We start from the raw sequence: 121896 nt of genomic DNA on the forward strand, positions 1-121896 counted from the left end.
ATAAAATGTTGATCTTTTCATGGGCCGCCATAAAATATGAAATATTAATGTTCAAAATGTAAGTAAAGTTAGGCGGTAAGTATAGGAAAAAACATGCCTCCGAGGTTTTTGTAGACAATTTTAAACCAAAAGGGGAGGGAAATCTCGACCCCAATGGTTTTACATTGTCTAAAAAAACGAGAAGTGTTTTCTGTAACATATATACGGTCAATGATGGTTAATTATAGTGTAGATGATCATTTAATTAAGCTACATAGGAATAACTGAAGCGTGCGCATAAAATCAATTTAATGACCGTAACAATAAGTAGATAGACTTTCAACCTTACAAAATTGTGCTCTCCGTCTCATAGTTGGTGCTCTGAAAACCACGCCAGTTGGGTCACTTGAGATAGAAGCAAACATCCCTCCACTTCAGATCCATTCGGAATCAGTTATCCTGAACAGAAGGATTAAAAATCACTTCCTTCCAAAAGATTCTCCAGGGCATCTCAAGAAAAACAAAGCAAAGAACTCCTTCTATGCAAGATCCAGCAGGCTACTCAAGGAAAGAAACATCTATCTCCCTTCTAGGTCAGACCCCAACTTCTCTCCAACAGCAATCATGAATGATATACCACCATGGCAATGGAAACCTCCAACCATAGTAACATCAATTCCAGAACAAGCCAATAAGTCAGAAAACCCAGTCAAGTTGAAGATGTTAGCCTTGGAGTTAATCCAGACTAAATATTCAGAATACAGAAAGATCTACACTGACGGCTCCCTGGATCCAAACAATGGAAAAGCTGGGGCAGGCATATATCTCCAAGACGATGAGAGTAGTGTCATCATTCCACTCACCCCCTGCTCAATCCTCAGTGCAGAACTTACAGCAATAGAAAGAGCCTTGCTGGAAATTAAAGATCTTTCCAACTCCGGTCCTTACACCATCCTGACTGACTCTTTATCATCCCTGCGCACTCTGTTGTCATACAAACCTACTGAGTACTACCATCAAACCAAAGCCATCAACAGTCTGCTACAAACCCTGAAAACTGTCATCTGCCTACAATGGATCCCAAGCCATGTAGGGATTATTGGGAACGAAAAGGCTGACGAACTTGCCAAGCAAGCATCTGAGTGTGGCCCTCTGCTAAAACCTATGTCATCTCTACCTAGTTTGAAATGTAGAGTGAAGGAAACCTCTAGTGATAAATGGTCAAATATCTGGCTCAATAACAGCAAAGGTCGAAAGTATTTTGAACTGCAGGAAAAACCCAACAGAATTTTCTACAAAAATATCAAAAGAACGGATCAAGTTACCATCTCTAGAATCCGACTGAACCACTTTCCCTGTCAGAGCTATCTAGCCAAATATCATCTGGCAACTGACCCCATTTGCACATTTTGTAATCAAGAAGAGGAAGATCTTGAGCACATCTTATTCAGATGCCCCGAATATGATGAAATCAGGTCAACAGCCAACAACAATCTTAAAGAAGCCCTTGAAAACAGAAATAATGAATGGGCTCAATTCATCAATATAATCAAGAGGAGAAACGAGAGGGTACATGCAAGGGCCACGACGCCAGAGGCATGCTCCACTACCTAACCTAACCTAACCTAATAAGTAGATAATTTAACCTCACCACCTTTGTTGGCCTGGTGGCCATGCGGCAGAGTGTCTGCCTATGGATCTGAGATGTGCGGTGCCAATCCCACTTGGGGAACACATTTGTATTGTGAGTTAAATCTTGAACGATATTTTTCAATTGATTTCAAACACTGATGTATCATTTGAATAGTGATGTTCATATGAATTTAGGAGAAGTAAAACCTGGGAAGAGGCCTTTCTACTGAAAAGTAAAACCTGTCCCTTCAAAACAAAAGCCTCAAATGCGGTTGTTCTGGGAAAACAAGAGATGACCTAACATATAGTGAGAAGCACACTTTTGGTTTATATAGCTGGGGAAACTAGGTATCAGGATACATATCGAGTCATGACATGGGTATCATGATAAGTATTGATGCACAAAACTTATGTATCGTGACATCCCAAGTTAGAATTGGTCTGAAGCAAACCATGCTCGCTGTAAAAAGTCGGACTCTGTTGACAAGTGATCATGTCCCGTTTTCGTTGCTCATGTTGATTTAGATATTATTATTCATGGGCAGATGGAATTCTGGAGTTAGATAATAAACAACAGGTTAACAAATTTTGTTGTAGATGATGAAATGCATTAATTTGTGTTCGATACAAACATAAACCAGTTACGGTAATGTGAGAGTGAGTTTGGTTTAAGACCAGTTTTAGCAATATTCCAGCATAAGATCTCAGCATGGGATTGCCAGAAATGTGCATTGATGGTCTTGTCATGTGGGTCTTCAGATTCTCAAGGGGAATGAGATCTGCACGTACTCTGAGAGGTCTGACATTGTCACCCAAGATGGTTATTAAAACGTTGGAAAACAGACCTCAAGGATCTCCCGTTGATACCGAGGTCCATGACGGTTGCCACAAATGATGATGAGGTCCATCATACCATGAATACCCAAAAGGGAAACTTTCCTGGATGTTGAACGATAGTTGCGTTCGTTCGTCTCCCATCCCTGTATGACCATCCGTTAAATGTAATAAACGACTCTCATTGGAATAATCTTAGTTTTCCATGAAACACATGCTTTTGCACTTTGAAGACACTGCATTGATTCATTTAACGTTTCTGCTGAAAAACAAATTTTAATTAAGTTAATGGCCAGAAGTTTACATAGTGTTCAAAAGATATTGATCTTTATGATAAGATAATATTGTTTGTTTCCACGTTACCTGTGAGGTATAACTGATATTTTGTGGTCTTTAATGCCATATTTGAATGATTGTTTTGCCAGTACGTTTATTTATCTGCATTATCTTGATATTATCTTCATACAGTGAGGAAGAAGTGACCCACACCCATTGTCACATCCATACCTGGTTACAAACAACATCATGCAACTCTAATACTGCTGAAATAAATATCTGCTCATGATATAGTCACAACAATGGTACAATCGACTCTGCTTTTTGACATTCTTATGAAGGTGGAAAGAGCGTTGTTGCTCCTGTTCACATCAATACCCAAACAGTGTTTGCCCTTAACCATGAGAAGCTGCAAGTCCTAATGACCCAGAACCATAAAAATTTGTGAGTCCTGATCAGAATGTGTAGGCCTTATATATTTGTTATTACTTATTTGTATAAGTAATTCCCAGGTCACACACAATGAAATATGTGACAACGAACAAACTGAGGTAATGATTTAACTCTGATAAATAATTTGTCTTTATTTACAACTAAATCAACATCCATGTCAAGATCTATGTCTTCTGAAAAGTCTGAATCTGAATGTTCAGACAGGGATGTGTCAGTTACTGGGAATAAAACAGCTGTCAGCCATAAGGACCCACAGAAAACGAAAGTTGTGGACCAAGTTCTTTTCATGTGGCTTTGGGCCTGAGGACTGACATGAATTTTGAATGCTGACACTCACATCCACATCCGCTCCAACATCCACATCCACGTCCACATCCACATCAACATCCACTTCAACATCCACATCCACATCCATATCAACATCCACTTCAACATCCACATCCACATCCACATCCATATCAACATCCACTTCAACATCCACATCCACATCCACATCCATATCAACATCCACTTCAACATCCACATCCATATCAACATCCACATCCACATCCACATCCACATCCACTTCAACATCCACTTCAACATCCACATCCACATCCATATCAACATCCACATCCACATCCATATCAACATCCACTTCAACATCCACATCCACATCCACATCCATATCAACATCCACTTCAACATCCACATCCACATCCACATCCACATCAACATCCACTTCAACATCCACATCCACATCCATATCAACATCCACTTCAACATCCACATCCACATCCACATCCACATCAACATCCACTTCAACATCCACATCCACATCCATATCAACATTCACATCAACATCCACATACACATGCACTTCAACATCCACATTCATATCCACATCCACATCCACTTCCACAGCCACATCCACATCCATATCAACATTCACATCAACATCCACATACACATGCACTTCAACATCCACATCCACATCCACATCCATATCAACATCCACTTCAACATCCACATCCATATCAACATCCACATCCACATCCACTTCAACATCCACTTCAACATCCACATCCACATCCATATCAACATCCACTTCAACATCCACTTCAACATCCACATCCACATCCATATCAACATCCACTTCAACATCCACATCCACATCCACTTCAACATCCACTTCAACATCCACATCCATATCCACATCAACATCACATACACATGCATTTCAACAGCCACATCCACACCCACTTCAACATCCACATCCACATCCACATCTACATCAATATCTACATCCACATCCACATCCACATCCACATCCACTTCAACATCTACATCCACTTCCACTTCCACCTCCACTTCCACTTCAACGTCCACATCCACATCCACATCCACATCCACATCAACATGCACTTCAACGTCCACATCCACTTCATGATGTACTCCAACATTTCACATCCACATCAGCTTCAACATCCACATCCCCTTTAACATCTGCATGCACTTGAACATCCACTTCAAAATCCACATTAATACTCAGATTCAGATCAGCTTCACTTCAACTTCAACATCTACATGAACATCCACTTCAACACATCCACCTGAACATCCATATACACTTCAACATAAATTTCAACATGCGCATCAACATCCACATCAACACCCACTTGAACAGCAACATCCACTTGAACATCCACATCCATACCTGTCACACATGCACATCAGGATCTGGGTGTTGGGGACATCACGTTTCGTGTCCAGCAAGAGCACTGTTGTTCTTATGCAATCAAACTACTCGTATCTCATATTGGTAAGGGTTTGGTTTTCAAGATAGCATTTAATCACAATCGAGTGTAGCCTTGTGGATAGACATGGACGGATCCAGGAGTTTGGAAAGCGAAGGGCTCCCCTTGGCCCCGCCAAGGCAAAAGCAAAATCATTAATGTGACCACTTTCTAATTGGGAGGGGGCACAGACCCCCTGAACACCCCAGGCTGTCAATCCAACCCTCATCACCTCACCCCACTCCACCCCATCCCTTTTTCTGCCCATGCTCAGGTGACAGTCTGATGACCGTGTTTGGTAGCTCCCCTCAGATGATCATGCTTGGTAACTCCACTCCTGAGAATTTTTAGGCCTCTCCTATCCCACAATGAAGTACCCATGCAATGAGTGGTCTCAATCCACGCTAGTAAATTTGTGCAAAACTGGTTTTGTAACCCAGTAGAAAATGGGTACGTCTGGTATAAATCATGATGATGACGTGAGTTCCAGTGTGGGTGCGTATGACATCATTGATGGCATCGCATCTGGTGGGATCTCGCGTGAGGAGATGTGTTTCAAGATGGCGGCAGCAGACGGGACGGGACGGGGCGGGATGGGATGAGATGGGACGGAGCGGGATGGAACAAAGGAGGGAAGAGGAGAGGAGAGGGGAGTGGGAGAGAGGAAGAGGACGGCAAGGGAGCGTTGTTCAATTGTCCTAGTGTTAAAGCCTGTATGTCAAGTTTTTCTTTGTTGAGTGTTTTGGGTGACCCTGAAAAGGGCCGTTGGTATTGTTTGGAGGGGTTTATGGCTGTGGTCCACTGCTGCTGTTGCTGGAGACATCATTGGCCATGGGTTCACCAAAGATGCATTGAATGAGAGTGTACATGGAGTCTATGCGTTCTTGAACGAGGATGATCTTGCCATAGAGATGAGTCAGTAGGCGATTGTCTTCCCGTTTACTCCCTTTCTTCGGCTGTTCACTCAACTGATTGGTGGGAGCCGAACGTTTCAAGGCCTTGTTAAGGCAGTTCATGCTCTTGTGCTCTTCATTGCCACAGTGTCGGCAGGGATGGGGGCAGTCGTAACTGCGATGACCTTCGTTTTTACCATAGTTGTAACATGTGTTGTTATTGTGCTTGTTAGTACTGCTGTTGTTGGTCTTCTTTTGGGCATATGTAATGGCGATGACCTTAAACGCCACACTCGGTACAGGTCTCCTTGTGGTCATCTGTTTCGCACAGGCAGCAACAAAAGGACACAGAAGAGGCGGTGGCAGCGACGACGGGAGACGTCTGCATGCTTCAAGCTTCAGTCAGCAACTGATGAGGAAAGCTGGAAACCCTCTAGTTTATATAGTCGATGACGTCACACTGGCGCGAACTGCGAATCGGCATCACTGGCCTTGAGTGACGCAATGTCATAGGGATGTGTGACGTCATAGGCCTGCCCCTTGGAAAGAAAATCACTCCATGAACTTCTGGTGCACTCCACCACTCCAACTCATGGTTGGCTGACACTGGCCGACACTGGCTGACACTGGCTGACACTGCCAGGCACTGGCTCACACTGTTCAGCCTATGGCGACGTCATAAGGTGTCGTGTATATAAAGCCCGCTCTGCGTGGGTCTTATCAGTTCTCATCAAAGCGTCAACGACCATGAACAGCGATGAACTTAAAGCAGAAGAAGCAGAGGAAGGACTGGAAGAGGAGCCCGTGCCCTACCAATTGGAGTCGGCACCCAAAAGAATGCTCAAGAAGTTCCGGACAGCCACCCATCGGTTCAAGCTCCAGTTCAACGCAGCTTGGCTACAGCGTCTCCAACCTGAAGATTTACCGGTCGTTCTCTGAGAACAGTTTGATGCCGTTTTGGCGTGCCGTCGCATGGACGAGCTCCAGGGAGAGGACGTTTTGGCTCAGGTAGAAAAAGTTCAACAAAGCAACCATGAGTTGAACATCGATGACAGCATGGACATTTTCTTTCTTTCTCAACCAAACAGGAACAAGAAGAAGGAGATGGTGAAAACAGCAATGAAGACAAAGAACTGCAACAGCGTCAATTTATCTTTCATGGCTTCGAATATACTCAAGATCATCAGTACCCCGGAGAGGTACTTTACCCTTCTCTGAAATGAATGGTGCCTAGTGAAGGACATCCACGTTGTCAACCTAATACGCGTCACGTACGAACCTCAACAAGAATTTCACAACCCGCATCCTGCTTACAATGTGGTGATTGCTGCCTGGGTGACAGCACAAGCTCGTCTCAAGCTCAACTCCTATCTGAAACCCTTAGATCGACGCGTCCTCTATTTTGATATGGACAGCATCATCTACATTCATCGTCCCCTTTGCTACAACCCTCCACTGGGAGACACTTTGGGAGAGCTCACCGATGAGCTGGGAGGAGGCAACAGTATTCAGATCTTTGTCTCAGGAGGACCCAAGAACTATGGGTACAAGCTGCGCCATCCACAACCAGACAGTACCATGGCTGTCAGCAAAGTTCGAGGATTTACTCTCAATCACAGAGCGAGCCAGTACGTTCACTTTGACAGCATGAAGAACCTTGTGTGTCAACAGGATCAAGTCACCATCACTGTCCCATATTCACGTCAGATCATTCGGAGAGGACTTCAACAGAACAACATGTTGCTGTCCATGGACACCACCAAAGTGTACCGCATGGTGTACACCAAGCAACGAGTACAGTACAACTCGGAAGGAATGCCTGTGGGAACACTGCCTTATGGGTACAAAGAGTGACTGTTGTTGCTGATCATTCATGGACAAGAAAACTGATGATACTGTATATATATTGTTTGTTTATCAAGAGTAATAAAACATGTTATGTATTGATATTCATGTGTAGTATCGTTTGTCTTCAGGGTTAGACCTGGTGAAGTCCATTGTCACCCTTTTTTATTATCTTCTTAGGCACAGACCTGGTGAAGTCCATTGTCACCCTTTTTTATTATCTTCTTAGGCACAGACCTGGTGAAGTCCATTGTCACCCTTTTTTATTATCTTCTTAGGCACAGACCTGGTGAAGTCCGTTGTCACCCTTTTTTATTATCTTCTTAGGCACAGACCTGGTGAAGTCCATTGTCACCCTTTTTTATTATCTTCTTAGGCACAGACCTGGTGAAGTCCATTGTCACCCTTTTTTATTATCTTCTTAGGCACAGACCTGGTGAAGTCCGTTGTCACCCTTTTTTATTATCTTCTTAGGCACAGACCTGGTGAAGTCCATTGTCACCCTTTTTTATTATCTTCTTAGGCACAGACCTGGTGAAGTCCATTGTCACCCTTTTTTATTATCTTCTTAGGCACAGACCTGGTGAAGTCCGTTGTCACCCTTTTTTATTATCTTCTTAGGCACAGACCTGGTGAAGTCCATTGTCACCCTTTTTTATTATCTTCTTAGGCACAGACCTGGTGGAGTCCATGGTCACATCCCCTAGCACCTCACTGGTCAAACCCTGTCACGTGTCATGAAGTCACGTGTCATAAAGACCCTCCAACACAACTCCTCATTCAGACTGCAGTCGTCAGAGAGAGAACACACACCACTTGGTTTAAGTTTGTTGCCCCCCCAGCAAAAACAAAAGGATGCAGTCCGTTCACCATGATAGACTCAGGACAAATCGCTCCAGTCTCAAAGCAGCCATCAAACATGGAGGCGCCGTGGTCAACAAATCGGTGGAGTTTAAACTCCTTACCATCTTCATGAATACTGACATTATGGAGGCCTCCTACAATCGGATCAGAGCTTTATTAGATGTCCTGACCCGGCAAGGACCCCATGCTTTCACCCCCTTTCACAAAGTTTTGAAGGAATGTGACGAGACAGAAGCTTTGACACTGTTGGGAGTAGAGACTCTCAGAGAGACTCCCGGAGAGACTCCACCCAGTTACAGACAACTGACTCTGCAGGATGCTTGGGATCATCATAGAAGGCTGACATTATGGAGTCTCAGACTGGCAGAGACGACCAATCGACGTCATCGCATGTGTATATATAAAGAAGAGTTTCTGTGAAAACTGTCATTCATCATCATGTTCTTCACACTACTGTTTGTGGTTGCTACGTATCTGGAAGAAAGACATTTCTTAGAATACTTCAGAGAAGCGGTGCAAGATGCTGTGCAGAAGCAACAGGCTCAAGACGCAATGCGTGACATCAATGCATGACGTCATAGCACGTGCTGTTGGCTATAAAAACTCAGGATCCATCGAGACGTCTACAGTCGTACCAGCTCAGCCGATGAAGATGACATCATCTCCACGTCAGTACAGTAAGTATGGTTTAACTTACTTAACTCAACAAAGTATGTGACCGCACAGAGCAATTGTAGTCCCGGGCAAACGTTGATGTTAATATTTTTTCCATTCTATGTTACAGGCACTTGAGATTGTCAACTGCTTCTTCTTCTTCCAACATGGACCACATCATGAGGGCTGAATACATCCAATCCCCTTCGAGGTACTTTGCTCTTCTCCAGGATGAATGTTATCATGTGAAGGACGTTCTCATCATCATTGAGGACCTCATCAGTGTCACTTATACCGTTCGTAAGTCAGAATTCTCCAAAGAGACTGAGGTCACGGCACCCAAGGTCATCCCTCCTAAATGGGTGGTGATACCACCACCACCACCAAGATGACGACCGACCCCTGCCACGATTATGAGGAAGACAAAGAAGGAGGTGGAGCCCAGCAAGCAGAAGAAAACACCCATCAAGAAGACTCCTACTCCTACTCCTAAGGACACCCCTGCCATGGCTCCTCCAAAACAGAAGAAACAGAAGAAGGAGGAGGTTCCCGTCAAGACAACCCTTCCCAAACGTGCCTCTCGCAAGAGCACCTCTCCCAAGGGTACCTGTCTCAAGGGTACCTCTCTCAAGGGTACCCCTCCCAAAGGTACCCCTACCACGATCCTGAAGAAGGAGGAGGAAGCCCCCACCAGCAGTCAGGTGCCCACCCAAGCAGCACCTGCCCCGACAAAGGACACCACCAACACCACCACCAAGGCAGCAGACAAACAGAGTGTCAAGACTCACAAGAAACAGATGACTACTGCTGTGATATGGAACAACTATCAGCAAATTGCTGATGCTGGCCCCGACAAGACTCAAGTCTCCTCTCCTACTAGCCCCGACACAGTACCCCACGATGTGTTGCCTCCTGATCTTCAAGACTAATTTACTACCGATGCTGCCAACCAGAGATGCCACCGACTGTCCCCACGCAGAGCAGACAGCAGCTCCAGGGGGGAATTCCGACATGACTACTCATTCAGAAGAGATGATGATGATGACGACGGATCCCATGATGACATCTGTAATGGCTCCAGAGATGACTTCAGAGATGGTTTCAGAGATGGCTTCAGAGATGACTCCAGAGATGCCTCCCAAGGACTATTCAGACATTCCCATGTGTAACAATGAAAATCATTTTCATCCCGTGCAAATGGACTTTCTACGATGTTCGACTTGTAATCCCCACAACCATTTGATCTGGTGGTGATCTGTTGTTGTTGCTGTTGTTGTTCACAGGTTGTTGTTCCTTCATCAATAAAATTTGGGTGTATAGTGAATGGCAACCCATGCACGAAGACTTGGAAGTAGTTACATCTAGGTTAGGCATTCCCATGACCTTTGTGCAAACCATGAGCGAAGCCAACACGCAGTTACCTGCAGGGTCTGGTGGAGGTGGGGATGGTGGTGTTGGGGGTTTGCCTGTGCCCCACTGGTTGATCATTGATGATTTGCTGGGCGACAATACCAGGTAGAAGTTTTGCGATGGTTTACCAAGAAAAGCCATCATGCTGTACTTGATGCAAAACCTCTTTGCCTCATCGCCTCATCATCGCACCATTAGTTTAAATGCCCACTACCTGGTGCTGTTTAAAAATCCAAGGAACGCCTCTCAAGTGGATCACTTGGCTCGATAAATCTTTCCAGAACAGACAGCTTTCCTCCAAGAAGCTTATGAGGATGCCACTTTGGCTCCTTATTCCTATCTGTTTCTGGACTTGAAAACCAACCACGGCCAAAGAGCATCATGTACGTACCCATTTCTTTTGCAACCCCACCACCCTTTACATTCCCAAGTAATAAATAGAGGTGACTATCTGCTTTTACCCTCAGTTGACCCTGAGCTGCCATCGGAGACAGACAAAAACAGGCCAAGCCCCGCAAACGTGCTGTTGCCACAGGCTTGTTTAAACCCACCTGTAAAACTCTCCTGATCACCTTGGGACGTGATCCCACTGAACGTTATCAATCAGGTGTACAACGGTTGTACGAAAGTCTCAGTGCTCTTCCTGCTTCCTCCTCCTCCTCTGCCAAACCAAGACCTTCCTTAAAAGAGTTGTACCCCACAGCTCCCACATGGCAAACACGTTTGTCCCTGTCTATATGCATGTTGCATCACCTGCTACAGCCTTGTCTCCTCCTTCTTTTGATGTTACATCTCCCCCTTCTTTCCCATCGTCTCCTGCCATGATTCAACCATTTCAACCCTTGATGTCTCCTGCCATGATTCAACCTCGTGCTCCTAGCTCCAAACCAGCACACAGAAGAGTCAAACCCATCCGCCTTGTGAGAGTGTGGCTATCAAAGGACGTCATCTGCTGTTGCAATGGTTTGCTATTGCCGTGAGAAATATGTGAGCAGGGCGTGTTCGTTTGAAGACTCAAAATACAGCCCCGGGTGCAGCTTTGACTCGAATGGTGTTGAGAAGTCAGAAGAACAAGAAGAAAGCAAAGACAACATTACACCCACTTCCTTCACCATTACCATAAATAGAGGTATCCCATCCTTATCCTCGTCAGTTCCATCGTAGCAGCAGCAAGGACATCATGTCTGCCCGTTTGAAACGCCACAAAGAAGCTCTCTGTCATGTGTGTAGTCCTACAGCAACACCGGCCATGCGACAGGCTATTTTGAAACATGCTCCATCTGAACTGATTCAAGCCATCTGTGAATGTGTGGTGAATTTGTATGGAGGTAACATTCCCATGACAGCAAAGCAACAACATCGTTTACAAAAGCATGGACAACTCATGCATATGTTGACGAAAAAGAAAGTGTCTGTGGCCAAGGAACGCAAACTGTTGCAACAGAAAGGAAGGGGATTGGGTCTCTTGTCTGCCTTGGCATCGGTGGTGGGTCCTTTGGTGTCTGGCCTGTTGGGGCGATCATAAATACAGGGCTCCTCTTGGATTGGGGTTAGTTGCCTCTGCTCCATGATGAAGCATGCACGGAAGATGGTGATGGTCCCAGAAGAGGTATGGCAAAATCTGTAAGACGAAAAACGACAACTTCATTTGCACAAGTTCAACCTGTTGGAACAGAAACGGTTACACATGCTTCACGATATGGATACCCTCGTCTATGATGACACGGTTCCCTTCAGCGACAGAGAGCAGCAGTATAACACCTTGTTGCAACAGATTTTGGCGTTTCAAAACAAAGCAGCAGCAGCAACAACAACAACAGCATGATGCATCAGCAACACACAGCCATTGAACGGAACCCCTGCTGACACCACCAGGGAGGAAGGAACGACACCCATTGGGAAAGGGACTCCCCGCAAGTATGGTTTTTACTTACTGAGTCACACTCTGACCTGTGTAGAGGTCGCCTAGAAGTCTTAGGTCTACAAGTCTTTAGACTAAGAGAGCTGTCTTAGACCCCCTAAGCATGGAGAGCGCGAAGCCAGTTCCAGAGTCACTGACTCATGTTGGCTTTCTTCTTCTCCAACCTCATTCTGAATGAAGTGGTGCAAACGATTCCTGAAACTTTACAAGGCAAGGCCAAACAGTTGATTGGACGGATACAAGCCCATCCTGACTTGGGTTGGAATGAAAATGGTCAATTCATGGTGGAAGGGGAACCCATGCCTGGGACTCACATGGTAGATCTCATCAATGATCTTGTTCGACAATGTACCAAAGCAGATCCTCCACGGGGTTGGAATATTCTGGCTCAGTATCTCGCTTCTAGCAACATACCTCATGAACTAATTGGCAACCCTTTCTGTCGGTCCTGGATGATGAAAATGAAAGGGGCCACGCAGCAGCAGCAATAGCAACACCAGCCGCCTCACACTCTCGTGAAATGTCAGGCAGAAGGTACCTCCTTGTTTTTGACACCACCCTAATCCAATGTGGAACCCAAGAAGAAGAAGAAAGAAGCTGCAACGCCGTTCAAGGCACTCCTTCTTCCCCTCTGAACCGAGTTCGTCTATGGATTCACTTTTAATGAAAGAGAGCAGAGGGTGACATCAACAACAGTCTTAGCATGAGACGTCCAAAGAGAAACAACAACAACAGCAAGTCATCCTCTTTGTCGCCTGCCTAGGCACAATGGCTTCATCATACCTATTATGATCCCAAACATCCTGCAGGCTATGGAGGGTGGCATGGTTTGTGGCAAGCAGCAGTAAAACAGCAAGCAGTGGGACCCCAGAAGGGGGGACCCCAGAAAGCAAAACCAGAGAGGGGGAAACCCTCACTCACGCAACATCAGGTTCGACAATGGTTGAAAATCCAGGACATGTACACCTTGCACAAACCGGTTCAGGCATCATTAACGTGTGAATAAACCTTGTCAGGCCTTCCTCAAGAAACATGACATCCATTTCTACACCAGCCACAACCCAGAAACCAAAGCCTCGGTTGGTGGAACGTTTTCAAAGAACGTTTAAAAACCGTATGTGGCGTTCTTTCACACAACATGGAACACGTCACTACCTCAAGGCTTTACCCCAGCTGTTGCATGCCTACAATCATCGACTTCATCGTACGATTGGACAAGGACCTGTGGATATTCATCCCAACAACCCTTACGATGACATTCGTGAGTTGGATCACATGGAACAACAACGCCAGAAGCAACGCCAGAAGCAGAAGCACTGTCAATACCAACGTTCTCTCTCTCTTGTTACCTGGGACCAGTGTTCGCTTGAACAAGACCAAAGGGACCTTTGACAAAGGGTATCTTCTAAACTGGACCACCGAACCGTTCACCGTGGATCGGGTCGTGAAAGGACGTGTCCCTCCTGTCTACTCTGTGAAAGATAATCATGGGGAAGTGCTCCATGGCACCTTTTACCCAGAGCAACTACAATCCATTCAGAAAACAGATGACGTGTACAAAGCCGATCAGGTCCTGAAACGGCGGTGCCATCAAAAGAAGGAAAAAGTGCTGGTGAAATGGTCGGGATACCCTGCCAGCTTCGATTCATGGATCCCTGCAGCTCATTTGGTCTTTAAATAGGGTGACCACATGTTTCCCACCATCAGTTGGGTCATACACCCTGTCCGATCATGCAGAGCGAACCGAGGCTCAGGTCCAAGGAGAACAACATGCCTTGCTACTCCTCCTTACGTTGGTGTTGTTTTGGTATGGACTTGCCACGAAGTGAAGTGGTGTTTTTCTCCCAAGTGTTTCTGATATATGGCGTGGTCGTCATGAGTATGGTTCAGTTGGCGTTGGACCAAGGTGAGAAACAGTTGTGGACTGCCTAGTTGGCCAGTTGTCTTGGGTACCAGCTCCCAGAACCCACTTTGGTGTCGTCATCGTCGTCATCCTCACCACTTTCTTCTTCTTCTGCTACTGCTGCTGCTACCGCATCTCCGACTCCCTCCGTGTCCATTTTGGTTCCCTAAGAGCAAAGATGTCCATGTCATTGTTTTCCAAACAGGACTTTTCCGGCACCTTACCCAGCGATGCTCCGATGGATGTTCAACCCAACAACAAGGTGAATCATTATGAAGTCAAACTACCTTTTTCCCATTCAAGTGAATCTTCAAGAGTGTCAGTGGGCGTCAGTGAGCTTCATTTTCCCCTTCAGCTGGTTTGTGCTTCGCATGAACTTGGAACGCTTGACCAGGACTTACAGTTCAGCAGCATTGGATGCGACTGTGATAGAAGAAAAATCCAGTTCGAGAACTTGTCCAGAGACTGAACATATTGCTTCAGCATGCCTGTACACGGTTGGTGAAAAAACATACAGCTAATATTTACCAGCTGGATGGCAGAGGGTGTTACACCGTCACCGTGAACTACCCCAAAGAAGAACTCCGATTTGAAATGCGTGGCCAAACGCCTGTCAACTTTTATGCTCCCACTCCGAAAGACATGTGCAGGGTCATCAGGGGTTCTTCCTGCGAAACAGCCACCCAACCGGACCATGATGCCATCAGGTCTGCCTACACCACTCAGCTGGTGTTGCCTGCTTCCTTGGAACACATGCTCGGACTTATGCAACTACCCGTGGTCGACGAAGCACAGGAAATAAGTCAAGTCTCCACTTACTTACCCTGTCCAGGTGAGTGTGTTTGACCGTCCTCTTGTGGTGGGTGAACAGGAAGCTGACCATCTGGCTGGCTTTGATACAGTGTACGTCTACTCAGATGTGGTGGAAGATCAAATCGATGGGGATACCATGGCTCCCTTACTGATGTATGTTCCCATATCCCGGCGAATGATGGAAGACAGCATTGTGATGAAAACTCCCCAGCATGTACGCTACATGAGATTGTGCCAGGGAACCACGGATGCCATTCAAATCTAATTAATGGATGACATAGGACGTCCCGTGCGACGACCATCATGACACTCCATTTCCATCCCCGTCATCTGGGCACATACCGACATGATAGGACATCAGTGTATCCGACACAGGTGCAGCACCGGCTTGGGTGGTCAACAACAACAAGGATGAGGTTTAGCCATGTACCGAGGCCGCATTCATCAACGAGGGAGAGGTCTTGGAAACATCCTGGGAAGCTTGGGCCGTTCAGCCCTCTCCATTCTGAAGATGGTTGGAAATCTGCTCTCAAAACCGGTGTGAAGATGCTGCCAGGATTAGTGCAAGATATTCATTCTGGACATCGTAGTGTATGGGACAGGTTGAAACATCATGGAAAACAGGCCTTACTGCAGTCACAGTCATCGCCGGCACACAAAAGAAGGCGAAATCAGTCGTCTGGTCCCGTAAAGAAGAAGAAACAAAAACGCCAAGCTTTGTTTTGAGTCGTCATGGAACTGTGTGATTGGACTTTGTGATTGGACTTTGTGATTGGACTTGACATAAAAGGATCATTCCCATGGAAAAGAGTCAGTTCAGCCAGACAAACCTATCAAGACCTGTTGGGCAGACCTGTTGGGCAGACCTCTCAAGATGATGCGCCGGGATGCTTGTGAATGTGCCAAGTCAAAGTTGGATCTCTTCTGTTCCCCCTGTGGTGACTTCAGTTCAAGAGGGACAATGGATTTGATACAGTCCTCTTGCATCCCCTTTGCTGGCGGGTCCCCTCCAGGTTAACACTGGTAACCCTTTGAAGGCGTACATCGATTTGAATCAGTGTTACCTCAGCATCTGCTTCAAAATAAAAAATACCATTGGCACGGATGCCACTCATGATGGGGATGAGCGACTCGTCATGTCCACGATGAACAACATGATGCATTCTGCAATCGCTCTGATGGTCTAAGGATGGATGACACGACGGACTTGACAACCAAACATGTGAACGCCTATGTTCAACAGGACCCCCTGCTGCGACCCCTTTACTAAGGGACCTTTGCCCGAGATAACTTTGCCATCACCGTGCTAAGTGAATGGTACGGACCTTATCCTAAAGCCTACATTGTCAACACAGACCCAAACCATCTCCCGGGACAACACTGGGTGTGTGTGTATCGTCCAGCACCGGGTGTCTTTGACGACTTTGACAGTTATGGCGTCGATCCCTACCACCTTTATAGCGACTTTCGGAATGTCATGACCTACAGTGGAGGCTCGCACAGCAGCGGAATGTTCAGTCAGTTCAACCCTGGTTCACTGCTTCTTGTGGAATATACTGTTTGTTTGTCCTGGTTCATCGTGCGCATGGATGGACTTTTGACGAAGTGATGGAACAGTTTGATCCCTATGCTACCCTCGTCAATGAAGAAATGTGTAAGACGTTGGTTTCAACCCACACGTCTGCCAGACAACAACAATGACGTCCAGGATCCACAGCCCTGTCAAAGGACACAACTTCATCGTTCTGATGGTGTGATATTCTCTTCATGTTCGAGTTCATACCGTTTGTAAACAAAAGATCAGGGACGCCCCTAATCCTAACTCTTTTGTCACAATGGTTCTTGTTAGTGGGGGAAATAAAACGTTGAAAAACAACAACAAATGTCTTGTTATGATTGTCATGGCATGAAAGTATTCTTTAGAGAAATTTGGGTGGTCCTGAAAAGGACCGTTTTTTATGTTGTGGTGATCACATTGGCACGGGGGAATGCCTAGGTTGGTTTTCTTCACGGGGCACTTGCTTCCATGGGTGAGGCACCTCACGTAAGTGTCCTTGAGTCCGGTACCACAGTACACGCAATAGAACGTGCCATTACGGGCATTGGTTCCGTTGGCGTAGATGGGATACACCCATGGCACTGGGTGCATTGCCATGCTGGCTGTGGTGGTGGTGGTGGTGCCGGCCGCGATGATGTTTCCAACGAAATCAACTCTAAATTCCAGTTTTCCATGGTTGTCCGCTCCCGTCCTCCTCCTCCTCCTATATAGCAGAACTCACGACCATGACGTCACGGATGCCACGTCACGACCTCACGTGCCATGATCACGTCACGTCCTCACGCGCAAGCACGCCATCGATGTGACGTCGGTACATCATCAATGGGTCACATATATAAGCTCAAAAATGTTTGTACAGTGACACATCAGAATCATGAACATGAGAAAAGTCGAAGTCATCAGACCGGCACCCTACCGAAAAAATTGTGGTCGGAAACTATGTCTCAGATGCAGTCCCACCCTTCTAGTGAAGACTGGCATCAAGAGGTTAGTAACGATTGAACCCACCACGGCAGTAGAAGCGCCGGCAGCCACACTCACCCCACCTCCACCGGGAGCAGACACGCTTGCACCACTGCTAACAGAAATAGACATGCTGACCACGCCACCACCGCCGACTACAACACCAACAACAACAGCATCAGGACCGACAGAAACGACATCGGATTCCATCCGAAAGTTAGTAGAAAAATGGTGAATAATCATGTTCCTACCCGTTTGAAAGCTTATCCATCCAACAAGTTTGACGTCGTCCCGGGAGCTACGTGGTACGTGTGCATCTATTGTGGCAAGAGTATGAGGAAGCAAGCACAACCTCTTCATGACAATACCTGCCCCGGAAATAAATTTATTTTCCGAGGACTCGATCTCCTCTGCTGGTGTTAACCGTGGGTTACCACCCCAAACACTCCCCAAAGGAAAACTTGACATACAGGCTTTAACACTTGAACGATCGAACAACGCTCCCTTGCCGTCCTTTTCCTCTCTCCCACTCCCCTCTCCGTACGTCTGCTGCCGCCATCTTGAAACACATCTCCTCACGCGAGATCCCACCGGATGCGACGCCATGAATGACGTCATGAGCGCGCACACCGGAACTCACGTCATCGTCGTGCGCACACACCCCACGGAAACGGTAGTGATGTCATCCAGACCCGCACGCATACACGGGAAACGCAACACGCGTTATCTCCCCTTCTCCGGAAGTCACTGGTCACGTGACCGGAAGTACCGCCATCTTGAAAAAGCTACTACAAAAGACCCCAGAGTGACGCTGTACACTACTACTGCAGAACGCGTTGATGCAGCGTTGATTAGTACTGGCGAATATTTAAGAGCACAACAACTTGTTAAAATTAAAATCAAATTTATCTTGGCCACAACATGAAATAGAAAGTTGGAGGATACTTAAGAAAGAAACCTTGAAACACGCATGCAACATTTATTTCAAACACATGCATATGATTCTCTGAAATCTTTCCTGACATCCATAATTTGCGTCAAACTCCAGGAGGCAGTGCAATTGCGAAATATATACGTTACAGGTACAGTTAATGTTTAATGTTCAGAGCCCTGACGAGTCCAGTGTAAACTGATCTTTGTTGTTCTCAGCTTCGAGACCAGTTCAAACCCGGATCTGCATGGGGTGTCCTTTAATGACAACCATTGTTTCTATGAGCATCATTTCTGAGAACATGGCCCCTGATTCACATCAAGTGTTTCATTCAATTAAAGCAGTTGCGAAAACAGATATGCCAGGGTAATACTCTCGAACGACAGTATGCATTGTCTTGTTCAACAAGTCCATGATGGCAATGCTGCAGTGATTGTCATATTCATCTTGTATCAGATATACGTTATGTTTGTAAAAGACAGCGCTTTCAGCTTGAGAGCTGAGAACCTTTATTAATTTACGTGTGTTACTTAGCAACGAAAATTCAAATACATTAGCATCATATGTGTAATACACTACCTTTCTGTGGGGGTACACCTGAGCCAATGAAAAAAAGGTCGGTCCCACTGTAATCTGTTTTAGTTTCTGGCCATCATACGTGAACGAAATCATCTCAGTGGCACTAAATACATACACGATTCTATTGTACGTATCAGTTGTTAAGGCGTTCACGTGTAACGACGTTGTCAAATGTGTGAAGTCTTTACCATCAGTCTTAGCCCTGGCAAAACCACCAAGCGTAAACGACAGAAAAATAAGCCTCATCTCATTGTCTACAACCATTTGATGTGCTGATATTTCACCTTTCCATAAAACTTTCTTATGGCTGTCAATATTAAATGATACTATCTCCCAGGATGTTGCCAGAAGAATGACCCTGGCGGACGAGACATACACGGCAGCATTGACATATTCCACAGTTAAAAGTGGATATGCTTCCACTGACTTATTGTGAAGGAACAATTGTTTGCAAGGATGGGGCATAGGGCTATTTCGGGGAACAAGCAGGATTCTTGGAGTCACGTCATTTCTCGTACTAAGCACGACATCATCTCCTGCAATGAACAATGAAAGGCAATGTATGTGACAAAATTTAACATACGGGAATGTTGCTAGGTATCACGGCGCACAGATCCTTACACAATAATGTTATATGGAAGTATTATATTGTAAAGCAATGTTGTCAATTGCTATACATTAAATGATAACGATACCCCTGAAGGTTTGGGTTAGGACTGATCTTCACTAAGTCATACTTGTCTTGGGAGGTGACTAACGGGATGGGTGACACATGTCACCGTATCCCAGTAGCGTGGATCGATGCACTGTTGGTCACTGGATTGTCTAGTGCAGGCTCGCTAATATTACAGACATATGAGTTGAATACTGCCAAGTGTAGCGTTAAACAAAAGCCATCTAACCACATTCATAACGAATATGGTTAGAACGAGCTGACATTTACACTACTGCCTAAAAGTTCATTCCCCTTACACGTGCATGCAACGCGTGCCACAACCGGTGTGAGTCGCTTGGGTCATTCATGTGCAACCCGTTGACCACGCGTGTGACAACGACACCGGAATTCTTTTCACATCAGAAAGTAGTGACATGGTTACTTATAAAAACGTAGGTAAATAAAACACAAAACAACACAATAGACAAAGACCATTAGTCATGACTGTTAGTCATTTAAAAGACGAATGCTTGCAGGAATAAAAGAATTTCATACTCTTTTTGTTTTAAAACGGGACGATTGAAGGTAAGAAATGGTATTCTGAAAATAAAACATGACTGGGATCAGATAAAATTCTCTCAGCGAGGTTAAGAACACAGGAATTAAAAAGAGAAGTTAAATCCGAAACAGACACCCAGGAGATTTTACTTGCAATTATAATGATTTTTTCAAGATTGGATGTGCTCTTGACATCAAAAGATTCGTACCCTCATTGAATTGAAAAAGTAGAAATACTTTCAAGAAAACAACGATAAAACAACAGGATCACCTTTTGGCTTATGTTGAAAGATCTCAGTTTGCGCACAAAATAAATCTTTGCTGCCATTTCTTAAAAATAAAATCAGTGTTTGGTCCCACACTATAGTTTATTGTCGACAGTAGTGCCAAGATATTTATACTGCTTTACAATTTCGACAGTTGCCCCCTTGATATCAACAGGCACATTGTTATTGTTTTGGTTTCTAAAATCCATTATGAGTTTCTCTGGTTTGGTAACATTTAATTGTTGGTAGTCTTCATCACACTAGTGTATAAAACTTTTAAGTCGTTTCTGTAATGAGCTTCTGCCGGTTTAATCAGACCGACCAAATCTGCAACATCAGCAAGTTTGACTGTCAGAGGTTAGGTTTTACACAATCATTGGTATAAAGAATGAAAAGCACAAGTGAGATGACACAGCCCTGAGGTGCTCCAGTATAAGTGTACATTGTTGATGAATTTGTCTGAATCCACAGTTCCGGTTTAAAGTTTTGGAAAAAATTAAAAGCACTGGAAACGTCTATAAAAAGAAAACTAGCATAAGGTTTGGGGTTTCTAAATGTTCGTAAATACTGCTTAAACTAACAACTCTAACATCTTCCACACCATGTCGTGCTCTATAAGCAATTGACGAGGGTCAAGGAGGTGTCCAGCGTTAGACATCAAAGTATTTAGCATGATCCTTTCTAAACACTTCATGACTTTTGACGTGAGTGCAGGTGGACAATAGTGTTCAATACAGATAGGGTGCTTTTCTTAAGCACGGGAATGCCTTTTGGGGTTTCCATATTGTTGGTATAGTCTGATCACATGAAAGTTGATAAAGTTGACTAAAACATGACACAACTGATCACAACATCGTTTGAGGATAATTCCATCCAATCCATCATGTCCTAATGCTTTCCGTATATTCAGGTTTAAAACCTGGGTTTTTGAGGAGTTTTTAAGGAGGTTTTCCAGTGTTCCGTTGGTGTGTGGGATATCTGACGTATTGCTGATAGTGAGTCATAACTGTTCTTAGTGAAAGTTAAAGTCACAGTGCACTACCTTAGGAGCATCGGGCGAGATTGTTTCAAACTTTTTCACGTAATTTTGGATGACATCAGCTGCGCTATTATTGTTAGCACCTCGTGGGATTCATCAATCTTATCCTGACGGAATCTCTCATTAGACAAAAGGATTGTTGGGAGCGGGGATTTCGACTTGCGAGTTCTCACACATTCTCACTCCTGACTTACCTCGTTTTCTGCGTTTAGTGTCAGATTTTGATTTTCCATCTTGAGAATTGTCCAGTACATATTCCTGTGGTAGATCCAGATTGAAATCCAGCGTTGATGCTCTTTCTCCGAGGAAAACAAGTTCATCGTATTCGTAGCAAAGCAACTGGTCTGCGACATATATCAGGCTGAGATTCCAAAGGCCATCTGTACGCCCGAGTTTGAGAAATCTCATGACTTGGATAGTATATTAAAGGAGTATTCTATTGAACATGGTCATCTCTACATAGACAAATGTCATCAGATTTTCAACTGTATATTGTCAACTGGATTTTCCCTCACATCCTGGTCATCTGCTGTGTTAGTCACTGTTTAAGAAGGGGGGTGACACTGACCCCAATGACTGTTGTGGAATCAGGTTGGTTACTTGCGTTTCCAAACTGCCAAGTGTTAGTACAGAAGATGCTATATTTTCACTTTATTTGTTAAGCGATCGAAGTTTTGCTTCTAATAGAAGGTTATACTGCATCTTCATAGACTTCTAAAAGACGTTTGATTCTATTGATAGGTATAAATTATGGTACAAGTCATCTAAATTGGGCCTGAGGGCTAAATTAATGTCAGTTTTTTATTCATGGTACTTAAATGTCAGAACATGTGTACGCAGTTACGGTTGTAATAGTAAGTACTTCATAATTTAATGCAGGGTGAAGTTTTGTCCCCAATATTTTCTGTCTACATGTTAATGATTTCGAAATGAAGTTTCTAAAAGATGGCTGTGTGCCGCTAGAATGTCTCTAAGCCTGTTCCTATTCATGTATGCCGATGATGGCTATGTGCCGCTAGAATGTCTCTGAGCCTGTTCCTACTCATGTATGCCGATGATGGCTGTGTGCCGCTAGAATGTCTCTAAGCCTGTTCCTACTCATGTATGCCGATGATGGCTGTGTGCCGTTAGAATGTCTCTGAGCCTGTTCCTACTCATGTGTGCCGATGATGGTTGTGTGCCGTTAGAATGTCTCTGAGCCTGTTCCTACTCATGTATGCCGATGATGGCTGTGTGCCGTTAGAATGTCTCTAAGCCTGTTTCTACTCATGTATGTCGATGATGGCTGTGTGCCGATGGAATGTCTCCAAGCCTGTTTCTACTCATGTATGCCGATGATGGCTGTGTGCCGATGGAATGTCTCCAAGCCTGTTCCTACTCATGTTTGCCGATGATGGCTGTGTGCCGTTAGAATGTCTCTAAGCCTGTTTCTACTCATGTATGCCGATGATGGTTGTGTGCCGTTAGAATGTCTCTAAGCCTGTTTCTACTCATGTATGCCGATGATGGCTGTGTGCCGTTAGAATGTCTCTAAGCCTGTTCCTACCTATGTATGCCGATGATGGCTGTGTGCCGTTAGAATGTCTCCAAGCCTGTTTCTACTCATGTATGCCGATGATGGCTGTGTGCCGTTAGAATGTCTCTGAGCCTGTTCCTACTCATGTATGCCGATGATGGCTGTGTGCCGTAAGAATGTCTCTAAGCCTGTTTCTACTCATGTATGCCGATGATGGCTGTGTGCCGTTAGAATGTCTCTAAGCCTGTTCCTACTCATGTGTGCCGATGATGGCTATGTGCCGTTAGAATGTCTCTGAGCCTGTTCCTACTCATGTATGCCGATGATGGCTGTGTGCCGTTAGAATGTCTCTAAGCCTGTTTCTACTCATGTATGCCGATGATGGCTGTGTGCCGTTAGAATGTCTCCAAGCCTGTTCCTACTCATGTATGCCGATGATGGCTGTGTGCCGTTAGAATGTCTCGAAGCCTGTTTCTACTCATGTACGCCGATGACCTCATGATATTCACCGAATCAGTTGAAGGATTACTAGATTCACTGCATTCCTATTCTCACTGCTGGAGTCTTGAAGTTATGCCTCGGCTGTGTGGGTTTTTCCTAAGGGAACAACTGTGGGCAGTGACATCTCGATTATTGCAAACACGCGTTGGATGTTAAAAAGTACTTATAGTGCTATGGTTCATGCGGAACTAGGTCAAAACCCTTTCAAAATATGTAAGAAGGTTCTATACCATCCAATCTTTATGAATTACGAAAATACTATCGAAGCTATGCTAGAGGGCACTGGTTTAGAAGGAAACTGGTCAACACAGGTTCATGCAAATAACGTAAATGAAATTCTCCAATGCATTCATACTTAGGTGAAATGCATCTTATCCAGAACAATGAAATTGTCCTGTTTTCAACCATGCCGAAACATACCAATAGCAGTGATTTAGATCCCCAAAAGAAAGGTTGGAATGACATTCTGGTTTCAGACAAAGAAAAAAACCCATTTACAGTCACAATTTGTCAACTATTAAAACAACTGTTGCAGAGTGTGTAAATTTGTCGAAACATTCTGCTGATTTGCTTTAGTGAGTGAGTGCGTTATTCCAAGTATATAGCGGCGGTCTGTAAATAATCGAGTCTGTACAAGACAATCCAGTGATCAACAACATGAGCATCGATCTACGCAATTGGGAACCGATACCATGTGTCAACCACGCCAGCGAGTCTGACCACCCGAGAGAGATAGATCATGGTTATAAGCCATTCAGGTTACAGACAGACTGGGGTCGCCGTAGATAGATCATGGTTATAAGACATTCAGGTTACAGACAGACTGGGGTCACTGTAGATAGATCATGGTTATAAGACATTCAGGCTACAGACAGACTGGGGTCACCGTAGATAGATCATGGTTATAAGACATTCAGGCTACAGACAGACTGGGGTCACCGTAGATAGATCAGGAAGTGGACGTCCACGCAGCAAAACGCCAGCTGAAGATGGGTACCTCCGTCATTGGGGAAGGAGGGTAGTTGTTTAGTGAATAAGTGTCTTATTCGGCAGTTTTACAGTTATATGGTGGAGGTAAGTAATCGAATCTGGACCAGACAATCCAGTGTTCAAAAGCATGAATATCGTTTTACGTAGGTGGAATATGGTGGCATGTGTCAATCCAGTCAGCGAATCTGTTCACCTGATTTTGTTAGTCGCCTGTTACAAGCATGAGTTACTGTTGATCAGTTGTAACCAGAATCGCCGTGGGTTGTAGTCAGTGACATATCATTGTTGATGTAGATTCTACCATGACTTCAGTTAATAATGGATTGTGACTGATTAATTAAAGTCATTGAGTGGTGTGTAACCATACCATGTATATACCTCTGATTTTGTAACACAGTATGTATTTGTCTTAATGACGCAGTTATGGCACATTGGAGACAAGCATATTGTGTTGGAAAATGACGGCTATATAACGAAATATCAATAACTCTCCATTTTAGTTAAACGGTACACGTTCGTTTTTAATAACATTTAATGGTAGATTAATGATATTAATGATGGTTGGTCATAAATGGTAAATATAACCATACGATCAATTTCAGGACACCTTAACTTCAACGTCTTCAATAAAATAAAAAAACCCACTGTGACAGAAGACCCCCTATCCCTTACCTTTGATTTGGTATTTCCGGTCTAGATATTCCATGTAGAAGTTGAGAGGTTTTGCAAGGTCACGGTGACAGTCAGTTCCTGAAACATCACTATGGTGGTGGCTGTCCTGGGTACTGCACTGGCTAATGAGCAGCAGAGTTATTGAGCATTTCATCACTTCCATGGCTTTTTAAGCTCTGAGGACACCTGGAGGTACATAAGAAGTTATCTTGCTTATAGTAGGTTCTAGTTACAGTATGAGCGTATGTTCATTTGGGGTGACAGTTGAAAGGGAAACAATTATTGCGATAGTCTAATGCAGCCAACTATTGCAATAGTTTTGTCTCCTCGCATTATCTCATTTGACGTCATTTCCCAAATGAATGTGTAGTTTACATGAATCAGTATGTTTAAGCGGTAACAGGGGCGGTAACTCAAACTAAAGTGAACTAATCTAATACTTCCTGTATTTTGCGCTGCGTATTTTCAATGTAAGTTGATAACTAAACTATCACCAGTCATCGCTGGGAGTTTTTCGTTTCTCCCATCGACTAATTGCTATCGGAGAATCAACACTTGTAATCCATCGATGGTTCGATGCATCTTTACAGTCCTAGTGTTCATCCATCACCATCAAAGGGTTATGATAACACCTGGGGAAAGGGGAACGTAACCTGCAACGCAGGTGCACCTGCCAATAACAGCTACAAAGGCACGTCAACTGCTCACATGAAGGAATCATAAGAAAATTTCAAATTGTACATATGAGAAGGCACAACTCAAAAGAGGGCATTGTGTCAGAATTTTTTTTTGTCTCTGATACGTCAAACGTGGAACAGTCCTGCACATATTTGTCATAAAACTGGATGAAAACATTTTTGCTATGCTTTGGAAATCTGGGTAAATCAAGTCCATTCAATATTATTTAATTTCTGCTTAATCTAACTTTTTTTTACAAGATTATAAAGATGTACAGATATCTGCAAGACACATTCAAATGTAGGATAAAATGTGTTGTAACTGACTTACAGATATAAAATTTCCCTTTTATACTCTTGTTCACCTAAATGGTTGTCCATGTCTGCCTCCCTGTGGATATGGGGTGAGTTTAGTTTTAAACTGCTTTAGCAGTACTCCAGCAGTATTTTACCTATGTAGGGAATCGAACCCAGACTCTAACGCCTTAACCATAAAACTACCCCACCACGACTTTACATGTATGAAGCGACTGTAGATAGTTTTGAAACTGTGACACTAAATTGATTAATTTAAAACTAACAAAATGTTGAAAACGTTACTTACAGACAAGTTACTTCCACTTCCGTAGTAGCACCAGTAACCTGTGTGATGCCACAACGTGCCTTCCAGCTCAGATTATATCTACTGAATGATCGTTCTTTCCACGAAGTGGTAAATGGTTTTGCTTTCTCGAGCACCTGTTAAGGCTCTGTCAAACGGATCTGAAATCCTACACGTCCCTGATGTGTTTGATTAACAATTAATGTCATATTAAAATGGGAAATGTATCCCCGTTGATGCTCAAATAGGTATAATATGGTCATTGATTGACGCTGTTTCCTATTACCCCACATTCATGTAGGTTCACATATATCAATTGTTTTTTGTAGTAGTAAATTTGTAATTAGTAAATTTGCAATTTAAGCAATATTATCGATAGTTATCATGAATAATTCCTCTTCCCACTAAGTCCAAACTGTTTTGCGACCTGACAACCTTTTCAAGCTAATCTGAGATCAATTCTCAGACATAAGATATTTGTTTGTAATTGTGGGGAAGTGCCCATGTTGATGTGAAAACAGGAGAACACGTCAAAATTTCATTCTGAAAACTCAAAAGTACAGAGATTCTCCTCACTGTGGCCAGTTTTTGACAAGGGACTCGACAAAATGCAGTTATCATGAACATATATATTTATTTATTTTTAGAAAAATCCAGTTTTGAACTACCTTGCCTATGGGTCGATCTTAAAGTATTGACTGCTTTCCACCAATACACAAAACCAAGTATGGGACCTACTTCTTGTCGCTGGCATTTTGTGGAAATTAAATAAATGGCCACGGAGAAAGAAGAAACATCATTATTCCACTCCATGACCTTGTCTTTGCGAGTTACACAGAAATGCTCAACAGACTGAACGAGTGAGCGAGTTACAATTTATCATCACGGTTAAAGATCGCGAGCAAGTCTAACAGTGCTTTGGCTACCTGCTTTCACCCTAGCTGAATTAATACCATCTCATATGTCATATTTGGGATTTCACTTTCTTAGTAAAGTACAAATTCTAGTACTTTTTTCGGTTGAGTCCCATCCGGGATTCGAACCCGCACCCTCAGAGTCAGGCACCTAATCGCCAGCACACAAAGTCAGCCGCCTAGCCCGCTCAGCCACCGCGACTTCCACAAAAAATGAGAGTCGGACAACTGGTAGTCTAGACTGCGTACTTTGTGTACCCCTCTGATGAGTGTAAATTGTCACGGCTCCCACGGCCGAAAGCTATGATTACACGATGCCATTTAGAAAGTGGTCAAATGCAACATATGTCATATTTGGGATTTCACTTTTTTAGTAAAGTACAAATTCTAGTACGGCGGCTGACTTTGTGTGCTGGCGATTAGGTGCCTGACTCTGAGGGTGCGGGTTCGAATACCGGATGGGACTTAACCGAAAAAAGTACTAACATGTCATATGTCTCCTCTAACATTCAGGATGCCCAATAAGTAGAGATATAATATTACAGTGTAACATCTAAAGTGTAACAAATCAACAGGAATGGAAATCATCCTTCTGGAGTGCAGGAAACACTCCTCTGATCTTTTACTTCCATATTTTGATCTAACATTCAGCGTTATTCTCGACAATGGGAACTTTCCTGAATCTTAGTCAGCTGGCATCCTTGATGCCATCTATAACCAGAGTGATCCTAATGATACCAATAACTACCGTGTGATAACTGTACTTAGTATATTTGGCACGTTATTTACTTATAATATCAACAAAAGATTAGTTAAATGGGTTGGCGTTATGGATAGGATATACGAGGGTCAATCTGGCTTTACTGAGGGATGTACAGCAACAAATCATATCTTTATACTGTATAGTCCAGCTAGGATCCATGCAGGTAGCAAAGGTACTGTAAGTCCCCATGGTCCCTAGTATGGTGATCTACCTTCAGTTGTTGGCGATCTATTGCCAGTTTTTGTATTGTACTGTCCTAATGGTGCTATAAATATTGAGTTTCCATACTGGTTTAATTTGTGATTGTGATATCCCAGTTGTTTCACTGTCCTTAGACGACGTGTGTTATATCTAATTCATATCATATTAAACACATCTTTCATTTCAATGTCAGCTATGTTCTCATGACGATTTGACTGAAATATTGCCAAAGTGACTATAAAGATCAACTCACTCACTCACTCACTCACTCACTCACTCACTCACTCACTCACTCACTCACTCACTCACTCACTCACTCACTCACTCACTCACTCACTCACTCACTCACTCACTCACTCACTCACTCACTCACTCACTCCTGTCCCACAACGAAGTACTCGTGCAATGAGTGGTCTCAATCCAAGCTAGTAAATTTGTTCAAAATTGGTTCTGTTCACCCAGCAGAAAATGGGTACCTGGTGGTCACGTGACTGTTAACCCTCTAGCACCTCACAGACAGCTTGGGCTATCCAGGATAATAATGTATATTATGTTGTATGCGCTTAGCAATATCCCCTGCACGGAGGAGTTCAATGTTATATAAGTGTCCTTATTGTCATTATTAATCACGTTGTACATAAATCAACTAATCAAGATAGCAGCGAATAACTGCAGAATGCGTTGATGCAGCGTTGATTAGTACTCGCGAATATTTAAGAGCACAACAACATGTTGAAATTAAAATCAAATTTAGCTTGGCCACAACATGAAATAGAAAGTTGGAGGATACTTAAGAAACAAACAATGAAACACGCATGCAACATTTATTTCAAACACATGCATATGATTCTCTGAAATCTTTGCTGACATCCATTATTTTGACAGAACCTAGAAGGCAAGTGCAATTGCGAAATATATACGTTACAGGTACAGTTAATGTTTTAGGTTCAGAGCCCCGATGAGTCCAATGAAAACTGATCCTTGTTGTTCGAGACCAATTCTAAGTCGGATCTTCATGGGTTGCCTTTTTATGACAACTATTGCTTCTATGAGCATCAATTCTGAGAACATGGCCCCTGATTCACATCAAGTGTTTCATTCAATTAAAGCAGTCGCGAAAACAAACACGCCAGGGTAATACACTTGAACGACAGTGTGCATTGTCTTGTTCAACAAGTCCATGATGGCAATGCTACAGTGATTGTCATGTCCTTCTTGTATCAGATATACATTATGTTTGTAAAAGACAGCGCTTTCAGCTTGAGAGCTGAGAACCTTTATTAACTTACGTGTGTTACTTAGCAACGAAAATTCAAATACTTTATTAGCGTGTGTGTAATACACTACCTTTCTGTGGGGGTACACCTGAGCAAATGAATTGTGGGTTGGTCCCACTGTAGTGCGTTTTAGTAGCTGGCCACTGTACGTGAACGAAATCATCTCAGCGGCACTAAATACATACACGATTCTATTGTACGTATCAGTTGTTAAGGCGTTCACGTGTAACGACGTTGTCAAATGTGTGAAGTCTTTACCATCAATCTTAGCCCTGGCAAAACCACCAAGCGTAAACGACAGAAAAATAAGCTTCATCTCATTGTCTACAACCATTTGATGTGCTGATATTTCACCTTTCCATAAAACTTTCTTATGGCTGTCAATATTAAAAGAAAGTATCTTCCAGGATGTTGCCAGAAGAATGACCCTGGCGGACGAGACATACACGGCAGCATTGACATCTGTCACAGCTAAAAGTGGATATGCTTCCACTGACTTATTGTGAAGGAACAACTGTTTGCAAGGATGGGGCATTATGTTCTTTCGGGGAACAAGCAGGATTCTTGGGTCCACGGCATCTCTCGTACTAAGCACGACATCATCTCCTGCAATGAACAATGAAAGGCAACGTATGTGACAAAACGAAACATACTGGGATGTTACCAGGTGCGTCACGGCACATTGACCCTACACAATAGTGTTATTAGGAAGATTTGGAAGTAATATATTTTAAAACAATGTGTCGACTGTTACAGAGTAAACTACATTTACAACGATACCCATGAAGATGTGGGTTAGGACTGATCTTCACTAAACCATACTCGTCTCAAAAGGCGACTAGATCGGGTGACACAGGTCATAGTGTACGTAAATCCATACTTACGTTGTTGCTCACTGGCTTGTCTAGTCCAGACTCGTTAACATTACAGACATATAAGTGGAATACTGCCAAGTGTAGCGTTGAACAAAACCAACGAACCACATTTATAACGAACATGGTTAGAACGAGCTGACGTTTACATATACAGCTAACTGTTTTCTAGTCTCGTAAATGATCTGCAGTAGTGTGGAACTACCAATACCTTATTACCCTATACCTATTATACCTATTACCTTTTTACATCCGATGGTTACATATGGTCACATGGTTACATATTAAAATGCCATATTGCTTAATAAAACACAAAACAACACAATTGACAGAGAACGTTAACAGTCATTTCAAAGAAGAATACTTGCAGGAATACAAGAATTTTAAACGCTTTTCGTTTTTAAATGGGGTGTTTGGTATCGAGGGCCTGAAAGTAACAGATGGTATTCAGAAAATAAAACATGGCTGGGATCAGATAAAACGCAGCGAGGTTAAGAGCACGGGAATTAACAAGAGAAGATAAATCCTAAACAGACATCCCAGAGATTTTACTTGCAATTAAAATAATTTTGTTAAGATTGGATGTGCTCTTGACACTAAGAGGGCCGTAGCATTACCGAATTGAAAAAGTTAAAATATTTAAAACAACGATAAAACAACAGCATCACCTTTCTGCTTATGTTAAAAGATCGCACTTTTCCCCATAAAACAAATCTTTACTGGCATTTCCTAAAAAATAAAATCAGTGTTTGGACAGCACTATAGTTTATTGTCGACAATAGTGCCAAGGTATTTATACTGTTTTACAGTTTCGACAGTTCCCCTTTGATATATACAGGTTAGGTCTTACACAATCATTGGTATAAAGAATGAAAAGCACGGGCGAGATGACACAGCCCTGAGGTGCTCCAGTATAAGTGTACATTGTTGATGAATTTGTCTGATTCACGTTCACATATTGAGATCAGTCAGTTATGAATTGCTCAATCCACAGCATATGATTTGAGGTTTCTAAATGTTTGCAAATACTGTTTAAAATACCAACTTTAGCATCTTCCATACCATGTCGTGCTCTATAAGCAATTGACGAGGGTCAAGGAGGTGTCCAGCGTTAGACATCAGAGTATTTAGCATGATCCTTTCTAAAGACTAAATGACTTTTGACGGGAGTGCAGGTGGACAATAGTCGTTTAGGTTAATCCTTTCAAAACACTTCATGGCTGTTGACGTGAGGGCAACTGAACGAAAATCTTTCAGTACACATAGGGTGCTATTCATAAGCACGGGAATGACTTTTGGGGTTTTCCATATTGTTGGTATATTCTGATAAATTGAAAGTTGATAAAGTCGCCTAAAACCATGGCACACATGATCACAACATCGTTTGAGGATGATTCCATCCAGTCCATCAGGGCCTGAGGCTTTCCGTATATTCAGCTTGGAAAACTTGGTTTTGACTATCTCTGGTGTAATGGTGATAACATCCTCATTGTCCCGTATGGTACTAACCTTGAATAAAACTGGTTTTGATCTCCAGCATACTTCCGATCGTCTACAACGTTAATATGTGATGACTGCAGGCCACTCGCTTTTCCATGCCTGACGACTGTTGTTTGGTAGAATTGTCGCTTCACTTCTTCTTTGTAATCTTCCTTACAATTCTTCAGTTGTATATTAATGTCTCTTTGAATCGATTTCTGTTTGGCTTTATCATTAATACAAAATCACTATTCTTGTCATTAAGCATGATTTTTGATTCCTTCGTCACCCAGGGTTTGTTGTGAGGATATACCGTCATTTCCTTTGTCGAGATGATTAAGTGTACGCAGAAAATTATGTAGTCAGTTATAGCAACAGACAAAGAACAGGGGTCGGATGAGTTATCAGAAAATCCATCTTCTTAAGTTTTTGTTCGCGCTTCAGTCTTTATACACTGGGACAAGGAAAACACACAGACAAGGCACAGGGGTCGGATGAGTTTTCAATAAATATGTCTCAATCTGTACATTTAAAGCAATCTTGTAACTGCTCGACTGAGTCCGTGTCCCACGATCGTGTTGTTTTCCTATCTTCTGGTTCACACTTCAGTTTCTGTTTATATACTGGAAGAAGGTAAACACAGTTATAGTCTGACGAACCAAGAGCTGTTTTTGATTTCCCAGTGTAGGCATCCTCGATATTGCCATAGCGTATGTCGATGGTGCTCTGTTAACGTGTGGGATATTTGAGGTGTTGCTGACAGTGAGGCGTAACTGTTTTTAGTAACGCAGCGTTAAAGTCACCGAGCACAAGCTTGGGAACGTCGAGAGAGATTGTTTCAAGCTTTTAAACATGGCTGAAGATGACGTCAGCTGATTTGTTACTGTTAGGAGGGATGTATGTGAGAATCATGAATATCTGCCCGAACTCACGGGGAAGATAAGATGGGTGTCGTGAGACAATGTGATTCACTGTCGGGGGTACATATCTTCTCTCATACCACAATCTTCTTGTTTACATGTTTGATTAACATATATACATACGCCTCCTTCTGTGGATTTACCAGTCTTCTCTTCACTCCTGTCTAAGTGTAAAGGTGAGGCAAACGTTCACAGAATCAACTGGTAATGGTGTCATTGAGTCAGGTTTCAGAATTCGTACATATATCGTGTGCATGAATCAAGTTCATGAATGAAAGACATGTCACATTAGATTAGAGGATTGTTGGGAGCGGGGGTCTCGTGGTGTAGTTGTTTAGTGAATATGTTTAGTTATTGAGCAGTTTTACAGTTATATGGTGGAGATACGTAATCGAATCTTTACCAGACAGTCCTGTGTTCAACAGCATGAATATCGTTTTATGCAATTGGAATAAGATGGCATGTGTCAACCAAGGCCTAGATTTTCGAAGCTCTCTTAGCGCAAAGATAGTCGTAAGTGCCATTTTTAACATTAACTTACGACTATCTTAACTCTAAGAGAGCTTCGAAAATCAAGGCCCAAGTCTTCGAATCTGACCACCTGATTTTGTTAGTCCCCTCCTACAAGCACGTGTGACATCACGAGCAGAAGACCGTCAAATCGTCCTACGTCACCTACGTGAAAGATTTCTGCCGGCTACACGAACCAGGGCTAAGATGTAGAGTAGGTAGGTGTTATAGGTAGACTGTCCTCACAGACCATTCGAAATCGGCTGCCAGTCTCGATGTCCATATTGTGACTTGACATTCCGTATACCCACGTTTTGGAACGGCGGTGTATCCTAATGGAACTGATTGTGGCACTGTGTATCGAGTACATCACACAAATCTCAGCAATGAAATATTAACGATTTAACCATGTTACCATCTCTTGTCCTTTTATAGTGCCCTGAAGAAAGAATGTGAAGTTTCTTTATTGACTCAGTATATTTGTCTTAATACCACTGTTACGACAGAATGGAGACAAACATATTGTGTTGGAAAATCACAGCTATGAAACGAAATAATAATTATAAGTGTCCATTTTTGTTAAACGCTACACGTTCGGTTTTCAACAACATATAATGGTAGATTAATGATATTAATGATGGTTGGCCATAAATGGTAAATATAAAAGCTTTTACACGATGATCAATGAAACGATACTTCGTCTTTTATAAAGCAGCCAAATGACACCAAAAATTGAGGACATTGGTTGCAATGTTTCATGGAATATTGCGTTAACATAAGTTAGAAAAGTGGACAAAGTGTTGTGGTCATATTGAAAAGAAGGACAAGGTCACCAAAACTGTCTGGTGTCTGCGTAATCCCCCAATGTAGGCTGTCAGATACATTGTGTTAACAAGAATCTGAAAAATGGCCAAAGTGTCGCGGTGACCTCGAAAATAAGCTCAATATACACTGACTATTGTAATCCCTGTCACCAAATTTGAAGATGTTGGGTCCAATAGTTCATGAGATGTTGTGTTAGCAAGAGTAAGGATGTACGTACGTGGGGACGTGCAGACATCGCTGAATACATAGTCCCCCGCTCCGTGTTGCGGCGGGGGAGAATAAGACGTTTCAACTTGCAACCTTCAAACTTCGAGATAGATATTTAGTAATAGTTCAAGATACTGGCCCACAACGCGATAAAAGAAAAACACAGTGAAAGGAGACCCCCTATCCCTTACCTTTGATTTGGTATTTCCGGTCTAGATATTCCATGTAGAAGTTGAGAGGTTTGGCAAGGTCACGGTGACAGTCAGTTCCTGAAACATCACCATGGTGGTGGCTGTCCTGGGTACTGCTCTGGCTAATGAGCAGCAGAGCTATGGAGTATTCCATCAGTTCCATGTCTTTCTTTGCACTGAGGACACCTGGAGGTATATAAGCGGTTATCTAGCTCAAAGCAAGTTCTAGTTATAGTATGAGCGTGTGTTCATTTGGAGTGAAAATTGGAGGGGAAACAATTATTGAAACTATTGTAATAGTCTTTTTTACTTGAATAATCACGTTTGACGTCATTTCCCAAATGAATGTGCAGTTTATATGAAGTATAATCAAATTGTATCAAGTAGTATCAGTCTATTTTAATAACTGACAAGACACTAGAAACCCTGTTCAAGTTTCTTGGGTGGATAACTCTAAATCAAAGTGAGGGAATCTAATGCTTCCTGTAGTTTGCGCTGAAAATTCAAAGGAAGTTGTTCACTAAATGATCGGTAGTCACAAATACTGTCGATAGTTTTTCGTTTCTCCCATCGATTAGTTGCTGTAAACGACTCAACGATAGCAATCCCTCCATAGTTCGATGCATCGTTACAGTGAGTGAGTGAGTTTAGTTTTACTCCGCACTCATCAATATTCCAGTTATATGGCGGCGGTCTGTACACAATCGAGTCTGGACGTCTTTTGAATCGAGTCTTGAAGCAAAATCAAGCTTCAAGCTTTTGTTGAATAAGTTGAGTTGAGTGAGTGAGTAAGTTTATTTTTACGCCACACTTAGCAATATTCCAGCTATATGGCGGCGGTCTGTAAATAATCGAGTCTGGATCAGACAAGCCAGTGATCACCAACATGAGCATCGATCTGCGCAATTGGGAACCAATGACATGTGTCAACCAAGTCAGCGAGCCTGACCACCCGATCCCGTTAGTCGCCTCTTACGACAAGCACAGTCGCCTTTTATGGCAAGCTTGGACTGCTGAAGCCCTATTCTACCCCGGACCTTGCAGCGTCACCGCTCTGGTGTTCAGGTATCTCTGGTTCACATGAGTGTTGGTCCGTGTTTGGCTCCCTGTAGATGGGAGTGAGTTTAGTTTTACACCGCTTTCAGCAATATTCCATCAATGTTGTACCCATGTGATGAATCGAACCCGGGTCCTCGACATGCCAAGAGAACACCACAACCACAAAGCTACCCCAGCGCCTCTTTCGCGTAGAGCGACTGTAGATCGTTTTGAGCTTGTGACGCTACATTGTTAAATACAAAACAAGAAAATATTCAAAACGTTACTTACAAACAAACAGCTTCCACTTCCGTCCACAAGTAGCACCAATAACCTAAGTGATGCCACAACGTAGCTTCCAGCTCAGATTATATCTACTGAATGATCCTTCTTTCCACCAAGTGGTAAATGGTTTCTCTATCTCTGTTACATTAAGGGTCTTTTTCTTACTGATCTGAAATCCTACACGTCCCTGACCTGTTTGCATTAATAATTAATGTCACATTGAAATGGGAAATGTGCCCACGTTGATGCTAAAATATGTATCTTATGATCACTGATTGACGTTGTTAATCATTGTCCAACATTCATGTCCGGTCGTATAGATCAATTATTTTCGCATTAATGAATTTGGAATTTGTATTTTATAGTTTAAGCCATATTATAGGTAGTTCTCATGAATAAGTCCAAAATGCTACCTTACAACACTTTTTTCAAGCTTTAATTTACATTAATTATTAGACATCGAATATCTGTTTGGAATCGTGGGTTCGTATCGGAAGTGTCCCTGTTAATGTTATAATAAGAGTACAGACCACAATTCCAATCTTGAAACCCAAATGTGCATAAATTCTTCGCACTATGGCCAGTTTCTGACAAAGGATGGCAAAACTCAACATGCAGTTATCATGAATATATACTAATGATGAACAAATGAAAACAAGCGCTTTTCGTAAAATTAAATTTTACACTACCTCGCTTATGGGTTGTTTTACGGTAATACACAAAACCAAAACCAACTTCTTGTCGCTGGCGTTTTACGGACATTACGTAACTGAACAGGGAGAAATAAGAACCACCATCCACTGCCAAAAAGTCTACATTTACAAGCTTGTAAATGTCTTGGAAAGGTGATGTTTCCAAGACATTTACAATTTTGGAAATATGTGATTTCCAAAACATTTCCAGTTTGGGAAATATGAGATTTCCAAAACATTTCCAAATAAGAAACATCATGATTTCATTCCTTGGCATTCGTTGGGCGAGTTACACTAAACTGCCCAACCAACACAGCGAGTGAATTACAATTTAACATCACATGAGAAACATGTCAGCTGTATCGTGACGAGAGAACCATAGACGTAAATAACAAACATTTGAAATTCTTCAAGTGGTTTAAAATGCTGTCATCAAAAGACAGTTTAACAACTAGATTATCACATTTTATTTTAAACTAGTTTGGGAACGTATGATGCTAGAAAATGTTCAGTAACAACACATATGAAAATGGGTTATAGATTGCCACTAAATGAAGGTAGGTAGTTTTGCTACCCGTTTGGACCCAAGCTATATTTACTCTATCCCTTCAGTCAGTGGGGACTGTAGTGAAATTAAGTCACAATTCAAAATCACCAAAACACTAAGTTTAAAAAATCAGGTAAGTTTAAATTTCTTTGAATGATTAGTGACTTATAGACCGTCTCAGGAGAACACTAATTTTAGAATACTTTAATCCCCTTTTAGGGATATAGCCATTAGCAATCTCAGTTACTACTTTAAACTTCTGATAATAGGAAATACATTTATCTAGAATACATATCAATCAGCATTTTTCAGTTAGTCCTATATTTTGTGAAACCCAATAATGAAATGACACTGATATTACTATGGAGATCCGTATCTGTTTCCTCACTTTAGTATTCATCCCATGTGATTAAAAAATAATCAATACAGTCATCCAGGACATAATTGAGTGTGACTCTTTCATGACACGGGATGCAAAATGGAAGATCCCTACCTTTCAACAGATATTCCCGTGTACATCTTTTGTGGCCCATGCGACGTCTTCGCACGATGGCGTCTTCAAGACTAGGCCACAACTACAGATGGTGTAGTATTTATTCTCTTACCCGCCTTGTTATGGGATAACATTTATATTCCTCAAAATCCTCAACATCCCTGACCAGTTTCAGAATTCATTCTGCAATCAGTCAAATCATGTCATAGGTCTTTTAATCACAAGTTTGGTTGGTTGATTTAGATCAGGTATATATACTCATGGAAAAAATTAAGGGAACGCATGAAATAGCTGTGACTTTTAATCTTTGAAACAGTAAGAGAAATGTTCATACAGATGAAAAGGCTTATGTCAAGTGATGAAAATCATCCCCCCATGTCTCTGGAGAACTGCTTGGTATCGTCGTGGCATGCTGCGAATGAGTGTACGGATGGTACCAATCAGAATTCTACGCCATTCTTCATGGAGAGCCATTCTTCCTGAAAAGTTCATCGAAATTGTTGGGTTGGACAGGTCCGTCCCGAACATTGCGGCCGAGAACATCCCAAAGATGTTCGATGGGGTCAAGACTTTCAGCCGGCCATTGCAACACCCGGACACCTGCAGCCCTCAGGCTGTCCCGACAAACATGAGCGATGTGAGGGCGGGCATTGTCATGCTGGAACTCGAACATTCGACCTGCTGTAAAGGGGATCACAGTCGTGTTCAAGATCTCGTCACGATATCGTACACCTGTTATCCTGCCATTAACACGCACAAGATCTGTTTGGTTTACGGGGTAAACCCGCACCACACCAAAACAGAGCCCCCTCCATAACGATCATGCTGTTTGATGGTGCAGGCACTGTGACGTTCCTCAACGCGTCTCCACACTCGAATTCAACCGTCATTATGGTCTAGTGTGTAAGTGCTCTCATCACTAAACATGATGTTTCTCCATTGACGTACGGTTCTTCTTCCATGGTTCCGTGTCCACTGCAGTCTCAAGCGCTTGTGTTGCTTAGTTATGTTGATTCCAACCAATGGACGGCGGCTTTTTAGACCAGCCGATTTAAGACGATTACGCACTGTACGTGAACAAATTCTGATGTTTGTTCTTCGCCTGAATTCCATATTGATTTTGGAGGAGGGTTTGAACCTGTCTCGCAGAGCAATAAGGCGTAGGGTTCGGTCATCCCGTGGGGTGGTTTTCTTTTTCCGTCCCCGACCACGCCTCATTTTGACGTCATCAGTCGCTCTATAGAGATTCCAAAATCTGGATATATCGCTAACAGACTTGTGAAAAGTTGTTGCAACCTGTCGTAATGAGCTTCCACCATTAATCATGCCAGTTGCCTCCCATGTCTATGCCAAAGTTATGTACTGTCTCGCCATGTTAACAATGTTTTTACCCGTTGTGTTTGACAGTGCACAAACATGTCACGTGTAAATCTAAGTGCATGTAACTATAGGAGCATGTAGTGCCTGTGCATGGAAAACATTCTGGTGAGTCTGAGTGAACTGCTCTTCACGAAAACGATAATACACGGCGCTGAAGTTAGTAAACAGAAATTTTGAATTGTCCTGAGAAACATGCGTTCCCTTAATTTTTTTCCATGAGTATACTTTTAAACATATAATGTAGTTGATATTTAATTAATCAAGTCGTATCTTGTTTTGTTAATGTAAAACTTGATAACTTGACAAAAATGTGGTTATTCAAGACAGGTGCCTCTGGGTCTCGAAGCAGTAATGATCAACATTTATATTAGGTTACGACTGATTTTGTATGGGTACCAGTCAACGAATGTAGAAAGATGTTGTTTTTTGCAGAGAAATAGAATACATGGTCAGAGTCTATAGTTTCTGTTTTCAATATTGCAGAGCGTGCAGACATTGGTATCACTGACACCTCTCTTAAATAGAAATGACATAGTTGTAATTATTTGATGAATCAATTTATAATGAAAATTCCTGGTTTTATTTTCTGTGATGGTTTTATTAATCAGTGCAAAACAGTCATGAAGGTAGTCATCTGCTAGAGCAATGTTAAGTACTCCATTTCAGCTGAAGATTTTCGAGAGAGATTCCTTGGCGTATAGCTCAATATCTATGAATTAACATTCAGCTGAGTTGAGTATTTGTCAGAGTAACACACTGAGTGTTTACTGATTCTATGTTTTGATTTGTGTCTGTGATGACTTTGATCAAATGTTTGGGTATATATTTAAAAAAATTTTAAAAGGCGATAGATTAAATTCTTTAAACGAATCAAAGGGCTTGAAGTCACCTTTGTTCGGAGACAATGTTATTCATATATTTCATACCTTTTCAACCATGAGACAAACAAGCCAATATCATTAAAGGTACTCTATTAAGAAGTCACAAGTTTATAAAATCATGAACACTTTCATTATTTTTAGAATGTATAGCATGAAACAGCATCTCTTTCCAAAAATTTTTTTTTTCAGGCGTGTATATTTTCTACTTGAAAACTGAATAGATTAATGTCACCAAATATTGATAGTGGCTCGAATGCCATGTGCTGACATTAGCCTTTGGAGGTCAAAACTCTCCTTATCACGCTAATATAGTACCCGGAAAAACCGATTTTCAGCTGCAGTGGTAACCCGAGGTCTGCTTGTATGGGGACGGTCATTTGTTATACCTTTTTGGATGTAACGAGCTGTAAGCCGTCATATCTTACTCAGACGAACATTCAGACGCCTGGCAAAAAAGAATATTGGTAATCTCCAGCATACATTCTTTTAATGGCGATGTTCCCTGTCGCAGGGTCAAGACGTGACGTAGCGATTTGACCTTGAAACCAAATACCAATTTCCGAAAGTAATCTGAATTTTCATTGCCAGACAGTGCATGCTCTTTGCTACTTAGCCTCAAGTGGAAGGTGATTCTATTGCGCCTTGGCGATGCCTTTCTAACCCTTGTAAGAGGTGTCATCAAAATCAACATTTTCCAGTAAAACCAATCTTTTCACTTGTGCATTTGTGTAAAAGCATGTTATCAACACTCTCGCTACATTGTTTGAATACAATAGGTAATGAATATATATTTAAAAATATAAATTACCTATGCACGTCTATCATATAGTACGTTCAGAAACATTTGTTAAAAATGTTTTAATTAATAAACAACACGCTGTGTCTATCTTTTTGACCTTGAAAAGGCATTTTATACGATTTACATGGCTTAGGACTGCAGGGCCGTTTGCCTCAATTCATAGCCAACTTTTTAAATGACAGACAATTTCAGGTCCGTGTGGGTTCTACCCTGTCTGATCATTACATCAGGGTGTTCCACAAGGCACTCTTGTGTCTGTCACCTTATTTAGTATCAAGATCAACAGTTTATCCAAGGTTTTAAATGGTTCAGTTGATGGATCACTTTTTGTGGATGATATTAATATTTCTTGTCGCGGTAAGAATATGAATAGTATTGAACGACAACAGCAGTTGTGTTTAAATAGCGTAAATAAATAAATGGTGGCTAGAATTTTCTGATTCAAAAACTAATTCCATACATTTCTGGCGTAAATAGAAACCACAGAGACCCAGAACTGTTTTCGAATGACATCAAAGTTGTCAAGGAGGCCAAGTTCAGATCGACTCACATTTAACTTTTCTTCCCCATATCAAATCCCTAAGAAACCTAATGCCCGAAGCCACTTGATTTATTGAAAGTCGTGCCTAATTCAAAGTGAGTAGGTGATCAAGCTGCCCTCCTACACTTATATAGATCACTTGTACATGGCCGTCCGAAGCTTGATTACGGCTCAACTGTATACGGTGGAGCCTGCAAAAGCAACCAAAAACTATAAGATTCAATCCATCATCTAGGTCTAAGACTTTGTCTTGGCTCCTTTCGAACTTCACCTGTTGACAGCTTGTACGTCGAGGCTGATGAACCATCTCTTGAGTAGCGCCGTATAAAATTAGCATTACAGTATATAACAAAACTACATTCGAATGAGTCAAACCCTGCATATAACTGTGTTTTCAATCCTCTCTATGAGGATTTATACAACTAGAAATCTTCTCTTGTTCCACCTCTTAGTTTAAGAAAAAAACCACTTATTTCTGCTGCTGGCATTGAGCAGGATAATCTAGGTTCTTCCCGTCTTCTTTCTTCTACTTGGCAGGTGGTTAGGCCACAGGTCGACCAAACTGCATTTAAAAAGATCGGAAACTAATGAATTACAATATAAATAAGAATATAATCAATTAATTCATAAACGTAGCAATTATAAATCCTTATTTACAGATGGGTCCAAGGACAAGTTGACTTGGCTCCCATAATGGCTTCTGAGCCTTTGCTAGCCTACATAACCGGATTTAATCAGGTCACTCTCGATATCTAGCCCAGTACTTCTTGCATCATTCAAACTATCACCAGACATTATCCAATCATCTAGAAATGTCACACATATGACCGCCAGTATTTTATCATTGCCGTTTAATTTTAGTAAACACGTATATAGGATGTCTTTTAGCGGCATTTAGGTGACTAATCTTCTTTAATCATTTACACACAACGTTTGGGGGCCCTTCTTCAGGCGGATATGGTGTTCGGGGGAACTGATGAAGGGATCTGGAATGCCCCTGAAACGTTGTGTGTAAAAGATTAAAGAAGGTTTATCCACAAAAGATCTTGGTCACGTATGGAGCAGTTACCAGTCCAAAGGGCATAACTACAAACTTGTGAAATGCACTACCGTTTGCTGACGTAGAGGGGGCAATTCCTACGCCAGTGTGAGAAGTCGCCGCAGTGAAAGCATGTTCCAAACCTTTGACACCTACCCGGCTACGAAAAAAGTAGTCTCTGTAGACAAGGGATCAGCATGTGTCGCACTCCCATCGGTCTGCATGAACTGAGTGCAGGATGCAAATCATCGACTTATACGGATGTCCACATGAAGACCGCAGATTCTTGGACTTGATGTTCTTTTTAGCCTTGTTCCCTGCGTAATAAACCGGTCATCATCAGAGTCCTCAGCCAGATTCTGCAGATTTCGTTTGCAGTTTTTTTTTTCAAATTCTGCTCTCGCACCCTCGAGACGGGCCTCTATTTTGGATTCAATCTTGCGTTCCAAGTCCACCCTACAAGACTTCATACGCATTAAAGTGGTGTCGAGTTTGTCGTTAATAAGATTGCTAGATTCATAAGTATCCATGACGCAATGTATATGTGGTGCGCAACAAGAATGATAATTCAAATATAATACGTCTTATATACCCTCATTAACGCCACCTGAAACTGAATTATACACCATTGCTGCATTTCCCTACGCTAGAAGAAAGTATTTTCTATCTCAATCGTCCCTCAAACGCCCCTAAAAATCATTATCACCGGTATATGGTCCATTATTTAGAGAGCGTCTTCATCACTGGAAAAAAATCTAGAAAAAAAACGTTGAATGCGCTTTTAACGAGTTGACTAGTACTTTGCAGACAGTGAGTGTATGTGTGTGGATCTGGCAATGTCCTAGCAATATCACGACGGGAGACACCGGAGAAGAGCTTCCAACATTGTATCCATGTGGAGAATCGAGCTCAGACCTTTGGCGTGACGAGTTGTCACCAGCAAGCTTCACAGCCACTACACAAGGTGTGTATTAAATCTCAAAATAGTCCTTGACGACCTTGAATATTTTAAGAGAACAAAAAGACGTCAAAACAGAAAGAATAATAAGAATGTATCTCTTGCATGAAAGACATACAGGTATATATATGAACTCTACATGAATACGGAGCCCATTTCCATACATACTGGATACTGGATACTGGATACTGGATACAGTTGCCAATCGGTCCTCCAGTACTGCTACACTTAGAATTGAAAACTGAAAAAAATGTAAGTAAAAAACTTGAGTTGACTTTCAGTGATCGTCGTGACCAGTTTTTATTTCATAATTATGAACTTACGACGCAGGTGTGATACACGCTTTTGATGAGCTATAAACAATATCGCCTAACTTGTCTATACAGTTTGAAAACAATGGTTTCATGGTTTGCTTATCTCTAATATCTCATTGTGCCCGTGAATGGACAGGTGGTTTAAGGCATGTTGGTTGCTCAGAGGACAAACGTGTTTTGAGGTCTCGGTAGTTGTACGATATGGTTAGCTCATGGGCTAAAGGGTCAGGTGGCCCTAGGGTCTAAGGATAGGTCGAAGGTACATGTAGTCCAACGATTCAAGCTGCAGGTAGCTCTTTGGTTTAATGTTCGCTTAGTTCAGTACTATAAAAGATGGTTGCCTCAGTTGTCTAATGTGAGGACTGGTTTCTGGTCGAAGTTTAAGTATTTGTTTGAATACCGATTGCTAAAGAATTTACTGGTCTAACATGCAGTTAGATTGGTAGTCCAAGGAGCAGGTAACTCCTTTGCTGGCTAAGGCGCCAGGCTAGTAATCCAGCGAGGTTGAGGTGTCGGGATCGAGCCCACCTGTGACCCGGTGTAAAAAACTTGGAGGCAACTTTGTGTGCAGACTCTTTCAGTGTTGTCACAACCCCTACGGTACAGTACACAACCGTGTGCACTCAAAAGAACCCACGAATCCCTTGGTATATGACCAGATGGTTGCCACATTAACACGTGCAAACACCCAGCTACGGGTACAGCAACGTGCAGTGAACTTGGACAAAGTACTGTGACTATCTGTCCCAGTTCACCCAGCTGTTAATGGATACCTCGTTAGGATTGGAGAGCCCTAATAAACTCGGTGCGCCAAGTGACAGCAAGAGTTGTATATTCCCCAGGGAGTTGAGATTGAAATATGAAGTGCTGTTGAAACTGACACCCAGCGATCGAGGAAAAGTACCAGCGCCTAAAGCATGCACAAGTCCCCCTAATGCTGGTTTCAGATCTATCTATCTATCTATCTATCTATCTATCTATCTATCTATCTATCTATCTATCTATCTATCTATCTATCTATCTATCTATCTATCTATATACATACACACACATACACACATACATACATACATACATACACACACATATATATATATGTATACATACATACATACATACACACACACATACATACATACATACATACATACATACATACATACATACATACATACTAACATATACACACACGTGTGTGTGTGTGCGTGTGTGTGTGCGTGTGTGTGTGCGTGTGTGCGTGCGTGCGTGTGTGTGTGTGTGTGTATCGCACATATCCACGCACTAGTGCATGCTATATTTAGTATCTTATATCACTGGTGCTGCTGGAATATCGTTCACAAAAAAAACACATTTGGTGTGCCTGCTGTAGATGACATAGCAAGGTTGTGGGAAACTGATTCTGTCCTAACGGACAGCGACTCTATCCGCGTCATATGAATAGTGCACGCAGTTCATAAACATTTACTCACTTAACAGAACGTACTTGAACCTTTTTAACTTTCAAATGTTGCTTGTGACTTCCATGAATTTCGGGTGAAATAGTGAATGACTTTAGTTTTACACCACACCGGGTAATATTCCAGCTTTATGGCAGCGGTCTATAAATTGTCGAGTCTGGACCAGACAATCCAGTGATCAATAGCATGAGCATAAATCTGCACAATTTGGAACCGGGTGGCATATGTCAGTCAGGTCAGCGAGCCTGACCACCCGATCCCGTTAATCGCCTCTGCCTTTTATGGCAAGCATGGGTTGCTGAAGACCTATTCTACCCCGAACCTTCACGAGTCTAGGTTGAAAGAGTTTCAACCCCAAACAATAATAATGAGCACATTTCCGTGCCTATTAAATGTATCCAAGGAAACCGTTGGTTATCCGTTACTGATACACCATAAGGAACATTGTTGTCAAATTTCAGAGCTTCCGAGAAGTACGAAAATTAGACTGAATTGACTTTCAGTGTTCATCGTGATCACAAAACCTTTCCTCTTTCTCTATTACTACTGGAAGCTCAGCTATCGGCAGTTAGATCGTTGGGTTGATGAACTATTAGCTCAGTGGTATAACGTACAGGTACCTGTAGTATAAGATGCTGATGAGTTCTAGTAGACATTGCAGAACTGTTGACTGGGTACAGGCGACACAGATATTTGATATGTGGGTAAGTGAGTGATCTATCCTGAGGGTAGACAAGACTGAAAGATTTATGTCATTATGTTTATGTCTCGTTATGCAGCACAGCAGTCAGGTGTCATGTGACATGAAGTCCCCTCGCTAATAGGAACAAGTGACTCGTACTCTCTGCATATTCATGACAGCTGTTGTCATTGTGTTTTTGTGTTTACCGTATACCTCGTTGTAGTCTTAAGACAGGTACGTTCTACTGACTGTCTACCTGGTGGTAGTTTCCAGAGGTAGGTGTTCCATTCTTGGGTTCACTGTGTATTAGGTGGTAGTCTGTAGACATAGTTCATAACCTTATGTTCACGATCTACTTGGTAATAGCCTCCAGACATTGGTGAAATATTCTTTGACCGTCTCCGTGATCCTTGACCTTGTTGGTAGTCGTTGACCACCTCAGATTCGGTGATCTTGTTAGTTGTTGAACATGATACCGAGTAACTGTGTGAAACTGTTCCTGAAATTTACAGCTATTCTGCAGTTTGTGTTTCCAACATTAAGCACGAAGCAGTGTACACCTAGGAAGACAGAGAGGGACAGTTATTTTATCAGGAACATTGGCATCAAGCAGTGTCAGCTTAAATGTGTTGAAAATGGTGAATGTTCGAGTATTGAATACAATGTTGAGACTTTAACCTGCCGTTTATCAAGAGCTGAATCACAGAAGATAAAGATGAAAGGGTATATCGTTCTTGGAAGAGATCATTCAGAGGTAAGTAAAAGCCTGCCCATAACGTTGAGACATCCTTACTGAATTCTGACTCATCATCAGAAGGTGTTGCTCAGTTAGTTAGATTGCCTTTGCAAAGCTGACAGTTGTTAACCTCAAACATTAACTAAGATATAATATATAAAATGGGGCTTGTATCTGTCAGAAGTTTGTATGCAAAGTCAGTATGGCATGCTCTGGTGTCTCCAACAGAACTTAAATTTAATTTAACTCAAAAGGCGATTCTGAAGGGTTGAGCTCCTGAAGTGTTACCACTTTTGAAGAGACTTTCCTACTTGTCAGTGGAGATTACCCACATGGTTACAATGTGTAAACACCCTATCTGGTATCCCTTACCGTGATGTTGCTGGAAAATTGTTTAGAGGAGCGTAAAGCCACATTCACTCACTACTTCACGATGAAAAGAAAAACATCAATAAGATTCTCAACGTATGTTGCCTAGGAGATGATATTTCTAGTCTACATATTCTGTTTCCCAAAATAGTAATGTAAGCGTTCACTGGTGTAAGTTGTTATGTTATCTTAAAATAATTTCAGCTATGTATAAATGTCTTACAAATATTTGTGATTAAACCAGACCATTAATAAATATGGAACACGATAATGGAACACGAGAACATCTTTACACTATTCTTCTTTGTAAAGATAATACAAATGTTTGTGATTGAGTCAGACCTTGACTAAAGGATGAGGTATAGAGGACATGTTAAAACCATTCTTCTTTGTCCTATTCGAGGCCCCGACTGGTTCCTGTTCATCCAGTATGAGCACTTTTGGTCAACGATGTTTGAAAACGCGATCTGGAAAATCTGTCTGTGTACAAGGTAATCGCTGGTATTTTTCATATCGTTTCCAAATATACTGCCTAAACGAGACTTAGCAGTTCTTGATACAATATACATGTCTGATTTCTTTGTCACTATTTAAGATTTCACCATTTAACTTCACCTTGCAATTGTGAAAGACACTAGCTGTCAGTAGCTGAGGTTTCATCTGTCATCACCATAAGAAGGGATCTTCAAATTGAGCAGGCACCCATGGCGAGCCACTTCCTCGTGATGGGTGCTGGGTAACGCTAAGAGCTCGCCAACCCCTGTGTGGACCCGGGTCAACTAGGTCCATAGAACCCCATTGCTGGTCGCGAGGAGCGACCGAATTAGGGAACGTGTTTGCCGTGGGTTGCGTCCCGTGTCGCTGGAGGACGGTAGTTTGGTGGTTGAGGGCAAAAGGGGCCTGAACCGTGTTCCTGTTTGCTCAACGCACCACTTTGGCGCTTACCTCACCTAGACGGGTGGAAGAATCGGCCCGATTCTATCAATCGGCTGGTCACGCCATGCCCTGTGTATGGGAAACGTTACTATTCCATTATTTCTACCATGAACTGTTCTAGCGAATGTATTCTGTTAGCACTCATTCTGCCTAGAGTCCTATGCCAGAAGGCTTATGGGTCAATCTGGCATTGTTGACCTCCGGGTTCTATTTCTCTTCGGGTGTCTAGGGCTTAACCAGCCTTGCATTTTATCTGGCAATTGCAGCTACCTGTGTCTCTTTTGCTGGAGTATAGCATCCCTGTAACCCAATACCAACTCAAGTGCGCCTTGCCCCCCTTATACCTGAAGCCAGCGCTACCAAAGGCATCTGCGTGTTCACCTTTTACCTCAGACAAACGCGGGCAATGTGGTGTTTTAAGTCCTTACGTCCCACTTCATAAAACTGAAACGACGGTTATAAAATACTTATTTGTCTGTTCAGTAGAAATGTTCGTACACTGCCGACTTCAGTCTGTTAAAAAATCAGTAGAGTAAGCCATAAATCTATTTTATCATGAGAAATTTGTAACTGATTTTTCATGGGGCTAATTTGTAAATATGTCATGCTCACCGACTTCTTAAGTTATGATATACACTTAAATCATCATGTTAGCAGCTCAGTGGTGAAACCCATGTCATACAGACAAAATGTTATTGTCATATAATTAAGTAATCTTGTGTATTCTACATTCAAATTTCGGACTAGTGAATTATTTTGTGGGCGTGTAACTTTCGGGTAAAGCAAGTACGACTGGGTCGCAAAATTTGGAAACTATTTCGCACACTGATAGCACTTCCTCGATGTTTAAATTCTCACAGCCTTTGACCTCAAAAGGTCTTTGACATCAAAAGATCTCAGATTCCGAGAATCGACGATGTAGTGATGACAAAAGCGCGAATTATCGCACAACTCGTGGGGCCACAGTTTTTGGTCACAATTCCTTCGTAATACCCTTACCTTCGATTGAACCTGATCCAGAAGGGTTCTTGCAAAGATTTATGATTGTGAGTAAACTTTGTGTTCGCCACTAGAAGTCTAAGTGTAAGCAGCAAGCAAGATACGGGAATCATTTGGAAGACACCATTATTCCATGTGTTCTTCAACTGTAATGTGCGTAAACATATCGGGCAAGGAAATCTGAGAAAATGTGTCTTCTCCTGTAAGGACTGTGCGCCGTTGTATAAACCAGTTACTCAATTCAATCAAGTGTCCAAAATCCACGACTCGAACTGTGTGTGTCTCTTGCTATGAAGTGTTCACCATCAAGCATATTTCGCTTGACTGTGTGGACTTTTCGACTGCAAGGAACTCCCATTATGTAGCGAGAAATCTGAAAGACCTGTTTTCACGTGTGAGCGGGCATCTGATCGTATATTACCTGGTTTTGTGAAGAAAATAACGAATTGCTTTTTGTTTTGTTTTGTATTGGTGCTATGACATTTTCTGTTTTTAAATGGTACTGAAAAGAAAATATTTGTCTTTTAGGCAAAGCTCTTTTGATCCATGGACTTGGAATGGTAATCAATACAAACGTGATGTCGTCAAAATATGTCTGGAATAATGACGATGAGACGTAAAGCTCCACCCACCTCAACTGACCCGTGAAGGTCTACCCGGGGTAGAAAACGCCTTCAGCAACCCATGATTGCCATCAAAGGCGACTATGCTTGACGTAAGAGGCGACTAACGGGATCGGGAAGTCAGGCTACCTGACTTGGTTGATGCATGTCATCGGTTCCCAATAGCGCAGATCGATGCTCATGTTGTTGATCACTGGATTGTCTGGTCCAGACTCGATTATTTACAGACCTCTGCCATATAGCTAGAATATTGCTGAGTGCGGCGTAAAACTTAACTCACTCACTCACTTACTCGCTCACTCTCTCACTCACTCAACTTATTCAACAAAAGCATGACAAGACTCGATTCAAAAGACGTAACTGAACCGAATTACTGTCTGGCACATTGTACACGAACGATAAGACAGTATGTATTCTGCCAGCAAAATTCACGGCGTTAGCATCTACAAATTACATCTAACAGCATTGTATACTTTTTATTTCCACAGTTGAAAAGAGCTGTCCGGAGAAATCTCCACAACATACAGTTGACAAGCAGGAAACATTTGCCAATAGTCCACTTCACGAGGCCTGCAGGAGGGGGAACCTGAGTCATGTTAGACTGATCCTGTCCCAGGGTTTTGTGGACGTCAACATCAGAGACGAGAATCAAGGACGGACACCCCTAATGGTGGTAGCAAAAGATGGACATTGCAGAATATTTGACTTTCTTATCAGACAAGGGGCTAACATGTCAGAAGTTGATTATGACTGTAATAACGTCCTGCACTTGGCATGCAAGGGAGGACATGTGGGTATGGGGCAGTGTGTACTTCGTCAATACAGTCTTAACATCAGTGCTACGAAACTGCGCCCCTTGATGCAGGCTACATGGAAGGGATACAGAGACGTTTTTGACTTTCTAATGTGTGCAGGAAGTAGCGAGTCACTAGTTAATAATGACGGCAACAACGTCCTGCACTGGGCATGCAAAGGCGGACACGCAAAGCAGTGCTGATATCAACAGAAAGAGAAAAGATGGAAGGACACCTTTGATGATGGCTGTTATTAAAAGGCAAAGAGCTGTTTCTAATCTCCTCATGCAAAATGGAGTCAATGTGGCACATGGTGATGACTACGGCAACAACGTCCTGTACTTTACCTGCCGTAGCGGGCAGTTGGACTTAGTGAAATACTTCCTTTTCGAAAGCACTGTTGATATTAACAGAAATGGAAAAGATGGAAGGACACCTTTGATGATGGCTGTTATTAAAAGGCAAAGAACTGTTTCTAATCTCCTCATGCAAAATGGAGCCAATGTGGCACATGGTGATGACTACGGCAACAACGTCCTGCACTTTACCTGCCGTGGCGGGCAGTTGGACTTAGTGAAGTACTTCCTTTTCGAAATGGAAAAGATGGAAGGACACCTTTGATGATGGCTGCTAAGTATAGGCACAGAGATGTGTTGGATCTCCTCATGCGAAATGGGGCTAATGTGTCACAAGTTGATGACAACGGCAACGTTCTGTACTTTGCCTACCGTTACGGGCAGTTAGATATTGTGAAGTGCATACTTTCTGAAAGCGGTGTTGATATTAACAGACGTGGAAAAGAAGGAAAGACACATTTGATGGTGGCTACTATTTATAGACGGGGAGATGCATTATTAGAGCTCCTCATGCGAAATGGAGCTAATGTCTCACAAGTCGATGACTATGGCAACAACGCCCTGCACTATGCCTGTCAAAACGGACAGTTGGATGTAGTGAAGTACCTACTTTCGCAGGGTAGTGTTAACAGGGGAAAGGATGGAGACTGCATTCAGAGGACAAAGACACATTTTGGACTTCCTCGTGAGTATGGAAGACAATAGACCGTGATGACAATGGAAACAACTGAAACAGAGGTAGATACTAACGGAGCAGTACTAAATCTTTTCAACGTGTTAACCAAGTGGTGTCCTTTACGTTTACTAGTTTCTTAAAGTATGCTTTTGTTGCTTCCAAGGCAGCAAGTTTAGCATCAATTATATTAGTATCTGCAGGTTTGACGGGACCATGAATATATTCTCCCAGAGAAAAGAATACACTTTCAACTTGTGCCGTTTTCTTTTTAGGTTTAGCCTCATTTGTTGGTTTGTACAAGTAGTGAATAACAGTTCATGACGAATATGTTACCGACACTGATGATCTCGTGTTAGTTTAGTCTCAGTCGATGGTGTGTACAACGACTGTCAGGTCATGCATGGTGTGATCACTAGGTAACACACATGAATAATTATTGTAATGTTAGCCGTATTTGTTGTTTTGTGCAATGGGTGGCGGATATCGTGTCTTGTATGATAACGAGGTAACACACGTGGGTAATTATTTTAATGTTATTCTTAGTCGTTGTTTTGTTGCAATGGGTAGTGGGTTTCGTTCCTTCCTTAATAAATTCATTTTAGTTGTATGTGGTTTGTGTGCATGTGTGCGCTCGCGTGCGTGCGTGTTAATGTACGTGTGTCTTCATACGTTCATAAACCTCTACTTAACACAGATATTGATCATAACTTTTCTCCAAACCCATCTATTACAATCTGAGAGAGGTATCTTTTGACATTCAAGTGAATAAAATATTCCGAATGATTCTAAGTTTGACGGCTTGGAAAGACATGATGTTTATTTACATGAGTGGTTAATGAAAGGTCAAGCATGACTTAAACACTGAGGTCAGGCCTGCGTACATAATTACTATCTGTAGGTAGTACAAGCGCTCGTATCTAATGTCTTAAGTTGCCTTGCGCTTCAGATTTGATGTGAAAACATATATAAATCTTTTAAAAGTAGATAGATAGTTATTAATAACATGAAACATTACAGTACGCCTGGTGATTTGAAATATACAGTACTTCCACAGCCATATATGTCTCGGCACTACATTTCGTTGTATAGAGTTGCGTCCGCTTACTGCTAGGATCTGTTTTTTGTGATCTGGACTCGACCATGACATGATATACAGTTTGTGAGCACCTTACATTGCTTTCACCCAAGTAATGAATATTCATGACCTGCAACACGTTTGATTTAATGTTTTCTTTCATAAACTTGTCAGTACGGGACTTCATGCTAAAAGCAGGTAAATCTCTTGTTAACTCCTTTTGCGGTGTTCTTGTCAACGAACCTTTTGATTCTCATGGCAATAGAATATATGGGACACACAGAGTGAAAATCTCCCGAATATTTTCCCCTTTATAAAAAATTAGGGCTACAGCCCCAAACCCTCACAGAGATTGAGCCGGGACGTTCTGTAGAGCGTCGTGCAGGTAATGCACATGCCTCGAAACGCGTTTGGACAACACGCGTATTGCGTGTTATGATTCAGTGGTGCCGTTTCAGTTTTTACTTTTATTGCGGATTTTTTCATTTTCGATGCCCGACCGCGTGATACCAAAAGACGTTAAAATATGGTAATTGTTGGTCCCTGCCTGGCACTCGGCATTAATGGGTACGAAAAGGGCTGGTCGGTAGGTATAATGTGTCAGAGTGGATTAGTGAGCTGATATTATGAAACCAGCTAAGTCCGTGCTAGTAGAAGCAGTGACATATACACACTCATGCTTAAGCTTGTCGTACTATGAGCGAACTATTCTTAAGTACGACGTTAAAGTCCACCTCACCTCACCTCACCTCACCTCACCTCACCTCACCTCACCTCACCTCACCTCACCTCACCTCATCTCACCTCACCTCACCTCACCTCACCTCACCTCACCTCACTGGCTACCCCATAAGGATGTTGGTCTTGCCGTACTATACTCAAGCGGCAGCATGTGTCGCATTTCTTCCCTTACTTTGACATCGATAGTTTCAGGACGTATGCAACAAAGCTGAGATGGTCGAAGCATACCAGTTTACCATTTTGGTGATAGCATACCAGTTTATCATTATGGTGATAGCATACCAGTTTACCATTATGGTGATAGCATACCAGTTTACCATTATGGTGTATGGAATATGGGACACGAACTCTTGCGACCAGGTACCATGCATGCAAGAGCCGCAGTATATATTTTCTCATGTTGCTAATTAATCATGTATTTCTTGAAGGTCCAGATTCGAATTGGACTCATGCTTGCAACATTCGACTAACGGAATCATAATTTCAGACTAAATGATAATGATATCATCATATGATAATGGTCATGACTTCAGTCACTGGACGGTCTGGATTTACAGGTTTATATCATAGGACTGAAGTCGAGCTGCTATATCGATCTATTGCTTCACATGTATTACATCAGACATCTACCTACCATATCTGAGTAGATCTTGACTCTAACCCAATCCTTACTCTACCTCCTTAACCCCGACCCTATACCTGATCCTCAACTTAACGCAAAACCATAAACGCTTTTGTTGCTAAGGTAGTATATCGCTCAATATTGCAAATAATAAAATGTGACGGAAGGTGTTCATTATTTTGCAAAATTACCGATCTGTTTACGATGGAAATATCATGAACAACGGTTTACGCCCAATACGATGACGCGAAATGAAGTCATCAAGCCTGACTTCGAAATCCTCTCTAAGGGCAAGGATAGGGCCGCTGAGGATCTGCACCCATGGCGCCACTGTTTCATCAAAGTCCATATTCAGATGCACATGTTCATTAAGGAAAATTCAACATAACAATGAAAAATACGTTACGGGAAGTTAGTGCTGTATGTAAGTCGATAGATCATTTACACCCGTATATATGGAGAACGTATTTATTTGAATATGGGTATGGTAGCACACTCTCCATGCGTACAAGCTCTACAGTTTTCATGCAGTGTTCCTTGTTCACAACCGCGCATAACTCACTACCTCTTTGTCGAAGGAAATTCTAATAGTGGAATTACCAAGGTATGAATATAGCATTACCTTGTGGAATTTGGTAAACTGAAACACAAAAGAAACCTTACACCCGTAATTTTGAACATATTTTGAAAAACCTTGTAGTAAACTTGAAATCTGTGTTCATTATGATATACCAAACACAGAAGCATTTGCCCAAACATACCAAATTTTGTGGTTTTTGCTTTTGATGGATGTTTCTCGAAATTCATGTTTATTAATGACTGCACATACTTTCATTCACTTACTACCTCCAAAACTTGGATAAAACGTGTATTTTGAGAAAAAGTCTATATTCGTCAGGGGGCGAAATTTTTTAATATCGCTCTACAGTAGATTAATTAAGTTAAGAGGAGTTAAAATTTATCTCCTGATATTTATGACATACAAAAACAGCGATGATACGTATTTTTACTCCGACGCATCTGACTTCAGCATATATCATATACAGGTATTATGTCTGCATTGGCGATTGGCGAAACATGGTTTACTTTGCATACGACCCGTGAAGCTCGGGAGTAGAATAGGCCTTCAGCAACCCATGCTTGCCATAAAAGGTGACTAGACTTGTCGAAAGAGGCGAGTAACGGAATCGGGTGGTCTGACTCGCTGACTTTGATGACACGTGTCATCGGTTCCCAGTTGCGCAGATCTATGCTCATATTGTTGATCACTGGATTGTCTGGTGTAGACTTGATTATTTACAGACTTCTGCCATATAGCTGGAATATTGCTGAATGCGGCGTAAGACTCAACTCACTGACATACTCACTACTTTGCTTATACAGTTACTGCCTTTATGCAGTGTTTTGTATGCTGTGTGTATATTTTGCGCGTGCACGTGTGCGTTCATGCGCGTGCGTCTGGTACTTAAACCAGTACTCATGAATTGGTCTTCCGCCACTCATGCTTCTCATGCTAAAGGAATCGGATGATCAAGCTCGCTGACTTGATTGACACATGTCATGGTATTCTAGATGCATAGATCGATGTTCATGCTATTAATCACTGGATTGTCTAGTCGAAAGTCTATTATTTACAGATCTCCTCACATCGATTGTGAGTATTGTCGGCGCTAAATGACAAATTTAACACGTAGTACACTTGAAATGAAGGTGAACATTTTTTTATTACCAATCCGATGTGCAATACAGTATGCATGCTAAATGTACACATGGATATACTGTTGTAGGTATAATAAATACTGATGGTATTTTCATCAACGTGAAACTATGAATTCTCGTGATACTGCATTCTCAATATAGATCAATGTATACGTGGGTCGACATGAAGTAAAGTCTATACGACACAGGCATAGGGGATGTATTCTATAAGAGTCGACTGAAACCTTTGTCGTTGTACCACAAATAAATACATCAATACGTCATTCATAACTCATGGTAAAGGGTTAGACATCAAGCGAGTGAGGAGTATTTAGTTTCTCGGTGTTCATGCCCATTGAACACACATTGCTAAAAATATTTTGTGACTGAAAATATATAGTTATTGAGATGTTCTCCTAGGCATTGTATTCCGGCGCTGATTGTTTTTGGTATTTTAGTGAATGTCATGCAATCAAGAAATTATTGCTGTTCCTTTTCCGTGCCATTAATATCATATATCTTTATAATTTTATCGCAAGTGCAGTAGACCAAGAAAAGGAAATCAGAGCCGCGTTTTGTGATGTAAGTGAAGTTTGGCAAAGTTTGGCACAAAGGTTTTATTCACAAGTGAAGTTTGACAAAATTTGGCACAAAGGTTTTATTCTCAAAAGAAGTTTGGCAAAGTTTGGCACAAAGGTTTTATTCACAAGTGAAGTTTGACAAAGTTTGGCACAAAGGTTTTTATTCACAAAAGAAGTTTGGCAAAGTTTGGCACAAAGGTTTTATTCTCAAAAGAAGTTTGGCAAAGTTTGGCACAAAGGTTTTATTCACAAGTGAAGTTTGACAAAGTTTGGCGCAAAGGTCTTATTCACAAACTTCATACTTATGGTATATGGGGAGAACTTTTGAAATGGTTTGAAAGTTATTTAGATGATAGAAAGTGGAATAAATGGCTATTGTTGAGGTATGAAATCTGTGGAAGCTGGTGGACCCCAGGGTTCCGTTGTAGGACCGCTTCTGTTCATCAGTTACATTAAAGACACTTTAGACGAAGTAGCATTCGCCTCTTTGCTGATGATGCATCAACATATGTTATCATAAACGATCATATTACGGCAGTCACAGTTTAAATCAATGATTTGACAAAAAAAACAAAAAAACAAAACAAAACAAAACAAAAAAAAAACCACCAACAAAAAAAATTCAGTCTTTGCTACAAAGTGGCAGGTAAGTTTTAATCCTAGTTAGTGTGAATGAAAATTTAACATTCCCGATGATAAACTGTGTGAGAGGTTTGAAATATTGTTTATCTGTTTATCTCGGAAAACGTTAAATACTTTATATAACTCTTCTGTCTTACCAGGGTTTTACTACTGCTGTGATACACGGGATAACTGTACGATTGAAAAGGCGATTCTGCTGGAAACTGTTCATTTAGATGTATTTAGAGCTGTACAAGAGCGATTCATCAGTAGTCAGGAGAAAATATACAGTTTTATAGAATCAATAATAATACGGTGAAACAAAGACGATGTCATTTTAAACGCATAACTTTATACAGCATGTACTCGTATCACCGTATGACTCCTGATTATCTGATCGATCTTGCACCAGGTAGAGCATTTCAACAAAGCAGCTATAGTCTTACAGAGTGTACTTCCATTCAAACTACCATTCTAGAACGCAAAGCTTTTCTCCCTTACTTTTACCGAGAGCGATTATATCGTGGAATTCACTATCCCCGAAACAGTTTAAAACCATAATAAATCCAATTAAATGTGTATATTTTTATATTCAAGGATGCGATTTGAAGACTACTTTATACAGTAACGGCGCATTGAATAACTCAACAAACAGCGATATTCTCTACTCATTACACCAGTACATTTCCAAAAGTAAACCCTTCCAGTGATTATCTCCATTGTATGTATACACGGTGTGAGCTAGGTTTTACATAACTTGTTTTGCAGCGGCGGCTAATTTCGTTGCTAGGCATTACCAACAACACAGCCAAGATATTTATTGTTCAATCATTTATCTTAGTGTTCATTTGTCTCAGTATTATTATTTTCTTGACAGATTACTAGTATTTCAATTATGTAGCTATCTGCTTAGGAACAGTGTAATGGTGCCTTGTTTGTATAAGCTACTAGGCTTGTTCGTCTTTTCAGGGTTCTGATTGACGGAATAACAATATGTTTAAACCATATATTCACACAAAGCCAGTGAGTTTTCGAACCCAGATGACGTATGTATTGCTTGTGTGTGAGTTTTTTGTGATAAAAGGAATTCAATAGAATCTTGTGTAAAACGTACACTTCCCATCAAAGGTTTAGACTCGCTAATGTGAAAATATCCACTTACTTCACGTAAGTGTTCTAAACTACGTTTTGCAAAATATTCCACACTGTTTAAAATTACCGTTCACACGTAAACGGATGTTTTGTAAAACAAACGTTGGACGTTGACAGATTATTGTCGTGAGTCCCATAAATGATAAAACTAGGTAGAAATTGGCGCATTCTTAACAAAGCTCTACATCAAAATGCACAAATGCACATGCTTTTCAGCAATGCATACACATAACCTGTAGTGAGAATTTTAACTGAGTCTAATACTTTTGATGTGAAGTATATATTACTGTCCGATCTAAAATTGCAGCCTACATCTCAGTTCCTTCACGCATCATGGATATTCTATACTAGGTGTAAATATATACGAAATAGTTCTGTTCATACTGTTCGTGACCAATTCGTTTTATTCCTGAAAGTATCGTGTGATAACGAATGGATAGATTTAGGACTTTTGGTTAGTGTTACCCACCCTTGGCGTAATCGGGTCATTCTTGATGAAAAATGGAAATCGAAAGAAGGCCTGAAAATTTGAGTTTGCAGGATAGAAAAAATGTCATACGTGTAAATGTACCCCTGATACTAAGCACCAGTTAATGTATATATGATCGATTGCTCGGAGCCACAGTGCGTGTTTTGTGCGTAACTTCCTGTCCTGCGCAGAAACTGGGTGTTTCAAACCTTCCCATAGCCAGACCGCCGACCACATGTAAACGTTAGGATGAACCCGTCCTGTAAAGTGAGTGAGTAGTTAGTGAGTGAGTGAGCGAATGAATGAGGTTAGGCTTTCGCAGCATTATATGTAGTATTATAACAGTATCATGCGGGGACGCCTGAAATGGACTTCCTACGTATTTCCATATCAGGGATCGAACCCGGGTTTTAGACGTGATGACGAACGTTTCAACCTCCGGACTGTCCCCAAGAAGATTGGATTGAAACCAAAAATAGTAGGTATGAAGCATAAAGGGTAGGTATGACACAACTCTTTCGTTGCACTGAAAGGCAAGAACTGGTCATTTTGGGCGTTCTCTCGTTATTTGTTCTGCCTGTCTACATGTCAACGAAGAGGAACAATGTCTTTATTGCATTTAGATGCGACGTGTCGGCGTAGACGCTGACGCCGATTTCAAGCAAATGTCAGCGTCTACACCGAGCATCGCATTTATTGCAGTAACGAAATAATTATTGTCTGTGCATGAAAAAATTTCCTCTTCGTTGTACCAGCTTCCCAGATCTGTCCACCATGGATGACAAAACGAGGTCAAGGAATTTCGTAGTTAGAACAAAATATAAACTGTAACATTATGAAGACTGATGTTTGAATACCAGTTACTTACCCGTATGAGACCTGGTAGCGCCGACCATAGGTTGTAGTTCGGTACCATCTCTCTTCCTGATGCCTTACGCACAAAGGTTTGGAACCCCAGGCCCCCTAAGATGTATAGGAACGCTAAAGCAAAAAAACTGCAAAAGATTGTTAAGACCCACGTCAATAAATGCTAAGGATAATTTGGCATTTTGGTCATAAATATTATAGTTTTTTCGTCACATGTGAAATGTGTGCGAGTATGGTTATACGGCGCTTTTCGCAATATTCCAGCAATATCACGGCGGGGACACCAGAAATGGGCTCCATATATGGTACTCAAGTGGGGAATCGAACCCGGGTTTCAGTGTGGCGAGCGAACGCTATGACTAGGTTACCCCACCATCCGTGTGATTGATACCATGAGCAACGAACGAATACACCGGAGCATCATCAAACAATATCAACATCGGGTTTTCGAGTCAAGCCAAGAATGTAACTCGCGGGCAAAAAGCATCTATCGGGATTGGGTCAAGGTCGCTGATTGGTTTGTTGCATACTGTTGCATCCCCACTGCCTAGATCGATGCTCATGATATCAGTTATTGAACTGTCTGGCTGTGATTATTTACAAACCGCCATGAGTACTGCATAAAACAAGCATTCAAACATGCAAGCACGCAAGCAATCAAGCAAACAAACAAACAAGTCGCGGGTTACCATGGATACCCCAGTCAGACACAATGGACTGCCAATAAGCTCAATAAGCTGACTTGTACTTATATTTCCTCTGGGGTCCATTCCTAGGGTCCCCAAGTTATTGCTGGAATGTTGCTAAAAGCGGCGTAAAACCATACTCGCTCACACACTGTATTTTCTTAGCTGCCAAAGGCCAGGCAGGGTAACAACAAGTACACTGAGGCCTGGGACTGAATTACCAACCCTCGACTGCGACTGGGTACCAATGACATGCATCAACCAAGACAGATAGCCTGACCACCCGATCCCGTTAGTCGCCTGTCACGACAAGCATAGTCGCCTTTTATGGCAAGCATGGGTTGCTGAAGGCCTATTCTACCCCGAACCTTCGCGGGTTAACAAACAAATTAGACAGTGGTAAGACCCACGCACGTACATTATGACAACGATGCTGCCTGCAGACAACCCTCCCCCGCCAGTGTCTCCGGGTTTCGGGCCTGGTCCTGCGTTCGGACAACAGTGCTTGCTAGTCAGCGTGAAGTACTGAAATACACGGATTAACAAGTTTATCGGATCTGTCGAAGATTAATTCTCTTATCGCTGTAATTTGTGTTATCGCTATCGGATTAGGAGCGCCAAGTGACATTTGGTCTTTCATATATTCAGTTGATTTATGAGTAATAATTATTAAATAATAGGGCACACTGCTTCTGATTGTTCACTGCGAGGGCGGCAATACCGGCTGACCCTTCTGACCTTGAAGTCACTTACTAACACACAGGTATTGCTGTTTGTGGAAAATGACACGCTATACATGCATATAACACTGTCTAACATTAGAAACGAATGCTAAACATGTTGGTGTTAAACTTATTTTGGAACTGTATTAGAATCGGCAATTCAAATTTTACGTCTTCTTTTCAACAATTAATTTCAACGACTATTTAGTAAATCGTTTAGAAGTGGAATGCATAAGAAAAGCCAGATTTATGGATGTCAACTTCTGATTCGGACTTATTTTCCTGATGAAGGAGCAAGCATACGCTCCGAAACGTTCATCAGGTGATGACGGCGCAAGCATACGCTCCGAAACGTTCATCAGGTGATGACGGAGCAAGCATACGCTCCGAAACGTTCATCAGGTGATGACGGAGCAAGCATACGCTCCGAAACGTTGTGTTATCCACAATAAAGAAGCTGACATAAATGAATCCGGCTTTTCTTACTACTCAGTAGTTAAGTAGGATTATACTTGTGCAAGATGCACTGGCGTTTTGGGGTCACTACAACTATCCTGAAGTTATTGCAAAGACGAATGTTTTAAAATGTTCGGGGACTGTTCATAATTTATGGCTCGGGGTTGGGGTGATGATTGTAGGGGGTGGTCATCAGTTTTGTTCTGGGGAGGTAGGGGTCATCAATTTTGAACATGAGAATGTTAAAATAGCCTTTGACTGTACATAACATGCAGGGTTGGGTTTGGCCATTTTCCTTGGCCACAAATTTTAAAGGGATCATTCACTTTGCTTTTCCATTAGATCACCTTAGGCGTGACGGCATCCGCAGATCAGAGTTTGTGAATTATCAGTTCGTGAGCTCCACCAAAGATTTGCCTCACTTCGAGCTATTCTCCTACATTTAGCCAGCATGACGAGTGATATGTGACGTGCAGTCCAAACCTACGTCGAACTCTCAAAGAGTGAGATTCAAGGTCACATCAGCAATAAATACTACAACCATATCGTGACGAGAAACTCCGTAGAAATTTTGTCAAACACCGCTGAATAATATAAACAAAATATAAAGAAAACAACGTTATATATTTACAGTGCCGCTTGTCAATACAGGCGTTTTACTTCAGGACGTTTTACCTCGAGTTATGCGACAGTCGACGCAACTGCAGAATAGACTTAATAAGAAATAGGCAGGGACAGAGGTTTAACAGTAGAGTAAGTTCGACACATCAAGTCTCAACCCAACGCTATTCAGCTGTAATACTATGGAACTGACTTACGTATAATGCACTCCCTGGGGGGTTTTCACCGTCAACCGTAAAACTACTCTCAGTGTTTTCATCACATTTGAGAGTTACGTAAGAAGTTCTGAAAATAAACAATACTGATAAAATGCTAGGGCCTGAAACTGATCGTGCTTTACCGATAGATACGTTAATACCTGAGAGTCATTGCTGCAAGAAGATATTTTCACCTTGTGTTGTTTGTAGTGATGCTCAGGAAAGAAAAGTAGATATTCGAACTTTGTCGTGCTTGTGTGGATTCTCAGGAGATACAAGAAGATATTTGCATCCGGTGTAGTTTGAAGTGACGCTCATGAGAGATAAGTAGATATTTCCTCGTTGTGGTGTTTGCACTTATTCACATGAGATACAAGAAAAAATTTTCACCTGATGTATTTTGGAGTGACGCTCAGGTGCGAAAAGTAGGTACACGTATTTGAACTTTGTCGTAAATGTACGGATTCTCCGGAGATACAAGTAGATAATTTCACCTTGTGCAGTTGGAAGTGGCGCTCAGGTGAGAGAAGCAGATAGTTGAACTTTGTTGTGTTTGTATGAATTCTCAGGAGATGCATGTAGATATTTGCACCTGATGTAGTTTTGAGGTGAGATATAAGTACTACTAGCTATTTGCACCTTGTAGTGTTTGTGCGGAATTTTAGAAGATACTATTGGATATTTTCACCTGGTGTAGTTTGAATCGACGCTCAGGTGGGATAAGTTGATAGTTGAATGAACGGATTCTTAGAAGAAACAAGTTGATAGTTTCACCTTTTAGTCTCTGTAGCAACAATCAGATAAATACGTCGATATGTTCAAGTGAGAAGAATATAAATGTTCATTTAGGTGAGTGATAAGTAGATACACTTACCTTTTCGTATCTGTTGTTGCGCTGTATTCTATCTGGAGTCCATTTGTAGGGTCATCTTTGAACTTTGCAGAAGTTTGATCGCCAAGACTGAAGTAATTTGTGAGCTGGTCCGTCTGGCATGCCTGTGCAACAAGAACTGGATCAGCCGAGGCAACGGCAACCCATAAAGTATTCACTATTATCAGTTCGAATCTGATATAACCCTCAATCTTCCATTAATTATATATCCCTTACATAACCAAATAATAAAAGTTCACTCAATGAAACAGTCACATTTACACTTTGAGCGTGTTTTACTGGTAGACCACCTCCGTAATGAAGTGGTATAGAGCGTCCGCCCGTAGAGCGATGTGCCAAACCAAGAGACGTTCAAATATGGTACTTGTTGATCCCTGTCTGGCGCACGGCAATAATGGGTACAACATTGGTCGGTGTGTGAGTGGGGTATTCCTGTTTAACTTTGGCATGGTATCTCAGTTTGCTAGCACTATAAAACCAGCTTAAGTCTGGGCTAGTCCAAACAGCCACACATACACACACTTGCACGTCGTCATCTGAGCGAAACTTTCTTAAGTGCGACGTTAAACGTTGTTTCACCTCACCTCACCTGTTATATTAGTATTCAGGGATATACTTAGCGGCTCGATTAACGTAATTACGCACAGATGTGGGGATGTAGCTATATGGTTTACGGATGACGTAGAAAAAAAGAAATTTCAGAAGTATTAAATCAACACACCCGCACACATGGACTCCCATTGCTAATTGCAAGGTGCTGGTTCGATTTACACCCGCATCTGTAACTAATCCCTTTTAAAGTTGCAACTAAAATTTCGACATAATTTAAGACGTCAACCTTGCCTTTCTGGAATTTAACTGAAGAAAATGCCTGGCCCTCTTTCGTTGGTCTCCTGCAGCAATATCCCAGCTACATGGCGGCGATATGGGAATAATCGAGTCTAGACCCGACAATCCAGTGATCAGCACCATGAGCATATCGACCTACGCAAATGACCCTCACCACCGGATACAGCCACCTCTTTGGAAAAGCATAGGCTTCATGGATCGACTGGGTTTTTAAATGGGGCATGGGTGATCATTAGCTCTGCGCCATAGTTTGTATTGATGTTCACTTTTGTATATTTGAAGGCACCCAACGTTCAGGGATATGACACCAGTTAAGAAATTTCAGCATCCGGTCTGCAACAGAGAGACGTCGACTTCTCGTGATGTTGCAGTGTCTACATTCTCTACGACGACGACGACCCACTTACCGCTACGTTGGTGCACCCGCTGCCCTCGGAGAAGTCGTTGCACGGGTTATAGGAATAGTACCACGTTCCAGTACCGTCGGCTTGGTCGGGATACCTGAGGGAGGATTAACGACAATAGGGTGTTATATGCTGGAATATGGCATTGTTTGACTTTATTCGGTATATCAAGCGAAGAAGAACGAATTCCAGTATTTTGCATTCTTAAATATGGCATTGTTTGACTCTGGAATGTCGACATATACGACAAGGAAGAACAAAAGTCTTCGTTGCCTTGAAGTGTACGCCCTTCCGCTCTGACTGGGTTCGGTATCCCTACTGTTTCGTTTCGAGGTTAAAATACTGCACGTTTGAATTGCTAATGTACGCTTATAGTTTTGCTTTTGCCCTTTTTTCATAAAAAAACATTGTATATTATATGTCACGAATATATGCTAATTGTGTTTTAATTATGTCTATTTTTGGGGTTGCATGCGCTTTAGTTATATGGAGTTTCAGTCAAACTGCATGGTAACACTGTTATGGTTACACTGGTGTTGTTGTTACCTGGTGGGATACTTAAAGCCTAGGTCACATTTCCGCGCTGATGGCATGAGGCGGCCGGTGGCGGGCGTACGGTTATCGCACGATTCTACGGACGCCTGATCATATATCTGTACTGGCTAGTGAACAGTGATCGCTGCGTACCAGATGTCGCCAGTACATCAGTATAACACGCGCAATTCTGGTCAGTTACAAGTCCAGTATTATCCCCACGGTATTTGACAACAATAACGGACAGCAAAAGAAACTTTCCCAAGGTAAGTAACGTAAGGGAAAAATGAAAGATATTTTATTAACCCTATAAATATTTTTTAACTTACTCGGGGTCGGATACTCCATGACCTATTTGAAAACCAGCGGGACAAAAACAGTGAAAGGGCTAGACACAATAGCTAATTAAGTATCATAATTATTCTGTTTGATTAATCTAACGAACGGCGGAGTGATTTTGTAAATACGACTAAGATATGGCGATAACCACTCTCTAGCCATTATCTACATACTATATATATCTTTATTCTGGTCATGTCAGTACATTTGCTCGGTGTTATCGTCACAATGTGTACGGTCATGAGTTGCATTCCTCATCTGTCATATCAGCAAAGGTTCTCGCCCTCGTTGTCACTGTGAATCTCCACATCCTGGTCACATGCAGTCGCTGTACGTCAGTGTAGTATATCGGATATCATCTGATCTTCGTTGCCATAGTAACCGCTATTATTGGCATCCATTGGTCACGTTCTGTGACATTGCAGATTGTGCATCGTTTTGGCTGTTGTCATGGTTCAGTGAGTGGAGATCGTGCTTTTAGCTATTGGTTTGCCAAACTAGGGATAATCTACAACATGTAGTCTCCCTTGCCAAACGCAAGGTCATACACCGCACAATGTGAATATTGTGGAGCTCACTATGGTGTTAAACGATATTCTCAAAACCTGATGCTGGTTTGTTCCTTAACGCCACAGCGGCAGTCGGTAAATAATCGACTCTTTACGAGACAATTCAGTGATGAACAGCATGAGCATCGATTTACGCCACTGAGATGAGCGAGCCCGGCCATCCGATTCCTTTACGACAGGCACGTTTTGCCAAAGAAATTCTAGACATTCACGGGATCGTTCGGGTGCCGGTGAAGGTCCGGGTTAGAATATTGGCCTTCATTAACCTATGATTGTCGTATGATGCTTCTAACAGGATCGGATGGTCAAGCTCGCTGGCTTGGTTGACATTTGTCATCCGTTCCAACTTGCGAGGATCGATGCGCCTGCTGTTTATCGCCGGATTGTCTGGTCCAGACTCGATTATTTGCAGACCGCCGCCATATACCTGGGATATTTGTGAGTGTAAAACTAACTCACTCACTCACGGTCAAGCGAGAGGAACCAACGTAAGGCAAAATGATTAGGTGCTGACCCTACCAGCGACGCCATTAGTCGCCTATTACGACGAGTATGGGTGACTGAAGATCAGTTCTAACCCAGATCTTCTCGAGGTCTGCTGGATCTGCGAGTGCTCTCACCCAAGTATATCCCCACCCCCCCTCCTCCAAAAAAAAGCCAAATAACCAGACTTGATCCATCATCAAAGAGTAGATTGTGAAGTACTTACTTTGCCGTTCCGTCATTTTTACCAAGGGCTTTCAGGTCAATAGTTCCCTTGGAGTTCTTACATGAACAAGAATTGATCTTCGTGCACTCTTCAGACGAACCGGGCGTTATCATATAGGCACAAAAAATCACTATCAGCGTAGAAGCATTCATTTTGGAAGAATCTTCAGTTACACACCATATTCAAACACAAGCGGCGTACAACACTGTCCCTAAACGTGATAATCATGTGACAAGATAATCAGCACCTTCTCGCTAGGTCTCGGGAGACAGTATACCCATATGACTACCCGACGTTATCTGAAGTTTTCCGAATGAACACTTGTCATATGATTACAATGAGCAATGCAGAGTTTATCGTATGTGAACTTGTGTATGAAGATAACTTTAGATAGTGGCACATTCGTGACATTCAACAGTTATCTCCCTTAGATGGGTTATAACTCTTTAGTCATGGAAACACTAAACCGATGAATGTCAGGGTCGTAGATTAGACAAACATGTGATCCGTGTATATTCTGTGTATTCTGTGTATAAGCATGACTTGACAGTAAACAGTTTCCTATTTACAGTATCAGCACTTTTAAATCTTGCTTAATTCTCAGGTCGGGTCAAACGGGGCATAATCGATTGTAAAAGCAACTCTGAGAAACGCTGTTCGCCGTGGGTATTCGCCCGGTAATTTCCCTTAGTCGTATGTTCACATCCAAAATACACAGACCGGGGAGGGATAACATAGTGTTAAAGCGTTGATTTCGCTACGCTTCCAGTGTGTGAAGAATATTTGTGGTGTCCCCTGGATACATTGCTGAAATGTCACTCAGTCAACCAGTCACTAACTCACTCACGCACGCACGTACTCGTTTGCTAACTCACTATCTCACTGATTGACTGATTCGTTCAACCGTTCAGTCACTGACTGACTCACTGACAGACTCACTGACGTACCCACCCACTCACTCACTCACTCCACCAGGCACTCATTCATACACTCACCCATCCACTCGTTCACTCACTCGTCGCTCATTACGTCGTTCACTCACTCACTATCACACTTATTCATTCAATCACTCAAATACCCACCCACCCACTCACTCACCCACTCACTCCTAAACTCAAATAAGGTTAAAGGTCATGTTCATTACAACATTTGCAACGAGGTGTGTGTTCTCGTGCATCTGTTTGTGTTAGTCGACAAGTGGCTTTTCGTCCATGCCTACCCCAATGAGACACAGTACAACATGTATACAGTCTTTGGTGCTCCTTGTTTAATCCCCTTAATGGCGAGCACCAGGCATGGTAATAACAAGTACCAGCGTCCTTTGGTGAGACGGCTTGGGATCGAACAATATGCCTTCTGCCCTCCTGAAAAACGCTCATTCCACTAGAACACACACTCTGTCATTGACGAACACATAATCAGAGCACACGTGTACCGTTCTAGAACTTCCTACTTGACTGCCCATTGGAGATATCTATCTTTCCAACGATATTTTATCGTGGCGTTGTAACTGTCCTATGTAAATATTCTATAACATCATTACGATCAGTTTTTCACATTCTGTATGGAGCGATGGGCTAGTAGTTAACGCGTTAGCTCGTCACGCCGAAGAGGTTCGAGTCTGCGCATTGGTGCAATGTGTGAAGCTGATACTGGTGTCCCCCAGCAGTGATATTGCTGGAATACCTCTAAAAGCGGCGTAAACGCATACTCACTCAATACACTTTGTATAATTCTATTTGCGTTTCAACAAGTGTGTAAGTCACGAACCACGAGTCTAGTTTCAGCCTTGGTCAGCTGAGTACTTTACGTGACTAACTCACAGGACGGACAATTGCTTCAGCACACGGACTTAGTGTCAGCGAACAAGTTGGTATTCAGTCTTATTACTCCGCATTCAGCAATATATATAGCGACGGTGTGGAAGGATGAATGGATGTCCATAGGATATCTTCTCCATTTAGAAGAAGGATGGAAAATTATTCAGTCATCCCCCTAATAACTGAGAAAGCGTAATCCTGAATAGAACATATCTTGAATTTGGTCACTTTCTTAGAGTCATTGTACATCCATATCTTCGGCCATGCGATCCGTGTCAGTTTACGCTTGTCAGCAGGGTAAATAAAGTCTGTTCGACTTCCATTTTTGTGGAATAAGCATCGGTTGAGCAGGTTAGATAGCTGACATTTTGTGTTGGCACTTAGGCGATTAGGTACATGACTGTCGGGGTGTAGCTTTGCCTCAAACCCAAATGGATGTTACTATAATTTGCATATTTCTGAATGTAATTCCAAATATTAGGTATCTTGTGTCTTCCTATGTTGGACCCGTGAAGGTCCGGGTTAATATTGGTCTGATCTGCAGTATCCCTTGCTTGTTGTTAGATGCGACTAACTTGGTTGACACGTCATCGTGTCACTATTGCGTAGATAGATGCTCATAATGATGATCACTGGATTGTCTGGTCCAGACTCGATTATTTACTGACCACCGCAGCATAGCTGGGCAATTTCTGAGCGCGGCGTAAACGTAACCTCATTCACTCACTTACTATGTGAAATAGATCTTGACATATGATCAAACCATGGTATCAAGATGAAAAGTGAGATGTTTTAGTCGTGGCAGGTATTGTACAATCCTTGACACGAGCTACTATGGTTGGTGTGCTGTTTCAATCTCATGCGAGATGATATAACAGCAGGATAACCCATGAACTCTTCAAACCTTATTGTTTGAAGCGAGTAAAAATTCGTTTGGGAGTTTGTCTCTTGTACATGCATTTGGGGGAACTGCCTCCAAAGCCGACACCTGATGAAACCATGCGGTGTGGCCAGTCAATTCGCATCTCCATCCTGGAGCGATTCAAATGAAGCGCAAGTAAAATGTGAAAAAGAACAGAGATTAGAATGCGCTACAGAGTGATGTGGGAGGACTGATGTGGATTAAACACCCACTCACTTCTTTTGTCACGAAGGACACCTTAGTTTGATGGTCCGATCCTCTACATTTACAACGTTGACACCAAGAATGTCCGTGGCACCAATACATTTGGTTCCTCTATCCGACCTGAACTGTTGTACATTTCCTCTGATGGCCATGAATCGACTTTGTGCACTGATACAAAAGCCCTCAACAACCACAATGTCTTAATGCACAACCCTTGTAACAGAAACCTTTCTGCTTTCGAAACTGAAAATAGTCACTCAAAGTGTGTTTACTGTTGTGAAAGGGACATATGCCCAGTTAATTGCTTGTATTCTCAAACATTTGATCTATATCAGTCTTCTTTGCATGAACACGATAGCTGGATGGTTTGGAGGATTTATCCCGCTTTGCCTCTGTATGTTGTACTTGTTTTGAACAACTGGGATCATACAAGAATCTTGGATCATTCTTATGCTTGCTGATCTCACGCAAAAATGTTGTATATATATATACAAATTCTGTGAATGAGGAAAATGGGTTTCGCTCTGGTGCCAGGTAAACATCTGTACCTGAGTTGTAGAATAACATCGCAATAACACCTCTCGGCTCTTCGTACAAACTAAAAAAATACAATCACATTGAACTGGCACAAAAGAGAGGTATCTCTATAATGGCCCGATGGCGTGTACCTTGGTCTTCCAGATCTCGGACGATCTGTTGTCCCAAAGATGTGAAACTTTGCAGTGATGGATGTCATAATGAAGTGACGGAAGTACCTCCGATGGTGTTATGGTAGAGTCGTAACATTCACACACAGTGCAGGTTCACCGCTACAGTACTACATTTTTATACCCATTGAACCGATCTCCTAAATTATTTTCCCGACAACAACGTTGGAAGTACCGAGAGCTTTTCTAGGAATAGAACCACTCGCACACAAAGTCAGCGATCTTACCCACTCAGCCACAACGACATCCACAAAACAGAAGTGGGACAGCTGGTAGTATAAAAACTCCACTGTGTATCCCTCTGACAAGACGACACTGTTCCCACGGAAGAAAACTATGAAAACACAATTCCATTTCAAGAAGAGGTCAAATGGAACCCATGTCATAATTGGGTTTTCGAACCTACACTCTGCGACTCAGGCACCAATTTTTTTGTGGAAAAGGTGTGGTGCTTGAATTGTCTGTATGTGATGAGTGCTCTCTCTCTCTCTCTCTCTCTCTCTCTCTCTCTCTCTCTGTGCGTGCGTGCGTGCGTGTTGGTTAACGTGTTGGTGATATCGATTAAGGTATTGATTAATAACGTTTCAGAGACATTACGTCTTTTCCTCCACGCTGGTGTCAACAGAATATGCAACAAAGTTCCTTTGATTTAGTTTTTAACTTCCGATTTGTCCACAGGTACAGGTTCAGTGTAGTTTCAAGGTGTAACTAGTCTCTGCTTGTCACTGACTTTCGAGGACGAGTTACTCCCGTAGTCGTGTATTGGCGATGGAGAGGTCTTCGTGCCGTTGCCGAAACGGAAGAAGATGTAGAACATCATCATCAACATCACAGTAACCAGGAGAGTCAGCACTGCCCTGGAAATAAATATTACGAAAGGGATGAGGATATAGTTTCGACTAATTGTTCTTTAGAAACGCTAACGAAAGGTAAGGCAACGACGCAATGATAACGGCCGTACGTGTAAACCGTACGCTGTAAACGTGTGGTACCCCTTAGGTTACACTACCACATTACGCACACTCTAATAAAGCCTTATTTATTACACGTTCCTGGACGATACTGCAGTGGATTATGTTTACAGGTGTAATAACACTAAATGTATGACGTTCTAAGAGTAATGACGTCCCAATTATAATGCCCCCGTCTCAATGGTATATAGACCTTGCATGACTCGCGGAAAGCTGAGAGTAACTACACTGTATGCAGATTCTATCAAATTATGTTGGAGAGTATTAATCAGAATACTGAACTTGCTACTGTTAAATACCATTTATATTACACTCATGAACGATTTGGCATCAACTCGCTTTCGCTCGTTTTTACCAAATCATTAACACGTTTAATAAAACTTTATCACCCAAAATATTGTTCTACTGGAAATATTGCTTGTGTGAGATCTAACGATATGTCATAGAGACGTATGATGTCCTGATATCATCAATTGTGACGTCACAATGCTATGACATCGCTGCACTGCAATTCTAATTGTTCAGTACAGTACAGGACATTGTCCGGAGAAGCACATTCTTCATTGAAAACTAACGAAGAGTGTTTTTTTATTATAAACAGAATTTCATGCTCGTGTCTTTTGATATCAAATATGTCAAACTCATTGATAAAAGTAAAGAGTTTCTGATGTTCCTCCGCCGTGATATTGCTAGAATATGGCTAAAAGCGGCGTAAAAACATACTCACTCTCTAATAACTTACAGGCATGAGCTTAAATCCATTAAAGAATCTAACCCACAAAGACTTTGTCTTTTCTCGCAGTCACAATGACGCTTTGATACATAACAACTATGATATATGACGTCACCACTCATTTCTTGTTCGAGCCTCCATACAATTAAAAAGAGAATATAGTTTTACGCCACTTTCAACGTATTCCTGTAATATCGCGGGAACACAGGAAACGAGAAATGGGCTTCAAATTATACCCTTTTTTTGAGAATCGATCCCGGGTCTTTGGCGTATCGAGCGAACGCACTACCCTGCTTACTGGTTCACAGCTGCTTCGGAAGGTTACCATCACTGGTGGAAACAATACGTTTACTTTTTCGGCCAAATATGTCTCAGATCGACTCACAATTAAACAGTGACACAAATGTTCGCAGTGCATCCGTTGAATGTTGTGTGACTAGTCAGCTGAACATATAACTTAAGCGTGTATAATAGTTCCGGAAATAACTTTACTTTGTCATGAGTAGCTGCATAACAAGACGGGTGAGTGAGTAAAAATAGTTCTACGCCACTTTTAGCACTACTCCAGCAATATCACGGCAGCGAACACCAGAAATGGGCTTCACACATTTTACCCATGTCGGAAACTGAACCCGGGTGTTCGGCGTGACGAGCGAACGCTTTAACCACTTGGCTACCCATCGCTCGATAACCAGGTGAGACCAATGAACATTAGTGACACCCTGAACCAGTGAACGTTCACCAGACGGTCTACCCACAACTCCTCACCAATAACTTACAATCAGGAAAGTAGTCATAGTAGGGTTTCAAGCCATCACCACGTAGTGACCATAACAGACAAAGATTGGATATCATCAATACGTTTGAAACGAAACAGTTATATGGGAAAAAGAAAGCGGCTTTATACACAAACCTTTCACATGGTCATTAATACTGAGTGAGTTGAGTGAGTGAGTGAGCTAGTTTTACGCCGCTTTTATTCCAGCAATATCATGGAAAGACTCACCAAAACTGGGCGTCACACACTAACCCATTTGGGGAATCGAACCAGGGTCTTCGGCGTGAATGCTCTAATCACCTGGCTTTCCCACCGCTCCTTATCATGAAGAAGTTTCAAGGCAGATCGCTTGAAGGATAAGAGTACAAGCGAATTCAACATTTCAGATTAGGGGAAAGAATTAAGTGATGCTAGTCTTAAGGTGCTGACAGCCAAAGATCTGGAATTCGGCAATGAAGCAACCGTGCGAAGGGAGACGTTGCCCATGGTGCCTTCATATATGGACAAATATATAGAGGACATATATATAAAGAAGTAAGATACGTACAAAACAACAATCATTAAAGCCCCGAGGGAGTTCATATCAAATAGAGGTTCCGCTGTCGTGGTAGGTGGTGACGGGGTTTTCGCTGTTCCGATAAAGACTGGAGTTGTAGGCCCTTGACCACTTGTGGTGGAGGCCGTAGGTTGAAATGAGGTACTTCCGTTGATCTTCTGTGGGCATGCGTACTTGCTTCTCAGTTCGAGGTACTGTGAAAAAAAGTCATATGAAACACGTTTTGTCGCTTCGTTCTTCATTGTTCATAAAATACCTGTTCTTTTAGCATTAAATGGGTACCCGGTGGGGGGATAGTAACGTGACCGCTAACCTTCTATTGTATCGCTTTGCTTTGCAAATGAGTTTACACCCAGCGTGTCGAAGATGGTCCATTTTAAATGCACACATAATTTATTTTGATTCTGTTGTCAAACATTTTTGTCCCCGTTCCCCGACGAGTCTTTGCTGAAATACTGGTAAAAGCAGCACATAATCCAACTCACTCACTCACTCCAAGCAGGCAAGCTTCTCACGCAGATGTCTGCTCACTGACTTTAGTGAGTGAGTTTAGTTTTACGCTGCATTTAGCAATATTCCAGTAATATCATGGCGGAAGACACCAGAAATGGGCTTCACACATTGTTCCCATGTTGAAAATCGAACCCGGGTCATCGGCGTGACGAGCAAACACAGTATTGTTTTACACTGCATACTGTAATATTACCTCTGTTTGAAGCAATATGTACAAAAGTGAATCTGGACTACAAAATTAATAATATGACATGGTCTTGAGATCAGATGATCCGTCAGTGAAACGAAACCCTTGAGGTTTTTATGATCTTTGTTTCGTTTTTATATTATTTAAAACCACAACCACGTTGACCAAATTCCAGCTTTATGACGGCGGTCTGGAATTGTCAGTCCAGAGCATGGTTCTAAGCAATTTGGACGCGATGCCAGGCACGAATCAAGACAGCGAGCCTGGCTCTTTACGCTTTGCTTGTTGGTTGTTCTCAGAAATATTCTGTATATATGGTCTGTGAGTGATCGAGTCTGGACCAGACAACCCATCCATTGATGTGCGGATTTGCGATACGATGACATCATCATCCAAGTCACCTAGTCTCGATCCCGTTATTTACTCTTTTGACAAGCATGAATTGTGAAGACCAATAATTTACCCGACCCCGAATCTTGGCGGTCTGGGTGGTAGAAAAGTTGACAAAATGTTACATTACTCACAAACTCGCTGAGAAAGTCTGCATCCGGGCGCCTGGTGACGACGCCTTCTTCACCAGCGTCACATGTTAGGATGACGTTACCGGAACTGCAATACGAAATGATGGTTTGTCACGCTTGACACATATGATTTATTAGTTTCAAGAAATATCCTGGCGAAAAAGGTGTTAAAAAATGTCGTTCACGAACAGACTGTACTTCCCCTTCTCCTGTCCAATGAAAAACCCCATATAAATCACGTGACTATCAAACAAAACCATTTGGTACATTTGTATTGCGATAGATATATGCTACAGAGCGTGTTATGTCGTGTTTCCTCTTGTGTTTCGTATGTGTGTGTGCATGTGTGTGTGTGTGCATGTGTGCGTGTGTACGTGTGTGTGTGTGTTGGTCTAGTGGTTAAAGTGCTCGCTCGTCACACCAAATACCCGAGTTCGATTCCACATATGAGTAGAATATGCCGAACCCGCTTCTGGTGTCAAATGGCGTGATATTGCTGGAAAGCTGCAAAAATCGGTGTAAAACTAAACTCAATCACCGTTAACACGGTTTTGATAGTTATTCATAAACACAGGTTCGTGAAGTCAGAATTGTACAGTCGTCCTTTCCGGCATGGATCATTTACTGGATGCGGAAAGTTTTTTCCCTCTCAAATGGCTGTTGGTGTTACTCACAAGTTAGCTCCTCCCCAGTTGGTGTATTGATAAACCTGGCCATATTCTGAGGAAGACACGAACACCAGGCTAGACTGGTTGCCCAGACTCTGACTGGTGGCACCGTTATCCTTTATCTGACACATCTGAAATGTAGAAAAATATTTAGAAAACAGGATCGCTTGAGCTACATTTAAGAGAGTTGAGCCCTTATTCTCGAAACCTAGTAATTCTTAACTTTGATCGTAGCCAGTGTGTTACGAATGGCCTTAAGAAGTTCGTAGAATTCCGAACGTTTCGAGAATAGCTAGCTACTGAAGATGACTTGATCATCAGGTTCAGACTCAATTATTTACACACCTCTGCCATGTAGCTGGAATACAGCGGAGTGCATCGTTAAACAGCAAACAAAGAAACAGCATATAAAATGACATATCCAAACGTCTTTCGGTCTTAAGACGCAATTTTGTATATTGGCATAATGAACAACTATGACGTCATATTTGTGACAGCATGATGAAATACGTTTCTGCAGATGACGGCATAACCTTTGTGACGTTACAAACAATGACATTATGTCGTATTCTAAGGGTGTTTGGGCAATATGACTTCACATAGCTTCAAGCGACTCACGTGTGCAAATATTAGAGAGCTGTTACTGCCGATCTTTCTAACCTAATCGGACTCGGGAAGACCTGGGTTACACGTAACCCATGTTTGTCGTAAGACGCAAGAAACGGGATCAACTGGTAAGGCTCGCTGACTTGGTTGACTGCGTATATCATTGTTCATGCTGTTGACCACTGGATTGTCTAGTCCGGATTTGATTATTTACACTCACTCACTAAGTGCCACGTTAAAAACCGACCAACCATGAAATCTAATCGTTCATATACAAGCGTTATAATCTGTTCTTACTGAATAGTCATGTATGTTCATCTTACTGCAACGTCCTGGCATCCAGCCTCGTCAAATCCATAACAGGGGTTCCAGGAGTAAAACGTCTTTCCGTCGGGGTCGGGGATGTCCCGGAATCTGAAGTATGTGTATAGTTAATGATACATTACAAGGATCTTAGTCGAAATACTACATTAAAGAATTTGCATTACATATTACGGGAAACCAGGTAAAACGATTATATATGTAATGATCAAGACTCATGCAAAACAAAAATAAATAGATAGATATATAAAAAAATAATGTATACAGTATAATCATTGTTTTCCCAAGTCAAGTGTGTTTTGAAATTTTTGAGCGAGTGAATGTGTGTGGGTTTAAGCCGTTTTTAGCAATATACCAGCAATATCCGACCGGGAAATTGGATTTGCCCATTGCAACCAAGTGGGGAATCGAACCAAGCTCTGCATCTGTGTGACGAGCGAGCGCTTCAACCACTTGGGTAACCTCAACAGTAAATAATAAATAAATATATAAATGGAGACTACTCAGGCCTACACTCACCTGGGCGTTCCATCATTGTTTCCAAGGGGGTGAAGATCTATTAACCCGTCAACGTTAACACAGGAACAGGTTGATTTGGGAGCACATGGTTTTAGGGGAAAAACACAGTTTCCATGTTGGAACACACCAAGGACACCTATCATCAATACAGCGCTGAAGGACTTCATCATGGTTGCAGGCTTGAAGTGGCCATAAAGTCCGAGCCGTGGTTTATAAACACGCTTATCTCTGTGACGTGTTCCGGGTGAACTTTGACCTCAACGAACCCTGATACGTGTATCATGTATCTAATGTATATCCACAAGTGGGTGGTAGGATGTGGGCTACAGTACTTGATAAGTCAGTGAACACGTTCGCAATTATGACAATAATAAATAACTTCGCAGTTGAGTACAACACAGGTTTCTGTATGCCGTTTTGAACAATATACATTTGTTAGTGAGGTTTTTAATGAAAATAATGACTCTCCCATTGCTCGTGTCATATTTGTGGATATATCTCCCCATTTACTCTTGCGTTTGTTTCATGTCCCTCTACGCAGAGAGTGACTGAGTGAGTTTAGTTTACGCCGCACTCGGCAATATTCCAGCTATGTGGTGGAGGTCTGTAAATAATCGAGTTTGGACCGCACAATTCTGTGATCAACAACATGAGCATCGATCTGCGCAATTGGGAACCGATGACATGTGTCAACCAAGTCAGCTATCCTGACCACCCGATCCCGTTAGTCGCCTCTTATGACAAGCACAGTCGCCTTTTATGGCAAGCATGGACTGCTGAATGCCTATTCTACCCCGGGACCTTCACGGGTCTCCACGCAGAGAGAAAAAAAAATCATAAAACACTTCAAATGTGGTTATAACATGTTTATATCTCATGAATTTACCTTCACTAAATTAATTATTATATATTAATAATTCATCATTATTCCCATCATCTCAGTAATCAGATGGTCAGTGGGGTTGCATCTTGCTAGACGAATAAGGACTCGATCATCATATTAATATTTGTATTATTAACATATTTAAGACTGTCATAGTTTGGTGACCATCCCTGATTTTCAGTGACCCATCCCACCCAATTGTAAAGTCCCTTACGAAATTCAAGGTCTCAGTAAATCTTTCAAAATGTTTTACAGCTGACATGTGTGAAGATACATGTTTGGACGATGTTGATAGACCACTGTCAGCAATACAACTGGTATATTTGCTGAAAGCAGCATTAAACAACAAACATACATCCGACAGACAGAATCTCTGAATCAGGAAATACTGGTAAAGTGCCCATGATGACCGAGACCTTATTCGTCTAGCAAGATGCAGCCCCACTGACCATGAGATTACTGAGATGATGGGAATTCGTCATTCGTGAACAATCTCCTAGCTACCAACTGGATTTACAACTTTTTATGAATACCACTGAAGCACATGCCAAAGACGAAAGATGGACCGAAAGAGTAGAAGGGACTGCAGTGTCTTTCAGAGTAGGTCAACTCAGTGAGATGTTTTCTCAGAACTGGAATAAAAGGAAACACAATTGGAAAACTCATTTCGACTCAGTCAAAGTCTGACTGCATGAAAAGCTAGTAGTTATTTCCTTTGACAAAGCATCTAATAACATAACCTACAGTCCCGCATATAAGGCCAGTGTGAATTGAGGAAGAAATCTGCCATTCCATATGCTATCAGCTTTTGGCCTAACTCTTAAACCTGAAAACATATCTATCACTCTTTTGAGCTGGATTCCTAAGACAAATAGCAAGCAGTACAAAGAGATATATAATGTCGTGTCCATACAAAGAGATATACAATGGTGGGTCCAGCGAATGTATCACCAAATCCCTGTCTCAGCCACTAACTGTAATCATTGATGCTGTTATATAATTAAGGAAGGACTTTCACGCCATTCACTGAAACTATTTGAGACAAGGACACACATGTGTACAGTCGAGCATTTGCGTACCAGCTCCTTGCTTTGGTTTGTACAATTCACAACTTTGAAGTACAAAAGTACCCGACAACAACTTGAAGTTGAAGGGGAGATGGTTCACAACGCAGCCGTTAAATTACAAGACATAACTTATCATTTTTAAGAAGAATTTATTTTCAGAAATCTTTATTCATCCTCTGTATCATCAGTGGGCAGTCATCTTTGACATAGGATCCTTTCCTTCTCTGCAGAAACAACTGGCAGATTTCTAAAACAATTCTTCTTGTAGTAATAATTACATTGAATTCAGCAAAATGATATATTAGAATTGGAACACTGTTTTAATCACAAATATAGAATACTTCTGAGAGTGACATATCGTATAGTCTTATAATTGACATGATCTGTCACAGTGCCTTACCAGCGTGATAAGATAATATTTTCCATGCCTATCAATTTGGGAGTAATCATAAGGCCTAGAAATTTATAATTTCCATTCGAATGCAACTGAAAAAACATTTTTCGTGTTCGACAATGGTCCGTCCGTTTTAAAACAATCGTTTTACTTTTAACTTCTTTAGGGTTAGGCAAGGTAGGTTGTGCACTAAGGGCACAACCCTGCCGAACCCAAAAGAAGTTATCAAAATATTCAACTAATTTCTTACCATACTCATCCCTTCTCATATGTATACTCTATACTGCTCACACTGTATACTCTTAAATGAAATTTCTCCTCTGGGATAATGCCAGATAGGTAAATGCTGCGTTTTGTCGTATCTAGGGGTACTGGACTGAAGGGATACTGGGCTGAAGGGGTACTGGGCTGGAGGGATTCTGGGCTGGAGGTGCTTTGGGAGACAATGCCCAGACGCACACCTTTCCCAAGTGACAGCTGAGACAGTGGCATCCTAACCCAAGCCACAAATGACACATACCTGGTACTGCACATGGGTAACACAATCAGACGCAAGTCAGTGACCTGACCCACTCAGCCACCGCCGCTTCTACAACAATGGAAGTCGGACAACTGTGAGTCTAGAACCTCTAGTGTGTGTACCCCTCTGCCAAGTGTAAATTGGCACGGCTCCCATTGTGGAAGCTATGAATACACAATGCCATTTAGGAAATGGTCAACGTTATGTTTGGGATCACACGTTTACAAGCACATTTGTTAGGTTGAATATCATTCGGGTGTCTACCCCAAATTCTCAGAGTTAGGCACTATTTTTGTGTGGTTCCCGCTTTCATCTGTCTGCGAGGAGTGGTGTCTCGTAATTCCTCGATTTCTACGTATGTGTTTGCATGTGCGCGTGCATGTGTATGTGCGGGCGTTTAAGGGCGTTGATGACATTGATCAAGGTGCTTATTACTAACGATTCAGAAACATCACGTGTATTACCTCATACTAAAATGCACAACAAGAATCCTTTGCCTTGACTTGTTTTATTTCCCATTTGTCAGCAGATTCATGTGCAGGGATGTATCAAGATGTGGCTAGTATCATTGTATCATTCACATAAGACGACGAGCTACTGCCGTAGTCGTGCATTGGTGACGGAGCAGTCGTAAAATATCATGATCAACACCATAGTAACCAGAAGAGCGCAGAACGTGATATTATATTTATTTCCGGTACTGAAAGGTCACGGGTCTATGGTACAACAAATTTATAAATCAGTATTTACACGCACATGTAATATACACGAAGACGGGAAGGTATCAGTGAGTTTAATTTTACTCCGCTTCGTGCAATATTCCAGTAATATCACGTTGGGGGACACCACTGAGGGAATTCACACATTGTCCCCATGTGGAGAATCGAAACAGGTCTTCGGTGTGACGAGCAAACGCTTAAACCATTAGGCTACCTCGCTGTCCATTATCATTAAGAAATTAGAAAAGCTGATCCCGAAAGGGGAAATAACGAAATGATTCCGGTAATTACCGACCCTGACCAATGTTTCGAGAACTCGTAAGGTACTGACAACCCAAAGATCTAGAAATTCGACAGTCATAAGATTCTTAGGATCCGAAAAGAAGTAATTATGCGCAGCGTATTCCTGTGTCTTGGGAGACGTTTCCCATGGTATCTGTATACATCGACAAATACAAACAGTTAGGGGATACTGGGTTTACATAATTGATAAAGCCAAGGAGGAAACGCATGATGAAGAGATACCAAAGGAAAATGCGACAATTTATTCCATTCCTTTAAAAATGTTTCATCTGTATGGAGATGTATTACTTTTTTCTCATATACATTTGGCATTTGCGTTACTTTTGAATGTTGCAAAATATATTTAAGTCAAAGGAATAAGACATGTATGTGCAAAACAACAATCATTAAAGCCCCGATGGAGTTCATGTCAAACACAGCTTTTTTGGTCGAGTTTTCAGGGTTACATGGTGACAGGGGTGTCACTGTTCCCGTGAAGGCTGGAGTTGTCGGCCTTTGATGCTTTGTAGTGGAGATCGTAGATGGAAAGGAGGTACTTCCGTTGATCTTCTGTGGGCAGGCGTACTTGCTTCTCAGTTCAAGGTACTGTGAAAAAAGTCATATGTAACGCATGATCTGTCGCTTAATACCTCATTATGTTCAGAAATAAATGGGTACCCGGTGGGGTGATGGTAATGTGACTGGTAACATTCTTAGTGCCTCACAGGAAGATTGTGCTGAATACTTCCCAGTGCGCTGAGAAAGAACAACGACAGTACATTTTGATGCATTGAATGATGGATTATGTAAACGCTTTGAACATGGATCGGAGCTTGTGCAATATGAAGACGTGCATATTTGAATTCTGCAGATAGTAATGGTTGCTTTCAATCCTGTATGTAAAATTGTTATAGTGACACATTCACATCCACCGTAATATTGCTTGCTAAAAGCAGCGTAAAACCCAACTCACTCACTCATTCACTCCTAGAAGGCAGGCTCGTCACAAATATAGGTCAACTGCTCACTGGTAGTTGTGTTTTACTGTAACTATTACTTAAGTGAGTGAGTGAGTGAGTGAGTGAGTTTAGTTTTATGCCACACTCAGCAATATTCCAGCTATATGAAGGTTGTCTGTAAATTATCGAGTCTGGACCAGACAATCCAATGATAAACAACATGAGCATCGATCTGCGCAATTGGGAACCGATGACATGTGTCAACCAAGTCAGCCAGCATGACCACCCGATCCCGTTAGTCGCCTCTTACGACAAGCAGTAAGTCGCCTTTTATGGCAAGCATGGGTTGCTGAAGGCCTGTTCTATCCCGGACCTTCATGGGTCTATTATTTAAGGCTACATGTAATGACATTACTACTGCATGATTACAGCCTGTTGTTGTCTGAATCTAGACCACAATATGTGATTAAGATCGGCGACCAAGAATGATCCGTCACGGAGACGAAGTCCTTGAGGTTTTGATTATGTTTGTTTGTTGTTTTACGCCGCACTGAGCAATATTCCAGCAATATGGTGGCGACCTGTAAGTGGTCGAGTCGAGACCAGACAGATCCGTGATCTGCATTGACCTACACATATGGAATACGATGGCTTGTGTCATCCAAATCAGCGACCATCACCACCCTGTCCGGTATCCGCCTCAACAAGCATGAGCTACTGAAGACCAATAATTTATTCGAACCCAGATGTAGGCGGTCTGGATGATAGATTAGTGGATAAAAGGCTACATTACTCACGACTTCGTTGAGAGAGTCTGCATCCTGGCGCCTGGTGACAATGCCTTCTTCATCAGCGTCGCATGTTATGATCACGCTACCGGAACTGAAATACGAAATGAAGATTTGTCAAGACTGACAAAGAGTATATACGACAAATCAGATAGGACTAATACGGAAGCTTATCAGGGCCACAGTTGCTATTATTCAGAATCTTTCATCTTAAAAATTGAAGTTGTTATCTTGAAGATTTAAAATCCTTTCTTGAAAATTCAACTTAACTTTGTTGACTGTTAAACTTAACTTTGTTGAATATTCAACTTAACCTTGTTATGTACACGAACTGTGCCCGATGACAAAGGAGCAAAGCAGAGACAATATCTTCTCTATGCATTTTCTGTAGTAGCGATAGGACGGGGTTACTTCTGTCTGGCAAGAATCATAGAATTATTATGGGATATTTAGTACACAGTTCAGCCACAGTTCGTGCACGGAGAATTTGGAAATGCACATATTGGACAAAGAGAATTTCGCTCACTTACTACATGTATTTTTTCAGGTTTCAAGATACTAAGTTGAAATTTCAAGACAGGATGTTGAACTTTCAAGGCAGCAAATGGAGTTTTCAAGATACTTACTTGACTGTTCAACAAAGATAGTACGTTGAATTTTTCAGATATGATATTGAATTTCCAAGATAGCAAGTTGAAATTTGAAGATACAAAATACTGAATAATTGCGCAGCGTGGTCCAAATAGGCTTCCGTAGTCTAATTAGTATCACCTTAGATCTAAAATTCACCGAACATACACAGAAAACGTGCTGTTAAACAACCTTGGCGCAATGACGTTGAAGACGATGATAAGGTATGGGAGCTTCAACCACCCCTCAGCGCAGCGACCGTTTGTGCAACGACACCGTGGTTCAAAGAGACTTGTCACTTTTGCCATACATCATCAGCTCAGAGTAGGTAAACATTTCCATATGGTTCTGGAGTTAGTCCTGTCAGCACCACAGGAATGTGGAATTAGTTCTCAGTGTCATATCAAGAATAATCCTCGCAGAAATGGCGCCAGAATGTGTCGTTAATGAACGCGCTAACAACATTTTCGCTGTTATACTTCCCGTCTTCACAAATCACGTGACTTTTAAATAAAAATATTTTGTTACATTGAGATGAATGTCACAGGGCGCGTGACATAATCTTTCCTCGGGGAAGATTCTCTTAACTTATTGAGCGTTTGGGTCACACCGAAGAACCGGTTTCGATTCGCCAAATGTGTAACAAGTCAGCCCTAGCAGACCATGTGGTCAGTGAGAGCAGCAGTCAAAGACAGGTCAGGGCCAGGACTATAAACGAGTTGTGTACTCACCGGGAGACCCATCACCGAGTGACCACAGGATGACCGAAGAACAGCTCTTGAAAGGGTTCTTGAGTGTGCTCTTAAAACTCAAAACAAGCAGAAGACCCCCTTGAAACGCAGTGACAACAGAAGTCAAAATGAAATAAATAAATTGTTTACCCACCGAGTGCCCACAAGATAACCCTGGTGAAACGATGACCTGTGACCGACACCTTGTTCACCTGCAAGGGTACACGAAGCACATATAAACCCAGGATTCCGAGCCTTGAGAGACACACAGAGAGAGACGAGCAGATACGGTCTCAGAGACACAGTCTCAGCGCAGTCGGGTGCAAACGTCTGCCAGCTTGGAAGCAGGGTGTTGGGGTAGGGGGAGGGGTGTCATTACCCCCTGAGTAGAGCAGACCTGGTTCTGACATCTGATGCGACATACAATATCCATCTCCTTTTACTTCTCGTGTTTTCTCTTACTTTATTACAAGTAAGAGGCTGGAAGAAGGGTTCTTGGATGGTGCCGTCCGCCCAAGTGGACAAGCACAAGTAGGTATCTACGGTTGTTAGTACACTCTTTATACGGATGGTGGCCCGGGAAATTGGAGATTTTTGCAGGCTTTTTTTTTTTTTGGAGGTGGGGGGGGGGGGGGGGGGGGGGAGTATAAGGCGTGGATCAAAAGCATAGAAAAATATTCTTAACGAATTCTTAATCTTAACTAATACCAGTGAGATATGTAAATAACAACTAGGATACATTGGGCAAAGGATGTAATATATAGGGATGAGGGCAACTATGGAGAATATGGTACAGATTAGTATGGCAACGTATGAAAACATTCATGTGGATGTGTCAAAGCAACATATGAAGGCTAAAACACTTGTGTGGCCCCATTCCGGCCAAATAGAACTGAAACTGTATGACTGGATCTAGAGAACGTATAACTTATAATATTGATGTCTATTGAAGGTCAGTACTAGTGACTCGAACCTGTTCCAATAAAGTTCCTAATGGATATACTTGACATATAAAGAAACCTTCGACTGACTCTGGAAATATGAACCATTACCGCTCTGTCGCAAACTTGATGTTCTTTTCCAAAATCATGGAAATAGTAGTGAAACAACAACTTTCTGTCTCTCTCCTCAAACATGACTTCATCAACAGACCAGCATATAGAAACCGCTCTCAAATGTGTACTCAGTTCGTCTGTTGACAACGGACATTGTGCTGTTCTTTGTACTTCTTGATTTGTCCGCTGCCTTCGACACAACTGACAGTATGATCTTACGTCAGCGTTTGATGAATGAATGTGGCTTGAAAGATACTATTCTGGATAATATCACATCTCAGACAGAACTCATTCAGTTCTTATAGGGTTATCGGTGTTATCAATTCATACTCTTAAATGTGGATTCACCAGCGATCAGGATTGGGGCCGATCCTCTTCTCCCTGTATATGCAACCCCTCGCAAAACACCTCTCGATGTATGATGTAGCGTACCGTTTCTACACTGTCGACTTGCACCTCTTTGCCTGTTTTCAGTCATCCTCAGGAAGTCAACACCAGTGCAAAAGCAATTCAGAGGCATGAAGAGTATACGATCTTGGATGTTGGCAAACAAAATGAAACTGAACGATGAGAAAACTGAAGCCATGGTCATCTCCACCCCTGTCAGACAGCATACAGTCCTCATCTCAGATATCGCTATAGGGCAATCATCTATTCAATTCACGCCTTTTGTGGAGAAACGTGTTGCCCCTTCAGATCCTCAACTTAACGTGGAAAAATTTAACAAGTGAATCATATCACCTATCATTTTCATCGCAAGAACATAGACAGTATTCGCGGACTTCTTGCCATGGAGGCTACAGCTCTCTTTGTTCGAACGTTCATTCACGTCTGGACTACTGTAACAGCTTACCTTTCGGTATCAGTTCATCTCAGCTTCACAAGCTTCAGAAAATCCAGAATAAAACTGCAAGAATCATCATCAGTCCTTGCTCCCAAATCTCTCCAATTCTGGACTCTTTACACTGGCTCAACATACGTTAAAGGATTGATTTCTAGATACTGTGCCTCACTTATCAATCTTTTCACAACACAAGACCATCTTGTATTATCCCATTATGCTCCAGTAAGGACTCTATGCTCTTCTCAACACGAAATGCTGACTGTTCCAACTTCGAACTTGAAATCACTTGGTGCAAGATCTTTGCAGTTTGCTGCCGCATCTCTATGAAACTTCCTACTGACTATCATTGCCAACTCTCACATCTTTCAAAGCACGCCTCAAGACCCACCGTTTTCAAATATATCAATGACATTTCTGCCAGCATCTCCATCCTTGTGTGTTGTTTTATTACGCACGGGAAGCACTTTGAGCATAACCATGTGTTGTGAGCATTATACAAATACCCTCCTACTAATAAGGGTGAGTGAGTGAGTATAGTTTTACACCGCTTTTAACAATATTCCAGCAATGCCAAGGCGGAGAACACCAGAAAATGGTCTTCACACATGTAGGAAATCGAACGCGGGTCTTCGGCGAGATGAGCGAACGCTTTAACCACTAGGGTACCCCTCCGCCCCACTAGTAATAAGGACATAATTTTGTTACATAATTGGAAATGAGCAAGAAAACTACAAAGGAAGGTTCAAACAACATGGAAACAAGCTATAATTTCGAAAGAGAAGGAAGAGACGGTTGAAGTATAATACTTTGAAAATATAACCTACATCTGAGTATAATTAAGGATCTAATGTCATCAATGATCAGCATTTGGTCACGGACAGGGACAGGTGTATACTGAAATGGCATCAGAAGTACTTTTGACCATTCGTTGAAAGCAGCAAAACGGTTACGGAAGAGGAACCACAGGGCTAGCAGTAGCCCCATCCATGACGCGAATCCGACGAGACTGACGAACATTCAGATGAACAATCTGACCGAGTTAATCCAGTAGATGATATCCGTAAATCAGAAGGTCCTAAAGGTTAGACAGCTGTTAGAGACTAGTTTGATAGCAGCTAAGAGTACATGTGCGAAACCATTAGCCAGTCATTGTCAAATTCTAAGTCCAGCATATCTTATGAATCTTAGCCGTCCCTGTGGCATCGCCTTATTCACAAAGAATGAATGTAAGGTAAAGGCATATTGTGACACCGACGTTAGACCACGGTCTATCTTGTCCCAAGCCGAATATTTATCTTCTGTTCAGTGAGCTATAGCAATTAGTGACAAGCTGGAATTTAATCTAGTTTGCGATAATGATGTACGACTTCGTATGATAGCGGTATCATCTCCCTCTAGATATAATCAAGCTTAATGAAACTTGCTAACCTTCCAACGATACTTTGACTTTATTACCGAATTACCATAATGAGACCAGGCACTCAAATGACAACAATTTTTATAAATTAATACGAGAAATGAATTTCTCCAAAATCCTCTTGTTAGAACCACTCCGTAGACAATTTCCAAATTTCACTTTGACCAGGTTGCCAAATATGTTGACGGGAGCAGAGAGTATTCCAGTGAATCTTTGATCCAACAATTGATTGATATGGACACCACGGTGGGGAGACGTCTTATTGGCATATGTTCTGGTAGTAATGTTGGTAAGCATCCGATTCGTAATAACTGCAGTCGTGGTGGGGTATGGCAAATACATCAAATCCTGGCTAGCCAAAAGACTAGAGAGGTGTAAACACACCCAGGCTGCTTTTGTCTTAGACATGGTGCAGAGTTTTAGCAGCTGTCGGGTGCACACTTCCACCATCTTGGACGCAGGTACATCGCCCCTAAATAGAGTAGACTGGGGCTGAAGTCACTCTGGGACCTATGATGAGATAGACATGTTCCTTTGATTGAAATGTCCGTCTCCTTGTGCTTCTGCTGTTGTCTCTTACTTTGTTACACATGGGTAGAATGTGTGAAACCCTTTTCTAGTGTCTTTCTACGTGAGATACCTGGAATATTGCTGAAAAGTGCATAAAACTAAATTCATTCACTCTACGCTAATTGATGGTGATTAGTAAACACACGCTCTTAATGTAGTAAATTTGTGCACTGGACTTATTGCAGAGATTGTTTTCAAAATGTTGAAAGGGTGCTTTTCTCTCATATGACTGTTGGTGTTACTCACAAGGAAGAAGCCCCTGCCGTGTTCTCGTACAGAAACACCAGGCCGTGTTCAGAGGAAGCCGCGAACTTCAGATTAGACTGGGTGCCCAGGCTCTCACTGGTGGTACAATTATCCCATACAATTATCTGACACATCTGAAATGTACAAAAATGTTTAGAAAACACGATCATCACTCGTAATAGAGTCACCGCTAATGTTTAGTTTGTTTATTGTTTATCGTCGCTCTCAACAGTATTCAGTGCGGATGCAGAAGCTGCAGATTGTGTGGTCCAGACTGGATTATTTACAGACTGCTGCTATATAGCTGAAATGCTGATTGCTGCTTAAAGCCCCGAACAAAGAAACTGCTTATTATGACACATTCAAACACCTTTTGTTCGGATGATGCAATTGTTGTTATTGCCATAACTTGGTTATAGTGAGTAATCAGCATATGTAACTTTACATCGCTTAAAGCGACGCATGTGTGAAAAGATTAGAACATTACTGTCGATCCTTCTAACCTAATCATTCATACCCATCGTTCCTGTGCAAAATACACATAAATGTTATCTTACTGCCACGTCCTGGCATCCAGCATCGTCAAATCCATAGCAGGGGTTCCAGGAGTAAAACGTCTTTCCGTCGGGGTCGGGGATGTACCGGAATCTGCAGTGGAAGTATAATTTATTGATACTTCATAGTACAGTGAACCTTGGCATAGCGAGTGTGTTGCGAAGTTTTAATACCCGTACGGTGACGCATGGCTGATGTCACAATTGAACGTGATGTCAAGAGGACTCTTATACTTGCTTATCGTGTTTTACTGCACAGTTGTACATGATTACTCGGATAACATAAATTTACATAGAGATTATGATACCCTCAAGTGTGTCATACCAACAAGTAGAGGTAATAGGGGTATGACATCACTTTCTCCTATGGCATTATTTACGTCCAATGATGCACCACTGATGGTCACAAACGAAGGAAACTGGTGTCGACCATTGTTCGATGTCTCCCATATTTTTATATATTTATTCCAATTTTTCATATGGAGGTAAGAACGTGTCGTGCGGTATGATTAGTAAATCCTATCTCACGAATCCCTTGTCTGGCCCATCCTTCAGGTGATATACATGGGGTTGGCCTTCTGTGATATAAGCCTGGTCGATGCTTTACGTTGTGATGTACCATACCGGGTACGAAGCGTGAAGTCTGTTCCCTCCCTCCCATTCACGGGCTGGTAGAAATACGTCATGGTGCAGATGAGTCGACAATCACCGGTTTCATCTTAATATCGTTGACCGTTTTTTATTTTTCTATTAATCGAGTGATTTCATGATTGATCACAGCTATGACTGGGTAAACGCGCAACCCATTCCGTCAATTGTTGATTGAGTGTCACCATTTGGCATGCATACCTCTCTACGATAACGTCACTACACGTGCCCCGCCGTACCATGTCTGACGTTAACCTCTTGCGAGGTGGGGAGTGCAGAGAAAGGGACAGCCAGGTATTCGAGAAGCACGCGCACAAGTGACAAAAAAGTTATTTTGTCATTAACATGTGCTGTGCTGTGCTGTGCTCTGCTGTCTCCATCCTCTGCACTCCTGTCTCATAACAAATAGTGAAGTGTGTCAATACTTTTATGATAATTTGTGAAACCTTTATATTTTTAAGACAAAGATTCTGCAAAGTGTTCACAGAGTTCGTATGTTGCTTTGATTATGATCAGTGTTTCATTGAGTATGATATGCTTAATATTTAGATTGTTAGAGTTAGATTGCAATTCATTGCTCCGTTTTTTAAGGCAAACGGGCTATAATGTTGATCACAATGATACTGATGATGTTGATGTTGAACAAACTGATGTTGAGCACAATGTTTCTTATCATGTTCATGTTCAAAATGCTAATGCGGAGCAAATTGATGTTAAGGTATGACCCCCCTCACAGCTACTCACAGGTGTAGTGAGGGAAAGTGAGTGAGTTTTAAATAGCGATCATTGTGTTGAATAATGAGAGCCCAGATACAGTACAACAACAGGGTCGAGGTACATGAACCTTGTGTTTCCTTATCAGCAGTCAAGAGATTTATGATTACAATTTAAAACCCACCTACTCGTATGTACACACTGTCTCCGACGTGCAGTCTGAGGTGTTCCTAGTGAGCTGTTTTATAAATGGGCATATAAATCTTGATTCGGTTGGTCTCACTGAGTGTCTGTCGGCTATTTATCGATTCGTTCGCCTTGTCTCTATGTCATCCTGACCCAGTGAACTAAGGGGGAACTGTATTTGGCGTAAATAATGCCACAGCGGAAGTACTTTCGTATCCCTACTACGTGTACTACTTGCCATACAACTTACATGAACCTTGTGTAAAATTATTCAGGTCAAACAATTTTATATTTAACGTTCAACGCTTATGCGAAATTTTAAAATATTTGACATAATATGAAGTATTTTCCCTCCACCCTAGAGGGTTTTAAAATATGACGTAAATGAGTAAGTGGGTGGGTATGGTTTTACATCGTTTCTGGCAATTACCCAGCAATATCACTGAAGAGGGACCAAGCCACCGGCTTCACACATTGCAGCCATGTTTGGTCTTCAGAGCGACGAACGAAAGTTTTAACCACCAGCCTACCCAACCACCCCTACTTCAATCACGTATTTATCCATAATAAATATAAATATAGAGACTACTCCTGTGTACACTCACCTGGGCGTTCCATCGTTGTTTCCAAGGGGGTGAAGATCTATCAACCCGTCAGCGTTGACACAAGAACATGTTGACTTGGGAATACAAGGTTTAATGGGATCACTGCAGTTCCCATGTTGGAACACACCAAGGGCACTTATCATCAATATAGCACTGAAAGACTTCATCATGGTTGCAGCTGATGCGTGGTTTGCAGTGGCCACTCAGTGCTTTTAACTGATATCATGCTGGGGTTTATAAACCCTCTTATCTCTGTGACGTCACCGGGTGAGCATTCACCTTCACGATACGAACCCCGACACGTGTCTCATGCACCCCATGTATATCCAGAGAAGGGTGGTATGTTTTAATTTACAGTACTTGATAAACTAATAAACAAGTACATAATTACGACTGTAATAAATGATTTGTTGAATACGGGTAGGTTTCTGCATTCTTTTCATAAATACGTTTTGACAAATGTACATTTGTCTGCATAGGTGTTCCCGAAAACATGAAATTCCAGAAACGCTTTATATTACAACATTTCAATCTTTTAGACCACCATACCTCCCCACACAAAATTGTAACATCATTATGACCTTCCCTCCGGGGTGACCGACCCTGATTTCCTCTGACCCATTCCAACTGATGTCAAATGACCAGATAAGAGATAAGGCTGTTTTGAACAACGGAGCACAGCTGTATATAGCATTGGTTTGCTGTTTAACGCCGCACCATGGCCCTATGGCGGTCACTATTCCAGTTCAAAACAAATCTCTTACTGTTTTACAGCAGGCAATTGGAGGAATGTTCCGCAGGTAACGGGTCAGTTACACAATGGTGACCTAAGCAGTTAAGCAAGGTTTATGGATGTTTTTTTTATATTGTGAATAACACAACGTTTCGAAGCGTATGCTTGCTACTTCATAACGACATCCTATAAATCTTGTTTTGTTTTCTTATGCACTTCACTTCTAAATGCCCTTCTAAGATTGGACCTAAGCAGTTCTCTATTTCGTTTGTATGATGCATTCCCGTGATGTTTCAGTTTAACAATTGTCTTGCCTTTGCATGTGTTTGTAACAGGTGCCACTGGTGGAACAGCAGAGACAGATGAGCGAGCACCCGCTATCATCACTAGTGATTCATCACCACATTGTAAATATTTATATTAAGATTTTGGAAATTTCTTTTGTCGCTTTAATATCCGCTCCTCGTGTATCGTGTAATTAGCCTTTTCATAAACTGGCCAGATATACGCTCATAAGCTAACTTCTGGAATATTACTGAAAGTAGCCCTACGCCCAACATAGCTTCGTTCATTCATATCTTCAGTCGTTACAAATACACGTATAAAATAGGAGATGTTATAAAATCCAGTCACAAGTCGTTATTGAGTAATTAGCTGAAATATTCCCGCAATAACATAATCTTAATTTGAGCCCCCTTTTGCTTGTATACTCTTCGCAGCTTAATCTCACACTGTATCCTGCACTCTGTAATCTCTCCTTTGGGTCAGTCCATTATGCCAGGTAAATGCCACGTGCTGTTGTGACTAATTGTGGGGGTTCTAGGATGTAGAGGTGCCCCACACCCACATCATCTCCAAGTGACACCTGAGACAGTGGCGTCCTACCACAAGCCACTAATGACACGTTCTTGGTACAGCACACAGGTAACAAAATCAGAGGCAAGTCATTAATCTGGCCCACTCAGCCACCACGGCTTCTACAAAAGATGCCAATTAGCAAAATGTACTGGCCATACGTTATATTTGGGATTGCGCTTCCTCTAGCACTGTTGTTAGGCTATTATTTAATCAATAATCGTTGAAAGTCGAAACAAATATTCATCTAGGCGATCTGATAAGAATAATATTTTACCAGACATATGACCTACATATTATAAAGATCTATGAAATCGTGTATGACGTGATGACTGTGACCAGGAGTGGGATTCTTGTATTGCAACTATCTTACTGCACATAGTTACGTACATTATACGGGTTGTGTAAGTGATGAACTGTCCTATGACAAATAATTGCAGAAATTCTACCTATTTATGATAGTGTGGACCAAGCTAAGCCAATCATTAATTGGGGGTGACCAGCGTGGTCCAAGTACTTAGTGTGCTATTTTCATCTGCATTTTGGGAGGTCTGCGTTATGGGACCGAACCGACTGGTCACCCCTAATTAACGGATGGTCTGGTCCACACTTTGGTAAGAATGGAAAACAACAAGGGACTAGGTGAACATCCTTGTCTAACACCAGTGGACCAATAAAAAATCAGAAAGTTTTCTCCCTTCGCCGACGACTACAGGCAACCACAGTTGGATCCCATCCGGGTTTCGAGTTAGGCACATTTTTGCGTGGTTCCTGCTTTCATCTGTCTGAGATGAGTTTCGTCTATTATTGCTCTGTGTATGTATGTGTGTCTGTTTACGTAAGCGTGTGCGTGTGCGTGTGCGTGTGCGTGTGCGTGTGCGTGAAACGTTGGTGATATCGTTGAAGGCACTGATTAATAACGCTGTCAGAAACATCACGTTTATTACCTCGGACATATGTAAAAATGTACATCAGGAATCCTTGCCTTGATTTGTTTTACTTCCGAGTTGTCGACAGAGTGAATGAGTTAATATTTAACGTCACATCGGCAATATCTCAGCCATATCGTGACGAGAACATTTAATACTGAAATGAAGTATATATATCTATTATAAAACCTGTCAACGAAGGACAGTAAAACAACTAGAATATCACAGATGAGAATATAAAACTAGTAACTATACCTAAAACAATTTATCTATAGAAGACAATACAAGTTAAAATGGGCTATAGATTGCTAACAACTGAAAGTAGATCACCATACTAGGGACCATGGGGACTTACAGTACCTTTGCTACCTGCATGGACCCTAGCCGGATTTACATCATCCCCTCAGCCATCAGCAATTTGGGAAATCTAGCCATGCAAATAAAACGACACTTATGCTACGATTAAAAACGTGAAAGTTTGAATTTACTTTGAATGTTTGTGGACTTACGTACCCTCTCAGGGGGACAATAGTTTTACAGTACTTCAACCCCCTTTGAGGATACAGCCACTAACAAGCACAGTTACCAATTTAAACTTCCAATAATAAAATATTTATCTATTTACAATTCTGTAAATAAATCTAATTCTTTTAAAATGCAATGATTAAATGAGAGCTTGTGTTATTAAAAAGACCCTTCAGAGTTCGTGAATGAAAATACTGATCCCTTGTGATGGAATACTCAACACAGTCAAGCAGGATATGCTTGACTGTGATTCTTCCATCACAAGGGATACAAAACGGAGGATCCTCACCTTTAAGCAAATATTTATGTGTATATCTTGTGTGGCCAATACGACATCGTCGCATGATCTGGACTGACAACCCAAGTAGGTGTAGCCAATATACGGTTTTATTTCATGTAATTTATTAATACCTACTTGAGTGTCCCACTTCTTCTGCATCAGATCACGGATATACGTTCTAATGCAAGCTTTGTAATCTGAATATGGAAGAAGAAGTGGTGTCACAGATTTGTTGAGTGCTGCCTTGGCAGCAAGATCATCCATCACATTCCCAGAAATGCCTGCGTGACTCGGTAACCAACAAAAGACGATGTCGTATTGGCCAGTAGCAAGAGTATTATACAGTTCAATTATTTCAATTAAAAGTGGATGTTTACATCAAATATTTTTAATAGCATGAAGGCAAGAAAGAGAGTCGGAATATATTATATACTGTTTACGTTTCGGGTGTCTTTGAATATATTTGAGAGCTGTTAATATGGCGTTAGCTTCTGCTGTAAAAATAGAACTATTATCTGGTAATCTAGAAGATATTGTTCTGGATCCAATGACAGTAGCGCAAGCAACTGCACCACCATCTTTGGACCCATCTGTAAATAAGGATTTGTAATTGTTATATGTATGTTTCAGTTGATTATATTCTTGTTTATACTGTAATTCATTCGTTTCTGATTTTTTAAATGTAGTTAATGTTAGGTCAACATGTGGTCTAACCAACTGCCAAGGGGGAGAGGAAAGAAGACGGAAAGGAGCTATATTGTCCAGTGCAATACCAGCAGCAGCAATTAACGGCTTTATTCTGAGCCAAAGAGGTGGAACAAGAGAAGACTTTTTGCTATACAAATCCTCATAAAGAGGATTGAAGACACAGTTATATGCAGGGTTAGATTCGTTAGAGTATAGTTTTGTGATGTATTGTAAAGGTAATTCAATACGGCGTTGTGCAAGAGATGGTTCATCGGCCTCAACGTAAAGACTGTCATTAGGTGAAGTTCTGAAGGACCCAAGACAAAGTCTTAGACTTTGGTGATGGACAGGATCAAGAAGTTTAAAATTGCTTTTGCAGGCTCCACCATAGACGATGGAGCCATAATCAAGTTTAGGACGAACGAATGATCGATATAGATGGAGAAGGGTAGCTTGATCCCCTCCCCATTTTGAATTTGAAACCACTTTCAACAAGTCGAGTGCTTTCAGGCATTTAGTTTTAAGAGATTTAATATGTGGTAAAAATGTTAAATGTGAATCAAAGATTAGACCCAAGAATTTGTCTTGCTTCACAACTTTAATGGGCGTCCCATCTAGAGACAGTTCAGGGTCTTTATGGGGTTTGTATTTACGACAAAAATGTATGCAGTTAGTTTTCGATTTAGAAAATTTAAAGCCGTTTTCAAGACACAATATATTTATTTTGTTTAAACACAACTGCAATTGCCGTTCAATGGTATGCATATTTTTACCACGACAAGAAATATTAAAATCATCCACAAATAACGATCCATCAATTGAATCGTTTAAAACTTTTCATAAACTGTTGATCTTGATGCTAAAAAGAGTGACAGATAAAATACTGCCTTGTGGAACACCCTGATCCTGATTGTAATGATCAGACAGGGTAGAACCCACACGGACCTGGAATTGTCTGTCGTTTTAAAAGTTGGCAATAAATTGAGGCAAACGACCTCGCAAACCAAAGTCATGTAAATCCTTCAAAATACCATGTTTCCAGGTTGTGTCATATGCTTTTTCAAGATAAAAAATATAGACACAGCATGTTGTTTATTAATTAGTGCGTTTTACACAAACGATTCCAGTCGCACTAAGTGATCGACAGTACTTCTGTTTTTACGGAAACCACACTGTATATCTGTGATAAGATTATTTGTTTCCAAGTACCAAACAAGTCGATTATCTATCATGCGTTCCGTGGTCTTGCAAACACAGCTAGTTAGTGAAATAAGTCGATAATTGGACGGATCCGTATGATCACGTCCAGGTTTAGGTATTGGTACTACTATGGCGTCACGCCATGCCGGAGGAAAGTTACCCGATGTCCAAATATCATCAAAACTATTGAGAAGAGTTTCTAGGCCGGATTCCGGTAAGTGCTTCAGGAGTTGATAATGTATGTTATCAGCTCCTGTAGCAGTGTCATGAGCTTGATCAAGAGCAGTATGGAGTTCATGAATAGAAAACGTTTCATTATAATCTTCCCCATTATCAGAATTGAAATTAATAGTTTTCTTTTCTTCTTGTTTTTGATATTGCTGGAATTTTGGAACATAATGTGAAGAGGAAGAGTGTTTAGCAAGGGTTTCACCTAGTTTATTAGCAATATCTGATTTATCAGTAAGCAATTGATCTCCATGTTTAAGATGATGGACAGTAGATTTAGTACCTTTACCTTTGATTTTCTGGACCATGTTCCATACCTTGGACATGGGTGTCCGCGAATTTATTTTGGACACATAATTTTGCCAAGATTGGCGTTTGTTTTGTTTAAAAGTACACCGTACTTTAGCATTTAAAATTTTAAATTTATTTAAATTATGCACCATAGGATGGCGACGGAAATAATGTTCTGCTTTTTTCCTTGCCTTCCTAGCTTGTTTGCACTCATCGTTGAACCATGGTTTTCTTATGTGTGGAACTACAGAGGAATTTGGTATACACTCATCAGCTATGGAATTCAGTTCATCAGAAAAAAATTTAATAGCATCAGGAACGTCAATAAAACGTTCGGGTTTAGGTTTTTTAGCACACAGCGTTTCATATAAAGCCCAGTTAGCCTTTTTAAAATTCCGCTTTGATGATGGAGGAACATCAGATGGAGTTACAGCTTTTAATATAGTAGGAAAATGGTCACTTCCACACAGGTCATCGTGGACTGACCATTCGAATTCATTTAATAGTTCGGAATTTGTCAATGACAAGTCGAGAGCAGAATAAGTCCCTGTACCAGGGTGTAAATATGTGTTGGAACTATCATTATAAATACATAAGTCATTGTCAGAACAAAAGTCCTCCAACAATTTACCTCTAGTGTTTGTATTTACACTACCCCAGAGTGGGTTGGGCCCATTTAAATCTCCCATTATAATACAGGGCTTCGGGAGCTGATCATATAGAGCTTGAAGATCGGTTTTGGCAAAAGCCGAAGATGGTGAAATATAAAGAGAGCATAGCGTAAACGCTACATGTAAAGTAATTCTCACTGCAACAGCCTGCATATTAGTATTAAGTGAAACAGGGCTTTGAATAACGTTTTGTTTGACTAGAATGGATGATCCGCCAGTGGCCCTATCACCCGGAGGTGAAAAACAATGATATGCATTAAAATGACGAAGGTCAAATGTATCTGTTTGCTTTAAATATGTCTCTTGGAGACATAACGCTGAAGGTGTGAAATCTTGGACTAATAGCTGTAATTCATGTAAATTAGTCCTCAATCCTCTGCAGTTCCACTGTACAATATTATTGGAATAAACTATCTTTTGGGGGGATTTATTGGGGATCTACCCCGCACTCTTTTGGAGGGCGACAAGCTATGTGCCCTAGAATGGACGTTTTCAGAAACGTCCATATCTTCAAGAGACCCATATTTATTGTACAATTGAATTTTATTTTGTGACCCTTTAGGAGCTCTGCTACTGTGTTGTTTTAAAGCATCAGGCTTTGACTTCGGTTTACTTTTCACCGTTTGTTGACTATCAGATGTTGACTTTGAGGTGCTAGGGAGTGGTTCCTCAGTCTGTGATGATATAGCAGGGTACAAAAGCTGTGGAGAATCGCAATTTACCCAAGTCAAGGTAGTTTGGCAGCCTGTGGATGATTTTGTTATTTTAGAGCATGACTCCAATGTTGTTTTTGCTACTGCAACATAACTTTCTGGAAGATCAGATGTTTTTACTCCATTTTTGGCCTCAGAAAAAGAGATATTTTGAGTGAATTTGATTCTATTTATGTCCATTTGTTCTTTCCAAACAGGACATTGTTTAGAAAATGAGGAATGGTCGCCTGAGCAGTTGGTGCATTTTCTAAAATCACTGGTACAATCTTCTGTTGTGTGTGTCTTCTCACCACAGTGGGCACACACAGCGGACAATGTACAAGTATTTACACCATGGCCGTACTTCTGACATTTAAAACACCTGAACGGGTTCGGAATGTACACGTCAACCTTGATGTTGCAGTAACCAGCCTTCAATGATTTTGGAGCTGTGGGAGTTGAAAAGGAGAACAGATAAGTATTGGTTGGAACACTTTCATTGTTTTTACGGACTGAAAAGCGTTTGACGTCGAGCACACCTTGATCTTTCATTTCAGTCATGATGTCAAGTTCTGTCATGTCAGAAAACAACCGATCACGGTCTCTGATGATTCCTTTGCTCGTGTTTAACGTCTTATGAGCAGATACAGTAACCGGAATTCCAACAAACGATTCTATGCTCATCAAATTGACTGACTGCTGCCGTTTCCCACACTCAACCTGCAGTGCACCTGAACGTAACCGTTTAATGTTCTTAACTTCCCCGGCAATACCTTGAATACCCTTGGCAACTGCGAACGGGTTCAATTTTAGAGGCGTTTTATCAGCAGATTCGATCACAAGAAAGCGTGGCCAAAACTCAATTGATCTGGACGGTCGAAGGTCATTATCATCAACATCATTTTCAAGAGGACGTTTGGGTTTTTTTGTGGGGATTTCATAAGCCATATCCGAGCTCCCCACCCACCACGGAGTATCACAAGGACAATGCTAAAAACAAGCGGATCTCCAGCTTGCAGCACCAAGGATACCCGGATGATATACTCCAGCAGAAAAATTAAAAGATTAATAGTTCCACCAGATTGGCCCATGAGCCACCGCCTTCTGGCATAGGACTCTTGGCAAATTTCAGAACAACATATGTCAAAATCAAAAATGTTTTAGATAATATAGCCAAGTCCAAAGTTATAACAATTCTAAATGATATGTGTGCATTGAAAAATATAACAATACTCCATGCACAGGGCTTGGCATGACCAGCCGATTGGTCGAACCGGGCCCATTCGACCACCCGTCTAGGCGAAGTCAGTGTATTGAGCAACAGGAGCACGATTGCAGGCCCCTATTGCCCTCAACCACCAGGATCCCCTCCTCCACCGACACAGGGCCGCAACCCACGGCAAACGGGTTGGTGGACCAAATATGCCCCCGGGTCCACTACGGGGGTGTTGGCGAGCTCTTGGCGTTACCCACCACCCACCACGAGGGGGTGGCTCGCCACGGGTGCCATTGTCGACAGATACAGGTGCGGTGCAGTCGTCAGGTGTAACTAACCGCTGCTTATCACTCACTTTCGATGACGAATTATTGTCGTAGTCTTGCGTTGTTGATGGATAGGTCGTCATGCCGTTGCCGAAACGGAAGAACATGTAAAATGTCATCATCAACATCACAATAACCATGGGAGTCAGCACTGCTCTAGAAATAAAGGTTTGAGTGAGTGAGTGAGTTTAATTTTTCTCCGCGTTTATATTCCACTAGTATTACGGCGGGACACCTTTTCTTCTTTCACACAGTGTGCCCATGTTGGGAATCGAACCCGAGTCTTCGATGGAACGCTTTATCCACCTGACTACATACCGGCCCTTATCATTAAGAAATTAGATTACGCGGACGATAAACGTAGAAGTCAGTTCAATATTTCAGTGTGGGGAAAATAACGAAGCTATATATAGTTGACCTTTTTTTAGGATTTTTAACGGCGTACATCAATGCTCATGCTGTTGATCACTGGATCGTTTTGTCCAGACTCGTTTATTTTTAGACCGCCGCCATATTATTGGAATATTGTTGAGTGCGCCGTTAAAAATCCTAAAAAGTCTCAACTATATGGACTTATATTACAATATCATGGAAAACATACGTACTAGATACGTACAAAACAACTATCATTAAAGCTCCAAGGGAGTTCATATCAAATCAAGGTTCCGTCCTCGTGGAAGGTGGTGACGGGGTTTTTTTTCTGTTCCGACAAAGGCTGGAGTTGTCGGGAGTTGACACCTTGTCGTGGAGGCCATTGGTTGAAATGATGTACTCCCGTTGATCTTCTGTGGCATGCGTATTTGCTTCTCACTTCAAGGCATTGTGGAAAAGGATCATATGTAACAAATATACCATCACCTCATTATTCATTGTTCATACAATTCTTCTGTTCTTTCAGCAATACATGGGTACCCGGTGGGGTGAGGGTAATGTGACAGCTAACATTCTATTGTATCTCACATTGATCTATGGATACGATGGCATGTGTCATCCAAGTAAACGAGCATTACTTCCTGAGCTTGTTAGTCGCCTCAACAAACAAGTGTTGTTGAAGATCAATAATTTATTCGAACCCGAATCTTGGCGGTTCGGATAATACAATAATGAAAAAAAATGCTACATTACTAACGAATTCGCTGAGAAAGTCTGCATCCGGGCGTCTGGTGACAACGAGTTCTTCACCGGCGTCACGTGCTAGGATCACGTTACCGGAATTGAAATACGAAATGAAGATGTGTCAAACCTTGTTACCTAAGACAAATCACATAAGACTAAAATTTGCTCCAATATTCGCCGTACAGAAAACGTTGCCTGGTGGTGGTTTCGCGATGATCATCGCAAGTTGATTTTAAGGTAGGGGAGTTTCAATCACCCGTCAGCGCTACGACCGTTTAGTGCAACGACACCATGGCTCACAGAAACTTGTGACTTTTGCCATACATCATAAGCTCAGAGTTCAAAGTAAATATTTCCATATGGTTCTGGAGTTAGTCCTGCCAGTATCACAAGAATGTGGAATAAGTTCTCAATGTCAAGAATAATCCTCTCAGGAAAGTTGCAAGAATGGCTCGTTCATGAACGCGCTAAATAACACCATTTTCGCTATTATATTTCAGCGTCTCTTGTCCAATGGGAAAGCCGTAAAACACGTTATCTTTAAATAAAGATGTATTGTAACATTTGCATTACATATATGCCACAGAGCGCGTGATATCATCTTTCTTTCACAGAATATTCAGTTTGTTTGGAGTGAGTGAGTGAGTTAATATTTAACGTCACATCGGCAATATTTCAGCCATATCGTGATGCAGTTTGTTTGGAGGGCAGTGGGGTAGGCTAGTGGTTAAAGCGTTCGCTCGTCACGCCGAGGACCTGGGTTTGATTCCTGTCATGGGTACAATGTGTGAAGCCCATTTCTGGTGTCCACGCCGTGATATTGCAGGAATATCGTATCGACTCTACCAGTAGAGATCTTCTGAATGCGGAAACGTTTTTTCGACCTCTCAAATGATGGTTGGTGTTACTCACAAGTGTTGATACACCTGGCTTTATTCAGAGGAAGACAGGCTAGACTGGTTGCCCAGACTCTGACTGGTGGCACCGTTAAGGCCATTCTGCCTACAGTATTTAAAGTTGAGTTACCCAATGTGTACATAGAATCGAAACGCTTTTGCTAATAATGATTCACAGAATAAACATTCTCCAAATATTTCATAAGGTTGTTAATTATGTTAAATATCTGAAGATGTAGAGGGGCTTTGAATGGGAATTCACTGCCCACTTGATGACTTTGGAATAAGACACTGGCAAAGACTATCATAAGACTTACAGTTGTAATAACAGTTACATCGTCTTCCTTTTCTACTTAATTCAACACTGAAGTATATTACATCCTGATCTAAACATTGTAAATATACCTTTTTATATTAGTACTTAGTATTGTTGAGTTACCAAATGTGTACATAGTTTGAATCGAAATGTATTAAGGACAGACCTTCCCTAATCGTTCATATACCAGCGTTATAACCTATCCTGACTGATCATGAATATCCATACGTGTTCATCTTAGTGCCACGTCCCGCCATCCAGCCTCGTCAAACCCAGGAGTAAAACGTCATTCTGTCGATGTCGGGGATGTCCCTGAATCTGAAGTGGAAGTATAATTTCTTTAAGCTAATGAGTGCATTAAGAAGTAGGATGTTCAACTTAGATGCAAAATCTTGAATCATTTTTAAATGAAATGTTTTCTCTACCCAAATGGTTTTTAAAATAATCATTAAATGAGCGTATGGGTATTATGCCGCTTTTAGCAATATTCCAGCAATATCACGGCAGGGACACCACAAACGGCCAGCACACATTGCAACAGTTTAAGGAATCGAACCCGGGTCTGATAACCGAACACTTTCACCATTAGGCAACCCCACAGCCTTTACTCAAAAGACGTAAGGCATTATTCAGACTCCCGCCTACACTCACCTCGTTGTTTCCAAGGGTGAGAAGATCTATTAACCCGTCAGCGTGCACACAGCTTGTTGACTTGGGAACACAAACTTCAGTGGGAACACTGCAGGTCTCAGGTTGGAACATACCAAGGCCACTTGTCATCAGTATAACGCTGAAGGACTTCATCATGGTTGTAGCTGATGGATGGTTTGAAGTGGCCATTCAGCCTCATCCATGGTTTATAAACACGTTTATCTCTGTGAGGTCTTCCTGGTAAACTTTGAACGAACACTGATACGCGTATTATATGTCTAATACATATCCAGCTGTGGGTGGTAGGTTGTGGGTTACAATACTTCATAAGTCAAGAATAAGTGTCTATGACAACTGTAATGGAGACATATTGCCTACTTGATGTCTTTGGAGTAAGACATTGGCAAACACTGTCCTGAAGCTGACAATTGTATATAACCTGAACTTAGTTGAACAGTTGAATAAGGGGCTGGTTTCGCTAGTGTTCCAACATTACTAAACTTTTGATAAATTGTGCATTTGTTGTCAGAGGTTTACAGTGAAAACAATTACCTTTCCCTAATGATCTGGATGACCCTCCAAATGTCCTTGTGTAATTTGTTTATGGCCCTTCACGGAATAATGAAATTCAAAAAGCGCTTCATGTGTTGTTACGTTTCACTCTTTTAGACCAACACCCCTCCCTACAGTAAGTATGTAATGTCATTATGACCTTCCCTGGTTTACTCAGACCCACCACAACTGATGTCAAATGACCCGCCGCTTACAACATTCAATGCTGGTTTGTTTAAAGCAGCAATATTTCAGCTGTATATATTTTCTTACTGTTACAGCAGACATGTGGCGGAATTTTCCACATTTGACAGGTCAATGACAAAATGATGACCTAAGCAATTATCTATTTCCATTACGTGATGTACCCCCGTGATGTTTCAGGTAAACAATTGGCTCGGCTTTGCATGTGTTTTTAACAGGTGCCATTGGTGGAACGGTAGAGGCAAACATCTGACACCGTCACTATTGATTCATTACCACATACTCTCATAATACAGACAGAATCCTTGTAGAACCTAATTCTGGACCACCCTCTGACAAAGGATTCACGTGCAAAATCGTACAAACCCAACAACTTTTCAATGTTACATGACCACAAACTATAATTTCCATCACCAGTAAAGACTATAACCTCCATTAGTAAAAGTGTACTTCTTTCTTGGTTTCTAGGTCTACTGATGATATTGATGTCGGTCTACGTTCTCTACCAAGCCCCCTGGATTGGCCAACATTCGTGTACCATAAAATTCGAATGAATTGAACTGAAAACAGTTAAAGTTTACAAAGTCGTCTATACATAGTTATAAGTTTAGTATGTGGCAAGATTTAATCCTAGTTTTAATCCAAACTACACAACCATATATATGGAGATGTGGTCATTTGTTTGGAAGCCACTGCGACCTTGCCATTACAAAATAAACCAAACGATTTATAATTATCAAAACTGCAGAACATTTGACATTTCGGTAATTTTGACATGTTTTGCGAGTAAAGACGACATTCCGACAGTGCGACAGCGTTCCTTAAGGATTCCGTAGTTGGTGTACCGCCGAGGGCATTGGACATCTCCTTGTTTGAAATCCTGCACAGTGTTTCATTGTTCCAACTATAACTATCGGGAACAAAATACACAGACTTTCTGCACATTACGCCGATTTGATTGGCCATAAAGGAAAATATATATGCCTTAATCGCAGATATAAAACGAGTGAAAACATCCATCTATAACTGTTTGCTCTGAATGGCCATTTTCAGACATCATTTGTGGGACGTTCACTGCATCAGGGTTGCACACTGGTTTTTACGCGCTTCTGATTCGTTGAACTTAACGGGGTTTAGGCATGACGTGCAATGTACTGGCAGTATTGAGTGTATGCACTTCCTTTCTGGCAATAACACGATGAACAGAAAATAGGAACATTCAGTTTTATTCGTTTTAGCTCGATGAACGAAAGGCTGACACCCATTATAAGATAAATCCGGGTAAAAGAACCACCGGTTTGAAGTATCCTTAGGGAAATCTTCCATTAGGTGTAAAGGAAAATAGCTGTGAAAACTATATCAATGGACCAAGTTCTATGGATTGCCAACATTGTCTTCAGTAGGTGTAACGTTTTGGTGCAGGTATAATTATTATAGGATATTTGTATAGCGCACATATCCGTGCAAAGCTGTTGGGTTTAGTGCTTGCCTAGGGCGCTAGTTTTGTAATTCTCTCATCCTTATGAGGTTCCCAATTCACAGCTGAGTGAACACGGACTCAATCACAGTACTTTGTTTAGTTTACTGCACGTTGCTGTACCCGCAACTGGGTGTGTGCGCATATTCATGTGGCCAACATCATATATCAACGGATTCGTGAATTCTTACAGGGTTGTGTACTGTACACTAGGGATTGTATCAACACCGAAACAGTCTGCACATAAAGTTGACTCCAAAACTTTTACACCCGGTCACAAGTGAGCTCGATCCCGACACCCCAACCTCGCTGCATCACTGGCCTGGCGCTTTAAGTCAGCACGACCACCCTTATCAAGCAAGTGATACAACGAGTAGAAGTTGACTATCCATAGAACATATTTCCTTCATCTTCACAACTTCTAAAATACATCTAAAAGAAGGTCGGTGAACGGATCACTGTAAATCATCGATGACACCAGGTGTTCAGCTGTCATTCTATATTACTGGGATAGGGTTGTATTCATGGATCGTCAAAACTTCTAAAATACATCACAAAGATGGTTTATGAACGGATCACTGTAAATCATCGATGACACCAGGTGTTCAACTGTCATTCTATATTACTAGGATAGGGTGGTACGTATGGATCGTCAATCCGATGTTTGGCATTGATTATCACCGATGACAGTTTGTGTGATGCTCCTTGTCCACCGATAGCGTTCAGCCGGCGGTGGAGACAACAAAACATGGATGACACTAAGACGATCAGTAGGACCATCAATACCCTGGGGAAAAAGAAATGTTGTTAACCACGTGTTAGCATCATTATTCGGTATTCATAAAACGGATCAAATTTCAAACATATCACGGGCAATTGGAATAGCAATACATGAATTAGAAAAAAAATGTCTGAACGCTGTTCAGGGTAGCATTGCACAAAATACATAATCATAAATTTCAGCTAACGAGTAAACAGCGGTTAGAACTTCAACTGATATTAAAATTATTTCGTTTATAAGTTACACTGACGTTGAATCACCATGTACAAAATGAACGGAATTAGGCTTCCGGTTAAGGCATGAGCGTAAGTGATGTACACCAGAAGAAAACAAACAGTTTCAAAAGGAAAGACATCTTTGTATCTGTTTCTGTAGGTGATATCTATAACGCAGGCTCCTCAATGCAATACCTGATGACGGGTCAAACGGACGCTCCTAAGCCTATGACTATAACACCGTCGGAACTACACATATTGTAAAATCTGTGGCCATAACATGAAAAGGCTAGATGTCGGTTTTCACATTTTTCGTGACTGAACGATAGATAAAGTCGATACGTTTATTGCACCAATATCTTCAGCTATCAATAATTTCCCGAGTGCATTGTGTATTCTAATACTGTAATCAGTAAAGACTTTGCTTACATCAGACAGATGGAGACAGTACCGAGTGTGTTCAAATCTAACAGAGTTTGGGATGAAGGGCTGGAGGGTGTTACTGCTGGCTTGATGAACGCAGGAGTTATGGGCCGTCGATACCTCGTAGTAGACTCGGTCGGTGGCGCTGTTGTACTTTCATTTACTTTGACGACACATGCATGCTTACTTCTCAGTTCCAAGTACTGAAACGAGATTCCAAACATAAAAGCGAGACAGCGAATATATTTAAACAAGATGTGCACGTATGTGCGACACAGTCGCTCAACATATCTCGAACAGGTTTAAGATGAGTCCTTCAGACTTTCAAACATCACGTTTTTGTGACATCGCCATTTTGATTCTCAGAATAGATGGGTGGCAGTAGAATTGGCGCGTCTGTCCTGTTGTAATGTTCTTTTACATGAAGTCTAGTTGTTGAAGACGTTGTTTCATCACATAGACCTGAACCTCTCGTGTTAGTGGCATGATTTTCAAGCAAGATGTTACAACCTTAGCATAAATATCAAAGAAAATTTTACTGTCTTAGCACAATGATCAAACACAATGTTACCGTCTTTGCATAATTATCGCACAAGAATGTTACAGCCTTAGCATAAAGTTCATACCATCTGGGCATAATTGTCAAACTAGAATCTACCGTCTTGGCATAATGAACAAATAAGATCTTAACTACCGTCTTGATATAATGGTCAAGCAGGATTTCACCGTCTTGACCTTATGATTAAACAAGAAGTTACCGTCTTGACGTAATTGTCCAGCAGACTCGTGAAGGTTCGGGGTAGAATAGGCCTTCAGCATCCCATACTTGTCATAATAGGCAACAATGCTTGTCGTAAGAGGTGAGTAAGGGATCGGGTGGTCAAGCTCTCTGACTTGGTTGACACATGTCATCGGTTCCCAACTGCGCAGTTCGATGTTCATGTCGCTGATCACTGGATTGTCTGGTCCAGACTCGATTATTTACAAACCGCCGTCATATTGTCGAATGCAGAGCACAACTATACTCATTCACTCACTTACTAATTGTCAAACAATTGCAAGATGTTACCGTCTTGGCATCATGATCAACCAGATGGGTATAATGGTCAAACAGAATTTCACCGCCTGTGCATGACTGTCAAACAACATGTTAACTCCTTTGCATGGCCGTCAAAAAGACGTTAACGCCTGTGCATGACTGTCAAACAAGATGTTAACTCCTTTGCATGACTGTCAAACAAGACGTTAACGCCTTTGCATGACTGTCAAACACAATGTTAGCGCCTTTGCATGACCGTCAAACAAAAGGTTAGCCCCTTTGCATGACTGTCAAACAAAAGGTTATCGCCTTTGCATGACTGTCAAACAAAAGGTTATCGCCTTTGCATGACTGTCAAACAAAAGGTTATCGCCTTTGCATGACTGTCAAACAAAAGGTTACCGTCTTGGCAGAACGGTTAAAAATGCCAAAGGTCAAGTAAAGACTGAATCCATATACTGATCTTTATTAATTAATGAAAATAATTTTGAGATGAAAACAGATGGTAGTCACAGACTGAAGGGTTGGCGTCACGACTGACAAAAGACTTTATACATTCTACTTACAAAGAACCTGCCTGAGTCGCTGTCCGGGCGGCGAGTAACGACACCTTCCTCGGTGTGATCGCAGGTGAGGATGACGTTTGTGGAACTACGGTTGACAGTAAATAGAGAACATGCTATATCATATGTTTTTGAGTGAGTAAAGGCTTAGGTAAACAGTGATGAATTTTCTCATGTCACTGCCTTAAATCATGGAATCCTCAATCGTTGTCCGTGTTTGTTTTACCAGTATTGAAATACCATATCCACAGCTGACTATCAGATGGTATGTTATTTTGGTCTTTAAATATACTGAGCCAAAAAGAGAACTTCACACTCTTTCCTCAGGGCATTATAAAAGAACAAGAGATGGTTAGATAGTTAAATTGTTATTATTTCTTTGCTGAGATCAGTGTGATGTACTCGATACACTGACAGTGCCACAATCAGTTCCATTAAGCTACACCACCGTTCCAAAACATAGGTATACAGAATGCCACAAGAATAAAAATTCGAATTTTCTCAGCTCAGTATTGTGTGTGGCCGCCCCGCGCACTCACCACTGCCAAACACCGTCTCCTCATCGACTACCTGATGCTTGTGAACACGTGTTTGAGGATTCTGCCCCTTTGCTCTTGTAAGGCAACGCCAAGTTCCTGCAAATTCTGAGGTTGGTTGCTAAGACCACGAAGCCTTCTTCCAGGTGCATCCCAGACGTGCTTTATTGGATTTCGTGTCAACATCGCGGTATGCGGCCGAGCATTATCATGCTGGAACTGTAGACCTGGGCCATGAACCGCCATGAAAGGAACAAGTTCGGGGGTGAGCACCTGGTCGCGGTAAGCAGCAGCTGTGAGGTTTCCATGGATGACCAGAAGTCGGGAACGTTTGTTCCCACAGGAGGCACCCCACACCATGCCACCGAATCTGTCGATTTCCTGTACACAACATTGGGCATACCGTTCACGACATCGTCTCCAGCCGTGCGCGATTCTGAGTTTAGACCTGGATTCATCGCTAAAGACGACTCGATTCCAGTCTCACTGAGTCCATCGGAGGCGACGTTGGGCCCACAGCAGACGTTGACGTTGATGCGTTGACGTTGATGTAACGGCGTCAACATTGGCCCACGATGTGGACGTCGAGAATGAAGATTTGCAGCCGCAATCGATTTCGAATGGTCTGTGAGGACAGTCGATCTCTAAACATCTCAAGTCCTGGTTCGTCGAGCCGACAGACATCTGTCAGGTAGGTGACGTAGGACGATTTGACGGTCTTCTCTTCGTGACGTCACACGTGGACGATCCGGCCTTGGGCGATCAGAAGTGGTGCCAGTTTGTTGTAGACGACCTCGCAAGTCATACACAATACGACGGCTGCATCCCAATGCTCTTGCGACGTCAATAACTGATCTTGCAACATGCCACCGGCACGATCACGTTGCACATGTGCCTATCGTGGCATTTAAAGTTAGAACTGTGGTTTAAAGGTGTTTTTCAGTTCTTGAAGCCAATGCAAACACGTGCAAATGAAGAAAACTTCGATTCAAAGATCACGTGATCGACTGCACGTGCAAAAGCTGATTTGGCACTAACGTCATAGGCACGACGAATGGATGGGTTTGAGTGGGTTTTGCTAACGTTTTTCTAGAGTCGCAAGATAGGGATGTCATTTCGGATACATAGATGCATCATCAGAGAAAAAAATATTCATTATTTAAAAAAAAATACATTGTGTGAAGTTTCTTTTTTGACTCAGTATAATTCCGCTGTAACTCTTGTTGTTTACAAGCATCGATTCCGTGCTGTGTGTTTGTATTCTGTTGGACGTCAGTGGTGGGTGCGCGTGCGGTTGGAGTGCGTGTAATCGCGTGCGCGCAGCGTATTTATGTGTGGTTAGTATTTACAAACCATAGATGCATTTTGAAATTAGGGAGAGGGTGATAATTATGTTTTATGGGCGTGTGTATACAATAAGGAACACGACACTGTCAGTTACCGAGAGGTTATCCAGACCATATAGATAATGGTGTAATCCTTTGATGAACATTTTGAACATCGATCTACTTAAATGGTATCAACTACGACAACCCCATCCCCTTAGTCGTCTCGTACGGCAAGTATGGGTTACTGAAGATAAAATCTTATCTGGCTGTCCACGGGTTGGTCATGCAGGGTGTCCCAGCGTAATACTGAATACTGCACTTGATCAAAAAATACCTTCTAGTTTGCTGACCCCGGTAGAAGATTAGCGGTAGAGAAGGTCTTCCTCAACCCATCCTTGCCATAAAGGCGACTATGCTTGTCCTAAAAAGAGACTAACGGTATCGGGTGGTCAGGCTCGCTGGCTTGGTTGACACATGTCGTTGGTTCCCATTTGCGCAGATCGATGCTCATGCTGTTGATCACTGAACTGTCTGGTCCAGACTCGATTATATACCGACCGCCACCATGTAGCTGGAATATTGCTGAGTGCGGAGTAAAACTAAACTCACTCACTCACCCACTTACTAGTTTGCTGACCCCCACTGCGTGTACTGAAGCAGCTGGCCGTACTCGGAATCGGCCACGTAAAGTACACTGGACTGGTGGCCAAGGCTGATGCTGGACTCCCCGCGGTTAGTGATCTTACATACCTGTTGAAACAAAAATAGGACACAGGCTGTACTGAGTGAGTATGTTTTACGTCACTTTTAGCAAAGTTCCTGCAATGTTACGGCGAGTTACACCAGAAATGGGCTTCACACATTGTACCCATGTGGGTAATCGAACCCGGGTCTTCGGCGTGAAGCTTTAACCAATGGGCTCCCCCATCACCCATATAAAGTGTTAAAAGTGACTGATCGCAATGACATTTAAGAATGTTTTAAAAGCAAAGTTGAAAGGGATAGATCCGCGTTAGAACGAGAATGCAAATGGAACAAACGTGTACCTTTAACCAGTGAGTGAGTGAGTCAGTGAGCATTCACACCCTTTTAGCATATTCAAACAGTATCACGGAATATCATTTCAGAAGTTCACACACTGTACTAAGTGTGTACTACACACTTCTGGAGAAACGAGCTCAACACTTCGGCATGACGAACAGCCATTGTAACCACTTGACTAAAACACCGCTCACTCGCTGCTTATCCAAAGATAACTGACAGCATGGAACCTATATGGTGGCTATGCTGTTGGAGAATACATGTCCATCTTACTGCAACGTCCCGGCATCCAGCCTCGTCAAATCCATAGCAGGGATTCCAGGAGTAGAACGTCTTTCCGTCGGGGTCGGGGATGTCCCGGAATCTGTAGGTATAGTATGGTACAGGTAAACTGATACAGGTACAAGTCAACTGATGTCATCGCTACTATATCATTGGCGGATCCAGAGAGGGTGGGGGTGAGGAGGTGTAAAAAATTACAGCCAGTCAGCCCGACGGTCTGGCGAAAAGTTTAGATTCCATAGATCTGAGTGAATTGTTGGAGTCTTGTCTGGTTGGGTCCATTTTAGGGGGACTGGAACATTTTGAAGTAACCAGCCCTGATGACTGGCTGGGGTTTTGACTTATTTCATACACTGTATTTGTGCTTTTTACGTTGCCAGATTGCGTCTTTCAATGCAAACAGTGAAATCAGCAAGTTCATCGGTTCATGGATTAGTATTGCATTGTGTAACAAACATCTTCGTTATGTCAGGGGCTTTGTGGTAGTATAGTGGTTAAAGTGTTCGTTCGACATGCTGAGAACTCGGGTTGATTCCCCAAATAGGTACAATGAGTGAAACCCATTCTGGTGTCTCCCGCCGTGACATTCCTGGGTTATTGCTCTAGGCGACGTAAAACTAAGCTCACTCACTCGATATGTCGTGTTGTCAATGGCCACATATAACTTGATGCTGCAAATATACACTAAGTTTCGAAATTAACTCGTGTATGAATGAATCATATTTTATGTAGCAGTCTTGAATAGTTCAGCAATCGTAGGGCTTTCTGAAGATAATGCATGCTAGGCCACCCCTCCCAAAACTAAATCCGACGAGGTTCGAGCAATCAGTGAGTCACTGTACCAGTAATTAGAGTAGGTTTTACGCCTCGTTTAGCATTATTCCAGCAATATAACGACGGAGAATACCAGAAAAGGGCTACACACATTGTACCTTTACGGAGAATCAAACACGGTTATTCTCATGAGGAGCGAACGCTTTAACCACTAGACTAACTCACCGCCCCTACAGTATTTAGAAGTGCGCGTTGGTATAATATGGATATCATGAATTATTTCCGCTTTCATGATCAGTAGTTTTGTTTAATCCGGCCAAAGATGTACACCCCCTATAAGAAAGCTGTCTTGAGACACACTGATAGGAGCGGAACCTTTGAGCAGCGAGATCTCTTATCGTACCGGGAAATATTATTTTCCTGACGTTTGTAGGATATATTACAATCTACACACTTCACACTCACCGTGGCGTACCGTCGGTATTGGCCAGAGGGTGAAGATCAATCACCCCTTCCCCTGTGTCACATGAACACGTGGTTTTAGGCATGCACTGGATTAAAGGAAAGACACAGATCCCTGATTTGAACACGAGCAGTAGACAAACTATATGGGTCAGCGGCCGCGCCATGGTTGCAGCCGGGTGATATGTCCACTGTGGGCCTGTCCGGTCGCCCTATCTACTGGATAGAAATACATGGCCTCGAGTGACGTCGGCATTCTTTTGGACAACGGTGCAATGCCCGGTCTGACGTAGGCATTCTATTTTAGCGTCTGTAATGTGTGTTCCGTACAGTTTACAACACAAACTGAAAATACTGTAGTTTCTCTCTTCCGACAAATATGTATTTTTCAAACCATAAACATTAGAGACATTTCAATTTCTTTCCTGTGTTCTATTATAGCAAATAGTTTGTGAATTCCATATTTGTTTCAGATGGAATAACATAAAGATGACATGATCCTAAAATGAAAATACTGCTGCAAAGTATGTTTCAGGTAAAATGTGGTTTAAAAGTTCTCTCGGGGTACATGATATAAATAGATAAAGATAAATATATATCTTATACATATTATGAATTTTAGAGTGTAGTCAAAATATAAAGTATATGTACAATGTTGCCGGAGCCTCATAAAAGCGTGGCCCTATAATAAACAAATAATGCTTTCATACACAAACTGAGGTGAAAGTAGGCGGGAACAATCGTTTCGATCTTTGACCTTTGTCAACATACATAGCTGATAAATACGATGGATCAAGTTACCTGTTATGATGGTATCAGAACACGTTCACCCAATGTATGTGTGTGTGTGTGTGTGTGTGTGTGTGTGTGTGTGTGTGTGTGTGAGAGAGAGAGAGAGAGAGAGAGAGAGAGGGTGAGTTATAATTTAACGTCACATCGGCAATATTTCAGCCATATCGTGACGAGAATAAACATGATTATACAGAACATGTAGATATTATAAAGCCCGTCATCAAAGTACGGTAAAATAACTAGAGTATCACAATTCGAGTCTAAAACTAGCATACTTGGACAATACATGATATAAAAGTAGGCTGTAGATCACCAACAACTGAAGGTAGATCACCATACTAGGAACCAAGAAGATTTACATTACTTTAGCTACCTGCATGGCCCCTAGCTGGATTTACACCATCCCCTCAGCTGCTGGCGATTGTAGGAAAATGTAGCCGAAATTTATAATGACAAAAATACTACGTTTAAAATACTGGTTACTTTAAATTCCACTTTGAAAGCTTGGGACTTACGCACCTTTTCAGGGGGACAACAATTTTACGCTGCTTCAACCCCCTTCGAGGGTACGACCACTAACAATCGCAGTTGACAGTTCACACTACCATGTTTAAAATATCAACTTTCTATTTACAAAACATATTCAAAATTTATCTAATAATTCTATTTCATTTACAACTTCAATGATTAAATGATAATTAACATTAAAAAGATCCTTCATTGTTTTGACAGTAAAATATTTCTCCCTTGTGATGGCAAAATCAATACAGTCAAGCAAGATAGAGAGAAAGAGAGAGAGAGAGACAGAGAGAGAGAGAGATTTGCTGTAAGTGGGAGTGGTGATAAACTCAGAGAGGGCGACACTGAGTGTCAACTATAAATATCTTACAGGCATCAAATACAAGTATATTACAGGTATCAAATACAACAATACCACCAATGAATACTGTTTGTTAATTTTGTCAGCCACCAACTTGCGTTTACAATATTTTGTCCTGCAATTTATCAATTTTATTTCATATTATATTTCCCTTGATATTGTGACAATTTCAACGGGCTATATTCATCACACGGATGCGTTATCAGTTGATTATCTTAACCCTGATACAAAATCAATGTTATGAGGTCAGTTGGCCCTCACTCACTCGCAGCCACTATGTCGGCCAACAGGTTTGTCTGTGTTATATCTGTTGGCTTTGTTTTACATCTAGCTACAGCAGCCATCCCAGGGCTGAATTCATGCGTGGCTGACACCGTGTCTGGCAAAGTTGATATTACCCCGCTGGGAAACCAGGATGGAAGACCCAGGTGAGTACATTATATTTATAACTGTTTCCCTGGGCTTTCGGAAAGAGCGTGTGTCACTAGAAAGGAGCTTGTGGTTTAACCCTCGGGAGTCTCAACGAATGACTGAAAAAGATTGTACATGTTGTTACCTTGCCTGCGGATGACCATCAAGGGTTGCGTTTGTCTCGGAAACATGATACACTGACCTAGTGGGGTCAAAACAACACCATAGCGATTAGCGAGGGCAAAGACAGACAGCTGCAGACAGCAAACACGAACGCACATACACACACACAGTGTACTTTGGCTATTTCCCATCACCTTCAATCTTGCACTGTTTATTTTTCTTCAAAGGCTTTCATTTCCCAGTGCCTTGAAATCACCCAATCAGTGTGACATGGGCATAAGCAACTTGTTCTACAGCTGTTGACATATAATCATGTTCGTCACCCTCCGAATCTACATACTTATTCACTTCATCGTACAAACCTTCACTTAGGACCATGATTATATAAGTTTCTATAAACTATCTACTTTCTAACAAAGGGAATATATTGTCAATGATGAATAACTTATCATTCAATATTGTGTCATTAAAGAGTATGATATGTTAACTGTCAAAGTGGTTTCGTCCATAACCACGCTTAGCTCCGAGAGATACCGGGTAAGAATATTGTCCCAATCAATGATTTGGTTAATCATGAATTGTGTCAATAGACGTTTATGATCTCAGTTGCTGGGTTATCTAGTCGAGAAACAGGCGTGGCGTTATACAAAGAAAACCAACGGCAACTTTAGGCTTAAATTCCAGGTTCAAGGACATTCCAGACCAGAACAGCTATACCTATTCATGGAACCCATGCTACGGATTTTCGGAGTCCCAGTATTGTCAAAATGTCGAGGTATGTATAGAAATACTCAAAATATCTAAAGTAATCTTAGAATTCGTTGTTTACAATGCATTACGTGGCGCAAGTATGTATTTTGCTATCAATCACTGGTTTATCTGGCCCACACTCGTTAATAATTACATCGAAATGATATAGATTCGTTAACGCTCAAATTCAGCTCAAAACCCATACATTTTATGAATACATGTTCTGGTTCAGACTGACAAAATAGCAAATATGTGTTTCAGTTACCTTCATTTGTGTCAACTCTTTTTTAGTATAAATGGCTCTGTTTTTAAAGTCTGTATCTAAAATCTAAACGTTTTACATCCTGTGTACACTTTCTGTATTTTTAAACACGATGTTCCATAAAATGTTTGTATTTAGTTTCTGACAAATTGTAGATGGAGTCAATGTGTCATTTGCCATATATTTGTCATAAAGTGAGTGAGTTAGTGAGTTTAGGTTTACGTCTCACTCAGCAATATTCCAGCTACATGGCATCGGTCTGTAAATAATCGTGCCTGGACCAGACAATCCAGTGATCAACAACATGAGCATCGATCTCTGCAATTGGGAACCGATGACATGCGTCAACCAAGTCAGCGAGCCTGACCACCCAATCCCGTTAGTCGCCTCTTACGACAAGCATAGTCGTCTTTTATGGCCAGCATGGGTTGATGAAGGCCTATTCTACCCAGGGACCTTCACGGGTCGGTTTGTCATAGACAATTCTACATCCCTTTTTTGAGATAAGAGGTCCATATGAGTTGAGCTAAGGGAGAGGTTTTGAGTACCTACGTGATGGGATAAAAGATTTTTACGAGATTTGGGAATATTCAGCTAATGAAAAAAAAAAACCCAACATTTTCAACCCATATATCTCTTACTGTATGGATACCTCTGTTAAAACAAACTTCCATCAAAAGATCACATGTATTTCTAAACTGGCAATTCAACCACAAAGGTTCAGCTAAGATTTATTCCACGTGTGTATGTTAAGTTGCTCTTGATATTTACCTCCAAATAGATAAAACATCACTCCAAAATGGGTTATCAATCCTTGCATAACTGTGAATATGAGTACTGTTACGGTTAAGAATTTTACCGTGACAAAAGGTGTAAGAAATCCCCTGTGAACCGGCAAACCAGAACAAAGTGGAACCTAAAACATACAAATGTTGTTATCAGCAAAGAGAGCAAGTTATACAAAGTCACAAGTCAATTTCACAAAACCGATTTCAAATACAATACAAGTGAGGCAAAATCTAAAGCAATGGGTCACAAAATATAATATAGCAAACTCACCAACGTCTTAGTTTGAGAGAAACGGTTATGCAGAATGTAACACTGCGGGCGGTCTGACAGCAGTTCATGTAGATTCAGGCGTTGACGGATTTTTTTATGGCGATGATGTGTACTCCAGTGAATGTGTCCATCCCATCACGGCAACTAGCCTTATATCCCTGAAGATACACGATTGATCCGTGTTGTGTTGTTATTTCGGAAACTACTTCTTATATATCTACAACTGTACGCTTGGTATAATTCTCATCACTTTCTTATATACATCACTTTCACTGACTGAATCTATATAGAGGCTGTTCATAAAATTCGTCGTCGTAAAAGGCGTGATGAGGTTATTCTCTCACGACTTGACTGTGGGCTCAACGCTTACAGGAGTATTATAGACAAGGCGGTTTCTTCAAAATGTGGCCATTGCAATTTGGAGACGCCAGAAAATATCGAACATTTTCTAATTCCATGCCCTGGGCACAATAACATACGACACAATCTCAGAAATGCTGAACTTGTGGTTGACGATATGTATTTTCATTAAAAACAGTTTTGGACCCCAATATCATGTATGGGTCTGTGCAACGGGCAGTTGTAGATTTTGTCTCGTCTTCTGGAAAATATGATATTATCTAGACAGGCTCTCGAATGGCTTTGATATAAGTCTATGCTTTTTAATAGATTTTAACACTCTGTCATATGAACCTACTGCTTTTTAATGAACAAGTATCTCGTCTTTCAGAAATGAAAGTGGTTACTTAAGGTTTTTAATCCGTAACACTCAGCAGAGGTTATTCGATATGCTTATTTATCTGTCTAAAGTAATATTGATACTGTTGCCGTCTCTTTTATTTTAATTAGACGATTCCCTTTCAAATTACAATACAGGTACATACGGTTGTTATTTAAATGAAATCAATGCGTTGGGCGCAAATAGGCTTTTTACTGGCCCAAATCGCCCTAAAACTGTAAAGCCAACCAACCCCCCTTAGAGGCGTGCCGTTTAAATAATTTTCTGTAGGAAATGTGACCCAAAATAACTAAAACTAAAACCGTAGATATTGTGACCCAATTACAGCTACCGCACTAATAATTAATAACAACTCAAATCACGGAAAATACGTAACAGTACCAAGAAGAAATATTGTATTGAATGAAAACAAACTGGGATTGTGATTTGACGCTTTCTTCACGTACCCTCTGAGGCACCTCAGGATAACTTTAGGGCATTAATAAAGCATTTGATTTCTGTCGTTCTTAATCCACCTCTATCATATTTTCTACATATTTTTGTTCTCCCTTGATATTATCCTTCTTCCTACATGAAATGATATACAATCTTATTCAGTTGATTCAGAAATTCCTTTTGCGGTGATGGTAACACAGATAAAATATGAACCAAAGTTGATTTTGCCAAAGTTTTCAAGACTGTAATTTTCCCACGTAAGGTTATTTTTCACTTTTGCCAACTAGCAAGAATTCTATCCATTGTTTCTTGTCTTTCCTTGTTTTGATTACACATAATTCCTCCAAACCAAGGATGTTAAAGTTACCTACATGCCAGTCTAGGCTATTTTCTGCACATAATTTCTCTTTGTCATCAATCATTGAACCTATCCAGATAGCTGTTGTTTTTTCAATGTTTACCTTAAGCTCTGATATTTCACAGGATTTATGTAGCGTTTCTGGAGCAGCTTTAAGGCCATATTCGGATCTATGTATAATTGAGTGTCGTCAGCATTTTGTCCCAATTTACATTCTTCCTTATTGAGTTATCGTGATAAAAGTTTTTGAGACAGTATCGAAAGCTTTCTCGAAATCAGTCAGCATAAGAAGGGATAAATCCTGTGTCAGTATATCTAATGTCTTTTTTTAACATTTTACGGTTAAATGAATTCTCAGTATGTGATAATCTAGTTATTCCACTGTCTTTCCTTGACAGGCTGTTTTAATTCAGTTGCCTTTATGAGCTCACTCACTTTATCTGGTACTACTTCGCGATTGCTGAAGCGATAAACCAGTGTTGGAGACCCTTTCCACACCCACTATGACTGAAGGAGTCATGCAACTGTAAATGTTCAACATCAGTGTCAGAAAATAAGATTTGCTTACAAGAAATTTCAAACTACAAACTATCGGTTAAAAACGATTTTCCTTTTTCTACCACCTTGTCAGCTGTGTCAACATGACCAGATAATGGACTACTCGCTAGGTACCGACACAGTGGCCGAGTTCATCCAGAATACCACACACCTGTTCTTGTCATATACTACATCCGCAGATGTTGTCAGGTGAGCTAAACCCTTTTTATTCTCAAAACCGATTTCATTCAGAATACCACACACCTGTTCTTGTCATATACTACATCTGCAGATGTTGTTAGGTGAGCTAAACCCTTTTTATTCTCAAAACCGATTTCATTCAGAATACCACACACCTGTTCTTGTAATATACTACATCTGCAGATGTTGTTAGGTGAGCTAAACCCTTTTTATTCTCAAAACCGATTTCATTCAGAATACCACACACCTGTTCTTGTAATATACTACATCTGCAGATGTTGTCAGGTGAGGTGATTTCTTTTATTCTAATGGCCGAGTCCAATGTAACCAAATATATGGCAAAAACTGTTCGGATATGCCGAATTGTGTCAAAGTGAAAAATGAAAATCAAATAATCAACATTACACCCCATGCTGGATTATTATTAAATTATTTTAAGAATTAAGTGTTTCGTTAGAGTAGCTTGATCTGTCGACATCCACTAGTTAGCCAAAGATAGCATGCATGATCTTTTTCTTTAATCATGAGCCTTCAGATTCAGAATACGCCGTACACACGTCGTTTTGAATCATTGCCAACTTCACTCACTCGTTGTATAAACCTCCATGTGTGTGGCATACCCGTGAATGTCCATGTAAGAAATGACCTTCAGTAACCCATGCCTGTCGTAAGAGGCGACTGGTTAGTTAGTTGGTTTTTTGTTTAACGACCCACTCAGCAACATTTCAGTTATATGGCAGCGGTCTGTAAATAATCAAGTCTGGAACAGACAATCCAGTGTTCATATAATGGGCATCGATCTGTTCAGCCAAAATACGATGACATGCGTTAACAAGTTTGACCACTTGATCCCATTACGACAAGCATGGGTTACGGAAGACCAGTTCTAGTCCGGATCTTCACGGGTCTTGAATAGCCGTGGTAAAACCAGCCTTCATCAACCCAAGTTTGTCGCAAGCTGGATCGGGTGGCGAGCATCGCTGACCTGGATGATGCATGTCATCCTATCCTTCGATAATATCAATCACTGGATTGTCTTTCATTCTCGAATTGCAGATGTATTACACGAATGTTGACCTTTTGAGATATTTCAGACATAGCAGATCGATGGTCATGATATTACTCACTGGTTTGCATGGCCCAGACACTAGATTGCTTACTGTCGTCACATAGCTGGAATATTGCTTAATACATCGTGTAGTTATAAGAAATCAGACATAATAGATCGATTCACATGATACTAATCACTGGATTATCTGGTCTAGACTAGGGTATTGATAGAGCGCCACCCTGTGGCTGGAAAAGTGCTGAGCCAACAAACAAATAGAGGCACAAACAAACAAACATTCAGCTTCCTCCTGAGAATGTTGTTGTTACTTACAACAGGAAGAGCTACATCCAGTTGATCTGTGATGCCGGACAGGAAGGAGTGTTTGCCGCTCAGGGAGAACTTCCTCAAGCTGTGTATGTGAGTACCAGTCACAGGTTCAAACTTTAATTCCCACTTTATGAAAACCTTCCAATAGTTTGAATCCTGAATGCTACAGAGCCGGAAAACTTTACTAAAACAAAAGGAAAATATAGGCTATGCATTTGTGCCTTTGAATGATGTTCAGAATGTAAATGTAATCATACAATGTCTTCTCCTACATGCTACCTCGAATATATAACAGACAGGTGTGAAAATATGCTGTTTCATTTTGGTCCTAGGTGTGTATCTGAAAGCTGAACACGTGTGTCACCATCCCATCTGTCATTTTGCAATATATGAACATAATATAGGGAGACTACTCTTTGTGTAATCGGCTGGATTATATACACATTATTTACTGCACTGCAAAAATATGTATATCAACATAGAACTGTGGTGGTCTGTCTCACAGCTCTTAATGTTGACCCCCGATGGACTTAACTATTGTGTTGAAGGAATATCGTTCACCATGATTCCTGCATATAATAGAGCGTTGGGCAGGTTTGATATTTAAAAAAAATAAGAAACCTTTAAGATGGACAAGTTGTATATGGGCAATCACCTGTTAAACATTTAATTATAACTCAGTCGATCTGCCGTTTTCATCAATTTCGAAACCATTATCGAGTTATTGGGAATGCATTTCATATTTGGTACCAAGTATGGTATCGAACCAGTTTCTTCGATGTGGACGAACACATTAGATCCTTGGCTATCTCACCGAATGTGAATAGAGTGAGTATGTGTCCAGTGCCTCCTGATGGCCACTGTCCATCAAACGATACATTCCTTGAGTCATATGTTGACGTTCTTTCTATGAATAGTCACATATTTTGTCTACTTCACCGTATATGAATTTGTTGTGGCCAGTGCCCTCTGATGACCTTCACGTCCAGTGCACATCAAATGCGAGTCTAGGCAATCCTAACATCCAATGCTGACGATCCTTTTATGGACAGTCTAATGTTTTGCTCAGAATAAATGCCCAGTTACTTTAAATGATATTAGTGCTTCCCCAAAACTTCCAGCACTTCACACTAAGGAGCAAGTACGCTTGTCCAAAGTCCAAGACAACGACGCCTTTAACAACACCTATGGCAACGACTACTGCCGTGGTACCTACGCCATCGCCACCACGACCAATCTTCACCCTAAAGACAATCACTATACTCCTTGGGTGTATCCTGTAAGTAGGACATTTCATCAAAAAGAAATAAAATCGAAACGTGATATTTTTACAGTTCCTGACACAGTGTGGTTTAACGCCGTTTCGAAATGTACACTCGTGTGTATTGCAAGATGAATCATGTGAAAAAAGGCATTCTCAATTGATACCATGTCTGCTTATCTGCCTCGTTCTCTGCGTGTATATATGTCTGTCATTTCTGCCCTTCCTTCTTGAACCGTCTCTGTCTGACGTCGCTATACCCTATCTGTCTCTACCATACACTTCCTTCCTCTGTGAGCCTAGTTCCAATCTTGTATTTTTGTCTCATTTCTGACCGGGTCTCCACCTCCACCTGTATCTCTACCTTTCTCTGCCTCTGCCATCTCTCCAGTCTGTCAGTATCTCCACTGTACCTCTCTATATGTCTCTCCAAACCGTACGTTTGCATTTTTATCCCGTCTATCTCTACCTGTCTATTAATCTGGTTATCTACCCATCACTCTGTGACAACACTCTATCTGTCCGTCCAGTTCCTTCGATGTTTGTGTTTGTGGTACATAATCCATATTCATCCCTTGCAAGTCTATATTGGAAAGGGTATACTGGAAAGGATATGTGGTCAGTTGACCTTCCTTTGATTGTCTTGATGTTGTTGATGATTATGATGGTTATGGTTTGTATGTTCCAGCGTGAGTATCTGCATCCTGATAATCCTGGTCTTCATCGGGCTCTTGACAAGGCGGTCAGGTGATAGCGCGGCTGTGCTTGACGAAAAGAAGATGAAGCTCTAGTCATAAAGCATGCTCTCCTCCACTTGTCGAGGTCGAAGCTTTGTTGTATTTGGCGAATAAACAGTATGACTTAACTGTACTGTCTTACACTCCTGAACACTTTTTCGACTGAACACATTGAAAAATACGTACCAAAACGGACAGACCACTTCTTTGATTGATTAGGCTTAATAAAATCGTGAAATGTTTCTCGGGCGTTGGCGCGTCACTTTTATTTGTGAGCGTAAGAGTGTTTTATTGCCATTTAAAAAATAATTTTGACTTGACCGCGCCCCGATCATCCATTTGTCTACTATAAGAATGAGTGTGACTGAATCTACTACTGATGAACACGTCCTAAATTTCCCAAGGTGTATTTCTGAGGGAACAAAAAATAACGTAACTTTTTTTAAATATCCTACCGCCCTAGTCACTTTTAAAAAAAAATATGCCAGAGAAACATTTAATGTTTTATGTAGCCTTAGCTAAGAAAAGCA

General features: G+C 41.6%; 8 protein-coding genes across 8 annotated transcripts; 4 read left to right on the forward strand and 4 right to left on the reverse strand.

Annotated features, from left to right (window-relative positions):
- Positions 1–603: 603 nt before the first annotated feature.
- On the forward strand, positions 604–2635 carry LOC137256066 (uncharacterized). The gene has a single exon (XM_067793751.1). The coding sequence runs from the start codon at positions 604–606 to the stop codon at positions 1591–1593; it is 990 nt and encodes a 329-aa protein (XP_067649852.1). The 3' UTR covers positions 1594–2635.
- Positions 2636–50624: 47989 nt separating this feature from the next.
- On the forward strand, positions 50625–51101 carry LOC137256461 (putative ankyrin repeat protein RBE_0220). The gene has a single exon (XM_067794302.1). It carries the CDS (start codon positions 50625–50627, stop codon positions 51099–51101), a length of 477 nt encoding a protein of 158 aa, XP_067650403.1.
- Positions 51102–51103: 2 nt separating this feature from the next.
- LOC137256462 (putative ankyrin repeat protein RF_0381) lies at positions 51104–51541 on the forward strand. Its single transcript, XM_067794304.1, has one exon. The coding sequence runs from the start codon at positions 51104–51106 to the stop codon at positions 51539–51541; it is 438 nt and encodes a 145-aa protein (XP_067650405.1).
- Positions 51542–55644: 4103 nt separating this feature from the next.
- Positions 55645–66639, reverse strand: LOC137256034 (uncharacterized). Its single transcript, XM_067793692.1, has 7 exons — positions 66317–66639; positions 64169–64262; positions 62895–63016; positions 62021–62108; positions 60443–60549; positions 59340–59466; positions 55645–58731 (listed from the first exon to the last, which is right to left on the reverse strand). The coding sequence occupies exons 1-7, from the start codon at positions 66466–66468 to the stop codon at positions 58675–58677; spliced, it is 747 nt and encodes a 248-aa protein (XP_067649793.1). The 5' UTR covers positions 66469–66639; the 3' UTR covers positions 55645–58674.
- A 3246-nt stretch (positions 66640–69885) lies between these two features.
- Positions 69886–76631, reverse strand: LOC137256052 (uncharacterized). The gene is made up of 6 exons (XM_067793731.1): positions 76343–76631; positions 75826–75916; positions 74903–75027; positions 74232–74316; positions 72999–73201; positions 69886–70826 (listed from the first exon to the last, which is right to left on the reverse strand). Exons 1-6 carry the CDS (start codon positions 76510–76512, stop codon positions 70667–70669), a joined length of 834 nt encoding a protein of 277 aa, XP_067649832.1. The 5' UTR covers positions 76513–76631; the 3' UTR covers positions 69886–70666.
- Positions 76632–78427: 1796 nt separating this feature from the next.
- On the reverse strand, positions 78428–90415 carry LOC137255917 (uncharacterized). Its single transcript, XM_067793508.1, has 5 exons — positions 90155–90415; positions 88005–88095; positions 87448–87581; positions 81964–82048; positions 78428–80813 (listed from the first exon to the last, which is right to left on the reverse strand). The coding sequence occupies exons 1-5, from the start codon at positions 90322–90324 to the stop codon at positions 80577–80579; spliced, it is 717 nt and encodes a 238-aa protein (XP_067649609.1). The 5' UTR covers positions 90325–90415; the 3' UTR covers positions 78428–80576.
- Positions 90416–105420: 15005 nt separating this feature from the next.
- On the reverse strand, positions 105421–111610 carry LOC137255247 (uncharacterized). The gene is made up of 5 exons (XM_067792685.1): positions 111447–111610; positions 110199–110289; positions 109510–109634; positions 107024–107108; positions 105421–105621 (listed from the first exon to the last, which is right to left on the reverse strand). The coding sequence occupies exons 1-5, from the start codon at positions 111608–111610 to the stop codon at positions 105421–105423; spliced, it is 666 nt and encodes a 221-aa protein (XP_067648786.1).
- Positions 111611–113344: 1734 nt separating this feature from the next.
- Positions 113345–121495, forward strand: LOC137256314 (uncharacterized). The gene is made up of 6 exons (XM_067794074.1): positions 113345–113543; positions 114334–114424; positions 117884–117999; positions 119377–119458; positions 120490–120647; positions 121318–121495. Exons 1-6 carry the CDS (start codon positions 113356–113358, stop codon positions 121418–121420), a joined length of 738 nt encoding a protein of 245 aa, XP_067650175.1. The 5' UTR covers positions 113345–113355; the 3' UTR covers positions 121421–121495.
- The last annotated feature ends 401 nt before the right edge of the window (positions 121496–121896 follow it).

The sequence above is a fragment of the Haliotis asinina genome, chromosome 11 (assembly GCF_037392515.1).
Source record: "Haliotis asinina isolate JCU_RB_2024 chromosome 11, JCU_Hal_asi_v2, whole genome shotgun sequence".
In the NCBI taxonomy this organism is placed as follows: Eukaryota; Metazoa; Mollusca; class Gastropoda; order Lepetellida; family Haliotidae; genus Haliotis; species Haliotis asinina.

What these genes read in the sequence shown, in the direction of transcription:
- LOC137256066 (XM_067793751.1), top strand. Translation starts at nt 604, where the DNA reads ATGAATGATATACCACCATGGCAATGGAAACCTCCAACCATAGTAACA.
- LOC137255917 (XM_067793508.1), bottom strand. Translation starts at nt 90,324, where the DNA reads ATGATGAAGTCTTTCAGTGCTATATTGATGATAAGTGCCCTTGGTGTG. An exon ending in AACAACGATGGAACGCCCAG is followed by an intron (nt 88,096 to 90,154) that starts GTGAGTGTACAC and finishes CTTCCACTGCAG; the next exon opens with ATTCCGGTACATCCCCGACC. An exon ending in CTGGATGCCAGGACGTGGCA is followed by an intron (nt 87,582 to 88,004) that starts GTAAGATAACAT and finishes TGTACATTTCAG; the next exon opens with ATGTGTCAGATAATTGTATG.
- LOC137255247 (XM_067792685.1), bottom strand. Translation starts at nt 111,610, where the DNA reads ATGGCGCGGCCGCTGACCCATATAGTTTGTCTACTGCTCGTGTTCAAA. An exon ending in AATACCGACGGTACGCCACG is followed by an intron (nt 110,290 to 111,446) that starts GTGAGTGTGAAG and finishes CTATACCTACAG; the next exon opens with ATTCCGGGACATCCCCGACC. An exon ending in CTGGATGCCGGGACGTTGCA is followed by an intron (nt 109,635 to 110,198) that starts GTAAGATGGACA and finishes TTGTTTCAACAG; the next exon opens with GTATGTAAGATCACTAACCG.
- LOC137256034 (XM_067793692.1), bottom strand. Translation starts at nt 66,468, where the DNA reads ATGAATGCTTCTACGCTGATAGTGATTTTTTGTGCCTATATGATAACG. An exon ending in GCAACAACAGATACGAAAAG is followed by an intron (nt 62,109 to 62,894) that starts GTAAGTGTATCT and finishes GTTTATTTTCAG; the next exon opens with AACTTCTTACGTAACTCTCA. An exon ending in CGCTACCAGGTCTCATACGG is followed by an intron (nt 58,732 to 59,339) that starts GTAAGTAACTGG and finishes CTCACTTTACAG; the next exon opens with GACGGGTTCATCCTAACGTT.
- LOC137256314 (XM_067794074.1), top strand. Translation starts at nt 113,356, where the DNA reads ATGAGGTCAGTTGGCCCTCACTCACTCGCAGCCACTATGTCGGCCAAC. An exon ending in ACATCCGCAGATGTTGTCAG is followed by an intron (nt 118,000 to 119,376) that starts GTGAGCTAAACC and finishes TACTTACAACAG; the next exon opens with GAAGAGCTACATCCAGTTGA. An exon ending in ATACTCCTTGGGTGTATCCT is followed by an intron (nt 120,648 to 121,317) that starts GTAAGTAGGACA and finishes TGTATGTTCCAG; the next exon opens with CGTGAGTATCTGCATCCTGA.
- LOC137256462 (XM_067794304.1), top strand. Translation starts at nt 51,104, where the DNA reads ATGGCTGCTAAGTATAGGCACAGAGATGTGTTGGATCTCCTCATGCGA.
- LOC137256461 (XM_067794302.1), top strand. Translation starts at nt 50,625, where the DNA reads ATGACGGCAACAACGTCCTGCACTGGGCATGCAAAGGCGGACACGCAA.
- LOC137256052 (XM_067793731.1), bottom strand. Translation starts at nt 76,512, where the DNA reads ATGATGAAGTCCTTCAGCGCTGTATTGATGATAGGTGTCCTTGGTGTG. An exon ending in AACTGGGGAGGAGCTAACTT is followed by an intron (nt 74,317 to 74,902) that starts GTGAGTAACACC and finishes TTCGTATTGCAG; the next exon opens with TTCCGGTAACGTCATCCTAA. An exon ending in CAGACTTTCTCAGCGAGTTT is followed by an intron (nt 73,202 to 74,231) that starts GTGAGTAATGTA and finishes TTTTTTTCACAG; the next exon opens with TACCTCGAACTGAGAAGCAA.